Here is a 141,555-nt window from a genome sequence, read left to right as displayed (position 1 = left end):
AAGCAGAGAGAAACGTGAGAATTGCGTGCCATCAGTTTGGGCTCACGTGATTAGCCGGCGGTTGTTGTGACATGTCAACAAAAAAGTGCGTCCTTAAAAAGGCGGCGCCTTCTCCGCCTCGAGCACCGCTGCAATAAAAAATAAAAAAGGACTAGTGCTTCATTTTTGGTCGCACGTGATTCAAATGTGACGGGTGCTGTGTTCCTCTCTCATGAACTAAAAAAATCAAATGGCACGTCAGCAAAGACGTCTCGGCAAAGGATTTTCTTCTTCAGCCTCCTGTCAACACTCGCTGCTTAGGAGCGCTGCTGGGGTCAGAGGTCAATCCCTCTGGACCTTGGCCAAGGAGAGCCCACTGACAGATCACGAGAACACACACACACAAGCTTTAAGCGCAAACACAAACGTGGCAACGGCAAGTGTCTGGAGTCAGTCTGTCGCCATGGCAACCAAAGATCCGACCCCTCTGTTCGGACTGCTTCTTGTTTGCCCCATGGAAAGGCCAACAGGAGCCCTTAAACATTTTCCGTAACATTTATCTGTGTCTTTATGTCACCTGCAGTTGACACACAGCTGTGAAAGAACTGGCCTATTCAAAACTGCAGCTTTTCAATCCAAGTCACATTTTTACTGATTTCATCAAATTGGCCGTCAGCCGTCTCCAGCGCCGTGCATGGCTGCCACGCAAGTGTCCAGCAACAATTCAACTCCTGTCATTCCAAACGTTCAAATGGATCTCATTTCTTGAATTCCACTCTTGGCTTTTTCTTTGGCTGCATCTCACACTAACCATGACCGCTATTCCTCTTGTGCCTTTTGACATTCTATATCCAACTGTCCATCACTCTCTTGACAGTTTTGTTCTCATCTTTAATCATCAGAGCCTGATTGCATTTGATTGGGTTATTGACTCTTACGCCAACGGACGATCTGTAACTTTGGGAAACTTTGCCGGCACTTGTCGGTCATCAGAAAAGTGGGCGCATTGAGCATTCCGTCAGTCTGACCGAGTGGCCGCCTATCGTAGCCATGTGCGACCCCGACCCCCGTCCCCAAATCCCCCCCCCCCACCCCATTCCGCTAATCTGCCGCCGGGCGCCACTATACCGTCGGCCGCGTTCCTCATTGGTGCAGAAGCAGAAGAATAATGAAAAAGAATGAAAGAAGAATGGAGTTCTGTGTGTTATTCTTTGTCATTTTGTTTGCGGGTGAGCGCGCGGTCAGCCCATTAGCATTAGCACCATGCCATCAAATGCACACACGCGCGCACGCACATCAGCTCACTCTTCAATGTGCTCTTCATCTTGCTCATATTTGCCATTGTGTCCTTGTTGCTCTTGTTGTTGTGTGTGTGTGTGTGTGTGTGCGTGAGCGTGTAGGTGCGCGCGTGCATGTGTGTGTATGTGTGCGTGTGTGTGTGTGTGCGTGTGTGTGTGTGTGAGAGAGTGAAGTCAACATTGCTATTATTGTGGTTTACATGTGAAAGTATCCAAACTAAGAGAATCCAACCACGGATGCGAGAAAAGGATTGCTTAAGTTTTGGATGCACTTGCAATGCCAACACCTTGTTAGTATGTTAGCATCCTCCATCGACACTTGCTAGGCTACATTCCTCAACATTGTCAGCATGTTTGCTTGCGGTCACTTACGCTGCTGGAGGTTGCGAGGACTAAGTGAAGGCTCAGAGGGGAAGGAGCCATTTCTGTCGCCACTCCCTCTCTTTGGAAGGTCCTTCCACTAGGCTAGGGCAAGGGTGGCCAAACAGGCAGAGACTAAGAACCACATTTTTTACTGTGTTACCGAAAAGAGCCACATCATACACATGAATACACATGAACATCACCCCATCACTTCCCCTTACAGACACACACGCACACACGCGCACACGCACACACGCATACACACGCACACACACACACACCCCTCTGATCAGTCAAATTTATTGTGTGACATTATCATGTCACGCACCAACATGATAAAGACAGAAATTGACTCCTACAGTACTAAGACCACAGACCAAAGACCACATTTTCAACAATGAACATTGTCTGCATTGTCTCACACAGACAAACTCTCAGTTCAACAAAGTCCACAAACAAAAACATAATAATTTACAATAGCGTTTCTTCACTTACTATGTGTGGCGGGACAGACCATTCGTTTTAGTTTGTCATTTTCAGGAGACAAGATTTCAATAACGTCACTGAGGCATTTTTTAACAAACTCCCATTTTTTAACGAACAGGCTCTTTAGCCCGTGCAATGTTCCAAGCCAGTTGAAACAATGCAAGCGTGACAGTCTCTGAGTGCTTCGTAATTTTCTTTTAAAACGGTACTTGTTTTTCTGCTTGACTTTTCAAAGTGTCCAACTTGCCCTTGCAAAATTCAGTCCCTTTTGGAAAGTCCTTATTGATATTAGCATGAAGTGAGCTGAAGTGGCGCTGAAGATTTGAAGCTTTTAAATGCACTAATGACGTCCAACATATCAGTCAGAATGGCTTGCCATTGCGTTCAACAAAAAAAAATATAAACTTTAAAAACGTCCCATGTTCATTTTCATATATCCCTTTAGCTGAGCATTTATTCCTTGCCATTTTGAGAGCGAAATTGACACTCCTCGAATGGGTTTGTCCCTCTTCCTTTGCGGGATTTCATCTCATGCACATGCGCGTTTGACCAAAATACCATATTGAACTCAAGCGAAGCGAACGCACACAAAAAATAAACACAAATGTTGATATGAACGTAAAAGAGCCGCATGAAACCAGGCAAAGAGCCGCATGCGGCTCTCGAGCCGCGGGTTGGCCACCCCTGCGCTAGGGCTTAGGACGGTGTGCAATGCATGTGAGCGTGCGTGTTCTGCTTTGGGCATGTGTGCTTTATTGTTACCTATTGTGTAACTGTTGTTTGGATTTGTCTTCACGTTTTGCTCGATTTCTGAACTTGAGGGTCTGTGGCAGGGGGATTTAGGAGGGTCCGGATCCAATTATGCCAGTTAAGAGGGAGGGGGCAGAGGTCTGATTAGGCCAGGCGTCGGGAACCTATGGCTCACGAGCCAGATATGGCTCTTTTGGTGATGTTATTAAAAATAATACATTAGTACACTCAAAAAATCATTGGTCTTAATTAAAACATATGCATTTAATTGTATCAGCCTATTGTTTCTTTTCAAATGGTATGGCTCTCACGGGAAAATGATCTGTAAAAAATGGGCATGTATCGCTCTGTCCGCCAAAAAGGTTCCCGACCCCTGGATTAGGCCATGTCTTGTCGCCGCCACGACAGCTCAGCTTGAGGGCGAGATGCGCGGCTAATTGCCTCCATTTAGACGCAGGCCGTGACAGCTCGCTGGTGAGGAAGGACACATACAAGGTCACACACAAGGTCAATCGTGTTCACGCTTTCAATTGTCCGCTAATGAACACGGACGCCTCGTTAGCTTGGGTTCAGCGAGTACACAAACGGCGGCGCGGCACCACAAGCCTATTTCACGCCCGGCCGCACACCGGACAAATCAGATCATCGCAACTTTCGTCATTCCAACGTCAGCACATGTCACCGGGAAAATGAAGGGAGGCGGTCACCGAAAAGGCGCAAACGCCGGCGTCAGCGCACGCACAGTGGACAAGGAATGCACCTGTGAGCATGCTAACTCTCTCAGACACACATGCATGATGCAACTTGATGCATGCACACACACAACATGTAAGCAATCGTGCACATCAATCGTTTAATGTTGATGAAAACCGATCTGAGGTAAGTCAAAGTGTCATCAGTTTGAAACTACAAATTTGAATGTGGCTCAGTTCCAAAATGAAAAATTTTTGCTACTCCTTGATGACGACTCTGATCATTTGAATCAGGTGTGTGAAGGAGGGAGACCTGGAAAACAGACTGGACAGCGGCTCCCGAGGACTGGACTCTCCTACCACTGCTCTACAATGACCAAGTAAGCTCAGTGTCAAGTGTGGCATCCTTTTTATTCCAAGTAAAATACTATAGCTCAATTGCTTCACACTAGTTGCTAGCACAAGAAACCATTTCTTCTGCTGTGAGTTTGAGGGTTGTGTATAGGATCTGAGCTGTTGCCAGTTTTGGACTCTGCATGACGTGAACAACAAAGTCAGCGATGACGAAGACGAGAGAAGAAAAGAAGAGGGGCAAAGAAAGAGGCATAAGAATAAAGAGGTGTTTTGCTCACGGTTATTTTTTTTCACGGTTATTTTTTTTCTCCACCCGCAACACCCATGTTGGCACGTTTGAGCAGAGAGGCCGATAGCCAATTGCTTTGTCCCGTTTGCGTCGCCTGGCATCATTGGGGTCAAAGGCTGTCGCGTCTTCCAATTAATGAGCCCGGACACCCCGAGCCCCGAATGCAGCGGCACAGGTGCGCTATGAAGGCTTCCACGCGGCGGGTCGCGGCAAAGGCAGCAAATGGGCTGGCCAGTGTCCAAGCGCTAACTGTTCACCCTTGTAATGAGATCATGCCCACTGAAGGCTCCAGAACAAAAGGCTGTAAATTGCCATTAAATGCGCAGCGCCGTAGCCTCGGGCGGCCCCCTTTGATCGACGAGGCCTTTCATGGCCGCTAATGGCTCCTGACAGGCGCCGCCAACAGATTCTGTGACAAACTTGTCGATGAGGCCGAGGGGATTTTTGAACTTTGCCCACTCCTGCGGCCCGGTCCCGTCCTGGTCTGGGCGTTCTGTCAAACAATCACACCCATGACCCAATTGAGCAGTGGTCCCTCCCCGATCACCTCAATGAGCTCTATGTTGGCCGGCTTTGTTTGGATGCTCATTAAACACTTGCCCGCTTCCTGCCTTCAATACAAACACTGAGGTCGAAGGGGTGGGGGCACCACGCACGGGCCGCGCCGGGGGGCCCTACAAGGGCGCAGGTGCAAAAGCAGAGAGAACCAAGGGGGTCCGAGCAGGACTTTTCCACCGAGCGCTCATTAGGTCATGACAATCTGTTTTGACAAAGGACACGGCGTGACCCCCACCGCGCGCCAGCTTATCCGAATATACCTTTTATAAGTTATGCCCAAGACCCCCCACCTCCACCCGCCTGCCAACTCTTGAAGGCCGAGAGGATGGACGGCCAAGTGGCGACCTCGTGAGAACTTATTGTCACATTTCATTCAGTCAGGATGTGACTGTGTTTAGCTGTGCCTGAAAAGTTCTACACCTTAATTCCCCTCCGGTGCGAGTCTTTGGTCGAAAGTGGCCTTCTTCTGCCAAATGAGTTGGAATTCGAGGCTGAGGTTCTGTAACATTGTGGAACTAACAGGCAGTGCTTCCTTGATTCCTCTTCACCCTACAACAAGGCAGTCTGATCTCGAGGGTGCGCTCCAGAAACTGTGACAAGATTGTGTTGTGTTCACAACTTGGAAAGCAACGTCCCATGCAGAAAGTGCTTGGAATTAAGCAGAGGTTTCTTCTGATCTGTTCCTGGACTTAAGCGAAGGTTTGTTCTGATCTGTTCCTGCCAAGCAACAGCCTGTTTCCGGCAACGTTTGGTCGGCCAAGGCTTAACAATGTTTTGGGGAGGCTTACGATGGGTGCTGTCACTCACATACTGCCAGTCGGCCTCAGTACTCATTTGGACCAGTCGCTCACCACTCATATGCAGCCAGTTGGCCTCATCTGTCATCGTTTTAGCGAGTGAGTTGACCCACATGCAGAAAAACGAACTCAGACGTTCAGAATGAGTGAGGAGTGTTTATTGGAGGAGCTGCGGTGGAGGTAGAGCAGGATGATCGGAGCCAGGAGCACGGAGTGGGAGCAGCAGTGGCAGAGCGCATGGAGTTCAGCCAGAACGGGGTGGATCTTGGCGGTGATCGGTGGAGGTAATCTACGAGCAGGACACACAAGACTTGGTCAGAGAATTCAACGTGGCTGTGGCGGAGATCTTACTGCGGACCAGAGGATTTGAAGAACGTTGCGTCGAAGAGCAAGGCAAAATCTATGAGTGAGGAGCTAGCGGCACAACCGTGGAGGTGATCACACTGAAGGGACACTCAGGCAACAAGCAGTTAACAGCATGCTCCTCAAGAGCTCTCCTTTAACGAGCCTGATGAGCCACACCTGGGCCCTCTGCACTCTGCTCACAGTCGCTCCCTGTGGACAAAATAAGTATGCCACCCCGGACCCTGATATCATCTGGATTGGTTGCCACTTGCGTCATTTCAAGATTGTTGGATTTGGTCCACAATTTGGGAAACGCGCTATCCGCGCCTCACGGTAAAAGCCATAGCCAATCACATGTTATCCAATTTACTCACCGCATGCTCATTTTATTTCTTCAGTTTTAGGAAAAGGCTAAGACACCGAAACAAAATTTAGACTTACACAGGTTGGATGAGTTCAATCACAATTCTTGTTAAGAAAGCTCTGCTTTCAGGAAAGTACAATACAGCGCTGGGCCTTTCGTGCGACTATGTTCGAGAGCAGAAAGTCTCCATTCAGAAAAGGCAACGTTCAAGGTTCTTTGGTCAGCTTATATTCAGTTGCACATGCCAGTGTGGGCCGAGTTTGATGGGTGATGAGTCAGGGGGTGTGGCAAGTTAGCAGGAGAGTTTGATTCCATGGCAGTGGGTGCTGGTTTGGTGAGAGCTGATTGTGTGGGGGTGGGTGCTGATTATGGGCGATTTGGTGTGTGTGGGGGCTGTTGTTTTCTATCCCGTCTTTCGGCCTTGGCGATCACCTTTGGCCGGGTTCTTGGTTGTTTTCCTCTTCCTTTGGCACCTCTACCGGTTTTATCTCCAAGTGTCCTTCCTCTAAACCAGGGGTGTCAAACGTACGGCCCGCGGCCCGGAACTGGCCCGCGGGATAAATCTGCATTATCAAAGAAGAATAAACTTAATTTTCTTTAAAACCTGCAGTTCCTATATTGCCCGCTAGAGGCGCTGTGCTTTAGTCAGTTCTATCGCTTTACCCGCTTTTTCTGTCCTGGCACCCTCTTCAGTGAAATGTCTTTGTCAAAAAAGAGAAAAGTGGACACAGAGTGTCGGATTTTTCAAGAAAAATTGACCTCTTCCTATATGTTCACGGAGGTGAATGGGAAATCCGTGTGCCTGGTGTGCATGCAGCAAGTTTTGGTGCTTAAGGATTACAATATTTGGCGCCACTATGAAACTCAGCATGGAGAAAAATACAACAGCTTGCACGGAGAACTGCGAAAACAGAAGGTTAATGAAAGGCTGGTGGGTCTGAGGAAACAGCAATCTGTTTTCACCCGGAGCCGAGAGGTCAGTGATGCTGCGGTGAAAGCCACCTACGTATTTGCTAGCCAAAAAGTGTTGTTGAAATTGGACATACTTTTCTTAAAAACTCTTAGGTTGTTCATAATATATTTAGTAAAAGGGACAATTCATTTCATATAAAGATTTTTATAATTTACGTCTTCTTTGCACTAATACAAAGAAAAAAAGTGGACTTATTGTTAATTCTATGTAATTTTGGAATGAGTTTACTGGTCTGGCCCCCAGACCAAAATGAGTTTGACACCCCTGCTCTAAACCATTCTTGCACATACATCCACTTCGCCCACTGTCCCACACCGCCCATTCATCATTCTTTCAATTTTGCCATTTTGTATGGAATTATGTGAACTTTTGGCTGTGACATCATCAATTTGTTAATGTTCCTATGCAAAGTTCTTACTCACCACTTACCATGCATGTGTTTGTTTGTTCTTCTGACACTATCTTTTGACACATATCTTTTCATTGTTAGGCAAAACATTTCCCTCTGTCCAGAACGTTCAGTAGTAATCCAAAACTGGCGTCCAGCATTACCGTTTTTTTCCGTGTATAATGCGCCCCCATGTATAATACGCACCCTAAAAATGGCATGCTGATGCTGGAAAAAAGCCTGTACCCATGTATAATACGCACCCAATTTTTATGATTTTTTTTTTTTATTTCTTTTTTTTTTTTCCCAATGATCGTCACACACGCAGGGAGGCAATGGGTCCCATTTTTATAGTCTTTGGTATGGTCTTAACTAGGCTGGATGTAATTTTTTTTGTTGGCGTTGATTTCTCCGACTGCCCGTAAACGCACCACCGCGCTACGTGCGCGCATGTGAAAAAGACGTGCGGACGTGAAAAAGGCGGCTCTGTATGGGAGAGACGTTGAAGAGGAATAAAAACACCCTTGGAAACCAAAACTTGCCCCTCGTCATGACTCGGAGCGGCAACAAATGTTTCGGATTTGTGTAGGGTACATTGTGACAGACAGCAAACGAGCAGGTGATCGAGCAAGCCTTGTCTGATACGAGAGCATTGCGGTCGTATGGAGCGTGTTTGAAGTGAACAGCAGAGACGAAAGGAACAAGGCAAAGTGTTGTGAAATCAAATATGACCGACCTGTAATACGCATTTTGTTATTTGCTGATTGAAACTGCTAATTAAACTATGAATTGAAACTAATAGGAAGAAAACAACTCTCGCTCCTTATATAGCTGACGTGTCTTGCGCATCCGTTCTGCGCATCTGTAATGGCGGCCTCCGTATGACGTCCGGTCCGCGATGGAGATTAAAAAACAAACAATATTTGACAATAACACACCATCAAGGATTGCACCATCGCATCAAACGATGTGTCGTCAATTATGAATTTTACTAAGTGTGTTGGGCAGGATGGTTGAATGTGATGCGTGATTGACAACAAACAAGAAGAAAGGTGATTTCAAGTTTTATTTCGGGGGAGATTTGTCATGTCTCGTCCCCAGTTTTGCTATGTGTCTAGGTTGCCATAGTTTCTGTTCGCGTCGCCCCTCTCTTCCTGTGTCACCTCAATCGATGTAACGTGTTTTGTATTTAAGTCCTGTCTGCCCCTCGCTCACCGTCGGATCATTGCATGTGTTACTGTCATGATGTGGTTTCTGTTCCTGTCTTTGGTAATGTCACCCTGTCTTTTTGTTCCACGACTTTGTCGGTCAGTCCTGTTGTTGGTTTTGTTGTACCATGACTTTCTTTAAAAAAATAAAAAATAATAAAAAAGTAAAAAAAATTTGGACCCATGTATAATGCGCACCCCAGATTTTAGGACAATAAATTAGTTAAATTTTGCGCACTATACACGGAAAAAAACGGTAATCAAAACCTAAAATATAATCAAGTACTGAACATTTTTAGACGACTTTGGCAGTGTCCGTGATTTAGAAAATCATCAGGAATGCATTAAACAGTTCCTTAAGGGTCATTAAGCTATTCAGGCAATATACCATAAAACATTTGTTCTTTCAAAGTGCACAGAAATACATATCAGATCATAAAGTTATTAAAACCTTTGTCATTGCCACCTATCAAAAATGTCTAGTTATTAGGGGTGTAAATCGCGGGTTTTGGCACAATACGATATAATATCGATATAAAGAACTACGATACGATATTTGCCGATATCTTAAAGCCTGCTGCGATTCATTCACGATATATCGCGATATAGTGCTCTACGATCGATTTTTTTTTTTAAAGAAAAAATATAGAACAATATCCTGATTTATAACAATTCATACGCAAAATCAACAAGGTACTGCAAACTCTTTATTTAGGAAATTACAAGAGTATTGTAGTATACAAATTGCTTACTTTAACACTGAACTTTGATGTCGTGTTTTTTCTTTAAATGTGCGGCGAGATTTGTGCTCCCTGAATATTTGATCACCGCATGGCAGGATTAACAAACTGCACGTGTCTTGTCCGTTGAGCCATCTTTTCTTTGGAATCCAAAGTGCTTCCAAACGAATGACTTGAAGCCTAAAGGGGAGCAGATTTCCTTGTCTTTTTGGACACTAGCCATAGCAGCAGCCCAGGAGCAGCGTACTAGTTGTCGACTCCCCTTTCACGTGCCTGCTCTGCTCACAACACAACAACGCCGGGCGCACTGCTCCCGGAAAGAGGAAGCAAGCAACAATGAACTGGATTTCAAAATAAAGTCGCGTCTAATGTCCGAGGTCAAACACGGCGATATAAATCGATGTTTACCTTTAGCATCGATGCCAATAAATCGTAGAGCATTATATCGATTAATTGATGTGTATCGATGTATCGTTACACCCCTACTAGTTATGTCTTCTTTATTGATTTAGTGCAGGGGTCTCAAACTCGCGGCCCGCGGGCCAATTGCGGCCCTCAGGACAATGTTTTGCGCCCCCCTGCCTGAAATAGAATCTTTGTGTTAATGCGGCCCGCGCTTTTTTTCTCACATGCATCTGGGGGTTTTATATTTTTAACACCTGTGGGCTCCCGTAGCTCAGGCTCGTGACAACAGAATTATCGATTGGAATGGTCATCTGACCAAGATGGCGGCCGCATTTCTCGCCGCGCAGCACCCCCAGCGGGGTATACCCTTTTATTATGTCTATGATTGCGAACGCGCGACAATGTGACCGGATGCGGAAGCGCCGAAAAACACAGAAACTGAAACGCGACAGTGACATCAAGTAGAACTAAATAATATTACAAAAGCCCCAAACATGTCTTGTTCAAAGCCTGCAGTGAAGAGAAAGGTTGGTGATGAGCACAGACAATTTCAGGAGAAGTGGGAAGTGCAATATTTCTTTGTTGAGCGCAGGGGCATCCCGACGTGTCTTATTTGCACAGAAAAAGTTGCAGTGCACAAAGAATACAACTTGAGACGTCATTACACAACTAGACATGCTGAGGAGTATGAGAAATACCTCCCTTAAGCCAAATGTGGCTCGGCTATGCAAGAGGAAGCGCTGCCAGGTCTCTAGCAGTAAGAAGTAGGCAGAAGAAGCCATGTTCATAACAGCTTATGTTCAATGTTCCATTCATGTTCAGAAAGTTACAGGTTAAAGAGCTGTTAATACACACATTTGAATCTGAATAATAATTACATTTCTCTAGTCAGCAACTATATTTGGTTTATTCAGTCTTCTATATCTGCTGAATTATTATTGTTATCATTTTATTTCTTACTGATTTATTTTTTTCTTATGAGTTGTTAATTTATTTAAATTTTCTAAGACAAAAAAGGATGAATAAACAAAGACATTTGATAACACTGGAATGTTTTTGTAAGAGCTTTTCTTGTGAAAAACCTGCTGCGGCCCAGCCTCACCCAGAATCTACGTCCAGCGGCCCCCGGGTAAATTGAGTTTAAGACCCCTGATTTAGTGTGTAGGTATAAATATATTCTTTAAATGTTTCTTTTATTGATTTAATATGTGAATATACTTGTCTGCTTATGCACTTCATTCAATGAGGTTTTGAGGATATCTCAGATATCTTAGACCATTGGTGCTTTATTTAGAAGCCGCCGCCCACCTCCCCACCGTCCCATCTCGAAGACCCCTGGGGCAACGGCTCGCACTTCCTCTCCAGCCCCGCCTCCACAGGAAAGACCCCAGACTGGGATCGGTCAGGAGGCCCCCCGCCCATCCCTCCCCTTTGGAAATACCTGAGCTGACAGGCTGCTATGGAGATTGACACATGCACACACATGCACACGCGTGCACACACATGCACTGACGACACTATTGCGACAGCCCTTGTGTTCGGCCCAAGGCCGCCGATGCCTTGCAGTTGATTGTTTCATTGTTTTCAATTGCGCGACGTCATCTAAAGGAGACGTTTCCGTGAAATGAGGAGACCGAGGAGCGCTGATTGTTGAGTTCGAGCTCCTCACACCTCGCTGCTCTGGCGATATGAGATGAGTAAATGATGAGCGACACCATTTAAACATTATTTTTTGGTTGCTGTTGCTTTGTGCGTTTGTGTTGCATTCGCAGGCAAAGCTGCTCCACAGTCCGCTTGTTTGCACATGTGAGGGTTTGGATTTTTGGGCGAGGTTTTGCTGAACACGTGAAGGGTTAGGATTAGGGTGCAAAGCGCTAAGAAGAGGAGCTTTGGACTGAAAGCGTCCACACCATTTACAATCATATGCAAAGGTTTGGGCACCCCTGATAGTTTTCAAGAATTTTCTTTAGAAATTTCAGTTAAATATAGTCAAACACAGTGATATTTGAGAAGTGAAATGAAGTTTATAGGATTTTGAGAAAGTGTGCAATCAGGTGCATAAATTTGGGCATGCCAACAAAAAATGACATCAATATTTAGTAGATCCTCCTTTTGCAGAAATAACCAGCCTCTAAACCAGGGGTGGGCAAACTTTTTGTCTCCATCACTTCAGTGCCTGCAGGTCAGACTAATGAAAGATGTTTATCTTATGAGATCACATCAAACGGCAAACATTCTGACCAAATACATATATCATCTTGAAGAATCGGTGAAAGCATACATCCAAATAAAGTAATCAAAACGGCAACACGGTGAGGGGTATGTGAAAATCAGAGCAGAGTTTTAACTCGCAAACACCTGGTAACAGAGGTGAGGAAACGGGAAACACTTCCTTAAAATAAGCCTTAAGAACTTTACAGGTTAAGATTAGTCGCAAACAGGTGGTGCATCAATGTCCTTGAGCATCCTGCATTGTTTTAAAATGAGAATGGTCGCTAGTTTCAATGCGTACAAATCATATTCAAAATGCATTTTTTTACAACAAACTTGAGAGCCTCCCCTTCATTTTCAGTGGGAACAGCGTTGTTGGTCTCCCTTTTTTGCTAGTGCGTCATTGTCTGGAGTAAAATCTGTTGTGGCAATTCTTAGGAGAGATCCGAGGTGTTGGTCCGTTTACCTTGATCTGTGACGGGTTGATGTTGATGTGGCTGAACATCACGTCGCGTACGTCGAGCCAAATTGGCCACTCTTTTTTAAACACTCGGCACTGTGTCCACCTTGCTTTTCCTTGGGCGACTCATTCTAATAGAAGGATTCCAGGGGAAGGTTTGTGGGTGGCTTTAGCGTAAAACTGTATCTGAAAGCTCAGCGCGCGAATTACAAGAATGCTGTCGTCACAGCCCACGCTCTAAATTCGGGACTGATACAAATAGAGCGCGAGTGCGCCATGTCCGTACTACTGAGCACGTACACGCACTTTCTGACACGGCTTCCGATAGTAAATGCGCAGGCGAGCGGTTCCCCATCTACTGGGGAAACACAGTCATTGCAGGCAAAATGACCAAAAAAATGTTTAATAATACAATTTATTCAAGGTTCGCGGGCCGGATTAAACGGTCCCGTGAGCCGGATGTGGCCCGCGGGCCGTAGTTTGCCCACCCCTGCAGTCTAAACACTTCCTATAGCTTCCAATGAGAGTCTGAATTCTGGTTGAAGGTATTTTTGACCATTCGTCTTGACAAAACATCTCCAGTTCAGTCAGGTTTGATGGTTTCCGAAGCATGGTGAGCTCGCTTTAAATCACACCACAGATTTTCATAATATTCAGGTCTGGGGACTGAGATGGCCATCCCACAACGTTGTACTTGTTCCTCTGGATCAGGGGTGGGCAATTCTGGTCCTCGAGGGCCGGTGTCCTGCATGTTTTCTATGTCACCCTGTTGCAACACACCTGATTCAAATGGTCAGATAATTAGCAAAGTCTGCAGAAGCTGGATAACAATCCTGATCATTTGAATCAGGTGTGTTGCAGCAGGGAGACCTATAAAACATGCAGGACACCGGCCCTCGAGGACCGGAATTGCCCACCCCTGCTCTGGATGAATGCCTTAGTAGAATGTGAGCGGTGTTTGGGGTAGTTGTCTTGTTGAGGTATCCAGCCCCTGCGCAACTTCAACTTTATCACTGATTCTTGAACATTGTTTGCAATAATCTGCTGAATCCATGAGACCTTCAACTTTAACAAGATTGCCAGTACCTGCACTGGCCTCACAGCCCCACAGCATGATGGAACCACCACCAAATTTGACTGTGGGTAGCAAGTGCTTGTCCTGGAATGCTGTTTTCTTCCTCCGCCATGCATACCACCCCTTATGTCCAAATAACTAAATTTTAGTTTCATTAGTCCACAAAACCTGATTCCAAAATGAAACTGGCTTGTCCAAATGTGCTTCAGCATACTTCAAGCGACTCTGTTTGTGGCATGTGAGCAGAAAAGGCTTCTGCCGCATTATTCTCTCATACAGCATCTCCTTGTGCAAAGTGCACTGAATAGTTGAACGATGCACAGTGTCACCATCTGCAGCAAGATCATGTTGTAGGTCTTTGGAGCTGCTCTGTGGGTTGACTTTGACTGTTCTCACTATCCTTCGCCTATGCTTATGAGATTTTTCTTAGCCTGCCACACTGCCTTAACTAGAACTGTGTGAGTGGTCTTTCATTTCCTCACTATGTTCCTCACAGTGCAAACTGACAGCTGAAATCTATGAGCTAGCTTTTTGTATCCTTCCCCTAAACCATGACGTTGAACCATCTTTGTTTTCAGGTCATTTGTCAGTTGTTTTGAGGCTCCCATGTTACCACTCTTCAGAGAAGATGCAAAGAGGAGAACAACTTGCAACTGGCCACCTTAAATATCTTGAACTGGAGATGTTTTGTTAATAAGAATGGCCAAAATACCTTCAACCAGAATCCAGACTCTCATTGGAAGCTATAGGAAGCATTTAGAGCAGTGGTTCTTAACCTGGGTTCGATCGAACCCCAGGGGTTCGGTGAGTCGATCTCAGGGGTTTGGCAGAGCCCCCGCTACGGAGGTCCGGACACACTTGAACTATTGTGTAAATTTGTGATGACACACACGGCCCGCTTGGCCATCACCGGCTGCAGATGATCATGCTACACTGCTTGGCCAATCAGCGCTGCGGGGAATTTAGTGCGCACTCAGTAGTCAACGTGTGACTGTTGTTGTCGTACGTCGTGTGATTTCTTTAATATTTTATCCATACTAACTATGTCGGGCAAAAGAAGAAAGTGGTCGGACAAATATGTAAAACATGGATTCTCATGTATCACGGAACGTGATGGGAGTGCGCGTCCTATCTGCATGATTTGCAACGCCAAGTTGAGCAACTCTAGTCTTGCACCGGCAAAACTAAAGGAACACTTCTTGAAGCTGCATGGAGACGGGGAATACAAGAACACAACACTTGCTGAATTCAGGCTGAAGAGAGCCAGATTCGATGAAAGGGCCACTCTGCCTGCTCTTGGATTTGTACCTGTTAACAAACCGATCCTGACAGCATCGTACGAAGTTGCTTACCTGATTGCAAAGCAGGGCAAGCCACACACCATTGGTGAAACACTTCTGAAACCAGCTGCATTAAAGATGGCGAATCTGATACTCGGAACAGCGGCCGAAGATAAATTATCCCAAATTCCCCTTTCAAATGACACCGTCAGTGACAGAATAGAACACATGAGTAAAGACATCTTGGAGCCAGGTTCAACAGCAACTCTTCAGAACAACGACGCTCTCAACGTTTTGATGTCGACAAATGAACAAGTATCCAGTTATTGCTAAGAAAGCCCTGGATTTTTTTTATACCATTTGTTACAACATATCTTTGTGAGCAATCCTTTTCGAGGATGCTGGACATAAAAACGAAGAAAAGGTACAGACTTTGCTGTGAAAATGACATGAGAGTGGCACTTGCCAAGGTGAAGCCACGCATATCTGAACTGATCTCTCAAAGCCAACAGCAGAAGACACATTGATTTCCAGGTAGTATGTAATTTGGTGTGTTTGTATGTCATCCCCCCCCCACTAAAGAGGGGTTCGGTGAATGCGCATATGAAACTGATGGGGTTAAAGAAAAAAAATAAATAAATAATAATAATAATTTTTGTACCCATATATAATGCGCACCCCAGATTTTAGGACAATAAATTAGTTAAATTTTGCGCACTATACACGGAAAAAAACGGTACTTGTTCTGACATTCTTTGTTGCTTTTCATGCAAAACCCATACAGTTGTCTTCAGCGCGCATATATTTGTGTGTTCTTTTTCGTTGACTACTACGTGACTGCAGTATGAGTACAGATATGCTTGGTGGTGAATAACATTTTATTTCTTCAGACACTGTCTGGAAAAGTATTTTTTGACCCTTGGGAGTGTAAAGGTTATCTTCACCACCATCTCCATTCTCTGTACTTCAAGAGCCGACTGGCCTTCTTGTCAACGGCAACGACAACAGCCTCCATATTGTTTATAACACTGCATTCTGTATGGCTGTCATCTTCTCTCTCACTCTTTTTATGTTCCTTGTACTATATTTTGGTTTTCTAATGTAAATGTTTGTCCAATTTGATGGTGACACTTTTGTAAAACAAGTGTCTTTTGTTTGCATTTTTAAAATTTTAATTTTGGTTTATTATTTTCCACTTTGTTTTACTCCTGAAGAGTCAGATAAAGTGAATGCCCTGCGTGATCAATATTTGTTTATAATCGACATTCTGTTTTCCTTTTTCAGTGTTACCGTTTACATTAAATACAATAAAGCCCAACATAAGGCCAAGCAGTGAATAGAGAAATCTCAATAAAATAAAGCCAAACTATAAAGCTAGTAGTAAATAAAAATGACGATGTATAGATTTTTTTCATAAAAAAAAAAAAGACATTGGCCTTTTTGTTAAAAAAAAAAAAAAAAGACTATGTATATTAAGTATAGTATGGCTTGTTTTCTATATCTAAAACAATTACCATGTATGGTCAGGCTTTGTTTTACTAATAAGAATGACCATAAGGCCAGTTTTAATAAGCTAACACCTAACATTGACCCTCGATGACTTCTAACAAAATGACCATGTAAAATAAGGCTTTTTATAGTAAAAAGTTTCTATAGTAACTCATAATGAAAAGGCCATTTTGTCACGGATCGGAATGGAGCAGGGCGACCAAATGCAGCTTGGACCAGGGTTTATTGAGGGAAAAGGGAGTTGGAAGAGAGGCTAAGGGGAACAAACTAGCATAACCGGCAAACTGACATAACTGACCGACCGACTGACTGGCTAACAGAAACAGACTTGACAACGACAGGAACCAAATAGACATAAATGATCCAACAGGGAGTGACACGCGGACAGGTAACGAGAGGCAGGTGAATGTGATTAGTACATGGACTGTGAGTCGACACAGGAATGGAGGGGCAAGTACACAGACGGACAGAAAACATGACAACCTCCATATAATAAGACAACCGGGGACGAGTCGTGACACATTTTTGTGATTCTTCTGTGCTTTATTTACATAACCTTTAAAGCGTTAGAAAAAAACTGTACATTACAAGTTTACAATAAAAGAGATGCTCAAAAGCATTGTCCCGATGTTTGGGGGGAAAAAAAACAAGTTTGAATCGAACGGAATTGTGTGACTTCAATCCATGGTGTTTCACCAAAAACATCCAAATGCTCAAATCACAATGCATGATTGACAAATGACTGTCAACTTCTCGTCATTCAGATCTTTCCTTGCTGGAACGCTGCTCCCCCCGATCGGGAGTGTGACAACAAGCACTCGGGACTGGTTGGGCGGTTGCCAGTGGGTCCTAGCAGTGTCTTTGTTGCCATTCATCACGCTCGTTAGTGGACAGAACGTCAGACCCGCGAGGAGGACCACGAAGGCTACCTGCTTCACTTACACTTTGGACTTTCCACACTGACTTTGGCAAGTTTTGCTTGACGCAGCAAAATCATTATCATTACGAGTGTTCATTACTCGTGATTGTTGATGATTTGGTGTTGTTTGTGAGGGGAACAAAACAGTTTACATGTTTTTCATCCCGCAGCTGCAAACCAACTTGCGTGGGCCATGAATTGATTGAGTCGGTTACCGCTTTGTTTTGCAATAGAGACTCTGTGATAATGTTGCTTGTTTTCCAACATAAACATGGATGACTAAAAATGTCTGCTTTTGATGAGACACAAAAGCGAATCCGAATCTGATTTCAGAGTATAATCTCGAAGTTGAAATATATTTGGACGTTTTGAAGTTGGACATATTTGCTAATATAGTGAATGGATGAATTGTTCCATTGTAAAAAGTTGAAATGGTCTTGGATTTATTGGAGATGTGACCAACACAACTTTTACGGCCAATGCCTGCGCAGCCGTCCTCAAGGAGTGCTAGCGACTTAGCAAGTTACACGCAAGATGGATACGTCTGTCAATTACGAGTTGCATGTCGTGCGTGTGCATGACATTAAAAAAAGAACATGTTTAATTTGTCACTCAGCTTTCATTGTGTGGGTTGTGCATGTCACTCAACAATGTCCATTTGTTCTCCTTCGACAGGGGCCAAAAAATCTTTCACGCCCTCAAACATCAACAAAAAACACAAGATGCCAAAATGTATTGGGGAGGGCGGAGGCGGCGTCCCGCTGGATGGGAGGGATGACAACGACACTACTATAGGTTTGGCCAGCATTAGCTTCTGAGAGCAGGGCTTCCGATGTTGTCCGTCTCTTTGTTTTTGTCTTTCGGCAGTGATGAGAAGACCTGAGAGCACAAGGACAAAATGACTGAGAGGCTCCCTCCATACTCAAAAGGCTTGCTTTTCATTGAAATAAACCAAGCGCCCCGAATCCACCCATCTGTTACGTGGGCCGCTTCATTCCTCACTCGGCCAAAAAGCGCCTGACGTCAGGCGCCATCTTGTGGTCCGGCTTGTGTAACGCACCCTATCTGACAATGCATAATACGTCCCAAATAATCAATAATTTAATAACTTAATTCATAATTCTGCCATTGAAATTGCTGTGGATAGTGTGTAACGCACCCTATGTGACAACGTATAATACAGCCCGAATAATCAATAAATTAATAATAATAATTTTGCCATGGAAATTGCTGTGGATAGGTGACCCTGCTGTCGGCTTCCTTATTTTTGCCAATTACAACAAATGAGCGGGGACCGGCCGTGTTTTTGCTATCATCCCATTCAGGGAAACCCAGAACCAAGCGTGATATTGGATAGTATTCTCACGAGTGAGCCAGGAAGACGTCAATGCCCGCAGAAAGCATTTAACAGATAATCCAGCTCAAAGTGGTCTTTTTTTGTGCCATTGTACTGCTCCATCCCAGTCACGTTTGTTTGTTGTCTTTTTGCACCAACCTGAGCCCAGCGGCGATTCCTGCTGATCATGTGCGTAGCGGCCATGGCGGCGAAGAGCGCGTGTGCCTGGAGGTCTTCGGGCAGCCGGCTGAGGAATTGCGCCATGCGGATGAAGTCCATCTGCAGCAGTACGTCCTGGAAGAGGCGTAGGATGCCCAGGCCCGTCCGGAAAAGGCTCTCCTCGCCGTCGCGGCAGAAGACGTCCCACACACGGCATGCCACGTCTAGAGGCAGGGATTTGCTGTACAGCGTGAAGATCCTGCCACCGCCACCCACGCAGATGCTGGGGTTAGAGCCCCGCTCTCGCCACCGGGCTGTCGGCCGACTCACCAGTCGATCAAGTAAAGGTCGGGCGTCAGCTTGTTACTCCTGAAGTGGCTGAAGAGGTGCGGGAGGTTCTCCTCGAAGAACACCTCGAACACGGCGAAGTACTTCAGCATCTGAAACGTCCCACGCCACGTCACACATGCATGCGTGCGTGAGAGCAAGTGAGCGAGCGTACCAGGTCGTGGTCGACGCGGAAGAAGGCCATCTGGCATGGTTTGTTGAGCAGGTTGGCAAAGGTGACAAATGCGTCAGCCTCCTCCAGGTTGAGGATGAGGACGGCAGCGATGAAGGACATCCCCTGAACCTGCGCAAAGACGCACGCACACTCGTGCTGTTTGAAGCCAAGGTGCGGGTGGGTTGGGGACTCCTATGACCTTAAGCTACGCGCTTGAATTGGACACTGAAAAGCGACGGGTTTGCAGGAGTACGTGCCAAACTGCTTTGTGCTACTTGAGTGCCGTAAGATCCCTTGCGCAATGACATGACTTGGGATGGATTGACGGTGCCTCGCTCACGACCATTGCAATCCTGCGCACGTGCTAAAAATGTTAAGGAGAGCCCGAACAGGTGATCCAAATTCCAAAATGATGAAGTGAGACGTGACCTGATATGGAATGGCGCCAACACTGACGTTGGGATGGCAGCCCAAAAATGTGCAACATTGAGGTCAACACATATTGAGGGACTTTTGTCAAACATTTGCAAACTAAATCAAGAGTGAGCGTGCGTGCGTCAGACCTACATATCCGATGTCAGGTCGGTAGCATGTGTACGCTCCCAACACGCTGTGGAGGACATCGTGGAAGGGACCGCCCTGGGCGCACGGAACGAGGAGGAAGTGAAAGGCAGCTCTTGCTGTCAGGCGACGGTGGTGCAGCCAAACCTTCTGGAAGATGAAGAGCGACGGGAATGTTCTGGAGATATCCAGCTTGATGAGTTCCAGGCTGGATTCTCTGTCTGCCAGTGATGTGCCGCCGTCTGTCAAGGAAAGCGCAGAGTTCAAAGGCGGGCATGCTGCGGTGGGGGCGAGTGGGGAGCCCACCGCTCTCGCTGTCGTTGTTGACCGAGCTGGTCTCGCTGTAGCTCCTCCATTTTTCTTTGGCGCGACACAGGAAGATGTCATACAGCTCTGTGGGAACACAACACACAAAGATGTAAAAGTGGCCCTCGCACTCGATGAGCCTCGGAAAAAAACGTCTGAGGAGCCGGTTTGGCTCCAGCATCAACTACACCGTCGTATGGAAGGCGTCAAAAATGACTGCAGTTAGATTGGGGGGAGGCGGCCCACCTACCCCCCGTGATGTTGAGCTCGTTTCCGATGGCAAGGCTCCACACGCGTCCTCGTACGCCGGGAGGGAGGCCTTGCCACCATAAGTCCCTCACGCGACGTGTGGCCTTCCTACACGCATGCGCGCCCGCGCACACACACACACGTGACACATACACACACACACGCACACACGCCCACACCCACACATGCCTCAATGGTGAGTGCATGGCCTCACAGCAGGTAGTCACAAAATATGTCACAGTGAACTATTATAACACAGGGAGGCACGCACACAGCGTTCCAGTGCGGCAGGATGTGCGTGTTCCAGGCCACCATGGCGTTGGAGATGCTGTCCTCGTGTCGATGTCTTTCCTTCATCTGACGCCTCTTCTTCTGTGCGTCCTTCAACTCTGCCGCACGCAAAATAAACACAATCAGCATTTTCTTAGCAGAAAATGGATAAATGATTTTTTTCTTCTTCTCTTTTAAAGAGAGCGCCTTACCTCTCCTCTTGGCCCCGGCCACCATCTCCTCATACTCGAGCTTGTGTCTTTGAGTTTCTTCCTCAGATTTGGCGGGAAGGTTCCTTAAGAGCCAATCAGACAGAGGCACACGAATGGGCTCATTCACTCACTCCCACAACCCTACACAGGCAGAGTGCGGAAGGCCACAATGAAGGGAGAACGCCCAACCGTACCCCCGGCGGTGCTATGAGTTGCGGCCACTTGAGTGGCACTCACGTTTGCTGGCATTACGACTACTTGCTAGCCACCATGTCGCTACCACTTGTACTATGACAACTACTTGTACTTGACTACTTCATACACTATTACTGCTCAGGGTATCGCTGTAGGTACTGCTCTTTCTACATGTCCCACGACACCTACTGGAACTTGTGCCGATAGCAGCTACTAATCCTGGTTGTGTACCTGCAACTACGGTAATCCCTCGCTACTTCGCGCTTCACCTATCGCGGCCTCGCTCTATCGCAGATTTTTTTCGAACATTAATGGCCAATGAGAACATGTGTTCTCGCAGCTGATTGGCTTAGCAGTTCTAACTACAATTCAGCTCAGCCAACCGCACTGTCTGTGTCAACATATCAGACTTGTGCTTCATCACAGAAGTTATTTTTAATTTGAGACTTTAGTGAAAATATTTATAAAAGTGTTTAGTTAGTAAATAAAAATGTCTCTGAAAGTCAGCTTGTCTTTAAAATGTTCACAAAAGCGCTTACTAAATAGTTAGTAAACAAGAATGTTTCTTGACTTTAAAATGCTGCAAAAGTGTTTAAAAATGCAAAATAAAGTATTTAATAAACAATAAAGTGTTTAAAACTACAATTAAGGTAAAAGGTCTTGTGTGGATATGTTGTAACAATATATTTACTCTATTATTTTCTCTATTTTCTTATTTAAATAAGGAGTATTTCTAAAAGTCAATTTGACTTTAAAATGTTTACAGTAGTTTTTAGAAATACAAAAAAACGTTTAAAAGTACATAAAAGTGTTTAAAAATGAAATAAAAGTTCATAAAATCCTTGTGTGGATATTGTAATAGTAATGTATGTTCTCTACTTCGTGGATTTTCACCTATCGCGGGTGAGCATGGAACCAATTAACCGCGATAAACGAGGGATTACTGTACATCTAGTAACTAGCAGGGCTACGACTTGCTACTTGACTTGTTAGATTTGACGCAACAATTTTGAGCCAAAGGGGCAAAAGAAAGCCTGGCTGGCGCTATGTGTACTATTTGGACAACTCGCTGGTTCTTATGGAGCCAGATGCTGAGGCTTCAACTATCACTTGCACCAGAGGTACTGACAGCGGGCGGTCCTCCAGAATGAGCGCTGTGGTGGAGAGGGGCTCAAAGTCCAAGTTCTTCCTCCTGCCTGCCGCTGGGGGGCGCCGAAAGGACACCTGCGCACAATCGAATACAGACAGTGTCAATCCACCAGTCAGCATTAGGGGCCACAGTCAGTTTCGGAAGGATTTGGATTTAAATGACATGGACTGGCGACCAATCCATTTTATGTCAACATGTGCCTTGCCATTGACCGCTGACCAGTCCGCGGTGTCCAAACGAGGCCCGCCTCTGCCCACGTCTTTCCCCGGTTGTCAGACAGGCTCCCCCGAACCCGCACGAGGACATACTCATATCAATCCTGTGATCCTATGCGCCAGACCACGTGCCCACCAGGCAACGCAACAATCACACCAACCTGCTCCGTGGAGGACGAGGACACAGTTCCTCCTTCTCCTGCATCTCTGGGCTTGCCAAACAGTCGCCACCCTGGCGCATCGTGGGACGGTGTAGCCGACTCTCTGGCTCTCATAGGGAACAGGCTCCTGTAGACGGGGACGGTGCAAGTTTACAGTGGAAAGAGGAAGCGCGGGCAAAGGCGGGCGGGAAGTGTGACATGGCGTGAGGTGTTGCGCCATGCAATGTTCCCTCTAATTTTTCAAATGTCTGTGCAAACACACAAGCTCCCTGTGCACACTGTGGACCAGTGCAACACCCCAATTGATTGATTAATAAATAAATAAAATAAATAAATGAAATATTGTCAATGAGAACATGCTCAGGGGTCAGATTTTGTTTTGTGACAACTTGTTCCTTTCTGTCGGTCTTTTGCGCTCTCTCTCGCAATAATGTACCGATCCCCTGTCCCATTTTGAGTCTTTGTACAATTCCAACAGCTTTCAAATGACATTTCTGCTGAATGTGACGCTTGAGGTAGCAAAACTTCCATTCAGTCCATACTTTTCCCTCCGTAAACTCGCCTGCCACTTTGGCTTCACTGCATGTTTTGCATAGTAGACCTTTCTCACTCGAAAAAGAGAAAGTCACACCGAGTTCCACCCTTTGTTCTTTTATTCGCACACATTCCGACAGCCATTCTATCTTAAAAGAACCGCAGCATCTCTTATTTACTTTGGCTTGGTAAGTGGATGTGTCGCCATGATAAGGGGTTAGCTCACTTAGCATTTGCATCTCTTAACTCCGCCGCAGTGTTGTTAGCTGGCTAACCTGCACAGCACGAATGGGCAGGACACATTTTCAGGCACTGTCAATGCTATGATTGGCTATGTAGCGTAAGTGAACCATATCATTGTCTGGACACCTGTCAATCACTGATTTACACTACAAAAAGGCACAGAAAGAAAATCATTCATCCACTTAATTAGATGACGTCTAACATTAGATATTAATCAGTTTATGCTGAATTTTATTTTGTGTGCAGCATAGCGTTTCTTGTGCGCCGCAGCTCAGCTTAGAGCAGGGGTCCCCAAACTTTTTCCTGTGAGGGCCACATAACCTTTCCCTTCTCTGATGGGGAGCCAGTGTCAGTTTGTAACAGAAAAAGTGTAACGATTGTAGGGGAGCTTAAAAAAATTATTGTCTTATATGTTATTTAATAACCCTTTCCAGGTTCTTTACAGAAAAAAAGTCAGGAAACAAATAATAACACTATTAATGAAATAAATAATAACCCTCTCTGAGTTCTTCACAGAAAAAACTGGAAATAAATAATAACTAAATAACTCTCTCTGGGTTCTTCATAGAAAAAAAACCATGGAACATTAACTTTCTGTTGTGTCATGCACAATCTTAACAGGTAAAAGTTCAGCTCAGTTGTCAGCAGAACTTCTCTGACACATATGAGCAGTCTCTTAAAGTTCTTGTGTTCCTTCCTTATAATCCTTTTGTAGGTTCCAGTAGGCTTGTAGACACCGCTGTCTTTTTTGTTAAAGTTTGATAGTGCGTCATAGTCTGGAGTAAAATTTGTTGGGGCAATTCTTAGGCGAGATCCGAGGTGTTGGTCCGTTTACCTCGATCTGTGACGGGTAGATGTTGACGTTCATGTGGCTGAACGTCACGTCGCGTACGTCGAGCCAAATTGGCCACTCTCTTTTAAACGCTCGGCACTGTGTCCACCTTGCTTTTCCTTGGGCGACTCATTTTAATGAAAGGACTCCAGGGGAAGGTTTGTGGGTGGCTTTAGCGCAAAACTGCATCTGAAAGCTCAGCGCGCGAATTACAAGAATGCTGTCGTCACAGCCCACGCTCTAAATTCGGGACTGATACAAGTAGAGCGCGAGTGCGCCACGTCCGTACACGCACTTGTGAGTGTGCACCGAGCTTTCTGACACGGCTTCCGGTAGTAAATGCGCAGGCGAGCGATTCCCCATCTACTGGGGAAACGCAGTCATTGCAGGCAAAATGACCACAAAAAAAAGTTTAATAATACAATTTGTTCAGTGTTGGCGGGCCGGATTAAACGGTCCCGTGGGCCGTATCCGGCCCGCGGGCCGTAGTTTGGGGACCCCTGGCTTAGAGCATAGGTATCAAACTCAAGGCCCGGGGGCCAGATGGGGCCCGTCACATCATATTATGTGGTCCGCGAAGGCAAATTTTGCATAGACTTTATTACTAAAATTATAAATTGTCTTCACTTTTTCAAAACAGAAATATTGCTAGCAATTTTTATTACCATTCATCTTTTTAAACAATTTGAACAGTTTTGACTCGTCTCGGATTTCAAAACTAGTTACCGTTTTTTTCCGTGTATAGTGCGCCCCCATGTATAGTACGCACCCCTAAAAATGGCATGCTGATGCTGGAAAAAAGCTTGTACCCATGTATAATACGCACCCAATTTTTATGAATTTTTAAAAAAAAAATTTTTTTTTTTTTTTTTTTAAGTCCCAATGATCGTCACACACGCAGGGAGGCAATGGGTCCCATTTTTATAGTCTTTGGTATGGTCTTAACTAGGCTGGATGTAATTTTTTTTGTTGGCGTTGATTTCTCCGACTGCCCATAAACGCACCACCGCGCTCCGTGCGCATGGAGCGTGTTTGAAGTGAACAGCAGAGAAGAAAGGAACAAGGCAAAGTGTTGTGAAATAAAATATTACCTGTAATACGGATTTAGGTAGAGAACTGAACTCTCGCTCTTTATATAGCTGACGTGTCTTGCGCATCCGTTCTGTGCATTTTATTTCACAACACTGCCTTTCTTCTCTGCTGTTCACTTCAAACACGCTCCATGCGACCGCAATGCTCTCGTATCAGACGCTTGCTCGATCACCTGCTCGTTTGCTGTCCCGTGCGCGCACGAAGCGCGGTGGTGCGTTTACGGGCAGTCGGAGAAATCAACGCCAACAAAAAAAATGACATCCAGCCAGTTAAGACCATACCAAAGACTATAAAAATGGGACCCATTGCCTCCCTGCGTGTGTGACGATCATTGGGACTTAAAAAAAAAAAAAAAAATTTAAAAAAAAAAATTTTTTTTTTTTTTTTTTTGTACCCATGTATAATGCGCACCCCAGATTTTAGGACAATAAATTAGTTAAATTTTGCGCACTATACACGGAAAAAAACGGTATTCATCAGTTTGCCGTGTAGTAGTGATGGGTACGGCAACACCGATGCGTCGGCGCATGTGTCGAGCTCATAGAGCGAAGCCCCGTGTCGTTCCACGTATTGCTTTAAAAAAAGGCACGTGACTGAACGAGCAGCAGTATAGTCTGTCAAGGAAGCGTGCCAAAGCTCTGTTAAAGGAAGCGCATTGTCAACGAGATGGATCTGCTAAAACAATATCTAATCTTTTGTGGTTCATCCTCGAAGTTATCAAGAATTATGGAGCAGCCCCAAGTCAGATACTGGGACAATCAAAAGACACACTACCCTGGTCTCCAGCCTTATCTGTGCCGTGTGAGTGGGTGTTTTCAACGGCGGGAGAAATTGTGTCTAAAAAGCGCAACAGGCTCAATTTCAAAACATTGGAAAAACGTACTGTTTTAAATAAAAATCTGTAAAAAACAAATGCCAGTGCACAAGCATCCTCTTTCACAACACATTCACTTAGATTTTCATGTTATGATACATGTTCACATTATTGATATTGAAAATATTTTTTCAATTTAAATGAATGTGTGAAAGAATACAATATAAAATATAATTACTTAAATTAATTAATGTATATATTAGGTCATCAAATCAGTGTCCGTCGAGTCTGTCAACTAGGTTTTTTAAGGTCCAGAGGGTGTCAGCATTCAGCGACACAATATTGACACAGTGTCAATACAGTTTGGCAATGTGTCGAAACGATACACGACACCTCATGGACCCATCACTACAGTGTAGCCTATACTGTAAATAATATAAGGCGTTTACAGTCATAATGGCCCTCCGCAGGAAACTATGACTACAATGCAGCCCGCGACAAAAACGAGTTTGACACCCCTGGCTTAGAGGGAACACTGGCGCCATGTATCCGTGGTAACGTGCACGCATTGCGGGAAGTGCGGTTCTTCCGAATCACTATGTGTAGTCATTACGCTCGCTTGAGGCCCGCATTTTACAATGACTCCAATAATCATCTGGAAATTGTATCCGTTAAATTCAGCGACGGATCGGATCAAAATGTTTACTTTCTATCCATTATTCAAACTGCTTCACCCTCTATACAAAAATAGGACATTATTTCACATTGATGGTGCAGACAATGCTACAACCGATTCTGGATCAGTTGCCCATTTGGTCCATAACAGCCATCAGAAAACCCGGAATGCCTTCTCATAAAAGCAAGTGCTGGACAATTTCAGACTTACTTTGAAAGTATGTACAGTACGCAAAGATCATCAGTCTGCTTTCATGGGGACAACAGAAATTCCACCATTTCAAAAGAATCAAGGTCTTTATATGACTAATTAATAAGCCAAACAGTAGTTGATTCATTACGTGTCGCAACTCGCACCTTCACTCACATTTAAGTGATTTGAGGCAGATGGCATACTTGTCTCTGTCAGACAAAAGATTGTCTTCATAGTTGAAACTGGGTTGTTTATTAACAGAACAGCAAATAATCAATGAATTGATGACTAAGCAATAACCTTATAATGTAAAATTATCCAAATCCTTGTCATTATAGCCCCGGTGAAAGCTGACTTCCTCTATATGTAACATTTGCAATGTTGGCTTTAGAAATCACCAATTGACATTTTTGATGTTACAAAGCAAGACGAAATCCAAATCCATTGAAGTAGGTACACTTGGTGCACTGTCAATTGGAGATCGTGTCATGTTTTTTTTGTTTTTGTTTGAATGTAAGAAAATAGGAAAAAAAAGTTGCAGCTACTCGATGACATAATCGCTAGTCGCAACCCTAAACTGACTTTTTAGCGGTATGTCCTCTCTCGTAATTAAAAAGACATAAAGGAAGTTCCTCACACATTTGCCAAATCCCTCGCACTACGTTCATTGATGTTCAAGCGTTGTACCTGGTGAAGAAGTGAACAATTCCGAACCTCTTGGGAGCGAGACCGGTCTCGTCGCAGTTGCCCTGCACTCTGAGGTCCGATTCGGGTGCACTCTGGCGGCGGCCTGCCTCGAAAGCGCCCCGAAATTCGCCGCCCTGCTCCCCGAAGCATAAGTCCCCCTGGTCGGCGGTCGACGGCGACAGCGGCGTGGCGTCGCAGCTGAGCGACGTGCTAAGGTTCGCCTCGGTTCTCAACGTCTGAGGCCTGACGACCCAGTCAGGCTCGACACTGTCCACCTCTTCCTCGGAGGGCGAGGTGTCGTCCTCGCTCGGTTCGGAAGAGGCCGACGGCTCTGTTGAGGGCGGTCCAGCGGATCTACGGGCCGGCCCGGGAGCGTCCGCGAGGACGGGCGGGTCGCTGCGGTTGTCTCGGGCTTCGGTGGAGGCATGACAGCCTCCATTGACGACCGCCGTCGGCCTTTCTGAGACGCCGTCGTCAGCACACCCGTTGAGCATGATGCCTGGCTGCGGTTCCGAGCGAGGACACGTCTCCGCTACTTTTCCCGAGCACGACGGCCCGACGGAAGCCGTCGACCCGGATGACACTTGAGCCCCGCAGGCAGCTGGACGGGAAGCAGGGTGGCCGGTTCCTCTTACTCGCCCAGCCGTCGCCACCTCAACTTCACCCCACGACTCGGCACTTCCGTTAAGGCCGCGGCGGTCCCGGAGGCAGCGCTCCGCTAAGTCCAACATCCTGACAGCGTCGTCACCTTTTCTGCACGTCACGGAACATTTGAGCGCCAACGCCGCGACTGGTCGTCTGACGACGCCGCCATCCTCCTCGTTGTCGTTCACGTCGACGACCACAGAGCCCGCGGGCTCCCTCGGCGCCGCCATGCATGAGTCTCAGGCCCACCGACCGGCTCGCGCCTCGAACCGCCCGGTCGGCCCGGCAGCACAGCGAGAAGCGGTTAGCATCTTAGTCGCATTTTAGCCGCACGCGCCAGGGAAGGGGCGGTGGGGGGCTTACTGACGCTATCCTGGCACGACGCACTCATTCAAGGTAACACAGCATTCTCCGGCGGAGCGAGTTAGTGTCGGTCTGCGGACAAAAGGGCAACAAATGTCCTCAACGTCGCCTGCTGTCGTTTTCCCCTCATCTGTCGCCGACTGCGGTGGTATGCCAGCAACCGTCCGACGCCATCTTGAAAAATACCCTAACAATGATGACGTCACTGGCAACTTACTCGCTGTTTTTATTATGCAGTAGCGATACCAAATGTTCATAACGGAAATACACCAGCAATCCTTCAACTCAAAACGGCCAACAATGACGTCACTGGCAACTCGCCCCTTGCCCAACAATGACGTCACGTGCGACTCACCCCTTGCTCCTTCTTCATGCCGTAGTGACACTTAGTGGCCATATCCAGAACTACACCAGCAATCCATCCATTCATTTTCTGTACCGCTTAGTCCCCACGGGTCGCGGGCGTGCTGGAGCCTATCCCAGCCGTCATCGGGCAGAAGGCGGGGGACACCCTGCCAGCCAATCGCAGGCCACACAGAGACAAACAACCATACGCACTCGCACTCACACCTAGGGACAATTTTGAGTGGCCAATGCCTACCAAGCATGTTTTTGGGTTGTGGGAGGAAACCCGAGTGCCGGAGAAAATCGACGTGGGCCCGGGGAGAACATGCAAACTCCACACAGGGAGGGCCGGAGGTGGAATCGAACCCACACCCTCCTAACTGTGAGGCAGACGTGCTACCCAGTGCTACACACCAGCAATCCTTCAACTCAAAGCAGTCTAGACACTGTTCGAACGCATCTTTAGTTACAGACACCATTTCGTCGCTCGTCAGCATCCGGCATTTGCACGCGGTAGTCTCGGACACTTTGTGTTTCGCCTTTTGTTTTATTTTAATTTACTTTTGAGCAATTTTTCAAAACGCACAACACAAATAGAACTGACAAAACAGGCAACAAGAGAGAATCCATCATTTGATCAATATAGCATTCACATTTATGTCTGTTCATGTCACCTTTTCATTTTCTTCTTTTCAATACGTATTCCATTGGGGCACTAGCATTCTTATCTTTATTGGCGACCTTGAGTGCCTTGAAAGGCGCCTTACAAATAAAATGTATTAGTATTATTATCCAAAATCAGTTAAATCACTGTTGAATCATGACGAAGACATTTAGATGAATTTTTATCAACAATATCAAATTTGCCTCTGAGATCAAATATGATGCTCCCTATGATGGACAGACTGTAAACAACTTCCAATTCAGTCAATGGTAGGTTTCAGCCGTTCCCTGGTCATCAAGACAGGGAAACATTGACAATATGTTGTACGTGTTCCCATTTGTCCAAATACAGCATTCTGTTATAAGGGTTACAAAAAGACAACTTTTCATGCAAAAAATGGACAATTTAGTGAATACGTGTACATGTGACTAATAAATATCACCATTGAAACCGGTTTCATTGTGAAACAATTCGATGCAGCAATGCAAAAAAGCTCTTCTGCAATGTTGGGCGCCTACCCCACTGGTCCCGCACACTCGGAAGGGAAGAACAGTAGCCAGTCGGAGGTCCGGTGAGCAGTCAGATATTTGCGGGTTGCTATTTGTCATCTTGGTAGAGGAGAGGCTGAGGAGGAGCAGCAAAGAAGCATGTAGCAAACTATCACAACCTGAAATGAGCGCCAGGGTCATTGCTCAGTGGCCTCGTGGTAAAGTGTTCGCCCTGAGACTGGAAGGTTGTGGGTTCATACCAAAGACTATAAAAATGGGACCCATTGCTTCCCTGGCTTGGCACTCAGCATCAAGGGTTGGAATTGGGGGTTAGATGACCAAAGGATTCCTGAGCGCGGTACCGCTGCTCACTGCTCCCCTAGGGGATGGGTTAAATGCAGAGGACAAATTTCACCACACCCAGATGTGTGTGACAATCATCGTGTCTTTACCTTGACTCACATCACCAACTATTCAAGTCCACCAAATTGTCACAATTCCTCGCGCTTTTTTTATTCATACTGTTCATTGTAGTGACGCCTTAAAACGCAAGCGCCGTCCGTCACTTGCCCTAACTTGGGAGTTTTTCCAGAAACCAGCCACCACTGTAGCAACGGTTTGGTCTCGAGTTTTGGGCAAAGTTGGAGATGCGAGTGCGCTTCAGAGCGTGGCGGCAACACACTCGACAACGTCCAGCCATTCTCGATTCACATTTGTTCCCGTGCAGTTTCTGGAATTGGGGACAAATGCAGGACTATCTTGTTGAATTTCCTCTTGCGTTGGTGATCCTGAGATGGATTTTGGGACCCAGGACCGGATCAACTCGCAAATTCAAAGCATAGCTCAAGGAACACGGCTGTACTGAGGTCCGTTTTATATCAAAAAATGACTTTTGACACCAGCTCGTACTGGCGAGACATTAAAAGCCTTTTTATCTGTGTTCTGTATAGATACTTGGATGGCTGAGCGGGCTTTGTTAGGCGCCTGGTTCGGGCCCGAAACGGTTCGGGTACCGCGCTCCGACCGAGTGCACCCCATCGATCATTTGACTCAAACATCCTTCTCTGCTAATGTGTATGCCTTTGCGAGCATCCCTCACCTTGTTCTCCAGGACTCGGCGGCTGCCGGGTTGGAGCTGTTCTAGTGTGTGCGCCGGTGGCGCGCCAAGGGTCTCGGGCAGCAGGAGCACCAAAGCGCCAGCGGAGAAGCCGCTCAAAGAGAAGACGCTGAAAGGCACCGCCGCGGCCAATGCCCGCTGTCAGACGTGCAACACCGTTACATGCGGCCCGCCGGGGAAAAGAGACTGTCGCGGCGCAAAATTCACAACTGGTATCAAAGACGAGCAAAAACAACCGCGTCAAGAGCGGCCGTTCCATCGCCGAGAACTGCCAGAGAAGAAGAGCCAGATTTAGCTCTCAATGTAGGGCGGCCGGAAGCACGCCAGCCTGATATTGGAGGCAGGAAGGAAGTCTGGAAGGAAGGAAGCAAGGAAGGGAGGAAGAAAGGAAGACAAGAAGGAAGGCAAGCAGGAAGAAAGGCAGGCAGGCAAGCAGGAAGGGAGAAAGGAAGGAATCCAGGAAGAAAGGATGGAAGGGAGGCAGGAAGAAAAGCAAGGAAGGAAGGAAGGAAGGCAGGCAGGACGTTCTCACCATGGAAGGCACAAAGGGAGCAAGAATTCCTCCTACTCTGCAGGACATGGCACAAACTCCCAGGCCGGCGTTCCTGAAAGGAACCAAACAAAAGTGAGAAACTAGCGCCAGATGCAGCTTGACACCAAGGTGGCCCCGCCTCCACTCACCTGACCACAGTGGGGTACAGCTCTGACGTGTACACGTACACGATGTTGAAGGCCGCGCTCACCGTCAGCTTTCCTAACAGCGCCAAGGAGGTCACACCCAGTGACGTCTCTGCACGCATGCAGGCATGCACACGCACACACTTGAGTTTCTGCTCTTCCTTCCTTTCGCTCTATAGCAGGGGTCGGAAACCCACGGCTCCAGAGCCACATGCGGCTCTTTAGCACTCCTCTAGCGGCTCACTGGAGCTTTTGCAAAAATGTGTGAAAATGGAAACTGATGTTTTTTTTAAATATATTTTTTAGATGGTAATCATGACAAATGTAAAAGTGTATGTAGTTGTAAATATATTAAAAATACAGAATTTCAGAATGGCGCCAATGAGCAAAATTGCGAGTAATAAACAAACAGGTATGTGAGTGATGGGCCATGGATTCAAAAGGCAAAAAGAGAAAGATTGCTGATAAGAACAAAGGGGTTAAGAAATAATGGACTGAACTATTTGCTTTCATTGCCAATGCTGAAGGATTGCCTGCATGTTTGATTTGCAATGAGAAGTTGTCAAATAACAAGAAGAGTAATTTGGAGCGACATTTTTCGCTAAAGCATGCTAAATTTGTTTCCGATCACCCAATTAGAACTGAGACGAAAGGTGCAATTGCAGTGCTGGTGGAGAAATTTGAGGACCGAAAAAACAGTTTCAAGTAGTGGATTGCATCTCCAAACTCTACAACTGCTGCAAGTTTTGTTGCAGCCCGGGAGATAATAAAGCGCAGAAAACCATTCACCGATGGTGAGTACATGAAGGATTCATTCATTCAAATATCAGAGTGCCTATTGTTGGACTTCAAAAACAAAACCGAGATCATTCAGAAAATTAAAGACATGCCTCTTTCCGCAAAAACAGTGAAGGAAAGGGTAATTAAAATGGCAAACAATATCACCGATCAGCAAACCAATGACATCAATTCAGCTCCAGCTTTCTCAATTGGCTGTGAGGAGTTGTGTGACGTGACCGATATTGAACAGACAGCGCTGCTATGCAGGTACGTGAACTCTAACGGGCCGCAAGAAGAAACGATCGAGTTGATACCACTAAAAGGCCAAACACGGGGGGAGGACATCTGCGAGGCTGTGCTGCAATGTTTAAATGACAGAGATACACACTGTATTGACAGTCTATATTGCCTTATAGAAGGCTTTAGATTTTGGCAGCTTCAGACAGGTATGTTTTTTTTTTTGAGGGACAATATGGCTCTTTGAACATTTTGGGTTACCGACCCCTGCTCTATAGGAATGCAAGCGAGCGCAGCCACTTAACAAAGGTTTTGTTCTTTTTCATCCTTGTGAGTGACAAAAACTGAGGGGCCAAATGTTTCACTCAACAATGCACAATTGAGGTAAACTTTTGCACGGAACCAAGAGGACATTTCATCCAGCCAATAGATGAAATGGTCCAAGACCTCCCTTTGGATGGAAAGACGCGCACGCAATCTCTTTTGGCCCCGCCTTGTCGGTGTGTCTTACCCGCGTCTTCTGGAATGAAGATGGCGCCGAGGCAGGCCCACGCAGACAAACATAAGAAAGCCGACAAACTCTTCCTCCGGCCGGCCCTGAAAGACATTTTAAAGATCCACCCTGCCTTGGTTTTCTCTGATGTCTTTGTCACGTGTCTTTACTCAAACTACGGCATGTGGACAAAAAATGTTGTCATGGTGACAGTGGCTGCTTTTTTGTCTGTCTCGCACCTCTTCCTTTCATCCCCAAGTCAGGAAGTTGACTCTGTTGCTTTCCTTCCAAGTAGCTGACTGATAAGAGTAGCAGAGACATGAGACAGCCTCAAAGCAAAAGGACCCGGCCATTCATTTAACACTCGACGGCTGGCTGCCAACTATCATTCCAAAGTCTCGTCTAAAGCAGGGGTCACCAACCTTTCTTAAACCGAGAGCTACTTCCTGGGTACTGATTAAGGCAAAGGGCTACCAGTTTGACACACACTTCTGAAACAGCCAATTTGCTCAATTTAGCTTTCACTATGTATTATTATTGTCATTTCCAGTTCACATGTAAGTGTGATTTTAACAAGAATAGCAAAAATACATCATCAGTCGAATTCCGAATCTATTTTCTAATACGGAAGAGGATTAGGGCCAGTGAACAAAAAAAAACGAGGGGTGACAGGATTCTGACTTTTTTCCTCAGAATTCTGACTTTAAAGTGGGAATTCTGACTTTATTCTCAGAATTCTGACTTTAAAGTCAGAAGTCCCACTTTAAAGTCAGAATTCTGAGAATAAAGTCAGAATTCCCAATTTCTGACTTTAAACTCAGAATTCTGACTTTATTCTCAGTCAGAATTCCCACTTTAAAGTCAGAATTCTGAGAATATAGTCAGAATTCTGACTTTAGTCAGAAATTGGGAATTCTGACTTTAAAGTCAGAATTCTGAGAATAAAGTCAGAATTCTGAGAAAAAAAGTCAGAATCCTGTCACCCTTCGTTTATTTTTCTTCACTGGCCCTAATCCTCTTCCGTAATACGTTTTCCCATTACAAATAGAGAAAATTTTAGTCCGTTCCAAGACTAAAAAAAAAAACCCGCCTTTTTTTTAAGCATTTTTTCATTTTTCATTTTTGTCCGATCACGCATCTGTTGGTGCGTAGCGCGTCGCCCACCGCAATATTTAGAAAATATTTTTAAAGTCCTGATGTACTTTCCAGAATTTAAGTGGACCTAAGTCCGCAGGGAGCTCAATTTTGTCCGATTGCGCAACAGCAGCGCAACTACAGCGCACCGCCGAACGCGCAACCGTAGCTCGTCGCCGACCGCGCAACTGCACCGCGCTGGTCGCATTATTGTGACAGAGCGGTCGCTGAAATTTAGAAAATATTTTTAGTCCTGTACTTTCCAAAATTTAAGTGGACCTCAGTGCGCAGGGAGCTTCATTTGGTCGGATCGCGCAACCGCAGCGCGCCGGGCGCTCACTGTCGCATTGCTTTAAGAGCGTCTTTGTGTTTTAGGATGGCTTTACTGCTCCCACTTGCTTTCTTTGGTAGCATGGTTAGGGCTTAATACAATCCTCAAAGTAACGAAAATACAATAACTACGGAGTCAGTCGGCATCTGGGCCGCGCAGTCAGGGTTTCTCGGGTCCTCCCGGCTCATCTCGCGAGGTTCGACGTCCGAATTTTGTTCAACAACCGAAGCAAAGAGAATCTCGATTTTTTTGTTCAAATTCCGATTTGTTCAAGAACCGGGACAATCAGAAACCGAGGTTTGACTGTAAAATAACTAGATGCAGCTCACCGACAAGTGCCACTATCCGAGCTAATTTTAGAACATCCTGCAGGCGACTCATGCAGTCCTCACGAGTGACCTGGTGCCCGCGGGCACCGTGTTGGTGACCCCTGGTCTAAAGGCTCCTCCACACCCCCCGCGCGTGCGTGCGTCCATGCCTCACCAGGGTCGGTTCATGCAATAGACGCAGAGCGGGTAGGCTGGCAGCTCCACCAGGCCAGACATGGCCACATTCAGGTAACGGTTTCCCGACACATCCCCGGCGCCCAGTGTCAGGCCGTAATACACCAGACTGCACGCGTACCTGGACACGCGCATTTCCAGCCCATTTGTTGCTGTTGCCATGGTTACGCTAACTCAACATGCGCCACTCACCAGACATACATGAGCAGGAACGTCCTGAGACGGAGGAGAGGATGAGTGGCCAGCTGCAGGATGCCCGAACCGCCTGAGCCGCCCGAGCCGCCTCCGGCCGGCCGCAAGGTCAGCTTGTGCGCAGGGCGACCGTTCATCAGAGCCATGTAGCGCATCACCTCCAATCAAAAGTTGCCAGTGATGCAATCAATAAAGTTCATCAAACAATCCATCCATCCATCTATTTTCTATACCACTTGTCCCTATGGGGGTCGTGGGCGTGCTGGAGTCTATCCTAGGAGTAATCGGGGAAGTAGGCGGAGGACACTCTGAACTGGTTGCCAGCCAATCGCAGGGCACACAGAGAGGAACAACTACTCGCACTCGCACTCACACCTAGGGACAATTTGGAGGGCCTGTTTTTGGGATGTGGGAGGAAATCGGAATACCCAATGAAAACCCACGTGGGCAAGGGGAGAACATGTAAACTCCACACAGAGAGGGCCAGAGGTGGAATTGAACCCACATCCTCAAAACTGTGAGGTGGACGTGCTAACCAGTGCACCACCGAGCCACCTTACATCAAACAATGTTAAAAATCAATTAATCTCTTCCAAGAAATACTATTTTACAATGCAGCGTAAGGGTTTTCAGTTACGAGTGTGGTCAAGGGATAAGTTCTGCTTCGGACGGTTCAGCTGAACACAAAAGCATCCAAAAAGCGAGCCCGCAAACGGTTTCTACTGACCTCCTGCGCCCGCCGGGTGTGACGGCGACAGTAGAGCCAGCGAGGAGACTCCGGAAGCGTTCTGACAAAAGGAGCAAGGGGTCAGACGCGGGCCAGGGACTTCGGCGGCAGCGCGGGCACACACGTGGACAGCGCGGGCACACACGTGGACAGCAGGAAGCAGAGGACTCCCCAAGTGTTGGCCGCTGTCGCGAGCGTCCTCCATGGCCTTATGACGAAACCCAGAGCCGCAAAGAGGGCGATGCCCACCGCAAACGTCATGCTCGTCAGCGTCCCTGACGCGGGGGGAAAAAAAAAAAGACAACAAATCAATGTAAATAATGCCATAGCATTCGGCTCCTCGCTTTTTTAAAGTACTAAAACATTGAAAAGTGCATTTGGGGCTCGGCTTACCCCAGAGCTTCAAAGGCGGAATTTTGGGTGGCTAAGTGAGGACAAGGAAGCAGGTGGCTTACCAGTCACGGCCCAGTAGGACTTGCCCACGTACTCCTGCGTGAGGATGAAGCAGACCAGGCCGATGGCGCCGTTCATCAGGCCCACCAGGAGTCGAGAGGCGGCGAACACTTCGTAGCTCGGAGACGCCGCCGTCACGTAACCCAGGAGCACCTCCAGGAACAGCGCTGCGCCCCAAAACGCCGTGCTAGTCACGCCTCGCCACAAAAAGGGCGCCGCCTCTTGTCGTGTCGCCTTATGCAGTGTGTTGTTTCGTTGTCGCGGGTTTGTGCGGTCAAATGTGTCGTCATACACGTTAAATGCTTTGAACGAACAAAACAATGTTTCATGTCATCTGGTCATGTCACGGGTTTCATACCTATTATTTTCCCGTCATGTCAATGTGCTGCTTTTCATGTCACGACGTATGGCTTTCATGACATGTCGCACGTTTCCTGTCACCGGTGTGTCTGTGTCACATTTTGTGCAATTTTATCATCACATGCTTTGTGGTTTGTCTTTGCGTGTCATGTTGTCACTGTCATGTGTTTCAGGCCAAATGGTCATTCCTCCTTTCTTCCTGTCCTGTTGTGTTGGTATGTCACGTGTTGTCATGTCAGGATGTCACAACATGTCATCGCATGTGCCCGTGCCTCATGTTGGTTGCGTGTTAACATGCCCTGGCGTGCATTTCATGTTGTTTCCTGTCTTGTCACGATCACGCTTTGCTGTCACGTTGACATGGCAGGCCTTTCTTGTCCCACGTTTCATGTTATGTGATATGTCACGGGTGACGGAGACACGTCACGCTGTTCATCGTTACGCCGTCGGGTTAAATTTGGACGCGCCCTCACCCGTCAGGTAGACCGGTCTCCTGCCGACGGTGTCAGAGAGAGGCCCGAGAACGAAGCTCCCGAGCAGGAGGCCAACGAAGAATAGCGATCCAGCCAAGCTGACCTTGTAGGACTGCTGCTTGACCAGGAGCCACTGCGGGGGAAGAACACAAGCGGGATAGAAAGAGTGGGAGCCGGAGGAGCAGGAGCCGGAAGATCCGGAAGAGCGGGAGCAGTGCACGGACATTCGCTTACCTCCGTCACAATGGAGTCCACGTCCCCGAAAAATGTGACCGGTGAATGAACGCCGTCATGCTTCTCCACGTGCACCTCTGGAGACGCTCCCACCAAAACCACCAACATGGACTGGCACGCCATGTACACCTGAAACACACGCACACATGTGCGGTCAGACATGTGCACTACATGTGCTGATTGGATCATCAAGTATTCTGTACGTTACATTCACAGTCCTCTCGTCGGATAGAAAGGACATATTGGAAAGTGTTTCTCCTTTAATTTCAGTATTGTACAGAGTGCTCTTATGTTAAACTTAACAAAACATTATACCATCCTTGGCTGTGCAAGTGTATCTTTTCAGCGGTGAACATTCCTTTGACCCATTCCTTAAGTACGTATCTGCCATCCAGTGGCGTAGCCAGGAATTTTTCCAGTAGGGGCGCACGCCCACAGGAAAAAAAATCTAACATCACCCACGCCGTTCGCTGATCGCTAAAACAACATCCGGGTCCGGGAGGCAAACGGTGAATGGATAACATCGCGCACATAGAATAGGGCAAGCACATTCGCGCAAGACTGAAAAAAAAAAACGGCATGAAAATGAAGAATCGAAAAAGCTCGATTTTTTTCAACGCGGGCGCAGGGAGTCCTAACCGGGGCGCCGCCCCGGCTCGCCCGGGCTTGGCTACGCCACTGCTGCCATCCTTGGCTGGGGGGCTGTGCAAGTGTACTTTTTCAGCGGTGAACAATTCTGTATCCCACCCGCTTCCTCTTTGTGCATCGCATGACAGACAGTCCTTTGTGAAATTCTGTCCTCTCCACACTGAAGAAGAAACAGCAACGTGTACATATTTTGTTAAGTTAGACAAACTCATATACTTTTTCATGTTCATATATATGCAAATCCTTTTATTATCATATATAAACATAATTGCTAAATCAGAACACGGATACAGCACCCAGAGCTTTGTGGCCTCCCAATGGGGCTTGTCACAATTACCCCAAAGGTACTATTTTTAGAACAGTAAACTGCGCAAGTGCCGAGTCTCTCCCGGATGACCGAACATCTCACCCTATCTCTAAGGGAGAGCCCGGAGATCCTGCGGAGAAAACTCATTTCGTCCGCTTGTAGCCGGGATCTCGTTCTTTCGGTCATGACCCATAGCTCGTGACCATAGGTGAGGGTAAGAGCGTAAATCGACCGGTAAATTGAGAGCTTTGCCTTTTGGCTCGGCTCTCTCTTTACCACGACGGACCGGTACAGAGTCCGCATTACTGCCGACGCTGCACCGATCCGCCTGTCGATCTCGTGCTCCATCCTCCCCTCACTCGTGAACAAGATCCCAAGATACTTAAACTCCTCCACTAGGGGCAGGATCTCATCCCCGATCTGGAGAGGGCATTCCACCCTTTTCCGATAGAGGACCATGGACTCGGATTTGGAGGTGCTGACCCTCATCCCAACCGCTTCACACTCTGCTGCGAACCGCTCCAATGCGAGCTGGAGATCACGGCCTGAAGAAGCCAACAGCACCACGTCGTCTGCAAACAGCAGATACGCGATGGTGAGGTCCCCAAACCGGACACCCTCAACGCCTCGGCTGCGCCTAGAAATTCTGTCCATAAAAATTATGAACAGAATCGGTGACAAAGGGCAGCCTTGGCGGAGTCCAACCCTCACTGGGAACGAATCCGACTTACTGCCGGAAATGCGGACCAAACTCTGGCATTGGTGATACAGGGACCGAACCGCCCTTATCAGTTGGCTCGGTACGCCGTACTCCCAAAGCACCCCCCACAGGACCTCCCGAGGGACACGGTCGAACGCCGTCTCCAAGTCCACAAAACACATGTGGACTGGTTGGGCAAACTCCCATGCACCCTCGAGAATCCTGCTGAGGGTGAAGAGCTGGTCCACTGTTCCACGGCCAGGACGAAACCCACACTGTTCCTCCTGAATCAGAGGTTCGACCTCCCGACGGTCCCTCCTCTCCAGCACCCTTGAATAGACCTTACCAGGGAGGCTGAGGAGTGTAATTCCCCTGTAATTGGAACACACCCTCCGGTCCCCCTTCTTAAAGAGGGGAACCACCACCCCAGTCTGCCAATCCAGAGGCACTGTCCCCGATGTCCACGCGATGCTGTAGAGACGTGTCAGCCATGACAGCCCCACAACATCCAGAGCCCTTAGGAAATCTGGGCGGATCTCATCCCCCCCCGGGGCCTTGGAGTTTTTTAATACCTCAGTGACTTCAACCCCAGAGATTGGAGAGTCCGCCTCAGAGTCCCCAGGCCCTGCCTCCACAATGGAAGGCGTGTCGGTGGAATTGAGGAGGTCTTCGAAGTATTCTCCCCACCGACACACGACGTCCCGAGTCAAGGTCAGCAGCACGCCATCTCCACTGTAAACAGTATTGACGTTGCACTGCTTCCCCCTCCTGAGACGCTGAATGGTGGACCAGAATTTCCTCGAAGCCGTCCGGAAGTCATTCTTCATGGCCTCGCCAAACTCTTCCCACGCCCGGGTTTTTGCCTCAGCAACCGCCGAAGCCGCGTTCCGCTTGGCCATCCGGTACCTGTCAGCAGCCTCCGGAGTCCCGCAGGCCAAAACGGCCCGATAGGACTCCTTCTTCAGCTTGACGGCATCCCTTACCGCCGGTGTCCACCAGCGAGTTCGGGGATTGCCGCCACGACAGGCACCAATGACCTTACGGCTACAGCTCCGGTTGGCCGCCTCAACAATGGAGGTGCGGAACAATGTCCACTCTGACTCAATGTCCCCCGGGACGTGGGAAAGGTTCTGCCGGAGGTGGGAGTTGAAGCGCTTCCTGACAGGGGATTCCGCCAGACGTTCTCAGCAGACCCTCACAGAACGTTTCCACCATCGGAGCCAACCCACCACCAGGTGGTGATCAGTTGACAGCTCTGCCCCTCTCTTCGCCCGAGTGTCCAAAACATGCGGCCGCAAATCCGATGACACGACTACAAAGTCAATCATCGAACTGCGGCCTAGGGTGTCCTGGTGCCAAGTGCCCACATGGACACTCTTATGTTTGAACATGGTGTTCATTATAGAAAATCCGTGTCGAGCACAGAAGTCCAATAATAGAACACCGCTCGGGTTCAGATCGGGGGGGCCGTTCCTCCCAATCACGCCCTTCCAGGTCTCACTGTCATTGCCCACGTGAGCATTGAAGTCACCCAGTAGAACGATGGAGTCCCCAGAAGGAGCGCTCTCCAGCACCTCCTCCAGGGACTCCAAAAAGGGTGGGTACTCTGAGCTGCCGTTTGGTGCATAGCAGTCAGGACCCGTCCCCCCACCCGAAGGCGGAGGGAGGCTACCCTCTCGTTCACCGGGGTGAACCCCAATGTGCAGGCGCCCAGCCGGGGGGCAATAAGTATAACCACACCTGCTCGACGACTCTCACCGTGGGCAACTCTGTAATGCAATTAAAAAAAAAAAAAGTCATACATTCTGGACTCATTACAAATCGACTGAAATATTGCAAGCCTTTTATTGTTTTAATATTGCTGATTATGGCATACAGCTTAAGAAAACTCAAATATATGTACTATCTCAAAATATTAGAATATTTCCTCAGACCACGTAAAAAAAAAAGATTTATAACAGCAAAACAAAATCAAACATTTGAAAATGTCCATTAATGCACTCAGTACTTGGTTGGGAATCCTTTTGCACGGATTACTGCAACCAATGCGGCGTAGCATGGAGGCAATCAGCCTGTGGCATTGCTGAGGTGTTATGGATGCCCAGGATGCTTCAATAGCGGCCTTTACCTCATTTGCATTGTTGGGTCTGGTGTCTTTAAGCTTCTTCTTCACAATACCCCACAAATTCTCTATGGGGTTCAGGTCAGGGGAATTGGCAGGCCAATTGAGGACAGTAATGCCATGGTCAGTACACAGGGATGAGAACGGCAAATGAAAAAAAACACTGAGAAGTAGCCACAGGCCCCTATTGGGGGCTACAGGGGCCACAGGCCCCCCTTGGGGGCCGCAGGGGGCCAGGGACAATGCCCCGGAAGGGGCTCAGGGGGCAAAGCTCCCTGGAAACTCCTGGATTTTGGCAGTTTAGCAACCCCAAAACCATTAATTTCATCACTCAATTTCAACAGTTTTGTTAAGAAAATATTCCTGCTTTGTGGGCTACCAAGGTGAATATAATACATCAAAATGGCACAATCAATTCTGGAGTTTTTCCTTTTGGTGAAAACTGTTAATTTTTTGCACCATCCGTCCATCCATCATTGAAGATTTATTCTTTAACGATATCATGACAATAGCCTAACATTAGCTTACATGTAACATCATGTTACCCTCATGCTTGTAAAAGGAAAAAGGTACCTTTGTGTTTTTTTGTTTTGTTGTGCTCCTTAATGTTTGAAGTGCCGCGACCTCCATAGCTGATCACATCTTGACAAAGAATCCACAATACTTTACCCGGTATATCTAATTTACAGATATGTTCCGTCAGGCAGGTGGTTACGGACTGTGTTCCGAGTTCTAAGATGACGCTGCTCTCGAGCCATGCCCATCTGAATAAGTTCCTGATCCCGCTCGACTTCTCTATTTCCCTGGCACGATCCTCGTCTTTTTTCTCTAAAACGTTCGCCATGCTGGCTAAAGGTTTTGCTAATTAGGAAAATGATGTGACGAAAGTAGCGCCAAAATGCTGCCGAAAATAAGGCGGCTGTTGTCGCAATACTGCTATTACACATCGACTAATCGATATAATGGTCTACGATTTGTTGGCATCGATGCTAAACGTAAACATCGATCTATATCGCCCGTTTTTGACCTCGGACATTAGACGCGACTTTATTTAGAAATCCAGTTCATTGTTGCTTGCTTCCTTTTTCCGGGAGCGTTGTTGTGTTGTGAGAAGAGCAGGCACGTGAAAGGGGAGTCGACAACTAGTACGCGGCTCCTGGGCTGGTGCTATGGCTAGTGTCCAAAAAGACGAGGACATTTGCTCCCCTTTAGGCTTCAAGTTATTCGTTTGGAAGCACTTTGGATTCCAAAGAAAAGATGGCTCAACGGACAAGACACGTGCAGTTTGTAAATCCTGCCATGCGGTGATCAAATATTCAGGGAGCACAAATCTCGCCACATTTAAAGAAAAAACACGACATCAAAGTTCAGTGTTAAAATAAGCACTTTGTATACTACAATACTCTTGTAATTTCCTAAATAAAGAGTTTGCAGTACCTTGTTGATTTTGCGTATGAATTGTTATAAATCAGGATATTGTTCTATATTTTTTATTAAAAAAAAATATTGATCGTAGAGCACTATATCGTGATATATCGTGATTGAATCGCAGCAGGCTTTAAGATATCGGCAAATATCGTATCGTAGTTCTTTGTATCGATATGATATCGTATCGTGACAAAACCCGCGATTTACACCCCTAATATATACGTAATTTAGACGTCTATAAAATAACCTAAAATAGACGTCTATATCAGGTTTCAGAAATAACCAATTCAGGGTACCCTGTCAGCCAGAGACGTCTATTAGACGTCTGGTCTCGTAAAGACCTAATTTAGACGTCTAAAATTGGTTACGGTATAGACCTAAAATAGACGTCTAAATTAAAAACATTAAATATGATCATATTTCAAAATTTTAATGCCTGAACCAGCTGTAGGTTGTATGAATAATGCACAGAAGTTGTTTGGATTTGTGTTTAACAAGCATATTGATCCGTACATGTGAATTGGTTATTTCTGTAACCCGATATAGACGTCTTTTTTAAGTTATTTTATAGACGTCTAAATTACGTCTATATATAGACCTAAAATATACATCTATATTAGGTTATTTTAGGTTATTTTATAGACGTCCGAATTTTTCAATGTTGATTGTGACGAATCTGCAGTTACGAAACAAAAGATTATTGAACTGGCTTAGCCCTAACGGCCGCAACTGGATTCGAGGAGTTAGTTTACAAGGGAGCGAGTTGAACCGTAACAAGATTCAAGATTCAAGAGTTTTTTATTCGCCATGTTTGAGCGTGCCAAACAAGGAATTTGACTTCGGTAGAAACACACCCTCTGTTCAACATTTAGGTGACTAACAACGACTTGTAATCACATGAAGCGATTACGTTTAACGTTTCTTTCAACGATCTTTCAATTTACAAGAAAACACAAGAGAATACAGACTGCGCAGTCATTAATATAAGCGGAGCCATACATTTGACACTTGAATCAATGGGCGCTCGTGGTTTACGTCATCAGCTGCGACTGCAAATAACTACGGCGTGAGTCCGCGCCGAGGGAGCAAAATCAACAAACCCTGGACTAATTTATTCACAAATCCTTAGCAAATCAACGCAAACATGTTCAACGAATGCCAAATCGAAAGAGTGATTCGGATAAATTACTGACTCGTTGTCGAAAACAACGCAAAAGAAAATAAGCTCAACCCAATAGCGTAGTTTGGGACAACATGGGCTGCGACAACGGTTTAGTGTTTCCCTGCATAGTGGCCCAACATCTGAACGAGTCGCCTCTTTATGCAAACATACAGGAGTTCGAAAATCGCCACGTCACTTCACGAAGGCCACTCGGACGTGTTTGCTGATTTTGCTCGGGTTCACTGTTTTTGGTGTTGCGGTTGTTTTTACTCAAGTCGATTGTTTGAGGCTGGCCAACTCTCACCTGGGTCAGAGCCAGGACGGCGACGGCTCGTTTCTGGTAGGCGCCGAACTCCCCGACCACCTGAAAAGCTTCCTCCACGTCCATCCCAATAGGCAGCTGCAGCAAAGATGATGAAACAAACAAGAGGTACTACGACGACGACGAGCACTTCCGGGTTAGCTTCAAAGAAGTAGAGTTTACCCGCGCTTTTGTTGGAGTTTAAGTCGACGACTGTTGCCCGGCAGTGGTTCTTAACCGGGTGCTTGCACCCTAGAGAATGCTTCTAGGGGGTGCGAGGATACCCTGGGGGTAATTTACAATTTTTCGGGGTTAATGGTCGGGTAACCGAAAAAAGTGTAAAATTCTGGAAATCAAGAAGTCATTGTCATTACCGTTTTTTCCGTGTATAATGCGCCCCCATGTATAATATGCATCCTAAAAATGGCATGTTGATGCTGGAAAAAAGCCTGTACCCATGTATAATACGCACCCAATTTATTTTTATTTTTTTCAATTTTTTATTTTTATTTTTTTTAAGTCCCAATGATCGTCACACACGCAGGGAGGCAATGGGTCCCATTTTTATAGTCTTTGGTATGGTCTTAACTAGGCTGGATGTAAAATTTTTTGTTGGCATTGATTTCTCCGACTGCCCGTAAAGGCACCACCGCCATCCGTGCGGACATGTGAAAAAGGCGTGCGGACGTGAAAAAGGCGGCTCTGTATGGGAGAGACGTTGAAGAGGAATAAAACCACCCTTGGAAACCAAAACTTGCCCCTCGTCGTGACTCGGAGCCGCAACAAATATTTCGGATTTGTGTAGGGTACATTGTGACAGCAAACGAGCAGGTGATCGAGCAAGCGTCTGATACGAGAGCATTGCGGTCGTATGGAGCGTGTTTGAAGTGAACAGCAGAGACGAAAGGAACAAGGCAAAGTGTTGTGAAATAAAATATTACCTGTAATACGCATTTTGTTATTTGCTGATTGAAACTGCTAATTAAACTGTGAATTGAAACTAATAGGTAGAGAACTGAAGTCTCGCTCTTTATATAGCTGACGTGTCTTGCGCATCCGTTCTGCGCATCTGTAATGGCGGCCTCCGTATGATATCCGGTTTGCGATGGAGATTAAAAAACAAACAATATTTGACAAAAACATACCATCAAGGACTGCACCATCGCATCAAACGATGTGTCGTCAATTATGAATTTTACTGAGTAAGTGTTTTGGGCAGGATGGCTGAATGCGATGCGCGATTGACAACAAACAAGAAGAAAGGTGATTTCAAGTTTTATTTCGAGGGAGATTTGTCATGTCTCGTCCCCAGTTTTGCTATGTGTCTAGGTTGCCATAGTTTCTGTTTGCGTCGCCCCTCTCTTCCTGTGTCACCTCAATCAATGTAACGTGTTTTGTATTTACGTCCTGTCTGCCCCTCGCTCACCGTCGGATGATGTCATGATGTCTGTTTGGTTTCTGTTCCTGTCTTTGGTAATGTCACCCTGTCTTTTTGTTCCACGTCTTTGTCGGTCAGTCCTGTTGTTGGTTTTGTTGTACCATGATTTTCTTAAAAAAATAAAATAAAAATTGTACCCATGTATAATGCGCACCCCAGATTTTAGGACAATAAATTAGTTACATTTCGCGCATTATACAAGGAAAAAAACGGTAATTAGCATTAGGGATAATGCTAATTAAGCCTTATAGCTGTGAAGTAACCCATTTATTATTATAATAATTATTTAGGGTTAGGGGTGCGACAACTGGTTGGTGAATTGAATGGGGTGCGAACAAGGAAATCTTCTTCCGCTTATCCGGGGTCGGGTCGCGGGGGCAGCAGCTTCAGGAGGGACTCCCAGACTTCCCTCTCCCCAGCCACTTCATCTAGCTCATCCCGGGGGATCCCAACGCGTTCCCAGGCCAGCTGAGAGACATAGTCTCTCCAGCGCGTCCTGGGTCGTCCCCGGGGTCTCCTGCCGGTGGGACATGCCCGGAACACCTCCCCAGGGATGCGTCCAGGAGGCATCCTGATGAGATGCCCGAGCCACCTCATCTGGCTCCTCTCAACGTGGAGGAGTAGCGACTCTACTCCGAGTCTCTCCCAGATGACCGAACTTCTCACCCTATCTCTAAGGGAGAGCCCGGACATCCTGCGGAGAAAACCCATTTCGGCCGCTTGTATCCGGGATCTTGTTCTTTCGGTCACGACCCATAGCTCGTGACCATAGGTGAGGGTAGCAGCGTAAATCGACCGGTAAATTGAGAGCTTTGCCTTTTGGCTCAGATCTCTCTTTACCACGACGGACCGGTACAGAGTCCGCATGACTGCCGACGCTGCACCGATCCGCCTGTCGATCCATCCTCCCCTCACTCGTGAACAAGACCCCAAGATACTTAAACTCCTCCACTTGGGGCAGGATGTCATCCCCGATCTGGAGAGGGCATTCCACCCTTTTCCGATCGAGGACCATGGACTCGGATTTGGAGGTCCTGACCACTCAACCACTTAACCATTTACATATAGTATAAAGTAAATCATCCCTCCTGAAATACACCAAGGAAGGCTGCTTAGAGGTGAGTCCTTGACGTGTCTGCTAGCTTGTACTTTGTTTTCTCATAATTCGCTACATGACTAGTTGTTTTATCATTTGGAAGAGAAGAGCTTCTGACACAAACGTTAATGGTAGCTAAAGTAAATTTGCTTATATTCCAAAAAGTTTCTTTCATGTCGATGCATATTGTATGTAGTGGTTTTCTATCAAATCTAAAGTGATTTTTTTTTTTTTTTAAAGTTCATAACTGTATGAGTAGCCTACATTTAAAAAGTACATTTTATTTTTGACAAGAGGTTATGCTGTATGCATTTGCAATTCATATTTGATTTCAAAACTAATGTAAATAATGGCAGTGCTTTTGCAGATGTCACCAGCTCGCTTTCAAAAATCGCGATGCTATTATAAAAATAAAAAAACAGATCAAACTGTAAGTATAGATCACAAATTTGAGATTTTCCGATGGCATGGCAATGATGTTAAAACCCAAGGGTACAAAAAAGTTACAAAACCATTCACTCCGGATGAGCTTTGAGATGATGGCAAATTTGAGATCTTCTGATGGCATGGCAAAGATGTAATTTCCCTTTTTTACCCATGTAGTGATTTGTGACTCCAGATTTAGCTCAAGGAGTGGCACGTGAAAAGATAGGTTTTTATCTGCTGATGTCATTAAAATGTGCACCTAACTTTGTTTTACGCTCAACAGGGCTTGGAACTCTAAGGCAAATCACTTCAAAAGTTAAAATTGTGTTGTGTAATGTGATTAACAGCGGTTAATGGGTGAATTGTCAAATAAGACATGTTCTTTTTTCCCTTTAACAACACAGACTCCAAGCCTGGAGAAAGAGGAGCATCTGTATTAAAAACTGACCGAACTCCACAAGGTACAGATTGATTGTAGAATTATTCTTGATTGTAGACGTAATCTCAACTGCCTTGTGTTATCTTTGGAAATTGATATGTTATTGATGGTTTGAACATACATATTTATGTACGCTTAGCTATTGTCGAGCATATGCAAAAAGCGGATGTTGTAATTGCAATCTTCAATATCATTCATTGCCTTGTCTTTCACACTCCGGAAACCAGGGCGGATGTCAAAGCGCAAAATAAAAACCAGGTTTACCCTGTACATTTTCATCATTTGGATAACAACTAGAACAAGCAATCTTATTTCTACGCAGTACTATTTTAAAATAACGTTATTGGATATGTACAACAGCCAAATTAAACCGTACCACATTCAAAGGCACAGACCGAGTGCCATCATTTTTTTTCAAACAGGGCAAAGTTTATAATTGGAAATGGTTCATTTAAATCAGTGGTTCTTAACCTTGTTGGAGGTCAGTGCCGGCTCTACGCAGGGGCAAGAGCGGGCAACGCCCCCTCAAACAGATGTCCTGCCCCCTCGAATCAAACTTTTAGAAGTGAAAAATCCGCTGATAGAAACACACGTTAATCAGCCCCCTCTCTTCTCTCATGTCGGTGCAGTGTGTGTCCTCACACAGCCTGCTGTCAGGACTCTGCGCCCCTCCGTAAACATCCAATCACTGTGAGTATGCAAATGAGGCAAGACGCAGCCAGAGAGTGTCAAGTTACAGTCAGCGCGGTAGGAGTTGGAAGAAGCAGTAAAAACTCCACCAAACTCGTCGTAATGACCCGTGATATAACTAATGATTAACGACAACTCAAATAATAGTTAATATAACATCATATTCATATTATATGTTCCCCCCCTGAGAGATTGCCACCTTATTGTGGTCAGGGGGTTTGCGTCCCTCAGTGACCCTAAGAGCAATACCAGCAGAAGCTTTAATCTTCAGGTGGGACACCCAAGCTGGACAGGTCTTAGTGTAGAGCAGGGGTGTCAAACTCCTTTCCTCGGGGGCCGAATCCCTACATGTTTTCCAAGTTTCCCTTGTTAAACACACCTGATTCAAATGACCAGTTCGTCCTCCCTTTCAGCAGGAGCCTGATTAATTGAATCAGGTGTGTTTAACGAGGGAAACTTGGAAAACATGTAGGGATTCGGCCCCCGAGGAAAGGATTCTGACACCCCTGGTGTAGAGGCCTGACAGAGTGGAATCCACTTCTCCAGGTTGAGATCTGGACACAAAGCTAACAACTGCCTTGAAGAAAACACTAAGTGTTAAAAATGTGTAAAAAAGAAAAAACATGCCCCCTTCACATTTCTGACTGCCCCCGCTTATGTGCATTCCAACATTACCCTGTTGGAGGTACCGAACCCCACCAGTTTCGTCGGACCCCTCTTTAGTGAAAAATATTCGTTTTTTTTTTTTTAATTCAAGACATGGATGGTTTTTATTGGTGCACAAAATGAGCCGTGCATGAACATCACCTTGTAATCTGTATATAACAGATTATGAACAGTGTCTCAGAAGAGTGAAATTACTTTGGGCCAAAATTGAATTGAGGACTTTTTTTTTCTCGTAAATCAAGAAAAAAATAACGGAAAAGTCAGTAACTTTGATAATACAGCAAGTAAACCAAACAGAACCCTACAGGTTCCATTTGTAAATTGTCAAGAGTGAAGGGAGGACCACAACATGCAAAGTTTTGACAAACCAAGCTTAATCATTCTGTCATTCAGTCTTGCATTCTTTTATTTTGATTAGCTTCATAATGTCTTCTGAATGCTATCCGTAGATTCTTTTTTTCAGACAAATGAAAGAAAGAAAGTAATTTCACTCTTCTGAGACACTGTTCATAATCTGTTATATACAGATTGCAAAGCGGCCTTGTGTTTGGAGGGGCTATTTGAAGACATGCATGTTTCCAAAAAGACCATGGACAGGTATGATTAGTTTGACATCTGTACTGTAGATTATAAAAGACAACAGTGAAGCCTTACGATGTGGTGACGTAACTGCTCTCAATGTTGACATTTTCTTCTGTTGTAGACTCTACACAAATGACAATGACAACGTTCAATATGCGTGGCGGTGTGACTCATGCAAAGAGGGCCATCAAGAAGACTGCTTTGTTAGCACTGGTGAATGGAGAAAAAAACCTGTCTGCTCATTCGTGTGCGATTGCTTAATATTCAAAATGTGCGACTGACATTTTTTGAATTTTTTTTTTACAGGTACCGTTTTTTTCCATGTATAATGCTCCCCCATGTATAATACGCACCCTAAAAACGGCATGTTGATGCTGGAAAAAAGCCTGTACCCATGTATAATACGCACCCAAATTGACAAATTTTGAATTTTGCCGGTCAGTATCACTGCGCATGCGCTAGCAAACTCGATAGCGAAGAAATGTTTCGGATTTGTGTAGGGCACATTGTGACAGCAAACAAGCAGATGATCGAGCAAGCGTCTGATACGAGAGCATTGTGTTCGTATGGAGCGTGTTTAACGTGAACAGCAGAGAAGAAAGCGCATCTGTAATGGCAGCCTCCGTATCATATCCGGATTAAAAAAAAAAAAAAAACTTTTTTTTTTTTTTGTACCCATGTATAATGCGCACCCCAGATTTTAGGACAATAAATTCGTTAAATTTTGCGCATTATACATGGAAAAAAACGGTAGTCGTTTTTTTCATATGTTTCTTTACAGAGTAATCCCAAGGTCAACAATGGGGGGTGCCCGATGTCCATCGAGTTCATCTTTGTAGAAGCTGTTGGGGATATGCACAAAAAGGCCTCGGGTGATAAAATAAGGACAGCAATGGCTTTAGAATTAAAACAGGCTCCAGCGCTGAGTGGCAGAGGGGGCTAGCAAAAGCCCACAAGAGAGTGATGTTTATTTTGTTTTTCCCTTGTGTTTGGCCGAGCCGATTGTATTGTTTGTTTGATATGTCTTACATAAACAGTATGTGCCGTAATTTCTGGACTGTAAGCCGCACCTGATGATGAGCCGCACGAGCAAAAATTTTCTTTTTTTTCATAAATAAGCCCCAAGGTACTAAAAGCTGCATGTCCACGCAAGTTATTAATAAAGAAAGACGGTACACAGAAAGCCTTTTTCAACTTTTAATAACATACCTTAACATTTCTTTCCAAACACTGCCTGTAACGCGGCAGTAATACCGCAGCAACACAGAAGTAACACTGCACTAATAGGGCTGGATAAAAAAAAAACATATCGGTAAAAGTCACTGAGATGCGGCGGTAACAAAACAGCAACACGGTAGCACAGCACTAACAGGGCTGGTTAAAAAAAAAAATACTAGTAAAAGTCACTAAGAGCCATCTTCATCTTCCTCCTGTGCACTGAAACCACCTCCTCAGTGTCAGATTGGAATAGCATCAGATATACTTAGTCACACTCTTTCGTTGTCACTCTTATGCATTTCTTCTAGCCTTTTCCATGATGAGGGTCTCTTCATGCTAATTTTATTCATGGACAAAGCGCTAAGTTACATTAAACTAGCAAGCTACACGTAAAGCTCCAGAGTCAACGTGACCTGGAAATAAATAAAGAAAAGGCGTGCTCGTTTTATTTCTTCAGTTTTAGGAAAAGGCTAAGACACCGAAACTAAATTTTGACTTACACAGGTTGGTTGAGTTCAGTCACAATTGTTAAGAAAGCTCTGTTTTCAGGAAAGGACAATACAGCGCTGGGCCTTTTATGCGACCATGCTCATGAGCAGAAAGTCTCCATTCAGAAAAGGCAACGTTCAAGGTTCTTTGGTCAGCTTACATTCAGTTGCACATGCCAGTGTGGGCCGAGTTTGATGGGTGATCAGTCAGGGGGCGTGGCAAGTTCACATGGTTCCATGGGAGTGGGTGCTGGTTCGGTGAGAGCTGGTTCCGTGGGGGTGGGTGCTGATTATGGGTGATTCGGTGTGTGTGTGAGGGCTGTTGTTTTCCATCTCGTCTTTCGGCCTTGGCGATCACCTTTGGCCGGGTTCTTGGTTGTTTTCCTCCTGACGCTCTTGACACACACACACACACACACAACCCCCCCCCTTCGTTTCTCTGCAAAAAAAGAGAATGCTAATTCCAAGTACCGTATTTTCCGCACTATTAGGCGCACTTAAAAACTTACATTTTACTCAAAAAAACACAGTGCACCTTATAATGCAGAGTGCCTTATATATGGATCAATTGATGAATTTGTTGATCCATACTGGTTGTACACAGTGCTCTGCCAAAATGTTTCAGTACGTTTTAGTACGACTAGTATATTACAAGGTTGCATCGCTTCCCAACATTATGGCAACTGTAGTCAGGGGGTGTCACCGAATAGCTGTTGTACCCGCGAGGCTATTTCATTTCAAAATAGGCTGCTCCGTTAATGTTTCGAGTAAATTTACGGATTGATATGGAAGGGAAACATAGGTAAGCAGTACCAATGTGTTAGATCGAACTTTAGTCAGTTCCGATCATTTTATAGGAGATCGTTTGAGAAACGCGAATGTTTACACTTTGTTGAGGCTCATGGGGGTCTGCGAGCTGAGGCTTATGGGAGTTTGCGGGTGGCTAATGCTATAATAATAGCTGGTATACGCACAAGGCTATTTCATGTCAAAATACGCTGCTCTGTTAATGTTTTGAGTAAATTTACGTATTGATATGGAAGGGAAACATAGGTAAGCAGTACCAGTGTTAGACCGAACTTTAGTCAGTTCTGATCATTTTATAGGAGATTGTTTGAGAAACGCGATTGTTTACAGAGGGCTCATAGGTTATTGGCTAGTGGATGCATACCGCAACCCTAGTCAACCTCAGTTTGTTGCAGTATAGCTTCTATTTGATGTGCCTTTTAATCCGGTGCCTATATAACCCTATATACGAAATAATTTCTAAAATAAAAAATTCATTGAGGGTGCGCCTTTTGGTGCGAAAAATACGGTACATAAAGACAGAACAGTTGTGTAGATCCAAATTCAGGGCCTTAGGGGGAGCTCTGAACTAAACTGAACCCTTTATTTTGAGGGGGAAATGTTTGACACATAGATGACAAAGGTCAACATAGATGACAAAGGTCACACTGGGATTAACTAATAGAAACATTTGATAGCCCTCAAAATTTAAAGCAGAGCAAGCGTTCTTTCACAAGCAAACAGAAGCTCTAAATGTAAGAAGACATAGCAGAGCGCAGTTGATTACATTTGACTTCCTGTGTGTCACAACTGACATATTCAAGTTGTGTGAGTTTCATCTTCATGCCAGTAGAAAGTCTTAAAGCTGTCAACAGAAAGGTCGACATCCGTCTCTGTGGCGGCTGCGCTTGGATTGGAAGTCCTGATCAAGTCCTTGTGTTTTCCTGGCAACCACACCGGTCAATTGTCGCTGCGTAGCGGTTTTGACGCTTCCAAGTTAGTACCAGATCCGTTGGGCCCGCTGATTTCCGCGTTGCTTTGTTTCTTGCGCCACAAGTAGACCGAAGCGGTCAAGATCACGCCCACAGGCACAATCCCGCCCACGATCACACCCCACGATTTTTTAGCATGGTAGAACGGATTGGGGAATGGTTGGCTCTCCTTCTGGCCCAACGGGTTCTGCATGATGCAAATGAAGCTCCTGATCGAGTTGCTTGACCCGTTGATGTTCCAGTTCCGTCCTGTCATTTGCGTTACGGGTTCGGTTTTCCATGAATACGTGATAGGCTCGGCGCCGCTTGTGTTCCCACCGCAGTGCAGCGTGCAGTACTCTAATTCCTCGGAGCACGCCAGAGGGTTCGGCTGCACTTCCGGTTCAGGTACATGTCTGATCACCTTGAAAACGAAGACCTCATCGTGCTGAATGGCGTTCAATGACAGCGTAAAATTGCCCGCGTCCGTCGCCACCACGGTAACAAGCTTCAGCACGCCGTTGCTCACGTCTAAAGAGACTCGGTCGTCGTATGCCGTGACGCGCTTTCCGTCCCATTCGACGAGAAGGTTGCGGTTCCGCTTCCACTCTAAGCTCTTGATGGGGCCTTGAAGCTCAGGTCGTACAGTCAGCGTTTGCCCCAGAGCGCCGTACACGTCCACAGCGCAGCCAAGCCGTGACCACAACAATAGACACCAAAAAACCTGGGGCTTCATGTTCTTCTGCCGATTGAAATAAAATAACCGACTTGATTTTCGATGAGACAACCGCGCGGCGCTGCCACCTCAAACAGGAACTGCGCTTTCTAGTTGTCCGTGATCGCCCTTTCAGCAGCAGCTCGGTCGGAAATCCAAACAATTAACACTCCAGCTAATGTGGCCGAAGAGCTACTTCATGGCGCACGCTCACTCGGGCGCGACCAAGGAAGCACCGTCAAAAGCGAAAGTAATAACAGAGCCCAAGCAAACCCACGAACTTGCTGATGGCACCCTGGAATGAACTTCAAACGCCCCCAAATCGAGTCTAGACAGCAGCAATTCGAGAATAAATTGGCTCGGCTTGTATTATTTGGCCCAAAAAATGACGACTCCTAAAAGGAGAATTAAGCCACTCACCCGTTCAACGGGAAGGAAGCGAACTGACTGCCTGCCTGTGTCGATGCCTGATTTAAAACCTGTGTTGTCTTTTTCATATCAACAATATTTTATTCGTCAATTTAAACAATGAGTACTCTAGCTAGTACTAGCTTGTAAAGGACAAAGGGTCATTGCCTGGTTTTGTAAATGCCGATTTGCGATCTGGCGCGACGAGGGCAGCACCAACTTGTTGACAGTTCTTATCTTGGAGCATCTTGCGGTTTTAAAACAGCTAACTCAATTTAAATGAGAAAAATAATACTAAGTTACAAAAAAATACACAACATTGAATTGAGGTTAAAATAGTTAATAACACGTCGATTTTAGAAATTATTTTCTCAGCGGAAGGAGCTCCTGGAGCCGTGCCTACTGGCGTTCAAACGTACAAATGTTAAGTTTCTTTACTTTGTCTTTGATTTTTCTGAAGTTTCAATGTACACTTATTGTGCAACGTGCATATCAGATGTTTGATGAAATCCATATTGATTGTAAACCTTCTTACACTACACTTTTATATTCTTATAGTTCAAATATGAGCATTATTGGACAATGCCTTCCTCAAAACCTTAGGTTTTTCTTTAATCTCAGTATTTAAGTACCGTACTTATTCCTGTTGGGGCCATTTCACAGGGGATGAATTTAATATCTATTCAGTAAATGCCGATTTGCGATCTGGCGCGACGAGGGCAGCACCAACTTGACAGTTCTTATCTTGGAGCATCTTGCGGTTTTAAAACAGCTAACTCAATTTAAATGAGAAAAATAATACTAAGTTACAAAAAAATACACAACATTGAATTGAGGTTAAAATAGTTAATAACACGTCGATTTTAGAAATTATTTTCTCAGCGGAAGGAGCTCCTGGAGCCGTGCCTACTGGCGTTCAAACGTACAAATGTTTCTTTACTTTGTCTTTGATTTTTCTGAAGTTTCAATGTACACTTATTGTGCAACGTGCATATCAATAGATGTTTGATGAAATCCATATTGATTGTAAACCTTCTTACACTACACTTTTATATTCTTATAGTTCAAATATGAGCATTATTGGACAATGCCTTCCTCAAAACCTTAGGTTTTTCTTTAATCTCAGTATTTAAGTACCGTACTTATTCCTGTTGGGACCATTTCACAGGGGATGAATTTAATATCTATTCAGCTGATCAACAAATTCCCTTTCAAAACTATCCAAAGTTTTCAAGGAGTACTAAGAATTTATAAAGTGAAGCCAAACATTTTTGTTTATGAGCAAACAACCCCCGAAATTGAAGACCTTTTCACTAGTTTATCTATGCATACACTTAAGAAACTTGTTCTAATAACATCAAATTAACATTTTAATGGCAGTACAAAGATAGTAATTCACATACAGTGGTACATTGACTAATTAGTATCATAACTACACAACCACCCCCATTTTTGGATCACAGTATTGAGTAAAGAAATGAGTACAAGTACAAAATCACAAGACAAGGTCGCGCACCGACTGGGACATCCGCAAGTTTGGAAACTTCCCCTGGGAGGCTCCCACATTCTTCGTGGGAGAGTACATAATATAGAATATCAGTACAACTGTTGCTCATTTCATAATAAAAAGCCCAACCACAGAACACATAACCATGTTTAATTTGACAGATTATAAAGCAGACTACGATTAATTGCTGAACAAGAAGGTTAACGGGCAGCTTAAAGCCAACACGGCCAAATCTAGTTGTGACAGCGCAGCGGGAGTTTGGACTTCTGTGGGGTGGTGTCGTTCTGTGGGGTGTTGCAAACTTTAGGCCTAAGGACCTTGCTGTCTTTTTTGCTGGCCTTCTTTTGCTAGAGCACACACACAAATGAAGGCACAGCACGTTAAAACGTTGTTACGGGAGGCCTCGTCGCTATGGCACTGCCCGGACGGGACTTATGCCTTCATACTGAACATGCCTGCTGGCCAGCGGGTGCTCACCTTGAAGAAGGGAAGGCGCTGGCTCTCATTGATGACCAGGTTCTCATCCACGAAGGAGCCCTCCGTGGCCGCATTCTCGTTGCACATGCTCAGCTCATCCTCCAGGGAGTCCTGAACGCGGCACAGGATGGAGTCACGCCAACATTACACACTTTTGTGCTTGAGGGCCATGTTTTAAGGGCAAGACTGGCAGCTGGGCCCAGCTCATTTGTAGTGTGCGACTGAGTCTGTGTGTGTGTGCGTGTGCGTGTGTAGTGGCTTATTTTGAAAAGTAATTTTTTATTTTTTTAAATAACTGAGCCCTGAAATTCAAAAAATGTTAAATGGACAGTGCTACCTTCATCTACACGTTAAATGAATCTTTTTCTAAATAGCATTGGCATAATCATATTTCCCCTATTCAAATTAATTGAAATGCAATCAGAAGACCCCCATTATTGGTGGGTGAGGGATCAGGCCTGACCACAAAGACCAAAAATTGACAAATAGTCAACGCTCCTTAGAACTGGCATGGAAACAAACAAAAAATGGGAAGGAACTTGGAACCTAAATAAAAGTTAAAAAAAAATTTGTAAAACTTCAAATATGTGGAGTTCCACGTTGTTTTTGTATGGCAGGGTTTTCTAAAACCAACATTTTTTTTTTTCTAAAAAGAATACTTAAGTATTTGATAAGCAGAGGCTTGAGTCGGGCTCAGTGTCTAATCGGCATGCAAGTGTCTTGAGGCGAGCTATGGCCTAGAGCAGCTCCAAGCAATTTTTTTCCCGTTGCGTTCGTCCCATTTGATAAAAGGACATTGCCGAATGCGGTGTCGATACCAGATCTACTAAAGCAGGGGAGAGTTTAAAAAAAAAAAAGGGGGGGGGAGGGGGGGGGGGATCAGCCAAAAATTGATTGGCACGCACCTGGCTGCATCTGTCATCGTCAGATTCCCGGTCGCGCTCTTGCTCGACCTCCTTGGTGGCGTCCTGTTGCTGCCTCAGACTTTCCAGGATCTCCGTTCGGCTCCTCGCCTTGGCCATCTGGCGTGGGTACACAAAGTCCCGCCTCTGCGGCGTCTGACCTGAGAGCATGTCGCAGGCCACACAGTGACAGGTGTCAATTAAGGGCCCAATGATGCCATTTCATGTGCTCAGATTTTAAAGCCAGTCAAGAAAAAAAGTCTGACTGGAGTTTTCCACGAATGAAGCCATTTGCAAAATATCAACATTTGCATCCATTTTCTGACGTGTTGTTACCGTCAAAACGAGTCACTGAATCATCCATTTGTCACGCGAACACGAGGGTTGTGGCAGTTTTTGGTCAGTAAGCGGGGTACAGCCTGAATCAGACACCAGCCAATCGCAACTAGAAGTGTTTTTTTCATTTGGGATGTATTTCTTTCATTAAGGGATGGACATTAAACATTGATCGGTTTCTTTAATCCTAAAAATATATTTTTTAAAAAACTATTCAGTATAAATTTCCTCCTCCCCCTTACAGAAAATGGTAAATCCATTTATCCATCCATCCTTCTTCTATACCGCTTGTCCCCACTGGGGTCCCGTGCCTATCCCAGCAGTCATCGGAAATGACATTTGGAATTCATGTCCCAGGCTTCGTATAAAAGGTTTTACCGGTGGGTACGTCTTGGCGCAGCCCCTCCTGCAGGAAGTTTTGGAGGAGCTGTCGACCAGCTTCCAGGTGCTCGAGGACGTCAGCCTCCAGCCGGTCCAGGGCAGCGGCATCCAAGGTGGTTTGGCCCCGCGTGCACTCCAGGGCCCGCTGCACTTCCTCCTGCTGGCTAAGCAACTCCACTTTCAACGTGCGGACTCGTTCAACACCGTGCGCCTTCACACTCTGGAGGAAGGATGGAGGAGGACGCCTGAGTGGCGCCCAGCAACCTTTGGCGCAGCTGCTTTGACCTCTCAAGGCACGTATAGTCTTTTATGTGGTTTCCTTCCTTGCATGGTTTGTATAACTGTGCCGCCGCGATCAGGTGGATGAAATCGACAAGGGGAAAAAAATGCACAACGGCCCGCTGCTACCTGATGGAGGGTCTGTACGTGGGTCGACTCTTCGGCCGTCAGCAAGAGGCGCTCTTGGGCTCGCTCGTCAGCGTGCCGCTCCAGTGCCGCGCTCCAGTCCTGGTCTCGCTGAAGCACGTCTGCATATGCACACACACGACCAAGTTGCCAGCTATTTAACATTGCGCCAATCCAGTGCAAACAACAAAACATGTTTTCATGCAGCAAAAAAGAAACAGGCTCAATATATTGTCAACAACATAATTGGTAATAATTGCAACAACTTTAAAGCATCAAGATTATTATAAAAGGCACTTAACGTGAGATTTTTGCACCCGGGCTCCCGCTTAAGTGATTATGATGGCGTTGGCAATGAGCAAATCGTTCACTCGTTGTCATTCAACTCTGACCGGGACGCAGGAGCAGATGTGGGTACCTGACACGCTGCGCCGCAGGTGCTCACAGCAACCGGCGGTTTCCTCCAAGTTCCGCCTGCTCTCGTCCACGTGGAAGCGCAGCGTGGAGGCCAGCGACAAGGAATCGGCGCACAGCAAATCCGCCCGTGTGGACGCCCGATGCTCCACCGAGCCGCAGGTGCTGAGGAGGCACGTAAGAGGCAGATGGCCCGTTCAAAGTCAAGGGCGGCTCACCCGCCGGAGGTTTGTCAGTCTTGGGGGCAGTTCACCTGCTGAGCTTCTCTCGAAGGCTGCAGAGGGGAGAATTCAGGGCTCTGGCGGACGAGCGCAAGTTGTCGTAGTCCTCCTGTGAGTCCGCGGCAAGAAGGTTGAGCTGGTCCTGAAGCATCTGGATGGTCTGCTTGGTACTCTGGAGAAGGTGGGAGCAAGCGCGCGAGTTGCAAACAAGATCAAATAGAAATATTATGCTATTAAAATGAAACCTTACTTTCATATTGTTCCTTTTATTGTGTAAAAAAATACCGAGACCATTCTTAAAACTAGCACTACATTATTGAAATTGTATGGGACTATGCCAACGAGATCACGGGGGAAGGGCACGCTAAAGAGTTGAGTTCATGTGATAAAAAGCGAGTAAAGGAGAGCTATTTGTTCAAATTGACACGTTACTGGGATATTATTTCTGGGACTTTGGCTCTTTTACCATGGTTGAGCAAATTTTGTGTTTATGTAGTGTTTTTTTGTCATGTTTAATTTATTTTGAACTTGTTTTTTGCCTTTCAAATATCCGACTCATGCCCAACTAGGCAGTTAGCTGAAATGGAAGGTCTGTATGTTGTAGATATGGGATGTTTTCATGAATTACCGTTTTTTTTCATGTATAATGCGCAAAATCTAACTAATTTATTGTCCTAAAATCTGGGGTGCGCATTATACATGGGTACAAAAAAAGAATGGATTTTTTTTTTTTTTTTTTAAAACATATCATACGGAGGCCGCCATTACAGATGCGCTTTCTCTTGTGCTGTTCACATCAAAACGCTCCATACGAACACAATGCTCTCGTATCAGACGCTTACTAGATCACCTGCTCGTTTGCTGTCACAATGTACCCTTCACAAATCCGAAACATTTCTTTGCTATTGAGTATGCTAGCGCATGCGCAGTGATACTGACCGGCAGAATAACATCCGGTTGTTCCCAAAGATGATCTTTTTTCTGAAATAATTTTACGTTCACGGACTTAAGTAGGAGTCAAAATTTGGGTGAGTATTATACATGGGTACAGGCTTTTTTCCAGCATCAACATGCCATTTTTAGGGTGCGTATTATACATGGGGGCGCATTATACATGGAAAAAAACGGTAAAAGAAAAACAAGTTCGCAGAACAGTTTTATTGTTGAATATACCTGATCCACCTCGTACGCCGACGCTAAATTTCCTGAGCCGTGTAATTGCTTCAGCTTCATGAAAATACGCTTGCGGGGTACGGAAAAAATAGAAGCCTTGCGGACGGCGGCGACGTTCCGCTGGCGTGCCGCCACCAGTGTAAGCTGCCTTGTCGATTCCAATGCTTTCTATTCCTTGCGATGTGTGGCGCAAGACCGCACCGCAGGCGCTCCGCACCCAGTGTGAGTGAGGCGTTCGATTTTAATGTTAGCTATCATGTTGTACGTAAGAATCAAAAGACAACCGCCGCGCATTCATTACCTGCCGGTTTTTCTCCTGAGCTTTTTGAATCTGGTCCTCTAGCTGGTCACGTTGGTCCTGCAGGACGGTCACGTTCTCGACCGTGGCTTCTCGCAGAGCCGCGAGCTCCGCAACCAGGTCGCTGAAGAACTTGCCCGTCTCTTTCATGGCCTCCATCTGACGCAGGGAATACGGCCAAAGCAGGTTGTGAGGAGACGACGGCGACATGCGCAGCACTCTATACAACATTGCTTGCTTTTGTGTGTTCTTGTTCAAAGCAGACTCGACGACCTTGTCGGCCAGGGCTTGCTGCGCCTCCGCGGTGGTCCTGAGGGAGGCGTTCAGCTCTTGGAGCGCTGAAAGACCCATCAGAGTCTGAACCTGGAGGACCTCCTCCATATCTCGTTGGTGCTCCTCCTACGTGCACACAGGAGAGAACAGAAAAAGAGTAAAGTTTAAAACAAGCAAGTGAGAAAAGGGTGAGCAAAAGAAAAAGGGAGAGAAACTGGAAGAAAGAACAAGAGAAAAGGCGGCAAAAGTGAGAAAAGACAGAAAAAGAGACAAGCACAGCAAAGGCCGTGGGCAAAAACAACAAACGTGTACGCTCACCAGAAGCTCCTTGAGGGCCTTGTGGTCCTGCTGGCTGAGCTGGTGGTGGCGCTGCGCGCGCTCCTGCCAGCGCACCAGGCCCTCGCCCAGCAGTCGTCCCGTGTCGGCCACCAGACCCTCCACACCACTCGCTGCCCTCGTCAGCGCCGCCACACTGCCCGCCAGAGCGGCATCTAAAACAGAGCAGAGCGCTCTCCCTTAGCTTAGCTCGTCCGCCCACCGTGAAGGGAATGCCTCCCGGGCAGCCAAACCACAAAATGCACTCATTTCGGAAAACAAAGATTGAGAAGGCAGAGTGAGCACCGATAGCCTGCGAGTAGCTGCTGAGGACGAGTCGATGTTTATCGCCTTGCCGCTGGACGCCGTGCTGCACGTCACCGAAGGCCGCCGCCATGCGCTCGGCAAAGCTCTGCTGCTCCGCTGTGTTGTGCTCCTCCACCTGCGTATTAACATTTCAGGCACAGTTATACAACACGTGCCAGCCCAGAAGAGCGCGATGTGGCCCACATTACATTGTATACTGTCTGGACACATTGCATTCATTCTTACGCTACACAAGCACGTTAGCATTACCAGCTTCTTTCGGTCCAGCTTGGCGTGCAAACCCGAGACGTCGCAGGTGCTGGCATCTGCCGCGATCAGCAGCTGTGCACACAACATTTACCGAAGTCAAATTCCTTGTTTGGCACGCTCAAACATGGCGAATAAAAACTCTTGAATCTTGAACATGCCAAAAGCTTTTCATTGAAAATGTCTTTTCAAAACATCTTCTCTCATCACCATCTGGATCCATTTGGACCCGAGTTGAATAAGAAATTAAAAAAAGAATTAGGAAAATTGGGCCATGAGAATTTTTTTACGTAGGCTTTTAGCGGAATGTTTTTTTAAAAAAAAAAAGCCTTCAAACAGACTGCGACATTCTACGAGGTCAAAGGGGCGACCTGCGTGGCGGCGGTGTAAAGCTCATCCTGGGCCGAGTGCAGCTCCCCACTGATGAACTCCTCCTTCGCTAGCTTGTCTTTGGTCTCTTCCAGCCTACGCACACAGAAAGTCAACATTGCCCGGCGTCCGATCGGTTGCCGTGGGCGACAGCCTCGTCACCTTTGCTGCTTGTCGTCTAGCTCGGCGGCGCACTGCTCCAGTTTACTTTGAGTGTCCACAAACAACTCGCTCACCTGCACACATGCACATCATCTGAATTTGAGAAGGACACAATCTGGTTCCGGAAAAATCCTGGCATGATATTTCAGAATTTTCCCCTCCAATCGACTTCATTACTGTTTAGAGGAATTAGTGAGGGCATAAAAAAAAAAAAAAAAAGCCAAACCAGAAAGGTACTAAACTTTCACACGACCACCTCTAATTGTGAGTAGATCCATTAAAGGAGGTCACGGTCTACCTTTTTCAGCTCGTCCTCCATGACGGCAATGCGTTCGGTGTACTCGAGGACATTTTCGTTATTTGCGGTGAGCTGCTCCATCATGTTACTGAAACGAAAAAAACTTTGCTCAAGAAGCGCAAGCAGACAATGCGCGACAACACCAGAACCTACGCAAAGTTCTCGGTTGACAAATAGACGCCATTCTTCTCCCTGGTGGCGGCCAGGTCTCGCTTGAGGCGCTCAATCTCCTCCGTGTATTCCTGAATGAGGACAAAAAGACAACAGCGGTGTTCAGTCGCAAGCGTGCCCATCATTGTGGGGAGATTTGCCACAACCCTGCAAAGCTCTTCCGCTTAACAAAGCGACTGGCTCATTATGGTCACAAAAGGGGCATCCCCACAAAAAAAGAAAGAGCGGCCACGCTTCCTTTATTTCTCAGCAACCGAGCGTGGGCTGGCACTAAAGCTCAACCTGGACCAGACCGGAGCCGTGTTCCGCCTTACGAGTGCACGCCGCGACGGCAAATTGACACGGCAGGAGCTGATTGGCGGAATCCCTGTGCGAGTCACCTTGATGAGTGTCCTCTTGGTGAGCTTCTGGTTGACCTCTGGCTTGTTCATGATGTTCTTGGCCCTGCTGGCGTATTCCAGCGTGCTCAGCGTCTCCTGCACAAAGCCACTCAGAATTCAGACAGAATTGGCGCATTGAAAAGAAGATGGCCCACATATGAGCGACGGCGGTCCCTTGAGGCAGTACTTTTACAGACAAGAATGACTTGATTGATTCCTAACAGTGGAATATATGAAACAAAGTCCAAGGCCGCGTCAATTTCATGGGAGTGTTCACCTCTAGGTTGCTGGAGGACGGGGACACGGTGGCGATGATGGAGGTCTTGGTGCGTCCCCCCAGCGAGTCCTGGAGGATGCGCGTCAGCTTGGACTCCCTGCGGGATGGAAGGTTATCAGCACCAGTTGGCTCATCAGCGGTACGGACATTGAGGATGGGAGCTGCACCTGTATGGGACGTGAGGTCTCTTCTCCACCAAAGCTGTGATCACGCGGCCCAGCGTCAGGAGAGACTGGTTGATGTTCCCTGCCTCGCGCGCCCGCTTGTCCACCGCACCAGAGCGGCCGATGTTCTCGCTACCTGCCAGGTCCACCTTGATCGCACACGTGACAGACAAAAGAAACAACAAAAAAACGACCAGATTTTAAAAAGGCACAAGTGCAAAGATGCCGTCGTCCTCTGCCTGCGACATGCATCGAGAGCACAAAGTAAACTAGACGTGCGTGTCTCTCCAACAAAGAACAACTCAACAGGCAAGATATGATACAATGGGAGAACGGCACACTTTCAAGTGAAACACTTTGATTTGAGTCGGCAGCATGCGTCTTCCAGTCTTGAAAGATGCAACGTGCAAAAGCTCTCCAAAGGCAACGCGATTTCAATCTGATGCACAGCTCTTGAAGAAGACGCACACTTTCAGTTCGATTGAGCGCTCCAAAGGGCTTCCTAACTCGCCATTTTGCGAAGACGTTTGCTTTACCAGGTTGAGTTTCCCGATCTTGACCAGCTCCTCGCCATCCAGCGTCATCTCCTTCATGTGGATGGTGACCGAAAAGACCGAATGCGAGCGGCTGCGCACAAGTAACAGCAACACGTCAGCACCAAACGTCTTGGGAATCGACGACGGGCGTCCTACCTGGAGTAGGCGTTCATGAGTGTGGAGGCTGTCCTGCGCTTGGCTGATCCTCTCTCCAGGATCAGGTAGACTTCATCTTTGTTGTGGACCGTCACATCCTCCAGACCTTTGACCACCACGCCGCGCTGCCGGGACCACAACAGGTTAGCGCAGACAAACTGCGGCCCGCCGGGCGCATCTGGCCTGCGGGGCAAATCCGGCCTGCGGGGCCGTTTAATCCGGCCCGCTAAACCTGAATAAATTGTATTATTATACATTGGTTTGGGTAATTCTCCCTTCAATGACTGCATTTCTCCAGTAGATAGATAAACGCGCGGCCGCGCATTTACGCCCGGAAGGCGCGTCAGAAAGTGCGGTGCACACTCAAGTGCGTGTACGTACTCAGTAGTAGAGACGCGGCGCACTCCGCGCTCTATTTCTATCAGTGGGCTGTGACGTCAGCATTCTCGTAATTTGCGCACTGAGCTTTCAGATACAGTATTACATCGAAGCCACCCACAAACTGAGTGGCCCAGGGAAAAGAAAGGTTGACGCCGAGTGTTTAAAAAAAAAAAAAAAGAGTTGACAACAAAATATTTTTTCGCTGAAGTCCGATCAATGCCGTTTTGTCTGATATGCCAAGAGACGGTTGTAAGGAGTACAATATTAGCCTTCACTTTGCTACGAAGCATGCTAACTACGCTAGCAGTCAACACATGAACGAGCGGCTACACCTGAGAGGTTCACAGCTAATTTGAAGACTCAGCAAAACTTTTTTTCACCAACAAACTGCGGATCAAAAATCAAGTACAGGGGCAAGTTTATGATGCACCATCTATTTTCGACTAATCTTAACATTTAATTTTTTTAAGGCCGACTTTCAGGAAGTGTTTCCTGTTTCCTCACCTCTGTCACTAGGTGTTTGTGAGTTAAAGCTCTGCTCTGATTTTCAGTAAATTTGTCACCGTGTTGCCTTTTTGATTTCTTTATTAGTAATTTCTATATTAGTACTTTCTTCAGATGTATTCTTTCACTGATTCTTCAAGATTATGCATTCGGCCAGATTGTTTGCCGTTTGATGTGATTTCACTTTATTAGATAAACATCTTTCATAAATCTGACCTGCAGGCGCTGAAGTGATGGAAACTGTTATTCATAATAACAGTGTCCTATTTAATGAGAATCACTGATGGTAGTTTTTTGGTGAAATCTTTTTTTAATGCTGTTAATAAATGCATTTTTTTCCAAAAAGCGGTTTTTTAATATCCATGCTTTACTTGCCTACTAAAGGCCAAAAAAATTTAATGCAATGACCTTTACATGTCATTTATATTACTTCACACAAACACTATATCCATCTGCTCCTGGTTCGGCTCCCCTGTCAAAATTTAGAAGCCAATTCGGCCCGCAAGTCAAAACGTTTGCCCACCCCTGGCTAAGCGCCTCAAATAAACAGCCTGCAATGCTCTCGTTGGGGCTTTGTTTGCGCCGGGAGCGGCCTTTTTGGAATGGGCCAAGGTGCTCGCCTCTTGTCATCCAGTGAGCAACCGGTGCGGGCTCGGACCTTCCATTTTTTTGTCCAACACTCAATGCAAACTTGTCCCAAAGATGACCCGTAAATTGGCTTGCCATTACGACAGGTCTGCTCGACACCTTTTAAGAGCAGTAAGTGTCGTCAGTCATGTCACTTGTGTCTGTCCAATGTCCTTATTCCCATTTTGAGCCGTATGCACCCCAGACCCATGTGCAATACTATTAAAAGCCCGTTGCTAGCGTTTGCTTGCCGTAAAAACAAAGCAAGCAAAAATGGATCGAAACGCTGTTTCGTATTCAACTGTGGGCTGTGGTCAGCAGCAACGCCTACGGATTGTGTTAAGTTTCTGTCAGGGTTTTCCAAAACTATCTTGATCATATGATTATGTTGGAATGTATGTAACCAGTAATGAATAACCTTGGTAGATTAGTTTTATGCTTATGTTGGTGTGTAACCAGTAATAAATAACCTAGCTTGTTCCATCCTACACAATGTCGTAAAACATCCCCTGCCCTGCTAATCTAGAGGTCAAGGGCCTTTTTTACTTGTCTATTCAGTCCACTGTCACCCCCACCCTTTTTCTCCTAATAAAGATGGTCTTGTGGGAAGCGAGAGTCAGACGTCATTCGATCATTGTTGTACGCACAGTGACGAATGGACTCTCCGCCTGCAGGTGCCCAAAACGACTAACTTGTCTCCAAGTGGTTCTTGCAAAATAAGTTAGAGTGAGCACCACTCTAACAGTTTCTCTCACCGCCTTTTCATTTATTCCCTCGCCCGTCGGCTACTTCCAGTGTGTTTTTGGAGGCCGATTATCCCGACATTGTTGTCATGAAAAGGCACCTTATTCCTTGGGTCGTCAAAGAGCTGCAGCCGCTCGTTGACATCCTCGCCGGAGCCGAGTAGGTCAAAGAGCTCCTCGTTGTAGATCTCCAGTAGCGACACTTTGACGGAGAACTCCGTGCCGTTCTCAGACAACTTCTCGAAGATCTGGTGGAGGGTCCTGGGAATGATGCCGGCCAAGGGGTCCTGCGGGCACCACGGGAGACAGTTAGGATACGCACGCACGCACACACACGCAGCCCTCGCGTGATGACTCGCCTCCTCCCAGGTGAACCGCTCGTCAGGACTTCTTTCTCCCTCCATCGTGAACGTCTTTCCCGTTCCCGTCTGACCGTAACTGCCATGCGCAGTCAGAGAAGAGCATTCAGGACAGGCAAAAAACAACAACAATCAAATGGGCACACATTTAGCACGTCCTGTATGCCAACATTCTAGATCCTGTTTTGCCAAGTGCTGCGCAAAATGGGGCCTCTTAGCCCACTGCAGAAAAAAACTGCAAAACTGCCAAGCGTGCTTGGGCGCGTGTGCATACTGACGCAAAGATGGTGCAGTTGTAGCCCATGATGACCTCGTCCAAGGTGGGACACACCACGCTCCGGTATACGTCGATCTGCTTGGCAGCAGGGCCGAACACCTGCGGGACGCAATGGCATTGCTAAAGTTCCATCAGCAGAGTGGCGCTATTAAGCGCATTGCAAATGGACCGACCATATCAAAAGTGTATGTCTTCCTGGACCCCTTGTCGCTCGCGCCCGCCGTCCTCACAACAACTTCCTTCCGGTTTGGATCGCAGTCAATCACGTTGTATGACGACTTGCGCTCCGCCGTGTTGAAAGGTCTGAAAGTCGACAAGGTGCACGCAAGCTTCAAACACATTCTGCTGCCTTTAATGTTTACGTTGAGAGCCGGCGCTTAACTGTGGACCCTCTCCACCTCCGTACTCGGGTCGGAGCGGCCATTCCAACAACACTCGGCAACTTGGCAGAGTGTTATTTGTGGTATTACTGTTCTGTGCTCAGTGCCCACTTCCCGTCAGATGGCGATCGACTGCCGAACAACAGCGTCCCGTCCTCTAATAAAGCAGTAGACCAGGGGTCCCCAAACTTTTTCCTGTGAGGGCCACATAACCTTTCCCTTCTCTGATGGGGAGCCAGTGTCAGTTTGTAACAGAAAAAGTGTAACGATCGTAGGGGAGCTTAAAAAAATTATTGTCTTATATGTTATTTAATAACCCTTTCCAGGTTCTTTACAGAAAAAAAGTCAGGAAACAAATAATAACACTATTAATGAAATAAATAATAACCCTCTCTGAGTTCTTCACAGAAAAAACTGGAAATAAATAATAACTAAATAACTCTCTCTGGGTTCTTCATAGAAAAAAAAACATGGAACATTAACTTTCTGTTGTGTCATGCACAATCTTAACAGATAAAAGTTCAGCTCAGTTGTCAGCAGAACCTCTCTGACACATATGAGCAGTCTCTTAAAGTTCTTGTGTTCCTTCCTTATAATCCTTTTGTAGGTTCCAGTAGGCTTGTAGACACCGCTGTCTTTTTTGTTAAAGTTTGATAGTGCGTCATAGTCTGGAGTAAAATTTGTTGGGGCAATTCTTAGGCGAGATCCGAGGTGTTGGTCCGTTTACCTCGATCTGTGACGGGTAGATGTTGACGTTCATGTGGCTGAACGTCACGTCGCGTACGTCGAGCCAAATTGGCCACTCTCTTTTAAACGCTCGGCACTGTGTCCACCTTGCTTTTCCTTGGGCGACTCATTTTAATGCAGTGCTTCTCAAATAGTGGGGCGCGCCCCCCAAGGGGGGCGCGGTGCTATTCCTGGGGGGGCGCGTGTGACCCTGGGGAACAGGCTTTTTTTTTTGGCAGTACTAGAATAAAGTGTAATTGCGAATCTTCACAGCAGGGGGCAGTGGCGCTCTCATTGTTACTTCTGTGACGTTTGCGACAGTGCAACATTTTACGACTTACAAGACAAGTTAGGATAGTCACGGTGGGGAAGGGGGGGCGCGAATAGTTTTCTTCTTGCTAGGGGGGGGCGTAACAGAAAATAATTGAGAAGCACTGTTTTAATGGAAGGACTCCAGGGGAAGGTTTGTGGGTGGCTTTAGCGCAAAACTGCATCTGAAAGCTCAGCGCGCGAATTACAAGAATGCTGTCGTCACAGCCCACGCTCTAAATTCGGGACTGATACAAGTAGAGCGCGAGTGCGCCATGTCCGTACACGCACTTGTGAGTGTGCACCGAGCTTTCTGACACGGCTTCCGGTAGTAAATGCGCAGGCGAGCGATTCCCCATCTACTGGGGAAACGCAGTCATTGCAGGCAAAATGACCACAAAAAAAAGTTTAATACAATTTGTTCAGTGTTGGCGGGCCGGATTAAACGGTCCCGTGGGCCGTATCCGGCCCGCGGGCCGTAGTTTGAGGACCCCTGCAGTAGACTCTTCAAAAACAACTCAAACCAAACCAGGCCGTGCAGCTCTTTATTAAGAGAACAGCAAGTGTCAAAAGAATTTTTGAGTACTCTAGGCTCTGTTCCATTTGGCAATATTTTGGGGCATCCGAATCTTTTATATTTCAGCGTCCGTCTTGACATAGTTTTCATATTCCGAGAGAATGGCACACTGATACTCCAAGCATACATTCAAAAAGCAGAATTATTGACAAGTAATACGGTTACATCAATCAATAACAATAATGAAAAGGGGACGATCGATTGATTACCTGCATCTGACGACCACTTGGATGTTTCTCCCCTTTTCGTCCCGTTTAACTGCACTCTGGTGATTTGAAGCCATGACTGCGATGACACAAGACAACTTAATGCCTCGCAAACACAGGTCTTGTTTTTATTCTAAAACGACAACGGAGCAGCTCACTAAGCAGCAGACAGACGTGCAATGTATGGGCTTCAGTTGCTTTGCTAACGGAGTCACTTTTTAACCGCTTGCGACACTTAGCATCGGCGATGATAGCGCACGAGCCTGAAAAAGATTAGCTCCAAATTTACCGAAGGCTTTTGACGAGTGGTTCGCTGCGACACCTGTTTTGCTTGTTTGTTGTTGGCTCTGTACGGTCTGTTGGATTCGATCCCAACCCTGGAGAACAGCACAGCAAACGAACGTTATGGCGCTCAGACGGCAACAAAAGTTTCAAACGATAATCTTTAAATTCCGCTCAACCAATCACAGAAGCGCAAGGCTAAACACGCTTTTCTATTAGGCGACGCGGACATGTGACTGCTCCTGGAGAGCATCATGGGATATTAAAGCAACTTTAGACCAACGCCTTTTTTTGTCTCTTTTCAACAGTGACAATTATCGTACTACTACTACTACTACTACTAATATTAATAATGATAATAATGGATGGATAATAAGATTGTAAATATGAAGCGATTGTAAATATGAACATTTTACCGTTTTTTTCCATGTATCCATCCATCCATTTTCTGTACCGCTTTATCCCCACGGGGGTCGTGGGCTTGCCGGAGCCTATCCCAGCTGTCATCGGGCAGTAGGCGGGTGACATCCTGAACTGGTTGCCAGCCAATCGCAGGGCAAACAGAGACGAACAACCATCCGCACACGCACTCACACCTAGGGGCAATTTGGAGCGCTCAATCAACCTACCAAGCATGTTTTTGGGGATGTGGGAGGAAAACGGAGTGATCGGAGAAAACCCACGCGGACACAGGGAGAACATGCAAACTCCACACAGGGAGGACCGGAGGTGGAATCGAACCCGCACCCTCCTTACTGTGAGGCGGACGTGCTAGCCAGTGCGCCACCGAGCCGCCCTAAACGTAAAATTATTTCAGAAAAAAGATAATCTTTGGGAACAACCGGATGTTATTCTGCCGGTCAGTATCACTGCGCATGTGCTAGCAAACTCGATAGCGAAGAAATGTTTCGGATGTGTAGGGTACATTGTGACAGCAAACGAGCAGGTGATCGAGCAAGCGTCTGATACGAGAGCATTGTGTTCGTATGGAGCGTGTTTGAAGTGAACAGCAGAGAAGAAAGCGCATCTGTAATGGCGGCCTCTGTATCATATGTGCTTTTAATTACCGTTTTTTTCCATGTATAAAGCGCCCCCATGTATAATACACACCCTAAAAATGGCATGTCGATGCTGGAAAAAAGCCTGTACCCATGTATAATACGCACCCAAATTTTTTATTTTATTTTTTTTATTTTATTTTTTTAAGTCCCAATGATCGTCACACACGCATCTGGGTGTGGTGAAATTTGTCCTCTGCATTTGACCCATCCCCGTGTGATTTTGATCCATCCCCTGGGGGAGAGGGGAGCAGTGAGCAGCAGCGGCACCGCGCTCGGGAATCATTTGGTGATCTAACCCCCCAATTCCAACCCTTAATGCTGAGTGCCAAGCAGGGAGGCAATGGGTCCCATTTTTATGGTCTTTGGTATGGTCTTAACCAGGGCTGTGGACCCGAGTCCGAACTCGGGGACTCAGACTCAATCGGGCTCTGTGCTGATTTTGACCGATTCCGACAATAAAAAAAATAAACATTTGTTTTTATTTTTTGTGCGTACGTATTTGCTTCCCTTGAGTTCAATATGGTTTTTGGTCAAACGCGCATGCGCGTGAGGGGAAATCCCGCAAAGGAGGAGGGACAAGCAGAGCGATACGTTTTGCTGGCTTTTTAATGAATGGCGACTGTGACTACGGGGGCCCATTAGGTCCATAAAAGCTGACAAGACGCTTGCCAAAATGGCAAGAAAAAAAAGTACAATTAAACGAATATATGACGATGAACACAGGACGTTTTTAACAGAGTTAAAGTTGTTTTTTGTTGAACGCTATGGCAAGCCATTCTGCCTGATATGTCGGACGTCATTGGCGCATTTAAAAGCTTCAAATGGTCAGCGCCACTTCAGCTCACTTCATGCCAATATCGATAAGGACATTGCAAAAGGGACTGAATTTCGCAAGCACAAGTTTGGAGACTTTGAAAAGTCAGGCAGAAAAATAGGTACAGTTTTTCAAAAAAATTACGAAGCACTCAGAGACTGTCACACGTTGACGTTATTGAATTTTATTTTCATCATGCTGCTGAGAATGCGCGTAAGAATACTGTCCACAGCCCTGCTTGCTTGTTATGAAGACCAATTTAATTGTTGCGTGCGCGCCCGCGCCTGCCTGCCTGCCTGCGTGCACGTACAAGACCCACAATGCCCCGCGCGCAGCCAAGATGGAAGAACCCTGGAGCAGCGAGAGTTTGTTGTTGCCTGTTTTGCCTCTAGATTTGGGGGGGAAATGAATCGTAAGTTACGATCAATGCGGCCACGTTGAGTTGCACTTAGGCTAATGTTTACATTATGTACCAATGTCAAGGACGATTATGTCACCCAGCTTATATCATTGATGTGTTTCGATAGTTGTGGGGTCGTCACTAATTATTTGTGTTTAGATAAATGTCTGAGGTATAATGGTGTAATTAATGATTAAAACTTGAAAGTATCTGTTTATTGTATTCGTTTATATGTATAATAAAGACAAAGCCATCACAAAACTGTTGTAATTATTTAGATTTTGATCTAAATTAGCCTTGAATAAAGACTAAGCAGTCATATGAATTAACAGAAAAAATGGACAGCCGGACTCGGACTCATGGTCAAGAGGCCGGACTCGGACTCGGTGCAAAAATCCGACCAAGTCCACAGCCCTGGTTTGTACTAGGTGTCCTCTCTGCATCCATTGAAGCCTGGTCATCCTGGAAGAGGGACCCTCCCATCTGTGGTCTCTTCTCAAGGTTTCTCATTTCCCCTAGCTGGAGTTTTGAGTTATTCCTTGCCCTCTCGGGAGTTTAAGATCAGGGGATGTTTGAGAATATTTGCTATTTTGAGTGTTGTTAGTCACCTAAACGTTGAACAGAGGCTGTGATTTACCGAAGTCAAATTCCTTGTTTGGCACGCTCGAACATGGCGAATAAAAACTCTTGAATCTTGAATCTTTTAAAACCTCAGAGTTTTGGCCTCGCAACAGTACATATTGTGCAATTTCAGCGGTATGACAGCAGGCCGGGGATTTGTGTTGAATTCAAGTAGGGCGTGTCCAAACATCAGCTTTTACTTTACAAAACTACAATGAACATTCTGGCCAATTTTTGGACCCATGTTCCCGACCAAACGAACAAGGTCATCAGAATCAATTTTAGTTGGTGCATTTGCTGAATTGCCCATTTGAAATAGTAACCAGTCCTTGAGAGATGGAAAATAAAAAATGTGTTGAAAAAAGAAGGAAAAGCTCCCATTTGTCAAAGAATTGAAAAACAGTTGATGAATGAATAGATCATATACATAGTTGTTCATGCAGCCCTCGATCTAAGCTATAAGGTCACGAATGGCCATGGAGTAGCTAATAAATGGACTTGCGTGAGCAATGGGATGAAGAAACTCCAAATTAACAATTTTCAACGTGAGCATGGAACAATCGTATTGTTGGTCCCGATGCCCCTCCTCCTCCTCCTCTTCTTCTTCTGGGCTCTTTGTGGCCACAGCCCACTCGAACCCGGGTGACGATGACCAGCAACTTTGCGCCGGGGCCTCCCTCAACCTCCTGCTTCTCGGTGTTCCTCATCCGGACGTCCCGGCCGCTCTCTTTGTGCTTCTGCCGCCGAGCCGTCGGGTTGTGAGATCCCCGAGACCACCCCACCAAGAAGGAGAACGAGAAGAGGAAACGGAGCGCTGCTGAGGTGAGTGGCATGTTTTGGATCATGCTGAAACCCGATGGAAACATTACAAGTGGAATATGGGACGGACGGTCCTTTAAGATTTGAATGCAGCTATCTGCTCCAAATTGAAGGTCGTGAACTGAAATGAAAAGCTTTTGCGGAAGCTCTCCTTTGCTTTACATCACTCGAGTTGACTCATCCTTGCAAACAAATCATCACACACTGAGTTCTTTTTGGAAACGGGACTAACAAAAACGTTTTTAGCAGCACGACCAAGTTGAAAGGTGACAAATGGAGATGAAAATTTTAATTCAAACTTCCTATTCAATCACTATGGAGTTCCAAATAACTTAACTTCCAATAACTCTGAAACAAATTTCTCATCACTAACATGTTGAAGGATTGATTGGTTTGCAACGTTGAATAATCAGTGAGATGAGAGCAACAAGAACATTTTGAGCGGCAGATCTGAGTTGGATTGTGCTGGATGGAGCTCATCAATCAAGTTCCTATTTGAATTTAAAAAGGTGGATCAAACACGCAAAGTCACACAAGTGTGTTCATGTTTTACTGAGAATGGAAGGTCAGTCTAACAAATGGATGTGATTGCAGTCCTTCCAGGAAAACGAACGGGCCGCGCCATATTTGACAATTGAGTCGACAATTGAAACACTTGTTTGTAGAAGAGGAAAGGGAATCTTTTCAATGAGTTGAGCCCACCGAGAACATCTGGAAAAGGCCATCCGTGTTAGACTATATATATGCACACACATAATATACATATATGATTCATCATTTAATTGAAAAAAAGAATAGACTAGTTGGTTATCCAAATGCACATTAGATGCAGCCCTATAATAAAGTTTCATGCGACAGCGGAACTGCTTGGGAAGGCCAAGGGCAGATTAGAGTGACATGGCAACACGCAGCAATTGAAATCTGATCGGACAAAAAATTTATATCCTGGAAGCACTCACTGGAAACATTAGAGGCAAGTGGAACAGCACCAAATGACCACAACAGGCTGTCCGGATGAATGAATACGTTCATTCGGACGACTATTCAAACTTGAGCTCGCAAATGTCGGTTGGCGCCTGCGATGGCGTTCGGGCCTCATCGAAGCTGAGCAGCCGCCAGGTGCGATGTGTCGCCACAAGGCTCAGGTGCTGCGTAGCAAACGTGAGAGGCAGAAGGTCTGCCGGCCCTTTCCTTTGCCGCATTTGCAGTCGAGAGCGGCTTGGGGCCAGACAAAGATCCATATTCACTACAAGCGTCCATGACAGATGATTAATCGGCACGCCGCGGTTCGCTAGCTGCCGGACCGCCGGCTGACGCTCCGGCCACCAAACACAAAACCAAACCCCCCCACCTCTTCCCCAGGCGCGTGGGCGAAGGGTAGAAGCGGGGTATCGTCCCCATGGAGCTCTCCGTGTGTGTTTGCACCAATAGTGCATCTCACAGGCATAAAGAGAAACGGTGCACGTACGTGTGGGAGGCTTTGAGCTCCAAGAATGTGTGTTTGTGTGTGTGTGTACGCGTGTGTGTGTGCGTGTGTGCATGCTTGTGCGTTTGTGTGGTGACCAAGCCCCCATCTGGCAGCGGGTGGGCGGCGCGCCACACAGCCACAATGGCCATGCTGCAACATTTTTGGAGGCGTGGGCGTTGAAAAGGCCGCGAGCGCAGGCTGTGCATGCATGTTCAGCTGAGGCGCATGTGAAAGAGAGTCGCCAGCCCTTCTGCTTAATGGCGAGCGCACGCAAGCGGGCTTGGGGGCGGGGATCGGGGTACCCACCCGCAACCCGCTGTAGTCTTCTTCAATGTGCCCCGCAGGGCATTTGCATTGTCACTTACGGCCTGAAAATAGGCCTTTCCTTCGTTTGGGCCTTTCCAGCGCAAGCGTTGCTGCCACGCCATAAAAAAAGCAAAGTCAAGTGGCACAGGTGACAGGCGGAGCCTGATGGCTTGTTTTTGAGGTCAAAACGTGCAAGTGAAATTCCTCAGGTTCTGACTAATTACGTAAAATCCTATACTTGATGACAGATAAAACAGCCTATATTTTCAACTGAAAAGCAAAAAGTATTTCTCTTTTTAAATCATGAGACAAATTCTCATTTCATTTGATTAAAGTGTCTTGTCCACGACGTATTCGGCAAGAGATGGGCTGGATCGGATGGGCAGATTGATGCAAAATGGGTCATCGCTCGTAATGTTATAAATTGCTGTTTCTGGCCGTTGCGACGATGCTGCACATTGTTTTGAGAGTGCACGCTGGCGCCAAGGCCAGTGTGTCCACAAATGGTCAATGACGTCACTGATTCAATTTAAAAGCCACCCACGCAGGATTTTGCAAGTGTACATGCATGGCTTTTTTGATGTGTCGTCACAATGAGCGCCTTAATGGGCTCCGTAGAGCGCGTGCTCACCTTTCCTGTCACACCCGAAGACAGAAAAAGACAAGAAGCGCAAAGGAATGTGCAAGACGATGAAGCCGGTAAGCTTTTGGCGACAAAAGTCCATGTCTGTCGCTTGACAACTTGTCTGTCTGTCTGTCACGCATCCAGGTGATCGTCCATTTGTGCACTACGGACCAACTATTCGCGTGCACCCCGTGCAGTTGGGCGTGGACGGAGGACGAGCGTGGACTGCTGCAGTGGCCGTGGTCAGAGCGGAGGTCACCTCACCTGTAGCGTCGGACGTCATGGCGCACAGCCAACCTGACATCAGCCACATGTACGCGCCTCCTTGTACGCACGCGCACCTCCACCCGCCCTCGTCGTACACGTGCAGCAGTGACGTGTACCAGGAATCCGCCGATGAGGGTTACCTGGCCGTACCCACCTGCAGCGCGGTGACCTATCACATGGCGCCAGCCTATAACTCGGCGCCAAAAGCCCCGCTGGTGGGTGACTACGGCGTGGGGGGAGTCTACGCCTCACAGGCCACCTTCCCGGACCGGAAGTCAGTGGCGGCGTACGCCTTGGACTCCCTCCGTGTGGCCCCTCCGCTCACACCACTCAACACAATCCGGAATTTCACTCTGGGCACCCCACCGCCCACACTGCCGCCACCACCGATGATGACTTCCTCCGCCACCGAGGGCCAGCTGTGTGCTGCCGCCTTGCCGGCCCACCACAACCTCCCGCTCAGGTACTGACAGAAAATTCCGGTCCAACTCAAGGACCTCCTATTTTTTAACCTAATTTGGATTATTTTTTTCCTTTTTAAATTATTTTAATGTCCTTTAATTGGGTTTACAAGGAGAAATGCCAGCACTTGTTTCAAGCTCTTTGAGTGGTTCAAAAAGCCAACCTAAGTTGTCTTTGGCAGTTGATATATGTAAATAAGCTGTGCTCCAAATTGTGTGGCGCCAGCATTTCTTAAGGCAACCTTGTTCCTCCTTGTACCTTCTACGCGACCTCACTAGTCTAAACACACCTTTTCTGATGAATATTGCAAAATAGTGAAATAAGAATTTATTTATACAGCGTGCCCAAGGCCATTTGAAGGCCAATTTCATTGCTCACGTTACGTTATTGCCGTGCACATGGACAGCATGAGAGGGTTAATTTTCCTCCTTATGAAATGGGGGCATTTTTGAGGGGAAAGCCAATTTGAGCGCATGCAGTTATGTGGCGCTCGCCCCCTTACAGGCCCATCCTGCGCCCGCGCAAGTACCCGTGCCGGCCCAGCAAGACGCCCGTGCACCAGCGGCCGTACGCGTGTCCGGCCGAGGCCTGTGAGCGGCGCTTCTCGCGCTCGGACGAGCTGAGCCGCCACCTGCGCATCCACACGGGCCACAAGCCCTTCCAGTGCCGCATCTGCATGCGCGCCTTCGGCCGCAGCGACCACCTGACCACGCACGTCCGCACGCACACCGGCGAGAAGCCCTTCTCCTGCGACACCTGCGGGAGGAAGTTTGCGCGCAGCGACGAGCGGCGGCGGCACGTCAACGTCCACCTGAGGGCCAAAGACAGGAAGGGCACAGCTTGCTGACGTCACCCGCACCAGGAGGCAGACAGAGGGCGTCCGCATTTCAGGGAGTATGCCACGCGGGCCCCCTTGATGATCTTGAGGAAAAATGCGGAAACAACTCAGGGAGTCGACAATTAAACCGCATCAGAACAAAACATCTTCATGGATTGAGACACAAGCCCGATCTCGACAATTCCATATTGTTGAAATTGTATATATAATGCAAACATCTTGTGATCCGGGAGTCGTGAATGAGCGGGGATTATGAATGCGACTGACTGCACGCGTCCACAACCTTCCATCCGTCTCGTCTCCCCGATCACGCAAAAAGGCTTCCGAGCGGACGCTTTCGGAATCGTCCTAGTGCAGTGCTTCTCAATTATTTTCTGTTACGCCCCCCCCTAGCAAGAAGAAAACTATTCGCGCCCCCCCCCCTTCCCCACCGTGACTATCCTAACTTGTCTTGTAAGTCGTAAAATGTTGCACTGTCGCAAACGTCACAGAAGTAACAATGAGAGCGCCACTGCCCCCTGCTGGGAAGATGCGAAATTACACTTTATTCTAGTACTGCAAAAAAAAAGCCTGTTCCCCAGGGTCACACGCGCCCCCCCAGGTATAGCACGGCGCCCCCCAAGGGGGGCGCGCCCCACTATTTGAGAAGCACTGTCCTAGTGGAACCGCACTCAGCTTTGGACAGACTGTCAGATTTGGCAAATCGGGTACGTGGTGTGGTCGAGAAGATCAAAATCGAAGAAGGAGTCTGATGAGCGATGTCCCTTGTGGGGCGCGGTCCGCTAGCAGCGTCACACATAAGCTAGAATTTTTTTGAATTACTAAGAAAATGCTATTTTGGGGTTTTCTCATCTTTTTCTACTGACTCTCAATGAAACACTTTCTTTCTCACAAGTACAGTGTACGCTTTTCTTTGTGTACATGCTTAATACTTTGAGCTCCAAACAAAATAAAATCTGCCACTCGCTACTTCTTCGTGTGCGTCTTGTAGACATTGTGGTGAATTCTCTTCGATGTTCAGCTGGTCTTCAAAAGCAAGCGGTGGAAAGGTGGCTGGCTTGGGGAAGGAAAACTTCAGTGACACACGGCTGATTGGGAAAAGATTTTATTCAACCGATGTCAGATTTGAAGTGTCTCTCTCTAGCCAAAAGTGTCAAGTCCCCCCAAGTCATCCCACCCTTGAATCTTATACCCCGCGCCCCCACCTCACTCGAGCGCATGCACACGAGGGCTGCTGGATGACCTCTGACCCGCCAGCCTGCCTTGCTGATTCTACACAGATGGCCAACCGCTGTATCTATACATCCTGGTGACAGGAAGTCTGCCTTCTTGGATCAGGCCCCATAAAATCCCACACGAGCGTGACCTGGTCACACTTAGGCTTAGAAGTGAAATATACATTGCATGGTACCAGAATAAAAATATACTACATGTTCCCCCCTTCGAGACACTCGAAGTGTCTCAACAACAGTCCGACAAGAAATTACATTCAAAGATTAAAAAATCTTCCCCCAACCATTTTGTGGTTTTCGTCTTCAATTTGGACCTATTTGTTTCATCCTAAATCACGCTCAAGGCATGCTACTTAAGGTTACATTAACTAGGAAAGCTCATCCTAATTTAATACCAAATTACTCCTTGGCAGCACTCTGAGGCCTCTCAGGAACCACACTTAACCAAGATTGAATTCCCCAACCCTGTTAACCAATTGACGCCGTCCGCACACCCCCCTTTGGTACTACATCAACAACGCTGTCAATTTGGAGATAAAAACTTTGCTGTGGCCCGTTAGAAGCCCCAAAACGTTGCCGGACCGCCTTCGAGAAAAAACCTCGCCAATCTAATGACGAGGAAAAAGAGGGAGGTCCATCCTACGTCCCCCCAGGGACTCCCCCCCCCCCCCCCACCTGGCGTCAGCCAGGTCAACGGAGCCCCGGCACACACATCACATTCCACAATAGGTAGCAGAGCTCCAACAACAGAAAAGCAAAGAAACAACACATCCCCCGCAGTGTTGCCCCCTCGCATGTACAAACCGGATTCGGTTGAAGTTGGGAAATTGTGGAAAATGTAAATAAAACCAAACTACAACGATTTGAAAATCTTTCTCAACCCCTATTCGATTGAATACACTACAAACAGAACATATTTAATGTTCAAACTGATAAACTTACCGTTTTTTCCCATGTATAATGCGCCCCCATGTATAATACGCACCCTAAAAACGGCATGTCGATGCTGGAAAAAAGCCTGTACCCATGTATAATACGCACCCAAATTTTGACTCCTACTTAAGTCCGTAAACGTAAAATTATTTCAGAAAAAAGATCATCTTTGGGAACAACCGGATATTATTCTGCCGGTCAGTATCACTGCGCATGTGCTAGCAAACTCAATAGCGAAGAAATATTTCGGATTTGTGTAGGGTACATTATGACAGCAAACGAGCAGGTGATCGAGCAAGCGTCTGATACGAGAGCATTGTGTTCGTATGGAGCGTGTTTGAAGTGAACAGCAGAGAATAAAGGAACAAGGCAAAATGTTGTGAAATAAAATATTACCTGTAATACGCATTTTGTTATTTGCTGATTGAAACTGCTAATTAAACTGTGAATTGAAACTAATAGGAAGAAAACAACTCTCGCTCTTTATATAGCTGACGTGTCTTGCGCATCCGTTCTGCGCATCTGTCATGGCGGCCTCCGTATGATATCCGGTTTGCGATGGAGATTAAATATTTGACAATAAAACACCATCAAGGACTCCACCATCGCATCAAACGATGTGTCGTCAATTATGAATTTTAATAAGTGTGTTGGGCAGGATGGCTGAATGCGATGCGCGATTGACAACAAACAAGAAGAAAGGTGATTTCAAGTTTTATTTCGAGGGAGATTTTCTTCAAAAATTGTTGTACCATGATTTTCTTTAAAATAAAAATAAAAATTTTTTTTGTGTCCATGTATAATGCGCACCCGAGATTTTAGGACAATAAATTAGTTAAATTTTGCGCATTATACATGGGAAAAAACGGTAATTGTTTTTTGCCAAATAATAATTAACTTCGAATTTCATGGCTGCAACACTTCCAGTAGAAGTTGGGAAAGGTGGCAAAAAATACAGAGAAAGCTGAGAAAAGCTCATCAAACACCTATTTGGAACATCCCACAAGTGATCAGGCTAATTGGGCACCATGATTGGGTATAAAACGAGCAGGATGGGGCGAGGTTCACCACTTAGTCCACAACTGCATGAGCAAATAGTTGAACAGTTTAAGAACAACATTTCTCAAAGCAAAATTGCATGGAATTTAGGGTTTTCAACATCTACGGTGCATAATATTAACAAAATGTTCAGAGAATCTGGTGAAATCACTTCACGTAAGCGCCACGGCCGGAAACCAAAACTGAATGACCATGACCTTCGATCCTTCAGACGGCAATGCCTTAAAAACCGACATGAGTGTGTAATAGGGGTGTAACGATTCATCGATACACATCGATTAATAGATATAATGGTCTACGATTTATTGGCATCGATGCTAAACGTAAACATCGATTTATATCGCCGTGTTTGACCTCGGACATTAGACGCGACTTTATTTTGAAATCCAGTTCATTGTTGCTTGCTTCCTCTTTCCGGGAGCAGGGAGCAGTGCGCGGCGGCGTTGTGTTGTGAGCAGAGCACGCACGTGAAAGGGGAGTCGACAACTAGTACGCGGCTCCTGGGCTGGTGCTATGGATAGTGTCCAAAAAGACGAGGAAATTTGCTCCCCTTTAGGCTTCAAGTCATTCGTTTGGAAGCACTTTGGATTCCAAAGAAAAGATGGCTCAACGGGCAAGACACGTGCAGTTTGTAAATCCTGCCATGCGGTGATAAAATATTCAGGGAGCACAAATCTCGCCGCACATTTAAAGAAAAAACACGACATCAAAGTTCAGTGTTAAAATAAGCACTTTGTATACTGCAATACTCTTGTAATTTCCTAAATAAAGAGTTTGCAGTACCTTGTTGATTTGCGTATGAATTGTTATAAATCAGGATATTATTCTATATTTTTTATAAAAAAAAAAAATCGATCGTAGAGCACTATCGCGATATATCGTGAATGAATCGCAGCAGGCTTTAAGATATCGGCAAGTATCGTAGTTCTTTGCATCGATATGATATCGTATCGTGACAAAACCCGCGATTTACACCCCTAGTATTTAAGTTCTGTTTGCGGGTCACTCCCTGTCGGAGCATTGCGCTTGAAATGTGAACCATGCATGTCTCACGGTCACGGTTTGTTTGGTTCCTGTCTTTTGTTTCACGCTTTGGTCTGTTAGTCTTGTTAGTTTGTTGGTTAGTCACGTCAGTTTGCCGAATCTTTTGAATTTGTTGAAATAAACCCTGGTCCAAGCTGCACTTGGTCGCCTCGCTCCATTTCTCCACTCCGAAGCCGTGACAGTTCAGTGTTAAAATAAGCACTTTGTATACTACAATACTCTTGTAATTTCTAAATAAAGAGTTTGCAGTACCTTGTTGATTTTGCGTATGAATTGTTATAAATCAGGATATTGTTCTCTATTTTTTATGTAAAAAAAATATATATATCGATCGTAGAGCACTATATCGTGAATGAATCGCAGCAGGCTTTAAGATATCGGCAAATATCGTATCGTAGTTCTTCATATCAATATGAAATCGTGTCAAAACCCGCGATTTACACCCCTAGTGTGTAAAGTAGTGGTGTCCAAACTACGGCCCGCGGGCCAACTGCGGTCCGCGGTCCAGTTTTTATTGGCCCGCAGCAAAGAAGTACTGGGCAGGCTAACGAGTTAGTGGAAAGATGCTAATTCGCGATCGTGCTAACACGCGCAAACGGACCTCTAAAGGAAATTAAACGAACATTTGGAGCAATACTACATTGTCCTAAAGGTTAGACACGGGTGATCATTCATTTCTCTTGTTAGGAGACACACTTACATCGCCAATTACTCCTGTACCACTCCTGTAGTGGTATCGCCTGAAAACGGCCTTAAAAATAAATATCCCTACCTCAAATCAAAGCATGGCTGAATAACATAAATAACATGGAGAATTCTTAACACGAATTGTAAATATGTTTTTAGAACAACTTTTATTATACATTTTTTTCATAACAAGGTAGAAGTGTACATACTGTAAATATGTTCTTATAACTCTTTTATTATAACAATTTTCTATAACAAGGTACAACACTGTAAATATGTTTTTAGAACTCTTATTATAATAACCTTTAAAAAAAAAAAAAGGTACAAGTGTACGCACTGCAATTGTGTGGGCACTCCTTGCCTTCTGCTGGCGTGTGGGCAAGTTTTGTGCCCTAATTCCTCAATTTAGAAGTTTTATTTTGACTTAATTCTTTTTTTCAATTTGGGAAAAAAATCCGCGATGTAGTGAAACCGCGATAAACAAACCGTGATGTAGCGAAGGATTACTGTACATCACTGAAAATCAAGGCAATGTGTTTGTCTAATTTGTAAAGAGACGGTTGCCTTGTTTAAGGGTTTCAATTTAAAGCAGTGCTTCTCAAATAGTGGGGCGCGCCCCCCTTGGGGGGCGCCGTGCTATACCTGGGGGGCGCGTGTGACCCTGGGGAACAGGCTTTTTTTTTGCAGTACTAGAATAAAGTGTAATTGCGCATCTTCCCAGCAGGGGGCAGTGGCGCTCTCATTGTTACTTCTGTGACGTTTGCGACAGTGCAACATTTTACGACTTACAAGACAAGTTAGGATAGTCACGGTGGGGAGGGGGGCGAATAGTTTTCTTCTTGCTAGGGGGGCGCGTAACAGAAAATAATTGAGAAGCACTGATTTAAAGTGACACTGTCAGATTAAACATGCGAACGCATACAACCAGCTAACAAGGAGTGACCGCGCTGATAAAGTGAAGCAGCTCCAAGCTGAACTGGCATCACAGCAGCGATTCTTCACACGGGACTGAGTCAAAAATAAATATTACTAAAGCAAGCTACGAAGTGGCCATGATGTTGTTATGGACCTGTAGACCTGACACAAACTATTATTTTCTGAAAGATAATGTAAATGACAAGCGCAAAATTCACTAGTTAAGTTTTAATAATAACAGAGCACTTTGCATTACTTATAACTCCCGTTTAAAATGTTCATGAGGCAAAAGTAATTTTAAACTCATGTAAATTTAGGGTATTTCATACAGTTTGTTCAATGTTATCTGACTCTTCAGATACGAATGAAAGGCAGAATTTGTGTTTTTAGAGTTGTTCACATCTGCCTGAGTGACTCATATTTGGTTATTTTGTCATTTGAAAAATAAAGACAATTGTGACAATGAAATTTGTTTTATAACAGGGTGTATTTTGTGCATGACATTTTTGTAGTTAAAAAATGTCCGAAAAAACAATTGGCCCCCGGGCCCCTTCATCGTAGGATTATGTTGGAATGTAACCTGTAATAATTTACCTAGCTTGTCTTGTCTTAACAAAATTAGTAGAACAAAGTGCTAAAATCTTTTCAACTGATTGACTAGCAGAGGAAGCAATCAAAGTTGCTTTGTTTACACAACGTCGTAAAAGACCCCCTGCTATGCTTTAATCAGCAGGCCAGGGGCTTCACCCCATCCTGTCCACCCACACTCCCACTTTCAACCCCACTCTGTTTCTCTCAATAAATATGCACCTGATAATGCCTGAGTCAGATCTCATTTGACCATCGCTGTAAGCACAGCGACGAATGAACTCTCCACCTGCAGGTGTCTGAAACGACTAACTTGTCTCCAGTGTGGTTCTTGCAAAATAAGTTAGAGTGAGCACCACCCTAACACACGTTTTATTGGACTTTCCTATTTTTCTTATTCCTTCATTCACACCAGACATGTCACTCACTTGCTGTGCACGTTTACCATTAAGTTTTGTGTTGTTGTTCCATTTTTATTAGTATTTTCTTTTTTCTATTTTCATTGTATTTTGTCATTTACATTTAGGGGCCACTCCCGCCTTTCAAAATCTATATTTTGACGACATTTGACTAGGGGAGACAAATCCCCCCCAGAAAGCCACGGCCACACGAGCTCCATTAACTATCCCCCTTAGGAGCCCCTCCTCCCCCACACACACTAGGCACGAGCATACCGCGATAACTGTGAGTGAAAGCTTCTCACCTTAATCTCAGCCTGCCGGCCGGATGCTAGATGCTCGCACCCAGGCGGATGAGGGCTCCCTGGAGAACACGAGAACTGTTCGTGATGCCAAAAATGTGGTGAATTCTCTTCGATGTTCAGCTGGTCTTCAAAAGCAAGCGGTGGAAAGTTGGCTGGCTCGGGGAAGGAATACTTCAGTGACACACAGCTGATTGGGGAAAGATTTTATTCAACCGATGTCAGAATCGAAGCGTGTCTCTCTAGCCAAAAGTGTCAAGTCCCCCCAAGTCTTCCCGCCCTCGAAAGTTATACCCCGCGTCCCTACCTCACTCGAGCGCACGCACACGAGGGCTGCTGGATGACCTCTGACCCGCCAGCTTGCCTTGCTGATTCTACACAGATGGCCAACCGCTGTATCTATACATCCTGGTGCCAGGAATTCTGCCTTCCTGGACCAGGCCCCATAAAATCCCACACGAACGTGACATGGTCACACTTAGGCTTAGAAGTGAAATATACATTGCATGATACCAGACTAAAAATATACTACAACATCTACAGATGTTGATCTGTTTGGGGGCTATTTTTACTCCGTATAGAGTTCTCAGTTTTCTATTACGTAGTTTTGTCTATTACATCACATCCGATCAGGCGGGACAAACCAAACAAGGTAATGGGTGTTGACAAACTGTTTTGCAAACCCACTATCTTTATTATTCTGAAAGAGTTTTGTAGTCCAAACAACTAAAGGATGCTGAAGTGAAGAGATCAATTTGTTCCGTTGTTGGATGCATCATTCTACACAAATCATTGCGTCATACCCCAACATCAGAACCTCAAACAAGTGGCTGGTCAAATTTAAATTTTCAGGCAATGTTCCCACGTCTGTGGGCAAAGTCCTGCTTGTTCAAGGAGTGTTTCAGAAATCATTTGTCAGTATAGAGTGATTCGCTGAAAGACTTTGTTTTGCTGACGCTTCAGTTCCTTCAAGCTATGGAAACAACGGACAAAGCAAACCAGTAAGCTTGCGATGACACAAAAATAAACTGTATTTCACTTCAATAACATTGCGTGTCAAGGCACTTGTTTTCATTGCATTTCATTCTTTTTATTTTGGAGCTGTGCGCTTTATATTTTCGCTTCTTATGGGTGTATTTGAGTAGTTGTATGAGATGAATTGCATCGAAGGTGCTGTTTTATTCTTGGGGAACACAATACTGTGTTAAATGCATTCGATAGTTTCTTGCTAGCACTAGTATTAGCTTACTTCGTAGCTTGACTTGAGTGCTTGTTTACAAGACGTGTTCATAAATATTGTGAGGGGATTTAGTTGGTTACGTGTCATGTATGTATGGACAAGTCTTCTGCCGTTGACATCTTTTAATTAATCAAAAAGTTTATAGCGCAAGTACACGCTACTTCGGCTAAAAAACTACAAATATGTCAACCGGGAAGGCACGTATTTTCCGGACTATAAGTCGCTTCGAAGTACAAGTTGCACCAGCCATAAAATGCATAATAAATAAGAAAAAGAGCATATATATAAGTCGCACCGGAGTACAAATCGCAGTTTCAGGGGAACTTTATTTCACAAAATCCAACACCAAGAACAGACATGAATAGGCAACAACAGGCAGTATGCTAACGTTACATAAACACAAACAAGGGACTGAGAACGTGCCTGACGTAACATTTAACCGTTATTCAAATAACTATAACATAAATAACAATTTTATCAAACCATCCGTGTCACTCCAAATCATTAAATCCATCCAAATTTTCGTCCTCTGTGTCACTTATAAACAACTCCCCTGACTCCGGAAGTCAGTGGATGGATTCAGACTTATCGTCCGTTGCAGTTCCAATTATTCTAAAGGTCTAGAGCGCCCTCATGCGGTTTAAAGTGAGAATTACATGTGAAGTGTTAAACGACTAGTAAGTAATGTGTTAATAATCAAGTAATAAGGTGTTAATTTAACATTTAAGTCACCCCTGATTATAAGTCGCACCCTCGGCCAAACTAGGAAAAAAAACTGTGACTTATAGTCCGAAACATACGTATCTCATTTGCATTTAAAAAGACCGCACCTAAACAGCTTGCTCTGAACTGCAACCCAGAACAAGTAGAAAAGAGGGACCTGTCATGCTATCAAAATGAGGAATTCAGACAAAAGCATTGCTGTTGCACTTTATATAGACAACTGAATGAGTAAAACAGTAGAATTTATTACAGTGATACGTGGGCTTTAATGGTTAATTGACCACGTCGTATCGATAAAAAAAAAAAAAACACTCTATGTGCAGTGTCCAATTGCATTTATTAGTAATGACAATTCATTGCTCATTTCTTACATGCAATTGTTGACCAGCTTTTACATTGAAATGTTTGAGGCGAACTTCACAGTTCTGTCAAGCAGCTCGGATGTTGTGGAAGTGCCCTTGACTAAGACGGCCTTGCCCCAGTCACTCCTGATGGCTTGTCTTCGTTAACAGGTGAATGAGGAATAGGTGTGAACCTCTTGGAACAAAAAAAGTCGAAAGGCGCTAGACAAGTAGAGGCCGTTGACAATGAAGATTTGCATTCCATTAAACAACGACTCGATTGTCACCAGGTACATTTGTAAATAATCCATTCATTCACTATATAGTGCAGCCTTGATTAACAAATGTATTTCAGTCTCTGACCTTTCACTTGTGTAATATATGCACCAGTTGACTCAATAAATGCTCGGGCAACCTCATTCTAAACATTCAAGTTGTCAATCAGACGCTGAGCAATCAGAATGTCTTTGGTCAGAATCACTGCCAGGAGGCAAAACATGGTGGATTTGACGGGATGTCAGAGGCGCACCTCGGGGCCCGGGTAGGGTTCGGTCCCGCACCAGAATGACAAAGGCTGCGCGATCTCCATCAGCCAGACCTCGCGCTCGTGCAGCTTGGGCCCCTGGAGCACCTGGAAGTAGTGACAGTCACGTCCGTCGTCCGGGTCGTAGGGTGGCGCCAGGACATCCAAGAAAGCGGCGGGTCCCTCCACGGCGTTGATCTGGTGCAGGTTGTCACGGTCGGGCGCAAGCAGGCAAGCCTCACTAACGTCCGTGTACTCGGCGCTGGATCGCAGCACAGAGCGCCGTACGGCGCCCACCTGCGGCCTGGAGGAGGGCCGCAAGTGGGTGCAAGCTGAATGACTGTCCAGCCTGTCGAAGCAGCTGACGCGCAGCTTTCCATACAAGACTTTGAGCGCGCCGTGCATGCCCGGGTGGTCGTGCAGGGGAATGCAGGCGCCGCTCTTCAGCAGGAATACGCCCATGCTGAAGTGCTCTGTCTCGCAGATGTGCATGTAGGTGACCGGGGGGGCGCCGCTTGGAGGGGGTGAGTCGACGGCCGGCGGCTGCAGGTGGAGGTCGGTGGCTCGCGCCTGGCTCATGAGGCCAAGCAGCTGCTGATGCTTGTCGGGGAAGACGTGAAGCGGCTTACAGAAGGTGGCAAGCGCCTGCCTCGCGATCCTCTGCACCAGCGAATTCGTTGCCATCGCAGAACCTTCACGCGCTTTCATCACCTGACGCCGGTGAGCTAGCTAGCTAGCTAGTTGTGCGAGCGAGCGAGTAGTTGCTCTCGCTAGCATCCGAGATGGTTTATTCTGCTGTCACGACTCACTACCGTCCAGCAAAACCCTAACGGACCGACAGCGAGTCCCTGAAGCTTCTGAATACCGAGAAATTGGTTACATGGAAAATAAGCTTGACTTACATTCAGGTGCTGTACGTGTCAACGACAGGTTGCGGTGAGACCGGGTGATCCACTATCGAAGCAGCGTGAGCCTTCAAACTTCCTCCGTGGAACTCGTCTTTGTTTTCCTCTCTGTCACGTGATCGTTTTGCGTTTGAAATCGTGGGGGAAAAAGTCGACTATCAAAATTTGACACATTCTCGGAGAAGGATTACTGATTAGAATAAAATACGACAATCCTATTTGGGACATGGAATCGGTTGACACTGCCGGTAACAACCTGTTAGAGGGATACTTTTATTCTAGTTGTATTAGGTCCCCCCACTAACTAAATAACTTTTAGTCTATTGGACTTGTTTTCCCAAATTACCAAAAAAAAACAAAAAAACTTCTGGCTGTTTTGCATTAAAAATACAATCATTGTTGCCCAATGAAGACTTGAAAAACAAAAGTGGTTTTAAGGCTTGCAGCCTATATGTAAAAATACAATCACGTGAGTCTTGTCATCTTGTGTTTCCTCCCAAAAATTAAATTCTTACCATGTGAATTATTCTCTCCTTTTTTATAGTGGATGTGGTTTCGGAAACGAGCTGGTTGCTGTCACTCCTGCATGATCATTTCCGCATTTCTATGTATGCCGATTTGATATTTATGGTCCTTTTGAACACAGATTGTGCTTTTCTACGTTCCGTACTCAAAGCACTTCATTCACACAGTTACCTCATTCGACTACTGACGTTGCAGCATCACGAGCATCTGGTGGTTCAGTTCCTTGCTTAAGAACACTTTTACATGGTTGCAATGGCTGTGGATCGAACCCGCAGCCTCTGACTTGCCCCAGCTGGATTATTGAACGTTCAAATTGTTGACCTTTATGAGACGGACAAGACGTTGCAAGAAACACAAAGTGTGCTTTTGATTTAAAAGCATTTTAATGGCTTTTTGCATTTATGTAACAGAGAGAGGGAGAGAGCGAGAGCGAAAGAGAGAGAAAGAGAGTGCAGGAGAGGGGAGGAAGGGGGGAGTATGGCGGTGCTCATCTAACTAGCAGTGATCCCCCACAACCGCTCAACACACGGCCGTGGCATTATCGATGGTGTGGGACAAACTAACGACGCATCGGTGCTGGTTACTACGTTTACGGTGACCACGGCACGGCGCGCATAAACACTACACGCTGAAAAGATTGGGATAGGAAAAAAGTGACAGTCAGGTGTGGGGAAGGAGCGCACCCAAAAGCCAGGCTGCCTCTCATTGGCTGCTTTGTTACCAGGCAGAATAGGTACTTGTTCTAGTCAGCAATTCATTGGGAGAGAGAAAAGAAAATGAGAACCAAAAAAACGCAAGCAACCATCAAAAAGCGCCAAGCGACTTTAGTGTTTCTAAATGTGATAAGACAAAAGTTTTGAAAGGCCAGCACACGTCAGGAAGATCAACATCCTTTTCAGTTTTACTCTTCCTTCACTGACAAAGTTTCAGTCCATCAAGCAGATTAGTAGAGATGAGACTACGGCAGATTAGTATTTTTTATACACAACTTGTACATATTCAGCAGGTAAGATTAAAACCTGGACCAGGATTATATCTGGACAGAATCAGATCTGGATTCAACAAGGACAAAACCAGGATTGGAGACCAAACTGGGATTAAAGCAGAATTGAATTGAATCTGGGTTAAATTGGGACCAAATGAGGATTAAACCTGAACTAAATTCTGTAGAGTACACACATTTGTAACATGGAGAATAGGTTGATTGTTGTTTTTCTTATACACAACTTGTACATGCGTCTCATAAACCAAGCAAAACTAGTCACGGCCCAATATGAAACCACGACAGAACGGCACCACTCAAAAACCTTCAACAAGCTGTCATCAAGCCACAAGTGGTCCCAATCAGACCCAAAATTGGTAGAAACAATGACTAAATCTGGAATAAATTTTCACTGTACAGATTTTAAACCCGGAACTAGACCAAACCTGGATCAAATTTCATCTGACCAATGATTAAATCTCAGATAAACCAGGAGCAAACTTGGACTAAACCAGAAATGGAGCAAACCTAGGATTAAAGACCAGACCAATGACCAAATCTGGATCCCATTTGGCCCAAACAATGGTCCAATCTGTGGTTAACTAGACTTGGACCAAATCAGATTAAAACATACTTCTGTACAACCCAGACTGAACCAAAATAGGGTTTGCACCAGGATTAAACCCGGGTCCAACCAGAACTAAACTTGGACGGGACCAGTATGAAACCAAAACTAAGCAAACAAACAAACAAACAAACAAACCAAAAACTAGTTTGAAGCAGGACTACGTACAGCTCTGAGCCGGGGAGGATTGTCGTTAGGCACAGAGTGGACAACATGGGCTCCAAGGGGACCCATGAGGGCGTGGCTCGCATCGGAAGAAGACAAAGAGGAAGGGCGAGAGGAAAGGGAGGGAGGAAGAGGAACAAGAGGAATCCGTGGGAGCATCCAGGCGGCTAAAAGTGGAAAGGTTACACGAGACTAAAGTGGTTATCGTCATGACGTCTTCGTCATAGTTGACATTTTACGACTATGAGCGGCGTAAAATCGAGACAGTTGGTTTGACAAAGTAACAGCCCACAGGCCGCCGGGAACGAGCCGATTGGAACCACAGGGACCAACGGGAACAGTAAGAGGAAGAAGAGGAAAGGGGGAATGATGATTTAATTGTTGGTATTTATTTCTTCTTGCTGAAGAGACTGAAGCGTTTCTCTTTGTCTTTGTCGCGCTTGCCCGGGCTGGACTCAGCCGCCGCCACCTCGGCCGAAGCCGAGGTGGGCACGGTGACCGTGCGACCCGCCGAAGCCGGCATGGTGTGGGCACGGGTGGCGGCGGGCGCCGGCGTGCTGTGGCTGCTTGGAGTCACTTCGCCCTTCTCGCCCATAATGGCCGCTGAGATGCTGGAGATCCACGAGTTCATCTCCTCCTGCGCAGCAAAAAGATCACACAAACGACATGAGCGTTAGCATTAGCATTCATGGGTCTTCTTTTGTGACGTGAATTTACGCGAGCAACATTTGTGTTTATCGTCTAAAACTTGAACTAAACCTGAGCTACAAATGAATTAAGCATAGACTGAATCCGAATTAATCATGGACCAAAATTGGACTAGACTGCACCTTTAATGAAAGGAAGGACTGAACAAGGATCACACCACAGCTAAACCTGGATTAAAATGAACTATACCATTACCTGAACTCAAGCAGGATGAAAATGAAAGAGGATTTAACTAGGGTTGAGAAAGGCGAGAACTGTAGTAAAGATAGACTGCATCAAGACTGGAACAAGATTTGGGTAAACCGGAACAGAATTAGGGTTAACGCAGGATTAAACCTGGGTAAAGCAGTACTGAATGATAATAAACCTGAACAAAATCAGGATTCAATCTGGACAAAATTGGATTTACCCAGAACTGAGATTAATAGTGAACACGGCTGGTAAGATTATTGGTGCTTTGCTCCCCTCCTTGAAGGACATTTACGCCTCCCATCTCACCCGCAAGGCGACCACGATTGTGAGTGATGTGAGTCACCCCGCTCACTCTTTGTTCGAGCTTCTGCCTTCTGGGAAGAGGTACAGAAGCCTGCGCTCCCGCACCACCAGACTCTCAAACAGCTTCATACTCCAGGCTGTCAGGATCCTGAACTCGCTTCCCCGTTCTGCGTAGCGTCCTGTACTTTTACTGTCTGTATGCACACTGGCTTTTATTCATTGTGTTATCTATTTATTTATTATTTATTGTTACTCTTATTATTTATTGTTTGTGCCTTCTTGTTTTTTATTTTGCGTCGTTGACTTGTATGTCTATCGTGTAATATGTCTTGTCACCGTGGGATAGGGAAAACGTAATTTCGATCTCTTTGTGTGTCTCGGCATGTGAAGATGTTGACAATAAAGCAGACTTTGACTTTGACTTTGAATCCAGTAGCATGATCAAAGCAGGAATAACATTTGTCTTAAATCTTGTCAATCCAATACAAAACCACCTACGGAGCACAAAACGGATTCAATCGGAATTGAAGATTAATGGACGAGTCGTTACTCACATCATCTTTGGCTTGGAAGAGATACTCGTTGCCATCAGTGACTCTGTAATGATCAAAGACACAATTATTACAGGACACCGACATCCATCTGTCCGTCCGTTCATCCATACCCATCCATATCCATCCATCCATCCATCCATCCATCCATCCATCCATCCATCCATCCATCATTTTTCAAGCAGTGTTCCTACATCTGTGGACAACGTCCTGCTTGTTCAAGGATGACTGTTTCAGAAAACTTTTGTCAGTATGAAGAAGGATTTGCCGAAAGACTTAGTTTTGTTAGTGGTTCAGTTCCTTCAATCTATGGAAACGACACACAGTAAAGCTGTAAACTTGAAATGACAGAAAATTGATCTGTATTTCACTTTCATATTATTGCGTGTCTATGATGCCCTCATTTTTATAGCATTAGCATTCATCATTCTGCTGATTTTAGAGCTGTGCACTCTGTTTTCACTTCTTGGTGTATTTTGAGTAGTTGTATCATATGAATTGCGTCGAAGATGCTGTATTATTATGGGGGAACACAATGTGTTAAATACATTCGTTAGCTTCCCGCTAACGATGGCATTAGCTTACTGGTTAGCGTGACTGCAGTGCTTGTTTACAAGACGTGTTCATTAATATTGTGAGAGGATTTATTTTGTCTCGTGTTATGTATGTCTGGACAAGTCATCTGAGTTGACATCTTTTAATCAATCAAAAGGTTTGTGGCGCAAGTAAACGCTACCATGGCTAAAAAAACACAAATATCTCGACCGGAAAGGGTCGCACATCTTGCGGCCTGGAGCGTGTGGGGTTAGGGTCATTTGTAGGGGTGTAACGATACATCGATACACATCGATTAATCGATATAATGCTCTACGATTTATTGGCATCGATGCTAAAGGTAAACATCGATTTATATCGCCGTGTTTGACCTCGGACATTAGACGCGACTTTATTTTGAAATCCAGTTCATTGTTGCTTGCTTCCTCTTTCCGGGAGCAGGGAGCAGTGCGCGGCGTTGCTGCACGTGAAAGGGGAGTCGACAACTAGCACGTGGCTCCTGGGCTGGTGCTATGGCTAGTGTCCAAAAAGACGAGGAAATTTGCTCCCCTTTAGGCTTCAAGTCATTCGTTTGGAAGCACTTTGGATTCCAAAGAAAAGATGGCTCAACGGACAAGACACGTTCAGTTTGTAAATCCTGCCATGCGGTGATCAAATATTCAGGGAGCACAAATCTCGCCGCACATTTAAAGAAAAAACACGACATCAAAGTTCAGTGTTAAAGTAAGCGATTTGTATACTACAATACTCTTGTCATTTCCTAAATAAAGAGTTTGCAGTACCTTGTTGATTTTGCGTTTGAATTGTTATAAATCAGGATATTGTTCTATGTTTTTATGTTTTTTATTAAAAAAAAAAAAATCGATCGTAGAGCACTATATCGCGATATATCGTGAATGAATCGCAGCACGCTTTAAGATATCGGCAAATATCGTATCGTAGTTCTTTATATCGATATTATATCGTATCGTGAAAAAACCCGCGATTTACACCCCTAGTCATTTGCATTTAAAGAGACCGCACCAAAACTGCTTGCTCTGAGCTGCACCTCAGAAGTATAAAAGAAGGAGGGACCTGTGATGCAATCAAATGATGAGTGAAATGTAGAACGGAAGAATTTCTAAACGTGATATGTAAGCTTTAAGCAAAGGCAAGTTGCTTGATGGTGTGACGGCGGCGGCGATAGACTGACTTGAGCTTGAAGACGTGTTTCTTCTTCTTGTATCCAAGCGCCACCTCGCAGGCGGCGTCTTTGAGTGCGACGGGGATCTCGCCATGGTAGGGGATGCCCTGTGCGGCGCTCTTCTGGTCCTTGTAGAAGCCCAGTTCCTGGTGGTTGAGCACGCAGAACACGTGGTGCCACGACCTGCCGCACGGGACACAGGCACAATCACCCCCGTGAGCACCACGACAGGATGCAGTAGTCCACATTTCATGGCTATTGTCCTGCTTCTTCTGCCATGTGCACTTTGGCCACCAGAGGTCAGTAGAAGATGACAACGAAGCATGTTTTCCTTTTTTGTTAAGTAATGAACATACACCTTCTCTTGTGCTGTCCATCTGTAGGTATGGCAAAATCTTTTGGGCTCCAATATGTCTCGATTCAAGGTTTGTAATTCCTTCACAAAACTGACGCCAGATTGGTTAGCCTGTCCGTGGCATGTTAGCGTGACGGTAAGGTGCATGTACCTGCTGGACGCTTTCTTGTTGTGGCCTTCCCATTCATGTTTGCGGTGCAGGAAGCCCTCCATCTGTGAGTTGGCCGAGAGCGCCTCCTGTTGGCTCTTGACGGGCAGCGTGGCCGCCTGCTGGCCGGCTTTGCCTTTGTTGGTGGCCCCGGGGGACCCGGCGGGGCTGGGCTCTGACACACCGTTCATCGCCTCGCCATCCTCCTGGAAATACCGCAGCAGCGTAAGGGCCCGTACACTCGCAGAGGATCATTACTATTATTACTCGTATGATTAGGAGCAAGATTAGAATAATTGGTTTGTTTTAGGGATTTAAGAGCGGCGGCATGCAGAGCACAGCACAATCACAGCGTTGCTGTGGAGACACGCCACACATGGGCACCAAAGATCAAGAAAGAGCGTATGTGAAACAATGGCCGGCTGGCCGCCTCTTAGCAACCTTGATTCCTGGGCCCTTTCTGTTTGACCACCAGATTTGTTCAGGTTTAGTCCTGCTTGAATTCAGGGTAAATCCAGGTCGGGGTTAGTCCTGCTCCATTTAGAATGAATTCCTGAATGAATCCGGGTTTTTTTCAGTCAGATTTAAGTATCATTCAACACTGATTTTTCAGATTTTCTTGTCTAATAATAGTTTAGGATGAGGTATGTCCCGTCCTGTCACAGTCCATGTTTAGGCAATGTTTAATCCAGGTTAAATCCATGTTTCATCCTGGCCTCGTTGTGATTTACCGCTGGACTGATTACACTCTCAATCAAGAGTCATTCTAGTCCTAATTCCTAAGTCCTAGTTCTAATCCTGATTTTGTTGTGCTTCATTTATGATTAATGCTGGGATTCACCCATCATTACTTTAACCTAGGTTTATTTATCGTTAAATTCAGTATGGGTTCAATCCCGGTAAAGCACGGGGATGAATCCAGGTTTTGAGAAGGATTCATTTATCATTCACTCGTTTGAGTTCAATCGTGGTTCGTTCAAGGTGTAGTCTAGGCTTGGTCCCGGTGTAGAATTACTTGAATGCAGGTGTGGTCCTGGTTGAATTCTGAATTTCAACCCAGATCTCTTTTAGTCGTCAGTAGGACTGCCTAAATCCGGTCCAGACAGTTTTGGGTGCAACCTGATAGTGCTTGATGACGAGCCTCATGATTTTAATCAGGTATGTCACAGTTAAGCTGCACCCAAAACAGGATGGGTCAATGGGGGGGGTCTCGAGGACCAGACTCGGGCACCCCTGGTCTAATCCCTGCGTAGCCAGATTTTTGGGGCAAACGCCGGCAGCCGAGGAAAGAGTTTCAATTGTTGAAGAAGACGACAAATGAGGAGAAGGAGTGTGAGCGGCTCATGCGGTCGCGGCATGCAAGGCGGTAAAACCATCTCAAACAATCAAGTCCCACTTGGGTGCAATTGCTTGGAACCACACCTCGCCCACGGCAAGCCGATCCCAAACGACTGGTCGGTCGGTTCATTACCACGCCTTGCAAGCGCTTCGCTGGGCCGGAGCCGAGCGGGGAGGGACGGAAGACCAATCCTGCTTCCGGCTCCAGCGGGAACTCGCGCAGACGGGTTTTCCCAAGCGAACCTTGGAGGTGCTCAGGATGGGTCGCTCGCAACAAGACAAGTTGGCAGCGGCGGTGTGCTCAACCGGCCCACGCCACTCAACTGGCCCGCGCGGCTCGATTCGGTGACCACGTGAACACTCGCCTGGCTCTCTAAGTGCTCTGGCATTGGCCGGCGACCAATCCAGCGCATGGTCTGAAAACGGACGCTTCTTGATGATTATTAATTCATGCTCACGACAACCTAGTGACAAAATGATGTCCGTCTGCTTCCAAATATGACAAGCGGCGCACTCTGAGTTCATTCATGCGATTTACCAAATGTGATCCTGTAAATTTAAATCTCCCATTAGTTCCGAAAACAGAACAGTACAGCGGAGCTTCTCATTGAAGAGTGTCATGTTTGACATTGGAAACGTTTGTGTTTTCAACGACTGCGCGCATCCATGAAGAGGCATGTGACACACGGACAAACAAAAGGTGGAGGCCGGCGCTCAGGTCGGGACATTCGAGACCTTTTATTGCCTTTGTTAATCGAGACGTGACGTGTCAAAACATACACAAATTAAGACAATGAAATGGTTCAAATGAGATGAGAAGACAACAAAAAGAAACGTGTGGGAAAATGACAACAAAAAGACACAACTGTCGTGAAGACCCCAGACCAGACATGGGCAAGCTATGGCCCGCGGGCCACATCCGGCCCACGGGACCGTTTAATACAGCCTGCCAAACCTGAATAAATTGTATGATTAAACCATTTTTGGGTCATTTTCCCTGCAATGACTGCATTTCTCCAGTAGATGGGGAAACGGGCGCCCGCGCATTTACTCCGGGACGCCGTGTCACAAAGCTCAGATGCACACTCACAAGTGTGTGTACGTACTCAGGAGTACAGACCCGGCGCACTCAGCGCTCTATTTCTATCAGTGCCGAATTTCGAGTGTGGGCTGACGTCAGCATTCTCGTAATTTGCGCGCTGAGCTTTCAGATACAGTTTTACGCTAAAGTTACCCACAAACATTCCCCTGGAATCCTTCCATTTAAATGAGTGGCCCAAGGAAAAGAAAGGCGGACACTGAGTGCCGAGTGTTTAAAAAATAGTGGACAATTTGGCTCGACGTGTGTGTGAGCAGCCACGTGAACATCAACAAAGCCCCGTCACAGATCTAGGTTAACGGACACCTCGGCTCTATCCTAAGAATTGCCACAACAAATTTGACTCCAGACCATGATGCACTAGCAAAAAAAGGGAGACCAACATCACTGTTCCCACTGAAAATGAAGGGGAGTTTCTCTAGTTTGTTGTTAAAAAAAAAAAAGCAATTTGAAAATAATTTGTACAAATAGCAGGGATTGAAACTAGCGACCATTCTCATTTTCAAACAATACAGAATGCTCAAGGGCATTGATGCACCACCCGTTTGCGACTAATCTTAACTTTTAAAGGTTTTAAGGCCGACTTGTTTCCCGTTTCCTCACCTCTGTCACCAGGTGTTTGTGAGTTCGAGCTCTGCTCTGATTTTCAGATATCCGTCACCGTGTTACCGTTTTGATTTCTTTATTACTTTATTTAGATGTATTCTTTCACTGATTCTTCAAGATGATGTATTTGGTCAGAATGTTTGCCGTTTTATGTGATTTCGCCTCATAAATTAAATAAACATCTTTCATAAATCTGACCTGCAGCCGCTGAAGTGATGGAAACTGTTATTCATAATAACAGTGTCGTATTTAATGAGAATCACTTTAGTTTTTTGTTGAAATGTTTTTTAATGCTGTTAATAAATGCATCTGTTTTCAAAAGGCTTTTTTTCGAATATCCATGCTTCACTACCTACTAAGGTCCAAAACCTTTTATGCAATGACCTTTGCATGTCATTTATATTACTTCACACAAACACTACATCCATCTGCTCCTGGTTCGGCCCCCCGGTCAAAATTTAGAACCCAATTCGACCCTCAAGTCAAAAAGTTTGCCCACCCCTGCCCCAGACCATTTCTCAACGTACAAGAGCGAATGTCGACTTTACTCGAGCGACATCTGAGGAGGAGCTAAAGCGCTTTCCATGTCTGCTGCGCTGTGTTGATGAGTTTGTAGAAGGTCACGTAGAGAAGAAGCAAGGATATTAAGAGCTGAGTGGACAGGAGGATGGGGGGTTCAAGCTGGGGGGTGGGGGGTCAAAGAGGAAAGGAAGAAAAAAGAAAAGGCAAAAAAAATCAGGGAGGAAAAGAATGTGAACTTGCGCCTTATGTGCACCATGCATATACGCAAGTCAACACAAAAGACAAGAAATGAGAAAGGAAAAAAAAATGAAAGCACTCCAGCTTGTTTGTTGCACTCGGTGCAGAGAAAACGTTGGCAGACGGGAGGCTTGTGGGCATCCTCACCTTGAGCCCTCTTATTGCTCAGCTCGTCCTGCTCGATTTTACTCGCTGGCTTGCCGTTCATGACAGCGTTTTAGTCTTCAAGCACATCTTTGATGGCACGGCGAGTCTCCATTTTCAGATTATTCCAGACTTTGCTTCTCTCGCTTTGCTTTTGGATGGAACTGCCGGTTGTGTTTTTTCTCAATGCTTTTCTCTTGATTAAGAGACAAATTCCCAATGTGAAGGGGATGGAGGGAGAGAGGGAGGGAGGTTTGCGCCCAGGGGTGTGTAGTATAGTATGTTTGTATGTGTGTTGCTACTGCAACGGTGGGTGTCTGCGCACGTGCCGCTTTTGGGTGTTGTAGTATTGCTGGTAGGTGGGCGAGCGGTAACTAACCCTGGTGGAGTCCGGCTCGCCACTTGGCCTGTTCTGACTCGCCACGTCACCCTCCCTGAATACACAAGAAAACAACACGTGTGTCGACAACATTTTGAAATGTTAGCATGCAAACGTTAGCACGCGACAAAACCTTTGCACTCCAAATGTTTGTAACCTTAAAGACCTAAGTCGAAGTAAATGGGATCTTTGTCAGCCCCAGTGGTGGCTGGAAAATTTTGCTTTTCCTTGAGGTGAACGGTTTGCTGAGGACCCCTCTGAAGATGTGCGCCGTGGACACATGAAGTGAACGTAGCTGCCGATGTTGAAAGATGACCGCGCTGGCGCTCACCTTTGCTGCGCGGCGGGTGTCGCCTCGGTCGCCGCCGGCTGCTTCTTCCTCTCTTCCTCCTCTTGCAGTCTTCTCACTTCCAATAATTCCATCTGAAAGCGCAGGCATGCACACGTTAGGACAGACACACACTTGTTCCTTGACAGGTTTGGCACTGTTGGACTTGAAGGCTTTCACTGAGCGAAACACACATGCTTGTTTCTCTTGGCATGCTCGCCTTAGAGTTAGGCTCAACACTTGGGTGGTGAAATTATCGCCTTTTGTTTTGCATCAGCTTGACCGTCAAGTCGGAGCGAGCAGGCTGGGCCTCTTTTGGTAAGACCAGAACTACGCGTCTCACCGTGGTCAACCTTTCCAAGGCAGCAAAGCGTTCCTCCCAGGTGGCGGCCGACTTCTCAAAGGCCTCGTGCCTCTTGATGAGCTTCTCCACGTCGTCCACGCTCTGGCCCATCTCGCGGCTGGACAAGTAGGACTCCTGGCCCAGGAGCCAAGCCTCGGCCACACCCGCATCCCGCGAGAATTGATGCACCTCCAGCACTGTCAGCAACAAAACAAAGCGGCCCTGAAGTCACCCGCGACAAGGCAGGGGCTAAGTGGTGGCGGTTGCGCCATTTTGCCGCCATCGGTTTTGCCACTTTGCCACCATCAGGCGCAAGGCCTCACCCAGTCGCAGCCACTCCCAGCGGTCCTCCCACTTGTCAATCATCTCCTTGCGCTTGTCCGTCAACTGCAGCAACTTTTCTTTGATCTGAGGATGAGTGCACGCACACGCAATGTAACACAAACGTAAATTCAAGTTGTTGCTTGCTGCTTGTTTGTTTTGTTTTAGCAGACAATGATAAAAAGATTTACACAACTGGGACTAAAGCCAATTTAAGACTTCTCCTAAATCTCCTAAACTACTTGAAACAAGGGATTCAGGCAAATGACAGCTAGGTAGTCGTGTATATGTGGACGCACACACCTCATCCGAGGCATAATGCTTTCTGGCCAGTAGAGATTTTCCCAGCTCGATGCAGGTGGTGAAGCTGTCATTGCGTGCGTCGATCTCGGCCTTGATGCCCTGGTGGTTGTTCATCAGAAGCTCCACCGACGACACATCACTACACAACCGCCGCACGTGTTACTACGCCAGCCGCAAGGGCCCACACTTAACCATATTTGTTACGTGCACGCATGAGGAGAGGACTGCGGCTGGCTAACATTGTTACTAGAACAATGTGCACGCAGGTTTGATTTTTGTCCGCTTGGGGTCGCCTGTGTGTTTCACGCTCACACTGTGGCACGTCCAGAGTCGGTGAGTGACGTGGGTGCTGCGTGTAGCGTTGGCTCTTGTGCACTCAGGTTAGCAGCCGGCTTTTTTTGTCATCAAATTATTCAATGAATTGTTTCAGCTGTAAGTGAGTGTGCGAGCGTACCGCGGCTTCTCCTGCGCCTCGATGAGTCGGATGACGTCGTCCATCCACAGCATGAGGTCTCGCACCAGGCTGAAGAACCGGAACTTGTCGCCCGTGTCGGCCAGCTTGCCCCGTCGGCCCTCGGCTGCTTCCAGAAGGTTTTTCCATGCCTCCAAGACCTGAACGGCACGCACGAGCACACGGGGCCACGTGTACGTTTAGACGACGCAAACGCTCAGCTGCGCGTGCCCGTCGTCTACGTTGAAGAGGTTACATCCCGTCAACGGCCGCCAATCAAAGAAGTGTCATCATGTCAACACACAACACAATAAAATTTGATCGAAAATGATAATGATGCTCCCAATTCGTAGCTGGTGTGTTTTTCAATCACTGTGAGCCCACATAGGGCTGGGCTAAGTCGGTCATGTTGACGTTGAATGTTTGGCATTTGATGATGAAGACTTTAAGTCGACATTCACACTGCAAGTCGAGAAGCCCAATTTGGAATTTTGATCTCACGTGAGAAAAACCAATGTGACTCGTCATGTGAACGGAATGCGTCAGATGGAATGATGGGCACGCCGTGGATAGATAGATACCATTTGCTTTATGTCAAATGTATGCTTTATGAAAAAGCATGATGACATGATGATGATGATGACATGAAAGAAATTCCACCAAGAGCAAAGCAAAAACAAAACAATGGAACCGAGTTGCAGTGTGAACGTAGCCCAAATGCTATTGTGAAGTCCATCAATAGACTTGATGATGTTGACGAGAAGAAAGACAAAGCTGCTCCATGCTGAGTTTTAAAGTCCTTGTCAAGTGAAAACAAAAACATCGGGCCACTTAGTGTAGCGGACGCTTGATACCGACGAACCTGCCCAAAAAAAGAATAAAAGAGGTGAAGAAAAAAATCTAGCTGTTCTCAAAGACTGTGCGAAGGCGCTGAAAGCACGCCCCACCCAACTGTCAATCAAATAGAATGACTACAAGTGGAACTTGGACCTTTCACTGTGAGGCTTGTGGCCCTGAAAACGCAACTGCGTGAACCTTCAGGTGGCTGCGACACTCATAGCTGCTGCTTTCCAGAGACTTGGCCGCATCATGTCAAAGTTATCAAAGGACGAGGCTCAATTTAAAAATAGGAATCCAACGCTAAAACAAAACAAAGACCAGCATGGCCAAGAGCAAGCGCAACAACAAGTATAATGGCTCTTTGGAGTGCGAGTCAAAACCCAAAGAGGGGTTTCTCTTGGATGAGGCGGCGCAGCCATACGGACGCAAAGCCAAAGTGGCCGCTCAAAGCTCACCTCTCCCTTTTGCTTCTGCACGGACAGGAAGGAAAGGAAGCAAGGGAGGGTGTGAAAACAAACGCAACACAGCCAACAATGGTCACAACACAGCATCAGCTTTGCCTTTAAGGGCATCAAGTGTCCCTTTTGGAGTCAGCAATGTAACGAGAGGCCCTTCAACTTTTCTGGCCATTCCAACTGCGTGTGCATGTGCGTGTGGGCCTTGTTTGGGCTGACCTCTCCTTCCCGCTTCTGGATGTCGTCTGCTTTGTCGCCTGCGTACGCTGACTGCAGACGGATGGCATCTTCTTGAAGCTGACGCACCTGAAACGCCCGACACGTTTCCTTAGCGCCATTGCAAAATGTTGGCGCCGCTACCAAACAAATTGCTTTGGGGGCGAAGGGGGTCAGACGACATGAATTCAGTTCACTAGAACAAGTGCTAAAGTGCCACCTGCGTGCCGAGTGCCTGGATGTCGTGTTGGAAGGCGGTGTGCATCCTCTGCAGTGTCTCCACTGTGTTCTGGTCGCGGCCCAGTTCCTCGGGCAGCTTCTTGTGCTTGTCAAGCACGCGGGCCAGGATTTCCTTGGCGTCGTGGTAGAACTTGTGCAGCTCGAAGGAGGCGGCCAGGATCTGCGTGCGCGTGTCAATCAGCTCCAGTAGGTCAGCCCAGGCCTCATTTAGGCCGTCCTTCCACTCTGCCACCGTGGCCGCATCACCATGCCCTGCGTTGATCAGCTCATCTGCCAGACGGTTTACACCGTCAACGCGCTCCTGCCCGATGTTGCCCGTGTCCCGAGCAAACTCGCGGAAGCGCTCCTGCAGCATCTGGGAGAAAAACACAAGTCGATGCAAGTGGCCAAGATTCGGAGGGACACAGAGGCTCCGTGGCTCTCTCCCTCCTGGTCTTGGCGCGCCAAGCGTGCCTGGTTGCCTAGGTGACTCTGCGGTTCGACTCACGGTGACGTGTTCGTAGTCCTGGCCCAGCTCGTGTGAGCCGGCCACCACCTCCCTCTCGGCGATCCACTGCTCCAAGTCGTCTACTTCGCGGTTAAGCTGGAAGAGGCGGAAGCGCTCATCCAGCTTGCCTCGGCGCTCCTCCGACAGGTCTTTGAGGCCGGCGTATAGCTTGTCCACCTGTGACTGGCGCATGCCAATGCGCTCGCTGTAGCGCCGCTCGGTCAGCTTGGGGCGTGCTTTTGCGCGAGCCAAACAGCTGGGCGGGCGGGCGCCTTACCTGTCAGGGTGTTCGGCGGCCACCAAGCCTCGGCTGGTTGCTGACAGCTGGTGGACGGTGTCGGCGTAATCCTCCACCGCCTGCTCCAGGATCTGATGCTTCTTCAACATGGCCACCGAACTCTGCTCGTCCTGAAAACCACCTCAACTGGTCTTCACTTGCACAAAGCGGTCTTAGCATTAGCATGTGGCTAAGCGATGCGGGGAGCCCACCTTGGCCTTCTCCTCGGACATCATGTAGAGTTCCTGCTCGCTCATCCAGGCTTCGGCCTCAGCAGCGTCAAAATAGTACTGCTGCGCCTCGTGGGCCTCGCTGAGGCGAGCGTGGCGCTTCTCCGTCTCCTGGCGAATCTGCTCCCACAGCGAGCGCAGCTCGGCCAGACGCCGGCGGAGAAGCTCGGTTGTGGGCCTCTCCTGCCGCAAAATGTGCTGGCTGCGCTCAAAGATGTCATCGTAGCGCGGTTGGTGGCCCCGGATCTCCTTCTGCAGGGTCTAAGGGGGGGGTGAAAGGGTACTCTGGTTCCCTCCGCTCGAAAGAAAATGAGCTCAGACCGGACGGGATTCCTACCTGGTTCTTCTTGATCAGGAGCTGCACCGTCTGGAGGTTGTGGCCGTGGTCTGTGGATGTGGCCAGGGCCATCCTCTCCTCCACCCAAAGCTACCAAAGAAGGGCGAGAAGGATGAGGATGACAAGAAGAGGACGAAAAGGAGAACGTGGAGGACCGTAGTGGTGGGAAGTCGATGAAGGAGGCAAAAGATGCGTGACAAAAGGAAGACAAAAGAATGAGAGGAGGGTAAGCAGGAGAGAGGGTGAGGACGAGGCAGAGGAGAAGGCAGGGACACAAAGGTTGAAGGGAAAGTGTGGCGTACGATCTCGTCCTCCACGTCGCGGTTAAACTGGTGGATCTCGCGGGAGGCCATCAGGTTGTCGCGCCGGCTCTGGAGCGGTGCCCGGAGTGTGCCCAACTTGCTCTCTACGCTCCTGCGCTGGCTGTCCACCTCCTCCGAGCCTTTGCCCTCGCGACTCAGCGCCTGCGACTGGCTCTGCAGCTCGTCCACCTCCTTCTGGCGCACCTCTACCTGGCTCTCCAGCATCTGCCGAGGGAGGCCTGCCGTCAGCCCCTGGGCATGTGACGCTGCCTTCCACGAACGCCCGCCCGCCCACCTGCTGCTTCTTGAGCATGATGTTGACGGAGGTGAGGTCTTTGCCGTAGTCGTCCGACTGCAGCTGCGCGTCCAAGCCCGCCAGCCATTCGTCCAGGTCGGCGCAGCTCTGCGCAAACAACTCAGCCTTGTTGGCATCAAACAGGCACTCGGCTTTGATCTGCGTGCTGGACTCCAGCTCCTCCCACATCTTCTTCAACCCGGCCAGCTTCTCGTGCACCATGGCCTCAGTCTCGGGCTTCTCCGCCATCAATGCCTCGCCGTCCTGCCGCCGCATGTTGGTGGGAGCAAGTCGGAATGGGGAAAATGGGAAAAAAGCTTTTCGTCAAAGCACCGCCAGAGGGCCGGCAAGTTTGCGTTGGCTAAATGACCTGACCTTCTGGATCTTGTCCAACCATTCCTTGTTGGACTGCAGCTCGGCCATGAAGGCTTGGTGCTTGAGCCACTTGCTGTGCAGGTTGCGTGCCTCATCGTATGTCATGTCTTGAGCCGTCAGCATCTTCTCGTTGATCCACAGGCTCAGCTGAGTGCAGTGCGCCCACGTTAGCCGAGCAGAAAAAAAAAAGAAGCACAAGAATCTCCGCACGCTTGGACTGGCTCACCTCCTGACAGTCCTGCAGGAACTTCTGCAGGTCCCGGTTGTCCTTCAGCCTCATGAGGAGATCGCTGGCCGCCGCTCGGTTCTTCTTGTGTCTGACACAAACAAAAATTCAGCTGCCAGGACCCTCATTGGAATGTCTTCATCTCAATCAAGCACGCAGGGAGGGTGTGTCCGACCTTTGGTGGATGGAGTCCACCTTGTCCTGGATGCGCTCGGTATTGATGTTGCCGTCAGCAACCAGCCGTCGTCCTGTGTCCACCACACTGCTGAGCTTCTCCTCGTTGGCGTCCATGGTGGTCATGAAGTCCTCCTGCTTCTTGATGGCCGCCTCAGCGCCCTCCAGCGTGGTGGGCATCTCCGTGTGGGCCAGCACGTACTCCTGCCGCAGGCACACGGATGTGAGGGACACGAAAGCAAGCAGAGAGCCAAAGCATCCGGCCTAGGCACACTTGCGCTCAAACATGCCGGGGCGCTTTGTTTGCAGATGCCTGACCATATTTTGTGAAGACAAAGTCTTCTGGTGGTCAGCCAAAATATTGCCGCCCAAGTGCGTTTTGGAGATGGCGGCATCCACCAAGTGAGCGCTTAGTGTCTGCGTCTTGCCTGGTTGTTGAGGAAGGCCTCGGCCTGCTTGGTGTCCCTGAGGAAGAGCTGGTAGGAGTGCGACTGGGAGAGGAGGTTGCGTCGGTTCTCCCACATCTTGTGCAGCTCGTTCCAGCCCGTGTCCAGCGCCTGCAGCCGCTGGCGCAGGAACATGTATTGCGCATCTGTCTGGCCCCGCGTCACCATCTCGCCCATGTCGCGCATCTTCTGGTAGTCCTCCTCGTAGTTGCGGATCTCGTTCTTGATGGCCTCGTGTTGGCCCAACAGCTTCTCGGCCTCGGCCAGCGTGTTGGGCATGTCCTCAGATGCGATAGTCGTCTGCGTGCGCGACAGCCATGATTGGAAGTCGTCCAGCTCGCGCAGGAACTGCTGCAGCTTGCTGGCCTCGCCCAGCGACTCCTCACGATTCTTCATGGTGCCCTGAGAACACATGCCCGCGTCAAACCTTACAATTTCGCCTTGTCACGGCCATGTAGCCTGAATTCAGAGACCGACTTGGCAGTGAGTGTGCGACACAGCCACCTTAGAGCGCCTCGTCGTGTGCACGTTTTTTAGTCATTACAATTTGGCACAGTAGGTACTAAGCCTGTTCTCCGCAGAGTGTCAGATGTAAGACATCCTTTTTTTCCATTTTACAAGGACTTGAAAACTGTGACTGAAATGTTTGTGATTTGATGGCTAAGGCAGAAAGAAGCAAAGACATTAGGCAGGGCACCTTCATCTCCTCCCACACGCCGGTGATCTCGTCCAAGCGTCCTTTGATGGCCTGAGATTGTTCCGAGTGTTCTGAGGACAAGCGTTCTGCCTCCTTGCCCAGGTCGCCCAGCTTGTCCTCAATGGCGGCCAGGTCTCGCTCCATGCCCGTCAGCTTCCTCTGCAGCGCCATGACGCCCGTCAGGTCGTTGCCCAGCTCCTGGGTGGACTCGATCACCTCGGGAGAGGTCACAAGCACACATTAACTGCAAAGCGTTTCCCACCCAGACCCGGAAAAAACGCTTTCACTGCAAGTTGAATCTTCTGACGGAAATCTTGGAGTTGGGATGGTTTGAAATGCATGGCCAAGAAATGTGGAAGGAAAAGCTAAATGTGACAAGTCTCTTCATGTGGAGGAAACATGATCAATCGTTGCCAAAATGAGCTGAAGGGTTTTCTGTAAAGGTGTGAAAATGCAGCAGGGCAAGATGGCAACTATCTGCTCTTTTGGGAAGTGGCAATGTGGCGGCTACCTTGGTCTTCTCTTTGATCCACGATTTGGTCTCGTTGCACTCCAGGTGGTAGTTCTGCACTCCCAGTGCCGAGCTCAGACTCTCCTTCTTCTGGTCCACCAAATCCCGGAACTGACTCCACCTGGCCCAAACGTTGCCTGGCTATTGAACGAGCTCAGCGCCACGTGGCCTTTGACGGTCGACTCACCTGATGTTGAGTTTGTCCTGCTGGGCCTTGATTTCCTTCTCACCAGGATGTTCGCTGTGAATCAGCTGTCTGGCAACCTGGTTGACGACAGCAACCCGCGAGGCCTGATTGTTCATCTCGGGCTCCAAACTCTCAAACCTGCGTACACAGGGAGCGGATATTGCAGTAAAAAGTCTTGATTTAAAATGGCCCCAAGGTTCTACGATGAAAAATGGAGAGCCTAGAAACATAGAGCCACAAGTCGGGCATTGGCTTTACCGGTGCTGGACCACTTCTAGGTCCTCCAGCTTGTCTGGGATGTCGGTGCCGTTGAGCCACTGCTCCTTCTCGTCGACCCACAGCTCACAGGCGCTGGCCTCGCTCAGCATCTTGTAGAGGGCCAGCGCGTCCTGCAGCGCCTGCTTGCGGAGGCGTGCCAGCTCCACCACCTCCTTGTAACGCTCCTCGATGCCCGCCAGACGGCTCTGCACCTGCCGTAAGCCGCCTCCGGTCACGCTCGGCGCTGTCAGACCCCGGAGGCGGGAGCTCACCTCCTCAGACTCCGCCTTCTCGGGCGGCAGTACACGCGACTGCTCGTGCAGGGCGTCGATGACAGGCCGGTAGCTGGCGATCTCCTCGGCCACGTCCTTGTGCTTCTTCACCAGCGCCTGCGTGGAGAACTCATCGTGGCCCACATCCACGCTAGACACAATGCGCAGCGCGTCCAGCATCCATGTGTCCACGTCGTCGGCGTCCGCCTGGAAAAACAAACCAATGCAACTCAACTCAAGCCCAAATAGTTTTTTTGCCTCGCTACCGAGACGCATGGATACGACTTCAAATTCAGCGATCTGGTCAAAGTGCAAAAAGCAAAGGGCGGCATAGCGTGGCTATGTGGAACGCCTCACTTGGAACTGGTGCTGGTTGCAGGCCTCCTGCAGTCGAGACTTGCGGACGGCCGAGAGCTGCTCCAGCGCCGCCCACTGGTCCTGCCATGTGCACGCCACCAAAATCCATCATGTCAATCCATCATGTCATGTTATGTCGTGTCATTTATCATCTACCCGGATGTCCTGGATGCGTTCTTGAATCTTGTCGGTGCCAAAGTGCTTATCGGCCACCAGCTGCTCCCCTTGCTTGATGGTCTGCTGCAAGTGGGTGGCACGTCCGCTCATCTCGTCCTCCAAGGCCTTGTGCTGACTCAGCAGCCGCAGGGCACCCGTCAGGTCCTTGCCGCAGTCCTCCGAGGGGAGGATCTGTTCCTTCTCGCGAATCCAGCCCTCCTGCCGCACGCGCACCACCGCAAACAACGTGGCGTGATTGTCATAGAAAGGGCCCGCCAACGCCGCAATACCCGGTGCAGGAGGTCGGCAAGCACTCGACAATTACAAACTCTTTGCGGGCGCTCAAACAAAATTACTCCTGGGTGAGAAAATGTTGAAGGTGGTGGGCAGGCACCCAACAGCGTATGAAAAGGATTTGCAGCCCGACAAACCTCTTCGGCCATTTCCCAGAAGAACTTCCAGAGGCGGCGCGACTCTTCCAGACGCGCTCGCCGCTCAGCCGCAAGCTGGCTGAGTTCCTGGTAGCAGAATTCCATGTGGGCCACGCGCTCCCTGATGACCTGAGGGTCGCAAGGTTTGTACCCTGACAAAGACAAAGAGAAGAGTGGGTCTGAGGCTCGTGCAAGCCTGGGAACTAAGCTCGGTCTCACCATCGGAGTCGCCGGCAAACTTCTGCGCGTTGGCATTGACATTGCGGACGCGGTCGGCCTGGATCCCAATGTCGGCCTCCACCAAGGCGTGCTTCTGCAGCAGGTCCTCCACACCCAGGAGGTGTTTGCCGTAATCCTGAGACAGCAGCAGCATCTGTGCCCAAATGACCAAAAGCAAGATTCAGCCCCAGCGGCGACTGCAAGTGACCGACGTGCAGGCATCCATTTTGTCCACTTGGGGTCAAGGTGTGGATAGGGACAAAAGGCACGCATCCTCCGCCAACGTATGAGAAGGTGGCCTCGGCCCAATACAAAGTGACGGCACCTTCATCTCGTCCATCCAGTCCATGATATGGAGCATCTCCTGGAAGACCCTCTGCATGCCTAGTGTTTGCTCCAGCCTCAGCCGGCGCGCCTTCAGGAGCTCCAGCAGGTACTCCCACAGGCGGATCACGTTGTCCTTCCTGGCCGCAATGCGCTTGATGTCGTGGTAGCGCTCTGTCTCCAGCTCCCGGGCCACCGACACCACCGCCTGGAGCACAAAACGAGGCCTTGAATGAAGTCTCTTCCAGCCAAATTCAAAAAGCTTCCGCTTCTATTCACCACCTTTAAATGAGAAACATTTGCCAAAAATATGTTACACGAAAGGTTTTCATGACAGTACGAGGGAAAAAAGTCGCCATCTGACAATATTGGGGGGGGAGAACCAGGTGAGACTCGAGCACCTGAACGCGCTCCTCGTATGCGGCGATGTCCGTCTCGATGGCCTCGTGCTTCTTGGTGGCCGCTTCCACTGCCTGGAGATCGAAGCCAAAGTTGTCCTGTGGGAACAGAAAACGGGCACTCAAAACTCAAAACGGGCGCGCTGCAATCGCTGAATGGTGGGGGCGGCACAGCGCCAGCCGTCACCTGTGAGACCAGCCGCTGGTTTTCGCTCAGCCACGTCTCCCGCATGGCCGCCTTGCGGTCAAAGCGGCGCGCCAGCTGCTCCAGTTTCTCCTGGCGAATCAGCTCCGTCCTCAGCGCCAACTCGCGCTCGTGCTCCGCCTTCTCCAGACGTTCCCACGCCTATAACAAACGGCGTGTCATTCGGTCACACCATGCGCATGTCATGTCACTGCACCACGTCCAGGTGGGCGTTGCTACCTTGTTGATGTCCGAGATGAGTTTTCCCTCACGAGGCGTGTACACCTTCTGGTTGTTGGCCCTCATCTTGCTCTGGATGGTGAACAGAAGAACCTCTAGGTTGCCCTTCTCCGTGAACCTACACACACGCACGCACACACACACGACTTTATGATCAGGATTCAGTTAAAATGTGCAGCACATAAGTTGAACGAATTACTTTAGTAATTAATTGAATAAATCGTCATTAAAAAACAAACAAACTATTCTTTATTATTACGAGTAAATGTATCGCCGTCAAAAGTCTAAATACAACTGAGATGTACTATACTCAAAAAGTGACTTTCCACAGTGTACTAGGGATGTCACGATACCAGAATTTCAGTAGTCTGTACCAATACCCGTAATTTTCCACATTTCTCAATACTAATTCGATACCACGGTAAAAAACAACAGAATCCACTTACTTTTAAATTCACTAATCCATTTGCTATAGCTAAGAAGGCTTGCGCGCGCACCCTTAACAAGTGCGCAAATGTAATTTTGCCTATTTGAGCCTTTGTCTGCGCACTTTGCCTATGTGTTTGACATTAAATACGTTTGGTAACCGTATCGCCCCAGCTGACTCATGCCGAAATGACGGCACGGAGGCATATTCGGGTTAACGTATTTATAACGTAACGTGGCACAACAGTGATAGTAAATGGACAAATCTATAATTGCTCTGGTTGCATCTGCCTCGAATGCAAAATATTTCCACACACCACTCTTTGAGCGACCTGGCTTCTCAACAAGCGTGGTGGACTTTCACTCCCACTTGCTGAAGTCACATTGTTATGAAAGACCGAATGTTTTCTTCTTCAGCGCCGCCGACTGCTGCTCCGTGCTGCTCGCATGCGTATACTGCCCCCTTCAGTTCTGGCAAATATCGACACAGCTCGCCGAGTTAAAAGTTAAATATTTGGTACCATAAAAAGCAGGTATCGATGCATTTTTTGCGTGTTGGTACCGAATTGCTACTGAAAGTATCGGTTCTTGTGACAAAACTACAGTGTACGGTCGATTTGTATTTAATTCAGAGATTGTTTTGTGTACCACTAGAGGGAGCGTCCATATCACGTTAAAACTGATTGCCGTGATTTGGAGTAAGCAGTCGGAGCTACGACACAGGGAAGGTTTAACGCCATTGATATGAGTAAGAAACAACCGAAAGGTCTTTGCTCATTGAAATCTGATGTAGTTAAAGTGCGAGTGTTCTGTATCATGAGTACACAAACACAAACACTCGTTAAAACGGATAAGAATGTGAAACATTGTTGTGCTGTGATGCATGGCTTACGCACTTTGGAGGCTTCTCCACTGTCCTGTAGGTGTTGAAGGCCTGCAGCTGCTGCTGGACACCCACCAGCGAGTTGGCAAACTTCCTGTTGTTGAGGATGATGATGGTCTGCTCTATCCACTCCAGGAGCTCCGACGCCAAACACTCGTACTTGTCTACCATCCTCTCCGTCTCAATGGCGTTGTCCAGAACCTGTGCGCAAAACGGGACACGGTGCAGATGCTTTTTTCTTTCTTTCTTTTTTTTTTAAATCAGGAACTTCAGTCCTAAAGTGCGCTTTGACCAACAGCTCTGCGCTCACCTTGCCGATGCGCTTGCCCTCCACCTTGAGTGCCTTCATCTTGGAGAAGTAGTGGTAGTAGGTGACCACGTAAGTGATGATGGACTTCTCGTCAGGGTGGTCCACACTAATGTCTGCCAGCAGAGGGCGAGAGCCAAAAGTCAGTGGTGGCATCTCCGTGGCGTGACACGGCGTCGTCTCGCGCAAGCTGACAGCAATGCCATCGCGGCTAGCGTTAGCCTAATGCTAACCGCCAAGTATTTGCAGGCAAATTAGAGCAAGGGCAGAGGGGGCGCGGAGAACCTTCGGGGTCCAGCAGCTTGGTGAGGCCCAGGTGCTGCTCGGCCAGGTTAAAGGCGTTCTGCAGGTTGTGGTGCGCGTTGGACTTCTTCAGCTTGTCAAAGTCGATCAGGTCCGGTCTGACACGGGACACAAATTTGACAAGTGTTTCGTCCGCTCGCATTTCCACAAAGGAGCTCCACCAAGCTCACGTGTTGCGTGACAACTGGACTGCGACTCTCCCTTTGGTGACAGGACTAACTTCTCTTTGGAAGACAATGGCGTGTTGCAAGATAGTCACCTGTGTTTGTGAATGATGGCATTGAAGGCCATCCCATCCCTCCAGCTGGTGGAGAAGTTGTGGATGTTGACGTTTGGATACCTGCAACACACGCACACACGCTGATTGAGCACTGGGATGGCCGCTGTCCCGTCACGTTATGCCACCGCTCACCCGGCCGTCTTCATCTGGCACCAGAGCAGCAGAGCATCTTTGGCCGACTTCTTCTCTTTGTTGTCCTCTGTCTCCACACTGATGTCTTGGATCTGCAAACATTTGAAAGAAGGGAAAATGATTAGAAAGTGCTCATGATCCTGGAGTCAACATTTCCCACAGGAAGAAAGTGCAGCTTTTGTCTCACAAGCGTTCTGGAGGCAGCAGAGGCATTAACGAGCACGTTGGTGGGGGCTACCTGGAATCGCAAGATGATGGTCCAGATGAGGCCCAGCGTTAGGCGGTGGTTGCCGTCCACAATGTCGTGCGAGCCCATATTCTCCAGGTGGACGCGCTGCTCCTTGAGGAACTGCAGGGCTTTATCCACGTTCTCCAGGCAGTGGATCCTCATGCGGCCTTTGGTGGGCTTGGGCTGTGCGACAGCAAGCAGCACAACGTCAACCAATTCAGACCTTCGTCAGCAACTTATCCATTGGCGGGCGCTGCTGCCTTTATTGTTTGGAGACCAAATGTCCGCCTATCAACACCAAGTCTTCTCCCGTTTCTGCAGTCCTCCTTAAAGGCAGACTGACGATCATTTGGACTTTGGAAAACGGTCAGCAACATTGAGAACAACGTGAGACGACGACGGCGTGAGCAAAAGACGAACGGACGATTTCTGGCCGGTAATACTGCAGGTGACCAGGAGGGGGCGGAGGATTGTCACGTGAGCTGCAATCCACGCACACAGAGGGTGTTTTCATCATTGCTGGAGACTTCAACCAGGCTAACATGAAGACTATTCTCCCTCATTTTTACCAACACGTGGCTTTTCCAACTCGGGGAAAGAACATTCTGGACTTGGTTTACACCAATATAAAAGATACTTCCAGAGCAGCCCCCCGCCCCCACCTGGGCTCTTCACCTATCTGTTATGCTAATCCCTGCATACAGGCCCCTGCTGATCAGAATAAAACCCACAGTGAAGCAGGTGAAGGTGTGGTCGGAGGGGGCCATGGAGGCACTCCAGGACTGCTTTGAGTGCTCTGACTGGGACATGTTTAAATCAGCAGCAACATAGGACAACCAGATCAACATTGATGAGTATGCCATGACTGTGTCAGCCTACATCAACAAATGCAGCGAGGACGTCAGCACCACCAAGAACATCATCACCCAACCCAACCAACGGCCTTGGATGACTGAGGAGGTACGTCAAACGCTACGAGCACGGAACTCAGCCTTCAAGTCTGACGACAAGGAGGCACTGAGGACAGCGAGAGCCAACTTGAACCGTGCCATCAGGTTAGCGAAGTGAAGCCACAGTCGGAAAATTCAGGATCTTTTCCACGACGCCAGCAACACCAGGAGTATGTGGCAAGGCATACGGACGATCACTGACTACAACTCACCCTCCCCCCCGGTGGGTGAAGTCGATGCTGACTTCCTAAATGGACTAAATAACTTATTTGGGGGGTTTGAGGCACTTAGCAGCACTCCTGCAGTTAAAACTGTTCCCCATCAGGAAGAGGAGGCACTCTGCCTTGACTCAGACGACATGTTGAAGATAGGCCCCGACAACATACCTGGGCGGGTGTTCAGGGAATGTGCGGGTCAGCTGGCTGGTGTCATCGCAGACATTTTTAACACCTCGCTAGGCCATGCTTCAAGGCTGCCTCCATCATTCCGGTGCTGAAGAAACCTCAAATCACCTCATTTAATGACTACCGGCCTGTTGCACTGACTCCCATCATGATGAAGTGCTTCGAAAGGCTGCTTAAAGAATACATCGTCTCCAGACTCCCTCCAATATTCGACCCGTTCCAGTTTGCCTACCGGCAGAACCGCTCTACTGAGGATGCCATCTCCTCCGTTTTCACCTGAGCCTGGCTCACATGGAGGACAAGAACACCCACGTGCGGATACTGTTCCTGGACTTCAGTTCAGCGTTTAACACCATCATCCCACAGCATCTGGTGAAAAAACTGGAACACCTGGGCTTCAGCACCCCCCTTCGGAACTGGCTGCTAGACTTCCTCACCAACAGACCTCACAGTCCGGGTTGGACAGAACACCTCAGATGTCATCACCCTCAGCACAGGCTCCCCTCAGGGCTGCGTCCTGAGTCCCCTGCTGTTCACCCTGATGACACACGACTGCGTCCCCAGGTTCACCACCAATCACATCGTGAAGTTTGCAGACGACACAACGGTGGTGGGCCTCATCAGAGACAACAACGACCTGGACTACAGAGAGGAGGTGGAGCAGTTGGTGGGCTGGTGCAGAGACAACAGCCTGATCCTGAATGTGGAGAAGACGAAGGAGATCATCGTCGACTTCAGGAAAAACCAGCCTCACCACGCTCCACTGATCATCTACAGCTCAGCTGTGGAGGTGGTCAGCAGCACTAAATTCCTGAGGGTCCACATCACAGACGACCTCACCTGGACTGTGAACACCACGGCACTGGTCAAGAGGGCACAGAAGCGCTTGTACTTCCTGCGGAGGATGAGGAGAGCCCACCTGCCCCCACCCATCATGAGGACGTTCTACAGAAGCACCATAGAGAGCATTCTGACAAGGTGTCTTTCTGTGTGGTATGGAGGTTGCAGCGCCTCCGATTGGAAGAACGTGAGGAGAGTGGTGAGGACAGCAGAGAGGATCATCGGGGCTCCTCTTCCCTCCATTCAGGACATCTCATCTCAGCGCTGCGTGTCCCGAGCCCGTAACATCATCAGTGACCCATCACACCCCCACCATGGACTGTTCTCCCTGTGTGCCCTCTGGGAAGAGGTTTCGCAGCATCCGGTGCAGGTCCACCAGGTTCTGCAATAGCTTTTTCCCTGCTGTCATTAGACTGTTGAACACTGAAACTGCTGAACTCTAAACTGGACTCTGCATCACACATACACAGAATCTGTACATTATGATACTACAAACCACTTTCTCGCACTGCCAACCTTGCTGAACTTTTATAATCCATGTAAATTTAAAAGTACGCAACCTGCTTTAGCATTCCTTCGCACACTTTTTAAATACTGTTTTGTTTCCTGCACTATTACATACTTGATCACTGCTGCACTTTATACTTGTTATTTTATATTTTTATATAGAATGTTACTTTTATTCAACCGCAATATCACTGCATTGTTGTAAGCTGTATGCAGCGAAATTTCGTTTTGTATGCACCCTGTGCAGACAAAATGACAATAAAGTTTGTCTAAGTCTTAGTCTAAGTCTGCCTGTGACTGTTGTCATAGAGACATGCACACATTTACATTTCTTATACTCAAATTGTATCAGATGTGTGTGTGTGTGTGTGTGTGTGTGTGTGTGTGTGTGTGTGTGTGTGTGCGTGCGTGTGATGGTGTGCATACCAGTCTCTCGCCGCTGAGGACCTCCAGCAGCTTGATGAGCATGCGCCCATCGCGGAGGTCCACGTAGAGGTCGGTGATGCGACAGGACACTCGAGAGAGGTGAGAGTTCACCCATTTGGTGAACGTCTTCTTCTGCACCGCCTCACGCTCGTCTGACCAAAAACAACAAAAAAAGACATTGTTCCCTGGTGTGCGTGTGAGTGTACGTGAGGGAGGGGCTTCCTGTGGGAGTTGAGGAAAATCCAGAAATACTCACACACACACACACACACACACACACACGCGCGCACGCACATGCAGCTTTATTATGGAATGTGGAAACTTGCTGGATGAAAGACAGCATCATTGAATATTCAGATGCAACTCCGTCTGCTCTGAGCCGTGTGTTTGTGTGTGTGCGTGCGTCCGTGCGTGTGTGTGTGAGAAAACAAAGATGGAAAAGCAAAGTGTGTGTGTGTGTGTGTGTGTGTGTGTGTGTGTGTGTGTGCGTGCGTTCAGAAGTTGTCAAGAGACATGACAAGCATTGTGTGGCTTTTCCGGCCAAACAAAGCTCCAAGAAAAAAAAAAAGGAGGCAGGAAGACAACAAACAAGTCACAAGGTCATCTTCACATGACTTTGCATTCATTTCTAATTGCCAAAAGATTGGCCCACGTTAAGCACAAGCCCAAGGCGCCGTGCAGGCAACGAAAGCTATCCTGGCATGCACTCGCAGCACAACTAATAGTCAAAGGCTTGAATTTCTTTTCCTGCCCGACACACAGGAAGCAGCAGTAAGGCGACACACAGCAGGATTGATTGGGCACACACTGACTTGGGACTCGACATTAACGCAGAAACACATTTAGCAGACATGAGGGGCGACGTTGGTCTCGATGGGGACAGAGAACAGAATGCTTCTCTTCAGCGTGCACAAAAACACACACCACAACACATACACATTTTTTTTGCCAGCTCAGTGGCCTAGTGGTAGAGTGTCCGCCCTGGGACTGGAAGGTTGTGGGTTCAAACCCCGGCCGGGTCATACCAAAGACTATAAAAATGGGACCCATTGCCTCCCTGCTTGGCACTCAGCATTAAAGGTTGGAATTGGGGGGTTAGATCACCTAATGATTCCCGACCGCGGCACCGCTGCTGCTCACTGTGCCCGTCTCCCCCAGGGGATGGATCAAAATCACATGGGGATGGGTTAAATGCAGAGGACAAATTTCACCACACCCAGATGTGTGTGTGACGATCATTGGGACAACTTTAACTTTTAACACATGCACAGACTGACAGGAAGACAAATGCACTAGTGTACAGAAAGTCACATATACACACACACGCACTTTGTTGACTAAGATGGTTATGACGATGGACTCACACATACACCCGTGCACAATTACAGAAACAAACGAGACTGCACACGCACACACGCACACGCGCACGCGCACACGCACACGCACACACACACACGTCAATAAAGACACTGCGCAGACGTATGTAGACATAGCTAGACAGACAAAAACGGACGGACAGACGACCAGCCGGGTGCAGCCAAATGGTCAGGAGGCGTGCATTGGCTGGTCATCACTTTGCAAACACAAGCAATAATTGTGCCGCATCCTGAGACAGCACACGCATTCTTCCGCGTGGACGCACACGCACGCATTTAGTGGCTGGACACATTTTTGCTATACTATTCATCACAGACTTTAATTCACCACTCTCAAATTGAAAGACAACTGCTTCGATGATCGATAAAGCAAAGACCTCGTTGAAGGCAAACTTGTCCAAATTCTCGACTTGCGTGTCCTAAACCAAACCAGGAAGTGACTCAATCAACTTATGCTTGGGCATTTTCTGCTATTTCTGAATAGAAGGAAAAGCAACAAAAAATCGCATTCCCCGATCGAAGAATTACAAATCAATAAAGATCTGATACTATTGGAAATTTGTTTTTGGAACCACTACGGCACCCGTCTCTTAGACAGAGGTTTCCAGTTGGACACGAGCCAAGCGCGCGCACACACACACACACACACACACACACACACACACACACACACACACACACACACACACACACACACACACACTCATCATGCGGTCATGGAAAAACACACACTTGCAGCATTCCAACATTCCCGCTGTCTCAAGAGAGTCTCAGCCCGCTCCCGGCAATGACGGACACGTGCGTGTTGGGATCGCAGCGACCGTCAAAGAGGGTCTCGCATAAAACGAGAGCTCGGTGACTCAATGTCATGGCATAGAAAGGACGTTGTGCGGAAGCGTTGGGCGAGACCCAAGCACTAAAATCTGAACGTGAGGCCAGGCCACTATTTGGCGCTTCATCGTTGCCGGCCGCATTTCAACTTTTGTCCCCCAAGTGGAAGTTGCGCAACAACATGCTGAGCAGCACTGAGCTCAAACACAACCTGGTATCTACAAAAACATTCAAGTCAAGGCGCTTGTACCTTGACACACCCTTTTACATTTGATTTAGTCTGTGCGTCCCTTTTGAAATTTAACGGAGATTCACTGACCGTTGACGCAATTCAAACAAGCAATGTTGTGTGCGTGCGTGTGACATTCCAGAATGTCGAGCACGCAAAGCTTCTTTTTGACATAGCGCGTGCTTGTTATCGCGCAGCGGTGATGCACAAATAGGCGCCAATGAGGACGGACGGTCATTTTCAGAAAACGGAGGACAAGATTGCGTGGCGCTCCAGTGTTGTTGCTGCTTGCCCTGTCGCTGTGGCAACTAGAGGCCTCAGTCAGTCACGGTGTCAGGTTGTCAGTCAAGCAGCCTGACACCTGTGACATCACGAAAGAAGCAACCAATCCCTTTTGGGACACTCCTTGAATTATTCATTCGGGTTGGCGAGGCAGCAGCTGCCGCACAGGTACTCCGAAAAATTACCTCAACTTTTTCTGCCCGGAATTTTCGTACGACAAACCATTTTGAGGGTGCTTCATTGATGAAAATCTCACTTTTTAAAATACACCACCCAAAAATCCAGTTCTGATGCGTCTTTACGCACTTCAGTTTTGGGTCTGCTGAACAAATCTTGGGACCTGGCATTAAGCCTTGAGGAATGCCACTCATCTTTGACTTGGTATTGTTTGTGACCATCAAACTGCAAAAATTAAAAATAATAATAATACCGGATTGAGGAACGTAACATGCTGGCCCCACACACACACACTCAATCACTCTCTCACACACACACACTCACACACAAACAGACACAGACACACACAATTAGTATTTTAAACATTGACTTTTTGCTGTTGGTCTAAGTGTGGCCTGGAAATCCGGTGGACCCAATGCGCAGCCGGGAGCACGCTCGGTGGGCAATTTCTATCAAAGACCTCTTTCATGGTACAGAACGAGCGCGCGCTCGCACGGCGGTTTGAGGCAGACGGTGTAGCAGTCCTCCATCACCTCGTCCCAGTGTCACCTTGGAAGCGACAATGTTGCCGTTCTGCCGGTGAGGTCACCATTGAAGGAGTTAAGCGGTGAGAATGAATGGCTGAAGCCTTGCTGACTGACGTGTTGTCGTGCTTTCGCCAAAGCTCATGTGAGAGCCACATGGCCAAACTTATCAATGGTGTCATTGAGAAAGTTCCTCATACAGAGGTTAGGCCCGGGCTAGGCATTTTGTTTCGCGCGCGCGCGTGTGTGTGTGTGTGCGTGCGTGCGTATATATATATATATATATATATATATATATATATATATATATATATATATATATATATATATATATATATATATATATATATATATATATATATATATATATATATATAGTGAGGAACTTTCTCACACATATATATATACGTGTATATATATATATATATATATATATATTAGGGGTGTAAATCGCGGGTTTTGTCACAATACGATATAATATCGATACAAAGAACTACGATACGATATTTGCCAATATCTTAAAGCCTGCTGCGATTCATTCACGATATATCGCGATATAGTGCTCTACGATCGATTTTTTTTTTTAATAAAAAATATAGAACAATATCCTGATTTATAACAATTCATACGCAAAATCAACAAGGTACTGCAAACTCTTTATTTAGGAAATTACAAGAGTATTGCAGTATACAAAGTGCTTATTTTAACACTGAACTTTGATGTCGTGTTTTTTCTTTAAATGTGCGGCGAGATTTGTGCTCCCTGAATATTTGATCACCGCATGGCAGGATTAACAAACTGCACGTGTCTTGTCCGTTGAGCCATCTTTTCTTTGGAATCCAAAGTGCTTCCAAACGAATGACTTGAAGCCTAAAGGGGAGCAAATTTCCTCGTCTTTTTGGACACTAGCCATAGCACCAGCCCAGGAGCCGCGTACTAGTTGTCGACTCCCCTTTCACGTGCAGCAACGCCGCGCACTGCTCCCTGCTCCCGGAAAGAGGAAGCAAGCAACAATGAACTGGATTTCAAAATAAAGTCGCGTCTAATGTCCGAGGTCAAACACGGCGATATAAATCGATGTTTACGTTTAGCATCGATGCCAATAAATCGTAGAGCATTATATCGATTAATCGATGTGTATCGATGTATCGTTACACCCCTAATATATATATATATATATATATATATATATATATATATATATATATATATATATATATATATATATATATACACACGTATATACATACAGTGCCTTGTGAAAGTATTCGACCCCCTTGAACCTTTCGCCACATTTCAGGCTTCAAACATAAAGATATAAAATTTTAATTTTTTGTCAAGAATCAACAACAAGACACAATCGTGAAGTGGAACAAAATTTATTGGATAATTTAAACTTTTTTAACAAATAAAAAACTGAAAAGTGGGGCGTGCAAATTATTCGGCCCCCTTGCGCTAATACTTTGTAGCGCCACCTTTTGCTGCAATTACAGCTGCAAGTCGCTTGGGGTATGTCTCTATCAGTTTTGCACATCGAGAGACTGGAATTCTTGCCCATTCTTCCTTGCAAAACAGCTCGAGCTCAGTGAGGTTGGATGGAAAACGTTTGTGAACAGCAGTCTTCAGCTCTTTCCACAGATTCTCGATTGGATTCAGGTCTGGACTTTGACTTGGCCATTCTAACACCTGGATACGTCTATATGTGAACCATTCCATTGTAGATTTGGCTTTATGTTTTGGATTATTGTCCTGTTGGAAGATAAATCTCCGTCTCAGTCTCAGGTCTTTTGCAGACTCCAACAGGTTTTCTTCCAGAATGGTCCTGTATTTGGCTCCATCCATCTTCCCATCAATTTTAGCCATCTTCCTTGTCCCTGCTAAAAAAAAGCAGGGCCAAACCATGATGCTGCCACCACCATGTTTGACAGTGGGGATGATGTGTTCAGGGTGATGAGCTGTGTTGCTTTTACGCCAAACATATCGTTTTGCATTGCGGCCAAAAGGTTAGATTTTGGTTTCATCTGACCAAAGCACCTTCTTCCACATGTTTGGTGTGTCTCCCAGGTGGCTTGTGGCAAACTTTAAACGAGACTTTTTATGGATATCTTTGAGAAATGGCTTTCTTCTTGCCACTCTTCCATAAAGGCCAGATTTGTGCAGTGCACGACTGATTGTTGTCCTAGGGACAGACTCTCCCACCTCAGCTGTAGTTATCTGCAGTTCATCCAGAGTGATCATGGGTCTCTTGGCTGCATCTCTGATCAGTCTTCTCCTTGTTTGAGATGAAAGTTTGGAGGGACGGCCGGGTCTTGATAGATTTGCAGTGGTCTGATACTCCTTCCATTTCAATATAATTGCTTGCACAGTGCTCCTTGAGATGTTTAAATCTTGGGAAATCTTTTTGTATCCAAATCCGGCTTTAAACTTCTTCACAACAGTATCTCGGACCTGCCTGGTGTGTTCCTTTGTCTTCATGGTTCTCTCTGCGCTTTAAACAGAACCCTGAGACTATCAAAGAGCAGGTCCATTTATACGGAGACTTGATTACACACAGGTGCATTCTATTTATCATTAGGGGTGTAAATCGCGGGTTTTGTCACGATACGATATAATATCGATATAAAGAACTACGATACGATATTTGCCGATATCTTAAAGCCTGCTGCGATTCATTCACGATATATCGCGATATAGTGCTCTACGATCGATATTTTTTTTTTTTTTTAGTAAAAAATATATAACAATATCCTGATTTATAACAATTCATACGCAAAATCAACAAGGTACTGCAAACTCTTTATTTAGGAAATTACAAGAGTATTGTAGTATACAAATTGCTTACTTTAACACTGAACTTTGATGTCGTGTTTTTTCTTTAAATGTGCGGCGAGATTTGTGCTCCCTGAATATTTGATCACCGCGTGGCAGGATTTACAAACTGCACGTGTCTTGTCCGTTGAGCCATCTTTTCTTTGGAATCCATAGTGCTTCCAAACGAATGACTTGAAGCCTAAAGGGGAGCAAATTTCCTCGTCTTTTTGGACACTAGCCATAGCACCAGCCCAGGAGCCGCGGACTAGTTGTCCCCTCCCCTTTCACGCGCGTGCTCTGCTCACAACACAACAACGCCGGAAAGAGGAAGCAAGCAACAATGAACTGGATTTCAAAATAAAGTCGCGTCTAATGTCCGAGGTCAAACACGGCGATATAAATCGATGTTTACCTTTAGCATCGATACCAATAAATCGTAGAGCATTATATCGATTAATCGATGTGTATCGATGTATCGTTACACCCCTATTTATCATCATCAGTCATTTAGGACAACATTGGATCATTCAAAGATCCTCACTGAACTTCTGGAGTAAGTTTGCTGCACTGAAAGTAAAGGGGCCGAATAATATTGCACGCCCCACTTTTCAGTTTTCTATTTGTTAAAAAAGTTTAAATTATCCAATAAATTTCGTTCCACTTCACGATTGTCTCCCACTTGTTGTTGATTCTTGACAAAAAAATAAAATTTTATATCTTTATGTTTGAAGCCTGAAATGTGGCAAAATGTTGAAAGGTTCAAGGGGGCCGAGTGGACTCGGACGGACTCGGTCATTTTTGCCGGACTCGGACTTGGAGCTGATTTTGACCGAGTCTACCAAGTCCGACAATAAAAAAAATAAACATTTGTGTTTATTTTTCGTGCGTATTTGCTTCGCTTGAGTTCAATATGGTTTTTGGTCAAACGCGCATGCGCGTGAGGCGAAATCCTGCAAAGGAGGAGGGACAAACAGAGCGATTGGTTTTGCTGGCTTTTTAATGAATGGCGACTGTGACTACGGGGGCCCATTAGGTCCAGAAAAGCTGACAAGACGTTTGCCAAAATGGCAAGGAAAAAATGCACAGCTAAACGAATATATGACGATGAACACAGGACGTTTTTAACAGAGTTAAAGTTGTTTTTTGTTGAACGCTATGGCAAGCCATTCTGCCTGATATGTCAGACGCCATTGGCGCATTTAAAAGCTTCAAATGGTCAGCGCCACTTCAGCTCACTTCATGCCAATATCGATAAGGACTTTGCAAAAGGGACTGAATTTCGCAAGCACAAGTTTGGAGACTTTGAAAAGTCAGGCAGAAAAATAGGTACAGTTTTTCAAAAAAATTACGAAGCACTCAGAGACTGTCACACTTGCATGGTTTCAACTGGCTTGGAACATTGCACGGGCTAAAAAGCCATACAATGAAGTGGAGTTCGTTAAAATATGCCTCAGTGACGTTATTGAATTTTATTTTCATCATGCTGCTGAGAATGCGCGTAGGAATACTGTCCACAGCCCTGCTTGCTTGTTATGAAGACAAATTTAATTGTTGCGTGCGCGCCCGCGCCCGCCTGCCTGCGTGCGTGCACCTACAAGACCCACAATGCCCCGCGCGCAGCCAAGATGGAAGAACCCTGGAGCAGCGAGAGAACAATGTTTTGCCTCTAGATTTGGGGGGGAAACGGAGCCTAAGTTACGATCAATGCGGCCACGTTGAGTTGCACTTAGGCTAATGTTTACATTATGTACCAATCTCAAGGACGATTATGTCACCCAGCTTATATCATTGATGTGTTTCGATAGTTGTGGGGTCGTCACTAATTATTTGCGTTTAGATAAATGTCTGAGCTATAATGGTGTAATTAATGATTAAAACTTGAAAGTATCTGTTTATTGTATTCGTTTATATGTTTAATAAAGACAAAGCCATCACAAAACTGTTGTAATTATTTAGATTTTGATCTAAATTAGCCTTGAATAAAGACTAAGCAGTCATATGAATTAACAGAAAAAATGGACAGCCGGACTCGGACTCATGGTCAAGAGGCCGGACTCGGAGCAAAAATCCGACCGTATCTATAGATATACCGTTTTTTTCCATGTATAATGCGCAAAATTTAACTAATTTATTGTCCTAAAATCTGGGGTGCGCATTATACATGGGTACAAAAAAAAAAAGAAAATTACATTTACAATTTTTTTTTACAATTTGTAATTACAATTACGGAGGCCGGCATTACAGATGCGCTTTCTTCTCTGCTATTCACTTCAAACGCGCTCCATACGAACACAATGCTCTCGTATCAGACACTTGTTTGCTATCGAGTTTGCTAGCGCATGCGCAGTGATACTGACCGGCAGAATAACATTCGGTTGTTCCCAAAGATGATATTTTTTCTGAAATAATTTTACTTTTACGGATTTGGGTGCGTATTATACATGGGTACAGGCTTTTTTCCAGCATCAACATGCCATTTTTAGGGTGCGTATTATACATGGGGGCGCATTATACATGGAAAAAAACGGTATATATATCTATATATCTATATATCTATATATCGAGAGAGAGAGAGAGAGAGAGAGAGAGAGAGAGAGAGAGAGAGAGAGAGAGAGAGAGAGAGAGAGAGAGAGAGAGACCCCCACATACACGCGCACACACACACCTTTATATATGTATACACCTTTGTAGCTCATCTCTAATTACAAGGGCTGTGTGACACCGGCGCTCATGAAAGATGGATGAGGAAGACGAGGAGCCTACACGGGAGGAAGAGCGACGAGGACGAGCGTGAGGTTGGCTGCCAACATTGGACATAAAACAAAAACGTTGCAGTTCTATGTTCAACCTGAAGATCCATTTTGATTGTGTTGATGACACATTTCCTCAATGTGCGACCCGGGTGGAACTGGGATCCACGTCCAGTGGATGCTCCAAACTTAACGTCATCAACAGATGGCGCCAAAGGCGAAGGGGCGGACGACCGACGGTGGCCAAAAGTGGACTTTTGAGCTGAAGAGCCCACGAACTTAAGACTTGGAGACTCTTTCGGCGCCAAGGTGAGAATTTGTGTTCAAACAGACGGAAGTTGAGACTGATAAGCAGGGCTTGAAAGGCTGAACTTGGTGATCCGACATCCCGGAACTTCGTCCCGTCTGAACACGGATGGATCGAGAAGAGACTTTTTTTTTCCCAGAAATTTGTTCCGCTGCTGTTTTCTGGTGCGTTTTTTTTTATCCCGAAACCTAGCGAGCAAAAGCTTCCCTCAGAGCAGAAGAAAAGTTGTGAAAAATTCCTGCTTTTGAGCCATCTTTCTTATTGTTTCCGTTCCCAAAGAAAGCAAAGACGTCTTACCTTGCAGCTGTTTGAAGCGTCCCTCCAGCTGGTTGTAGTTGAACACCGCCTGGCCCGAGAAGCCGCCCCCATCCTCGTCCCCTCCGGGCCCCGGGCTGGACATCCGCGCGGGGATCCGGCCGGGGACCACGGAAGGGGAAAGGGGCCTCTTGTAGTCCTGCATGGGGGACAGGGGAGCCGAGAACGGAGCGCTGGCGCTCTGGAGCTCCATCGGTAACAAAGTTTGACGCCCGTTCTAGTCAAGCATCCGCGAGAAATCCACCTCCACAAAAAAATAAAAGGAACGCCAACGTCATTGAATCCAGATCAATCTAAAGGCTTCAGGAGCTTTGGTCCATGCGTGAGCATCCATGTGTGCGCATGACAACAAGAGCCTTTGTTCAACTCACCCGCCAACTAGCAAGAAGAATGCCGATCAACCCACCGGAAACGACATGCAAGGAGCGCCCAAAACGGAGGCGTGAAAAGACGGACAGACGCAGAGAAAGAAGGAACGGAAGATGTTTATCCACCAGCAAGACGCTCACACACTGAAAAGCTCCAGACTGAAAAGACCTCAGCGGAGGCCGGGGGGGGACCTCAGAAAGCACAACCAATCACGGCCTGCCTTGTTTGCATAAGAGGCGGATCCGGGTGTGGAGGAAGGCAAACAGGCAGCCAGAATAAAGAAAGAGAAAGGCGTTCACACTCAAGGAACTTTTGAAAAGGAGAAATTTGAACTCTCCCTTTTTCAATTCCATCTTGAATGCAACATTTTCAGACTGTTTAAACACATTACATTTGGAATAGGTCTTTGGCTACTGAAAAAAAAATCTATTTATATTCCTTCAATCTAAATAGTTTTTTGGGGCTTCTTTACTGTGTAATCTTAAACTATAAAGCAATTTTTTTATTTCGCTTTCCATGCACTATTGAATATAACTTGAAAATGAACCAGCTCAGTGGCCTAGTGGTAGAGTGACCGCCCTGAGACTGGAAGGTTGTGTGTTCAAACCAAAGACTATAAAAATGGGACCCATTGCCTCCCTGCTTGGCACTCAGCATTAAGGGTTGGAATTGGGGGGTTAGATCACCAAATGATTCCCGAGCGCGGCACCGCTGCTGCTCACTGCTCCCCTCTCCCCCAGGGGATGGATTAAAATCACATGGGGATGGGTTAAATGCAGTGGACAAATTTCACCACACCCAGATATGTGTGTGACGATCATTGGGACTTTAACTTTTAACTTTAAAATAATTGTAACTGTTAAATTATGTTGAAAATATGCTCATAATAAATGTGGCTTTATCTTTTTTGCTGTTTATTCAAACATTTGACGAACTTTTCACAATTAGTTTTTTTTTGCTCATCATAATGCTACTTATAGTTGTTGCAGTTTTCCACAACTTTTGACTCTGGCTTATTTCCTCTACCAAGGAGGAAATGTCCCATTGTTGAAGCAAACAAGCGACAAACTGGCTTACAGTGAATGATAACATTCATAATAAGAACGTTCATGATAAGAACATTCATGATAAGAACGTTCATGATAAGAACGTTCATGATAAGAACGTTCATGATAAGAACATTCAGGATCAAATTGATCTGTTGGCGGGTTGAAGGTGAAGAAGTCGACATGGGCATGATCCCGACACCACGGCCAATAGAAAAAGGAAGCGGGCGAGGAGCGCACGGACGGACGTTTCCTCTCGACAGCCAGCCCGAGTCCAAACATCCTGAAAAGAGTTTTCCGCGGATCTTAGCGGGGTTCGTTGACTTGTCATCTTCCTGACTGAGCCGCGTCACTACTTCCTGTTTGATGATTTCAATTGACTTGAACTGACGCAAATGCGGAGGCATTTTGTGCTTAGCGAGTCACGCGTCACACAGCGACGCTAATTGATTCAAGTGCGCGTTTTAGTGGCTTAGTGATTAAATGCCGCATCCACTTGTGAGCGGTGCTTCCCTCCTTCGCGACTTGGTTATGATTGACAGAGGTGCTGAGGGCAAAGGTCACCTGGCAGAATGTCAACACCACCCGTGTTTCTTAGCATGTTCCCTAGCGTAGCTTATGGGTATTTATATTTTTTAAAAAGTTGACTAAAATTGCCATATATTTTCCAGACTATAAGTTGCAGTTTTTACATTTTGTGCGACGTATACTCAGGAGCGATTTATGTGTGAAATTATTAACACACTACATCATTTCACATGTTAATTTCACACTAAACCGCAAGAAGGCACGATAGGCCTGTGGAATAATTGGAACGGCAACTGATGAGGACACTGACATAAGCGATGTAGAAGAGGAAGCGCCGCATCTTCTACTTCCGGAGTTAGCGGAGTTGTTTAAAAGTGACACAGAGGATGAAGATTTCATTTGATATAGTGACTTGGAGCGACACAGATGGTTTGCTAAATTTGTTAGCATGTTATTTATGCTATAGTTATTTGAATAACTCAATACGTTACGTTATCATACCAGGCACGTTCTCATTTCGTTGATTATGTGTCGTGTACAATTATTCAGCCTGTTGTTTCCTCTATTCTATTTTTATTTTAAATTGTCTTTCAAGATGACATGTCTGTTCTTGGTGCTGAATTTTATCAAATAAATTTCCCCCAAAATGCGATGTATACTCCAGTGCGACTTATGTATGTCTTTTTCTTCTTTATTATGCATTTTATGGCTGGCGCGAGTTGTACTCCGAGCGACTTATAGTCCGGAAAATACGGTATGTAAGCACGATATGTTCATTAGCTGCCTTCGCACTTACTGGATGTTAGAAATTGCCAAGCATGTGGCCAGACGTTGTTTAACCCTAATCCAAACCCATCAATCCGTTCTCTATAAGGCTCATCAGGGCTGCACATGCAACTTTACAACTTTGATGAGAGCAGCTAATGCTAACGGCTAATGTTAGCCGCTAACATTAGCGCTGATAGTTGCACACGTTCAAGTGTCGTTGCTCCTCCGAGGCTCACCAGCGCTACTTTGCTCATTACGAAACTCATCCGCAGTGAGGAGGAAGAAAGAGAGTGACGGAGTGCATTGGTGAAAGGTCAGAGAGCAACGCAAACAAACAGCAGATGTTGCACAAAGTCAGTAGAATGAGTCGACCTGGTGCCGAGCGTCACGCTGCGTTTCCTGCCATCGCCCGGCTTCCTCGTCACCACCACTGAGCAACCACCATTCGTATGTGACACGAGACGAGACTCGCCAGTTCTTCTCGCCTTCAACTACCACGCCGCTCATTTCTTCAGTACTCTGATTTGATTCCTATTTGGAATCCCAAATTACAAATGTATGTTTACGCCTAGCTTCACTGATATTTAAGGCACGCACGCATCCACGCACGCACACAGGCAATGAATGACCAAGGGAGTTAATGATCAGATGATCAGGATCATGAAGGTGTGACATGGTTCAAAGTACGACGTGCTTCAGATAAATGCACCATTCTAAAATATTCATGCTAGCTAATGTTGTGCCTTAGATGTTGTCCACATTCCAGCCCCCACCTCATTTATGCTCTCTTCTCAAAGTTTCTTCATTTCTTCACGCCACCCTGCCCGTTTGCGGGGGGCGTGGCCTGGCTTACCTGCGAGTGCTTTGATGCGTGAGCGTTCAAAGAGTCTGGCCGAGCTGTTCTCGTTGTCCCAGTCGTCGGCGTCCCAGCGGTTGTTGACGGCCTCGCCGTACGTCTGCTGGATCTCCATGTGCTCCAACTCGCCCGCTACTGACGTCATCGCCACTCCGAGGCCGCGTCAACGCCACTATGCCGTTGCTTCCTTGCTTCCTCGCTCGCTTCCTTCCTTCCTTGCGTCCTCAACGGCGTCAGGCCCAGACGCTGCTTTGGCAAACCTGCAGCCAAACGTACCAACGATAAACTCAATGAGGCGCTGGCCTGACTTGCACCATTTTATTCAAAAAGGAAATACAGGGTCCAGCAAAATGATCTGACACATTTGTAGGTTTAATTAAATGCAAATAAATTAAAGAAACTTTTTTTTTTTAAATCATGCCATTTTGTTTTGTTGTGTTGTTTTCATTTTCATTTCGTTTTTGAATAATGTTATTTTGTTTCGTTCGGTGACTTTCATTGTGGAAACATTTATCAAGAACGAATCTGTAATTGCAACACAACGAGCATTCCATTTGCGCTTCAGACATGGTAGACATGATAGACATGATCCCGTACCTGCTCGAAACATGGTCTTGTTATGGGTTACTAACTTCAGAGCCATTGGATCAGCACTGAAACGAAAATCAATCAGCCAACCTCGTACCGCCAGAACTCCAGAAAATGTGGCAGCGGTAAGACCAAAATAACATTATTCGAAAACGAAACGAAAACAAAATGACGAGAAACAAAACGCCGTTACATGTACTTTTCGAAAAAAAACACCCCTTTTTTTTCTTAAATTTATTTGCATTTTATTAAACCTACAAATGTGTCAGATCATTTTGCCGGACCCTGTACATTCAGCCATTCATTATATGAGATGAGTGACCCTTATTTAGTTTATTTGAAATTGAATATATTCAATAAATAAATGAAATAAATTTCAACTGAAGTAATTCTTCAACGAATTCAGTGTGCATCATAAATGTCAGGATGTGAAATAACCGTTTCACACTGCCATGCGACAAACAAATTGCAGAGACGAATGAGCCAAGTGCACCCCCATTTGGCCACGGCGCGCTACGACGCACTGTTGGGCAACACTCACTGAAGAGGGAAAAAAGGGACATTGCGACTGTTTTCATAGTCGCAATGTCCTTTTTGGGGGTGGGGGAGTGTGAGTGACGACACGTCCTTGGCAAAGAAAAAGACACCAAAGTGATGTGGCATTTTGTTCAGTCAGACCCAGCAAAATTGGTTTGTCCCTTATGGAAATGTAGTCAAAGTCAAGCGGCATATGTCTTGAAGCCGCCAGCCGAAGGGGCTTTTCCCTTGCCTACAGCAACTCGCAGGAAGCGAGGACAACATCCATACTCAGCCAAGGCTGCAATCACCGGCCCATTTGCTATATGCCACAGGCCCACAGATTAGACTCCATGACAAGGGCAGATTTATATGTGCACTTCAATGTTGAGCCACCAGGGAGCACCCCAAAACAAGGGCAGAATTATTTGAACGTGGCCTCGACTGAGTGGGGAGTCTCTGATATCGGATAGTCGAGAAACAGTGCGTCGAGCGACTCACGTTTGATTTGGACAAAAGTGGGTCAGCACAAACCTCAAGTCCCAACAGGACACAGCAGAGTCCATGTAGACTACGGCACTATGACTATAAGAGCAGCTTCTTGACAACGCTGAAACATGGAATATTTTACTCAGCATCTTGGGGGTTTGCAGCACGAACGATACTTTCTTGAAACGCTCCCATAGTAAAGAGCACATGTGCAACATTTGAACCAACCCCCGACACACTCATCCACCCATCCATCCGTACCATCTGTATCTGTACCGCTTGCCTCCAGTTAGCCCGCTGAGGTGGCATCTTTTGGAGTCTTTGCAGCAGATCAGGTTGAATGTTCAACCTTTGAATCAGGTGTCAGCACAGGCGGACGTTCAATTGAGGACAGCGAAGCGAGCCGCAAGTCATCCTTCAGCTCGTCCTCCTTCAGCTCGTTCTCCCTTAGCTCTTCCTCCAGCAGAGGCATTAAGTATGCCGCTGCATCCGACTAAAGCCTGAACCGTAAGCGGCAAGTGGAACAGCTGCTCACAGCCTCGTCCCGACAACCCTTTCGAATGACCCGCGAGCTCCGAGAGCCGCCTGGAAAGACAAGCTTGGAAAATGGGAGTGCTTGCTATCCAAATAGGTTTTTGGTCTGGAGTAGTTGCCCAGTCATCAAGTGTGAAAGCAAACGCGCACGGCCATGTTTGGTGAGTCCGCAACTTCTACAAATGTGTCTGTTGAGGATTCCTCCCCTTGCTCTCACATCAGCGCTATTAGATTAGCAGAGAGGGTCCAGCGCTAATGCAGTTAGCCATTGCTATGGTTACACTGATCAATCCATTGATCGCGCAGTCGGGCGGCGCTGCAATCGAACTCGCGGCGTACACTAAAAGCACCAAAGATTTACGACGAGATGAAAGCACCCTTTCATTTTTAATGACATCAACATTACGAGCCAGGGCCTATGTATCGTCAAAACAAGAGCCGATGTATGCATTAGCAGCAAACGCGCTCCTTTGCCTTCCCCTTCCCGTTCCTGGACTTGACGAGGCGTCTGGGGACACGCTGCCGGGACGGGAGAAAGGCGAGTCTTCAAAGAGACATGGCGAATATGAACAGGAAGTGATCAGCAACTGGCGCTGGCACGCACACAGCTCACAACAGCTCACAATAGAAGTTGCAATTAGCATTAGGTAAGAGCGATAGAGCGAGATCACTGTCAATTATTACTGATGACTGACAAGAATGACAATTTTAAATTAAGTCAAGATGACATCATTATCCTCAGTTGGCACGTGACTTGGGGGTTGATAGGGAGCAAGCATAAAAAAATAAACAAAAGAAGCTTGGGCAATAATCAAACCTGTGCTAACACTCGTGCTTGATGCTAATCTATATTTCAGAAGCTCTTTTCCTAATGTGTTGTCCGCTCACATTAGCGTACACATACAATTGTGAACCCATCACGCACACGCCGACTGAGGGGACGCTACCCTAGCAGCAAGATTGCCATCCGTATATTTTAAAATGTGCACAGCGTGCTCGAAACGTTCCGAGGGCTGCGTGATTCGGCAAGTCCACTCAAATCTCACATTTGCAAAAAGCGCTCGAGGGGGTCGGAAAAGTCTCAAAGTCAAACTCAGATAAAGGTTTTGAATTAGGATTAGGGTCTAAAACAAACTACGGCCCGCGGGCCACATCCGGCCCATGGGGCCGTTTAATCTGGCCCGCCAACCCTGAATAAATTGTCATTTTTTTGGGTCATTTTGCCTGCAATGACTGCGTTTCCCCAGTAGATGGGGAACCGCTCGCCTGCGCATTTACTACCGGAAGCCGTGTCTGAAAGCTTGGTGCAGTCTCACAAGTGCGTGTACGTACTCAGTAGTACGGACACGGCACACTCGCGCTCTATTTCTATCAGTGCCGAACTTAGAGCGTGGGCTGTGACGTCAGCATTCTTGTAATTCGCGCGCTGAGCTTTCAGATACAGCTTTACGCTAAAGCCACCTACAAACCTTCCCCTGGAATCCTTCCATTAAACTGAGTGGCCCAAGGAAAAGCAAGGTGGACACTGAGTGCCGAGTGTTTAAAAAAGAGTGGACAATTTGGCTCCACCCACGCGACGTGACCTTCAGCCACATGAACATCAACCCGTCACAGATCTACAACCCGTCACAGATCTACGCAAACGGACCAACAGCTCGGATCTCTCCTAAGAATTGCCACAACAAATTTTACTCCAAACTATGACGCACTAGCAACACTGTTCCCACTGAAAATGAAGGGGAGGCTCTCAAGTTTGTTGTAAAATAATGCATTTTGAATATGATTGTACAAATAGCAGGGATTGAAACTAGCGACCATTCTCATTTTCGAACAACGCACCGCGTTGCTGTTTTGATTACTTTATTTGGATGAATTCTTTCACCGATTCTTCAAGATGATATATTTGGTCGGAATGTTTGCCGTTTGATGCCTTATAAGACAAACATCTTTCATTAATCTGACCTGCAGGCGCTGAAGTGATGGAGACTGTTATTCATAATAACAGTGTCGTATCGTACTTTATGAGAATAACTAATGGCAGTTTTTAGGTTAATTTTTTTTAATGCTGTTAATAAATTAATTTGTTTTGAAAAAGCTTTTTTTGAATATCCATGCTTTACTACCTACTAAAGGCCAAAACCTTTTATGCGATGACCTTTACATGTCGTTTATTTTACTTCACACAAACACTACATCCATCTGCTCCTGGTTCGGCCCCCCGGTCCAAATTTAGAACCCAATTCGGCCCGCAATTCAAAAAGTTTGCCCACCCCTCGTCTAAGAGCAGATTAGGGTTTCAAAGCAAACACAAAGCTTCAAATGAAGGTCTAGTCTGCGTTAAGGCTTCAAGTCACACATCAGAGCCTTCCTTTTTTTTTTTTTTTGATCCCATCACCCTGAATAATCAATTAAGTCCATGAAAGTAATGGCCCCGCCACTCTACCGGGTGGGAAAATGAAAAGGCAAAGTCCTGTCATTCCCCAAAGCGGCTGAACGGTCGCAGTGTGCGCAGACAGACGACTCCATTGTGCCAACTCGAGAAGTTCCGTAAAGCACGACGCACGACAAGGGCAACAAACAACATTGCTATCGTCATGGCAACACCTGCGTAAAGATGAAGCAGATCCGCTAACTGTGTTAGCAAGACGTCTCATGGCGAGAATGAAGGAGGCTGAATGGAATATATTGGCAGCCCTTTTCTTGGGAGAGCAACCAGATATTTTGCCTTTGCCCGCCTACTGCCATCAAATGACAAGCTCCGACAGGACACTAGAGACAGATCGGCCGAATCTTGTCAAATCAAGTTGTCACACGAGCATGACTTTGGTCAAAAAACAGCAGACCACATCCGGAAAAGGCTAAAATCTAGTCTTGTGATCCAAGCACAGGCAAAGCCAGTGGGAAGGCCGTTGTAGTTAGGCTTAGCTTAGCATTGGTGTGCTAATAGCCAGTAGACTGTTGCGGTTGGCCTTAGCTTAGCATTGGTGCGCTAACAGCCAGCAGGCCGTTGCGGTTAGCCTTAGCTTACCATCATAGGTACGCTAACACCCTGCTGTCAGTTACAGTTAGCCTTAGCATCAGCATCAGTCCACCTGGGCTGCAGTGGAAACACATGGGACCTTCCTTGGAATCTTTCCTTTCTCTGAATGTTTGTGTGGTGGCGTGAGGGCACAGAGCAGCTGGCCCGCGTTCCCAAACGCTCACGCCGTTCTGGGATGGTGCCAATTAGGGGGAGGGGCCAAGGCTACTATTGCGACAGAAAAAAAAGTGAAAACGCTTGCTGGTGGTCATCATGATTTATACCAATCTCTCACAACCACAGACAGCTCACACTTCCTTCTGCCGTGCTGACGTCACTCCATAAATTTCAAGGCGTCACAGAAAAACGTTCAAAGATTCCCTTCTCAAAAGCTTCAAGCAGCTTTCAGTCCCAAAACACATCTCCTGCACGCACGCACTTGCCAAGAGAGGGCTAGTCACAGTCCAGATTGGAAGGTCGGCGTGTCGTCATGGCGACGCATCCCATGATTTCAGCCCAGCCACCAGCCAGATTCTTCTGCGTCTCTCCGCTCGGCCCGCGAGAGCAAGCGGCAGCCGCGCATTGTGGGACGTCACATCAAATCGCGCGTGTGCTTTCCTGTTGAGCCATGTCGGAGAAAACAAAACTGGGATCAGTCACGCTCCTCAACTCTGCAGGTGCATGCGCCGCCACCTGTCGTGCTGGCTGCCGTTTTGTCTGCGTCTGCCTGTCTGCGTGGGGGCAGCCACTTTCACAGACTGAAAACATTTTTGGGCTTGTTTACGCAATAAAGACCATCGCAGATGCAGCAATCTATCAATTCAACAACTATTTTCATCATCAATGAGAGGTTGAGACAGTTGCAGTCGAACTCACAATTTCAGCCGACTGATAATTAGCCAATATTAGCCCTTTTCAGAATATTCATAATTGACCGGGGGCTTTCGATTATACACTAACATATATACTGCTCAAATATATAAATTGTTCAAATGAAGAAGAATCAAATAAATTCTGTAAAAAGCACAAAAACAATCTTTTTTTGAGCTCAAATGAATTCCAGTCATTCCAGTGGGAAAAGTGGGTTTGTCACGACTCTGCTTTATTATGTCTATGTTACTATAGTTTCTGTTCGCGTCGCCCCTCCCCTCCTGTGTTACCAATCAATGTAATCACAGTCACCTGCCTCTTGTTACCTGTCTTGTATATAAGTCCTGTCTGCCCCTCACTTCCCTGTCGGATCGTTTATGTCTTCACGTTTGATGTCGTTCTTGTTTCTTTTGGTTCCTGTCTTTGCCAGTTCTGTTTTGTTTAGCCAGTCTGTCGGTCGGTCGGTCAGTCGGTCTGTTAATTTATGTCAGTTTGCTGGTTCTGTTAGTTTGTTCCCCTTATCCTCTCTTTCAACTACATTATCCCTTCAATAAACCCTGGTCCAAGATGCATTTGGTCGCCCTGCTCCATTCCGATCCGTGACAAGGTTTTGTGGAAACAAAATGGCCGATACCTTTAGTGGATGGACAAACCCATGCTAGTTTATTAGCTTTTCACGAGAATTTGCCAACAAATTGCTAATATCCTTCTGGCACGAACCACTTTAAGCAGCTGATGCTAAATTGTCAGCTTAGTGTCAGTGGCCGCAAAATAAGAAGCAAAGACTCCAATAGAATAATAAATGTGGAAGTTCAAAAGGAGGGTTGCGCAGGACGAGGCTGACGGGTTTCGGATTGAGAACTTGTTCGAGTTGTGCTTGTTGTAAACTTCTGGCTGTTGAGGGGGGGGGGGGGGGAGCGGTGCGCACGGAGGCGGCGCTCCGCTTTCAGCTAATGGCTCCTTTCCTGTCTGACGCCACTCAACCGCCATCCCCGAGACCCCCCAACCCCCCGAGACACACAAACACACAAGCGTGCACAGCCCGAGTGTTGTTAACATTAGTGAGACTGATTTCCAGGAATCCTGAAAAATTCTGCTGCAAGCCCCGAAAGCAACTTGGTATGCACCCCCCCATCTATCCGTGCGTGCGTGTTTGCATTCCATGGGCGTGTCTATCTGGTGATGTCACAGGCCGGTCCACTTCCTGTCGGCTGGACATTTTCCAGAAGGCTCTTCGGCGTTCCCACCCTTTTGCTGCTCCAGGGAGGATTCGTCATCCGGGGGAGGTGAATATTTACAGTTAAATGGGACAAAGTCTCATATTATGTATTTCTTCACTCTAATTATTTTTATTCAAATTTTGCAGTTTTGTGTAAATATTTTTTTTCCTTTTATGTAATGAAATCTATTTAATAAATTAAACAAAAACAGTCCCCAGCGAAGCTATATTAATTGTAAATAATTTTGAGAGCTATTATTGTGTGGATCTCAAAAGCCAGCACGCCGTGAAGTGCAGTAGCGCAAATAACATTGCTGACATTATGAATCAAGGATCTCTTCATCGTGGCTGACGCATGTTCCGCTGTTTGCCAGCCATCGTCTTAGTTTATGTCTAGAATTTGTTGTAATACAAAATTTCTGTGCATAGCTTCCATGTCTGTGTTCTGCTCCCAAACGCAGTTCTAAGCAGACCTCTGTGAAAAGTACAACGCACTTATTTGGAGACTTTTCCAACTCTGCATTTCACTTTTGCATGGTTCACGACTCCTTGTTGGTGGGTGAGTTTATCTGTCACCAGCGTGGAGGGCATCCCATCACAGCTCTTTACTGTCACTGCTGTGCACAGATTTTCATATGATAGCAATGGTCGGGCTTGCTGCAACGCAAGCTAGCTTAGCTTCTAGAAGTAGCATTAGCAAGAAGCCGTAAAAAGAAAAAAAAGACAACGACCACACCCTTTTTTTTCTCTCACCCAGACCAGCGCTAGTTAGTTTAACTTATCCACAGTGGCATCCCGAGCATGTGGAATAAGAGCCCTTTCAAATCTGATATCACGATTTCGGCCTAAAAACGATAAATTGTTCATCCCTAGTACAGTACAAATTTAGAACCGTTTGGGCATTCAAATGGATTTGGGCAGACCCCACCCAACCCAACCCCACCCCACACCGCAGCACCTAATCCTCATCTTTTACAGACATCCCAACATCGGGAACATCCGCTCGATTGTTGGTTTGCGTGCAAGACGCCTCACGTCAGCAACTGGCCACATCGAGGCGACACCTTAACTTACTTCCAATGGGTCAGCAAATGTTTGCCAGTTGGAGTTTGGGGATGGGGGCCCACATTGAGGAGAAATTAAAGAAACCAAATCAAACATAAGTGAGTTGCAAAGGAGCCACGTGAACGTCGCAAATGTGAAAAATCACGTTCGAGAATGGCAGCTTCAGAAGAAATAGAACTCAAGAAAGGGAGCGTCAAGGGCGGAGGGGGGCCGCAGCGGCTGTGGGTCCAGTCGGATCTGATTACGTAACAGCGTCTCTGGACTCGGTCTGCACCAAAACCACGACAACAACCTCGACGACAAAAGCAACAAGAGCAAGACGCTGCGGCTCATCATCACCATCAGCTCCAAGTGCACACAAACACCTTTGCTTGTACACAAGGTCGCGCGTGCGTGCGCGCATGTACACGCTCGCCCACGACCACGCCTGCAGCACCACCATCTTCATCACCGCCACCATCCTCATCATCATCATCATCGCAGCGGATAAAAACAACATGCAGCACCTCCATCCCAATTGATGGGAGGCTGCGGGAGAAAAAAAGATGCTGCTGTGGCGCACTAAAGCACGCCCGCACACAAGCACACGCACTCAAGTTGAAGAGCACCATGTGGGTGCAGAGGCGGCGTCCGGACACCCATACGGCAAGAGGGCGTCTCTCGTCGGCCTCTTTGGGCGCCAACGCGCCGCTAACTTCGGCAATGCTCGTCATTCGGGGGCGCGTGCACGTTCGGCCCGCCACAAGCACGCGGACGTTCTCGAGGACAAAAACGAGCGAGCGGTTCGGTTGCGTTAGGTTTGGCTCGGGACTCACCTCGATGCCGACAAAAGCGCGTCTGTGTTTTTGGTGGTCGCGGTGCTGGCGAAGGGCGGCCGGGAGAGTGGTGCTGAAAACAATGCAGAAGCTCCTCTTCCTCCCCTCTGCTTCCTCCTCCTCTTCAGTTTGGAGGACCAGACTGCAGAGCGGGAGGCGCTGGATTTCTGACACACTGCAACGCCGTCGGGCGGCGACAGGTTATGAGCCCAAGCGCCAAAGTGCTATGTCCTGACGGGAACAGATAAAAAGATGGAATTCAAAGAAGCACATCGACAAGTAGACTTATTCAGTCCCAACGCGTGAAAATTTTGATTGAGAATGACACCACAACGAGGGCTCGTGAGCAGGTTGTTTGTTTAATGAGATTTACCGGCTCTCCCGCATGGGCGGTGTCTCCGGGGGCTGCTGCAGCCTCAGGCTACTACCCAATCACGTGATCGCCATGACGTGCGTGGCCAACAGTAAAGCGAGCTCACTTGACCACGCCTAATAAAAAATGGCTAAAATCGACAATACTGACTCAACAGTTTAACACGATCGTTCATGTCAGACAAACCACCGAGAACTTGCTTGCGTTACTGCTTAACTTTGAATTTAAGGACAACCCTGGCATTCTTCACTGCTCCGAACAATGTCCACTCTATCTAAACGACTTTAGACTTCAGTCCAATATGTTGGGAAGCTCTGAGTTTGTTTTTATTCACCACCACTAACACAAATTGACTGTAAATGTTTGCTTAAACTTTCTGCAGCGACGCCACACATTCAATCTGATAATTTTTTCGGCGTAATCTTCACCAAGAGAATGACATGGGTAGCCAGAGATGAGAGTTGAGGGCTTCTTAGCATACAATGTTTCCACCCGCCCGGATAGCAACTACAAAAGAAGCGCGCCTATCCCTTAAATTAGTGAGAGGCAGCAGGGACTGGAGAGGGGGGGGGTGTAGCGGAAGCGGGGTCTGGAGAGATTGGATGATGGGCCAAAGTTGAAAACGTTTGCGTGTAAGTGTGCGCCCGCGCGTGTGATTGTCACGACAACGCGTTATAATGCCGAAGACTGACTGTATTCTCTCCTAAGTTTGGAATCATACTGGACAGGGCGACGAGACACCAGGTCACGTGACCATGACGTCACATTTGCCGAAAAGACACCTAAATAAACAAGTCATCTTACTGGCATTGTTGTTCCCCGCGATGGACTTTGGTTTTTAAGCATGTTTATTCAATGGCTTGTTTTGGCTTGGGGATCGGGATGACCCTCCACACACACACGTGTTCAACTAAAACACAGCACAATAAAGCTGGAGAACATTTGAATCGTTTCAGCAATAGTATAGTGCAGGGGTCTGCAACCTTTATTATCAAAAGAGCCCTCGTCTGCCAAAAAAATATTGTAGAGAGCCGCACAAAATAACAGAACTTGTAAACTTTTAAAAGTTCTCATCTTTTTTTTAATTTTAGCTGTTATAACCACTAAATACAACACAAAGTAGCCCACTTTAAAATAAAATATTTAACTGAGCTTTAAAAATAAACATAAAATTAGGACCGTCCTTGCTTCCTTTTTGCTCAGCCAGCAATAAACTGAAGCACCTGAACATACAAAAGAAATCTACATCAGCTCGGAGTCAGATTTCTTTTCCAGGAAAAGTAATAGTTTATTAAATTATGTTTAATTCCTACCTGTTTAATGTGACTTCTGTGTCTGAACTTCGCTGTAGATCATCCCTATGTCAAGGCTGTAGGATGTAACTTTGATCTTCATACAGGCCTGTAGGCTCTCATCTACGAGGCAGGAACCGTGTTTGTTCTTTATGAAGTTCATAGAACAATTGTTCGCATAAGTATGTTGAGCCAAAGATGGACAAGAGTCCAAATGCATACTTTTTCATGTTAATATACATGTCAGGAATGGTACTCCATGTTTCAAAAACAAGTTTGGCGGGGTGGGGGAGTTTCTCCATATCACTCCATTTGTGCTCTTTAACGAGTGTAGCCTTCTGATGGGCGACTTCTTCAATATCCGCCGTCAGTGATTTGAACTTATTTACCCATAAATCTTTATCCGCTATGTCGGCCAGTTCAATTTCTAGATCAGGCTTACTTACTCCGGTGAATGCAATTGTGTTCAGCAGGGATGGGTCGATGTCCAGCGGTGTGACAGGGAAAGAGCATACAGGTAAGCCAGGGTCGTTGGCGGTGAATGCAAATAAATAAGTCCACGCTGAATTAAACTCTCTATTTTCTTCCGAAACTTTCCTCTTTTTTTTTTTTTTCATGCCTATTCAGGGTTCACAACTTCGCGCGCAGGTTCACACAATCTAAAAGCTGCCAGCAGGTAACGGCGCGGAATGTTGACGTTGATGTGACGTAGCCTATATTTTGTTGACAAATTATGAATTAGAAATAGGTCTAGCTTTTTAAAAATTGGATCACATCAACTCAAACTCCAAGATAACTGTGCAACAAAATGAACTAATAATATGTGAATACAAACGAATTAAGAAATACGCTTTGTTTTTTTTGTCAAGACCAAAGGGAGTTGCTATAAGGAGGCTGAAGAGCCGCATGCGGCTCCGGAGCCGCAGGTTGCCAACCCCTGGTATAATGGATACAAGAAATACGCAATAAAAAGAGCGAGGAAAATGAGGAAGTAAAGAGACAAAAATACAGAGAAATTGAATAAAAATGATGAAAATGTCATCGTGCTGGCGACTAATTTGACCCACATGCAGGGAAACCAACTCAGAAGTTCAGAATGAGTGATAAGTGTTGATTGGAGATGCCGTGGAGGTGGAGCAGGAGGATCTGAGCCAGGAGCAAGAGCAGCAACGGCGGAGCATGTGGAGTTCAGCCAGACGGGGTGGATCTTGGCGGTGAGCCGTGGAGGGAATCTGCGAGCGAAATACACAAGACTTGGTCAGAGGTTTCGATGTGGCTGTGGCGGAGATCTTACTGCAAACCGGAGGATCAGGAGAATGTGGCGTCGATGAGCAAGAGGATATCAAGGAGTTAGAGGCACAACCGTGGAGGATCACAACAGGTAGGACACTCAGGCGACGAGCCGCTGGCAGTACGCTCCTTAAAAGCCTACCCCTGACGAGACTGATCAGCCACACCTGACGGTCCTCCGCCACTGCTCACGGCTGCCCCCTGTGGATAAAGGAAAACCCTCTCGGACCCTGAAACTACCATCCCCTCAACGGCCGCCCCCCGTTGGCCCAGAAGAGGAAGACGGGAGCGAAGACCAGTAGTCCGAGATCAGGGAGGGATCGCAGATGTAGGAACGGGGCACCCAAAACCGGTCCTCGGGACCGTAGCCCTCTCAGTCAACGAGGTACTGCCACCCACAGCCCCGCCGATGGGAGTCCATGATCCGTTGAACCGGGTAGACCGGGTCCCCATCAAGATCCCGGGCAGGAGGCACGGGCTCGGCCGGAGGAAGGAGCGCGCTGGACTCAACCGGCTTGATCTGGGAGACGTGGAAGGTGGGATGAATCATGAGGATCGGAGGAAGACGGAGGCGGACCCCTGAAGAACTGATCACCATCAGGATCTCATACGGTCCAATGAAGCGGGGGGCCAGCTTCCGCGACACGGATTTGAGGGGCACGTCTCGAGATGAAAGCCAGACCTTCTGACCTGGGGAATAAAGCAGGGCGGGCGTGCGGCATACTTGCGGTTTTGTTCGACGGAGTGGTGAAGAGCTTTGACAGC

At 46.8% G+C, this 141,555-nt stretch overlaps 6 protein-coding genes and 2 long non-coding RNA genes across 32 annotated transcripts; 2 read left to right on the top strand and 6 right to left on the bottom strand.

Annotated features, from left to right (window-relative positions):
• Positions 1-17,046: 17,046 nt before the first annotated feature.
• Positions 17,047-29,151, bottom strand: LOC133158105 (TBC1 domain family member 12-like). Of its 2 annotated transcripts, none has more exons than XM_061285000.1 (13): positions 27,830-29,151; positions 22,760-22,886; positions 22,363-22,457; positions 21,039-21,121; positions 20,828-20,945; positions 20,558-20,664; positions 20,308-20,394; positions 20,149-20,243; positions 20,008-20,079; positions 19,441-19,569; positions 19,269-19,378; positions 18,939-19,197; positions 17,047-18,322 (listed from the first exon to the last, which is right to left on the bottom strand). In XM_061285000.1, the coding sequence occupies exons 1-13, from the start codon at positions 28,702-28,704 to the stop codon at positions 18,251-18,253; spliced, it is 2,229 nt and encodes a 742-aa protein (XP_061140984.1). In that variant the 5' UTR covers positions 28,705-29,151; the 3' UTR covers positions 17,047-18,250. The 2 variants fall into 2 exon arrangements, with proteins under 2 accessions (XP_061140984.1, XP_061140985.1); XM_061285001.1 differs by having other exon boundaries at positions 27,857-29,151.
• A 555-nt stretch (positions 29,152-29,706) lies between these two features.
• On the bottom strand, positions 29,707-44,857 carry slc22a15 (solute carrier family 22 member 15). 19 transcript variants are annotated; one of them, XR_009715135.1, is made up of 14 exons: positions 44,718-44,857; positions 38,047-38,175; positions 37,813-37,945; positions 36,982-37,146; positions 36,651-36,801; positions 36,527-36,587; positions 35,800-35,957; positions 35,588-35,728; positions 33,658-33,743; positions 32,133-32,241; positions 31,984-32,056; positions 31,434-31,589; positions 30,365-31,064; positions 29,707-30,201 (listed from the first exon to the last, which is right to left on the bottom strand). XR_009715135.1 is itself a non-coding variant. In XM_061285002.1 (13 exons), the coding sequence occupies exons 1-13, from the start codon at positions 44,799-44,801 to the stop codon at positions 30,906-30,908; spliced, it is 1,605 nt and encodes a 534-aa protein (XP_061140986.1). In that variant the 5' UTR covers positions 44,802-44,857; the 3' UTR covers positions 29,707-30,905. The 19 variants fall into 19 exon arrangements, 12 of the variants coding, with proteins under 12 accessions (XP_061140986.1, XP_061140989.1, XP_061140990.1 ...); XR_009715134.1 differs by having other exon boundaries at positions 29,707-30,470; positions 30,595-31,064; XR_009715136.1 differs by having other exon boundaries at positions 29,707-30,470; positions 30,595-30,713.
• Positions 44,858-51,234: 6,377 nt separating this feature from the next.
• LOC133158108 (uncharacterized) lies at positions 51,235-55,092 on the bottom strand. Its single transcript, XR_009715141.1, has 2 exons — positions 54,650-55,092; positions 51,235-52,196 (listed from the first exon to the last, which is right to left on the bottom strand). It is a non-coding gene; the product is annotated as an uncharacterized LOC133158108 (long non-coding RNA).
• A 902-nt stretch (positions 55,093-55,994) lies between these two features.
• kif11 (kinesin family member 11) lies at positions 55,995-69,973 on the bottom strand. 2 transcript variants are annotated; one of them, XM_061284998.1, is made up of 27 exons: positions 69,804-69,973; positions 69,518-69,593; positions 67,490-67,619; positions 67,318-67,415; positions 67,040-67,118; positions 66,782-66,967; positions 64,426-64,550; positions 64,270-64,360; positions 63,737-63,882; positions 63,570-63,666; positions 63,293-63,388; positions 62,895-62,983; positions 62,742-62,829; positions 62,444-62,517; positions 62,284-62,377; positions 61,916-61,987; positions 61,646-61,781; positions 61,343-61,515; positions 61,025-61,150; positions 60,755-60,910; positions 59,313-59,452; positions 59,064-59,224; positions 58,649-58,767; positions 58,238-58,460; positions 57,527-57,684; positions 56,622-56,732; positions 55,995-56,491 (listed from the first exon to the last, which is right to left on the bottom strand). In XM_061284998.1, the coding sequence occupies exons 2-27, from the start codon at positions 69,589-69,591 to the stop codon at positions 56,378-56,380; spliced, it is 3,156 nt and encodes a 1,051-aa protein (XP_061140982.1). In that variant the 5' UTR covers positions 69,592-69,593; positions 69,804-69,973; the 3' UTR covers positions 55,995-56,377. The 2 variants fall into 2 exon arrangements, with proteins under 2 accessions (XP_061140982.1, XP_061140983.1); XM_061284999.1 differs by lacking the exons at positions 69,518-69,593; positions 69,804-69,973 and adding an exon at positions 67,699-68,504.
• Positions 69,974-75,890: 5,917 nt separating this feature from the next.
• LOC133158440 (E3 SUMO-protein ligase EGR2-like) lies at positions 75,891-77,486 on the top strand. Its single transcript, XM_061285656.1, has 3 exons — positions 75,891-75,984; positions 76,055-76,640; positions 77,144-77,486. The coding sequence occupies exons 1-3, from the start codon at positions 75,891-75,893 to the stop codon at positions 77,484-77,486; spliced, it is 1,023 nt and encodes a 340-aa protein (XP_061141640.1).
• A 9,430-nt stretch (positions 77,487-86,916) lies between these two features.
• On the bottom strand, positions 86,917-88,501 carry LOC133158572 (2-aminoethanethiol dioxygenase-like). 2 transcript variants are annotated; one of them, XM_061285847.1, is made up of 2 exons: positions 88,365-88,501; positions 86,917-88,062 (listed from the first exon to the last, which is right to left on the bottom strand). In XM_061285847.1, the coding sequence occupies exon 2, from the start codon at positions 88,039-88,041 to the stop codon at positions 87,457-87,459; it is 585 nt and encodes a 194-aa protein (XP_061141831.1). In that variant the 5' UTR covers positions 88,042-88,062; positions 88,365-88,501; the 3' UTR covers positions 86,917-87,456. The 2 variants fall into 2 exon arrangements, with proteins under 2 accessions (XP_061141831.1, XP_061141830.1); XM_061285846.1 differs by having other exon boundaries at positions 86,917-88,497.
• A 755-nt stretch (positions 88,502-89,256) lies between these two features.
• On the bottom strand, positions 89,257-138,046 carry sptbn1 (spectrin, beta, non-erythrocytic 1). 4 transcript variants are annotated; one of them, XM_061284608.1, is made up of 45 exons: positions 137,836-138,046; positions 134,306-134,484; positions 128,718-128,980; positions 115,552-115,703; positions 112,434-112,607; positions 112,196-112,287; positions 112,043-112,123; positions 111,766-111,881; positions 111,484-111,596; positions 111,187-111,374; positions 109,865-109,982; positions 109,628-109,786; positions 109,444-109,539; positions 109,044-109,250; positions 108,719-108,872; positions 108,500-108,651; positions 108,069-108,287; positions 107,913-107,993; positions 107,556-107,762; positions 107,284-107,495; positions 107,026-107,163; positions 106,839-106,959; positions 106,328-106,543; positions 105,613-106,032; positions 105,186-105,388; positions 105,011-105,101; positions 104,785-104,931; positions 104,410-104,673; positions 104,115-104,339; positions 103,813-103,902; positions 103,458-103,736; positions 103,246-103,376; positions 102,969-103,173; positions 102,462-102,836; positions 102,245-102,331; positions 100,734-100,891; positions 100,280-100,418; positions 99,979-100,063; positions 99,656-99,852; positions 99,316-99,407; positions 98,985-99,039; positions 94,663-94,865; positions 94,166-94,339; positions 92,422-92,464; positions 89,257-91,301 (listed from the first exon to the last, which is right to left on the bottom strand). In XM_061284608.1, the coding sequence occupies exons 3-45, from the start codon at positions 128,863-128,865 to the stop codon at positions 91,053-91,055; spliced, it is 7,056 nt and encodes a 2,351-aa protein (XP_061140592.1). In that variant the 5' UTR covers positions 128,866-128,980; positions 134,306-134,484; positions 137,836-138,046; the 3' UTR covers positions 89,257-91,052. The 4 variants fall into 4 exon arrangements, with proteins under 4 accessions (XP_061140592.1, XP_061140591.1, XP_061140590.1 ...); XM_061284607.1 differs by lacking the exon at positions 134,306-134,484; XM_061284606.1 differs by lacking the exons at positions 128,718-128,980; positions 134,306-134,484; positions 137,836-138,046 and adding exons at positions 125,136-125,397; positions 125,525-128,650.
• LOC133157932 (uncharacterized) lies at positions 94,744-98,010 on the top strand. Its single transcript, XR_009715105.1, has 2 exons — positions 94,744-94,884; positions 94,970-98,010. It is a non-coding gene; the product is annotated as an uncharacterized LOC133157932 (long non-coding RNA).
• Positions 138,047-141,555: the final 3,509 nt, after the last annotated feature.

The sequence above is a fragment of the Syngnathus typhle genome, linkage group LG8, assembly GCF_033458585.1.
Source record: "Syngnathus typhle isolate RoL2023-S1 ecotype Sweden linkage group LG8, RoL_Styp_1.0, whole genome shotgun sequence".
NCBI classification, from domain to species: domain Eukaryota; kingdom Metazoa; phylum Chordata; class Actinopteri; order Syngnathiformes; family Syngnathidae; genus Syngnathus; species Syngnathus typhle.
This window is presented reverse-complemented; position numbering and strand designations above follow the sequence as displayed.

Coding starts and splice junctions, on each gene's coding strand:
- LOC133158105 (XM_061285000.1), bottom strand. CDS start 28,704: ATGGCGGCGCCGAGGGAGCCCGCGGGCTCTGTGGTCGTCGACGTGAAC. Junction 22,458..22,759: donor CCTCGTCCTCCACGGAGCAG/GTTGGTGTGATT, acceptor GATTGTGCGCAG/GTGTCCTTTCGGCGCCCCCC. Junction 20,665..20,827: donor CTGCCGCACTGGAACGCTGT/GTGCGTGCCTCC, acceptor GCATGCGTGTAG/GAAGGCCACACGTCGCGTGA.
- slc22a15 (XM_061285002.1), bottom strand. CDS start 44,801: ATGGACGTGGAGGAAGCTTTTCAGGTGGTCGGGGAGTTCGGCGCCTAC. Junction 37,147..37,812: donor GAGACCGGTCTACCTGACGG/GTGAGGGCGCGT, acceptor TTTGGGGCGCAG/CGCTGTTCCTGGAGGTGCTC. Junction 31,590..31,983: donor CTCCCTTTGTGCCTTCCATG/GTGAGAACGTCC, acceptor CACGTCTGACAG/CGGGCATTGGCCGCGGCGGT.
- kif11 (XM_061284998.1), bottom strand. CDS start 69,591: ATGGCTTCAAATCACCAGAGTGCAGTTAAACGGGACGAAAAGGGGAGA. Junction 67,119..67,317: donor TACAACTGCACCATCTTTGC/GTCAGTATGCAC, acceptor TGCGCATGGCAG/TTACGGTCAGACGGGAACGG. Junction 58,768..59,063: donor CCTGCGGCGCAGCGTGTCAG/GTACCCACATCT, acceptor GTGCATATGCAG/ACGTGCTTCAGCGAGACCAG.
- LOC133158440 (XM_061285656.1), top strand. CDS start 75,891: ATGGGCTCCGTAGAGCGCGTGCTCACCTTTCCTGTCACACCCGAAGAC. Junction 75,985..76,054: donor TGTGCAAGACGATGAAGCCG/GTAAGCTTTTGG, acceptor TCACGCATCCAG/GTGATCGTCCATTTGTGCAC. Junction 76,641..77,143: donor CACCACAACCTCCCGCTCAG/GTACTGACAGAA, acceptor GCCCCCTTACAG/GCCCATCCTGCGCCCGCGCA.
- LOC133158572 (XM_061285846.1), bottom strand. CDS start 88,170: ATGAAAGCGCGTGAAGGTTCTGCGATGGCAACGAATTCGCTGGTGCAG.
- sptbn1 (XM_061284606.1), bottom strand. CDS start 125,346: ATGGAGCTCCAGAGCGCCAGCGCTCCGTTCTCGGCTCCCCTGTCCCCC. Junction 115,704..125,135: donor ACGCTTCAAACAGCTGCAAG/GTAAGACGTCTT, acceptor GTTTTTGGTCAG/ACGAGCGTGAGGCGGTGCAG. Junction 111,882..112,042: donor GCCATCATTCACAAACACAG/GTGACTATCTTG, acceptor GTCCCGTGTCAG/ACCGGACCTGATCGACTTTG.